General features: G+C 40.9%; 1 protein-coding gene across 1 annotated transcript; it reads right to left on the bottom strand.

The window, feature by feature from the left end:
• Positions 1–86,557: 86,557 nt before the first annotated feature.
• Positions 86,558–131,738, bottom strand: LOC142760966 (isoaspartyl peptidase/L-asparaginase-like). The gene is made up of 7 exons (XM_075864149.1): positions 131,613–131,738; positions 128,980–129,183; positions 126,071–126,213; positions 121,009–121,172; positions 97,928–98,046; positions 89,605–89,715; positions 86,558–86,943 (listed from the first exon to the last, which is right to left on the bottom strand). Exons 2-7 carry the CDS (start codon positions 129,170–129,172, stop codon positions 86,735–86,737), a joined length of 939 nt encoding a protein of 312 aa, XP_075720264.1. The 5' UTR covers positions 129,173–129,183; positions 131,613–131,738; the 3' UTR covers positions 86,558–86,734.
• Positions 131,739–144,179: the final 12,441 nt, after the last annotated feature.

The raw sequence follows: 144,179 nt of genomic DNA, 5'->3' as shown, positions 1-144,179 counted from the left end.
ATAGAATTCTGGATTTAGCCTCCCTATACTTGATTTTATTCGCTAACATTTTTGAGGCTCTATTACCCTGCCAGTAAAAATAAGTTTTTGCTTTCCTAAGATTCAACTCATAACCGTTTTGCATGAATAAATATAATTGATGGCGAGATTTTCTTAATTCAAGAAGGGTAGAATTTAAGGGGTTTATTTTATGTTCATCCTCCAATCTTTTAATGTTGGAGGTAAGTTCACAAATCCTCCTATTCCTCATAGTTTTTATCATGACTTGTTAGTTTTAGGAATAGGCCTGTAATAAATGCTTTATGGGTGCACCACAGTGTGGAGTCAGAAGTTTCATTATTATCGTTTAGATAAAAAAAATTCTGAAAGCTCTTTATTTATTTGGTATTGGAATTCTGCCCTGTTTAATAAAGAGTTATTCAATCTCCAAGGGGAGGTGGGAGTGAGATTGAGGGATTCCTGAATGGTAAGAGAGATGGGCACATGGTCTGACCATGTGATTATATCTATATAAGCCTTAGAAATTCTTTGGAGGAGTCATTTGTCAGTGAGAAAAAAGTCTATACGTGAGTAAACATTATGGGGAGGAGAGTAATATGTGTAATCCCGCACAGACGCATGGAGTATGCGCCAGGGGTCAAACAGATTCTCCCTGAACAGTAAGTTACACAAACTAGGTTCTTTAGCAGGGTTGGAGGAGGAACTTTTGTCAATAGCTGGATCAGAGACTATATTGAAATCACAACCAAACAGTAATGAACCATGCTTTAAATTGGTAGCTATTTCAATGGTTGATTTAATAAACCTGGCTTGATGTACATTAGGAGCGTACAATGAGACCACAGTAAATGGAGCATTAATAATGTGACAAGTCACTATGAGATATCTCCCCTCTTGGTCGGCAAGTAGACTTTTAAGTTGAAATTCTAAGGTATTTTTAAATGCAATGAGGACTCCTCTTTTTTTTTTAGGAGCATGGGCAAAGAAAATGTTTGGAAAGTTACAATTACAAAATCTCATTTTGTAGGAGATGAGTCTCTTGGACACAGCATATATCACATTTTTGCAGTCTAACCTCTTTCCATAAAAGCGAACGTTTAAAGGGACTATTAAGTCCCCTAACGTTCAAAGATAAGATTTTAAATACCATTTATAAATATATAAGGTGATTGAGTATAACCTTGGTATAGGGAGGAGAAATGAGAGCATACATTAGCATTCTGAAATTTGACCATACTGTCACAATGAATGAAAATAAAATAAAATAAAAATATATGTAAAACAAAATTGTAAAACATAACAGTGTGAACAATCACTATACAATATAGGAACGAATTACAGTCCAGGTTCAAAGTGAACCGTAGGGAAACCACAAGTGCGGGAACCCACAATGGAGGGTGGTTCCGAACAATTAGAAGAACAAAAGGTATCGCAGTATCAAACGAAGGCAGAAGGAGCTCCAGCGCCTTCCATCGAGATAATGAAGCAAAAGTTAAGTCACTTCTTTTATGCACTAAATATAAGGACTTGGCACTAAGAATAAGACAATTAGGTGTTGTTAAAACAAACTGTAAGTTCTGAAGAAACAGAGATAAACCTATCCATAGGAATAGCTGGTACTTGAGAGATTTGAAGCCATGTGTTCAAGTAGCGTCCCGAGAATGCCTGTCATCAATGGATTTCATCCATTCATTGGTAAGGGTTGAAGGAAGTTTTTTCTTGGGTGGAGATCTGTTGCCATCTGGCGGTTGATAAAGAGTCCACTCTGTCAAAAGAATGGCTGCTTCTTTTGGATCAGAAATAATATGAGTGACACTGTTGTGCTTGATAATCAACTTAACGGGATATCGCCACTTATAGGAGATGCTGTGGTCTCCCAAAATTTTTGTGTATGTTGCAAATTCTCTTCGTCTGGAGAGAGTGGCGGGAGAAAGGTTGGCAAATAAAGAGATTTGTTGGAAGCATTCTGGAAGATCATTTTTGTTGATGGCAGCCTTCATTATCGCCTCCTTAAAATGGTAGAAATGGAGGCGTTCAAGAACGTCCCTGGAGACACTGGGAGGAAAGTTCTTTGGTTTAGGATCTCTGTGAGCCCTGTCAATGAGGAGATCGCTTTCCTTAGCTGTAGGAATGAGAGCTGTAAATAAATCAGTCAGGTATTCCTGTAGCTGGGAGTCTGAAACAGATTCAGGGATGTTTCTGAACCTGATATTATTTCTTCTGGAGCGGTCTTCCAGATCAGTTAATTTAAGCTTCAGCCTACCAACATCATCCTCTATTTCGACGTGGGTATCAACCAGATAGTTTTGAGCACTGACAATTTCCTCCATTTTGGCCTCTAAGTGATTTGTTCTCTCCCTCACCTCTGTGATAGTTGCATGCATAATGGAGATTGCAGAGTGAATGTCATTGTGCAGGGCGTCTTTGAACTCCTTGAAAAGAAGTCTAATCTCTGCTAAGGAGACTGGGGCATCAGAGGCAGGCAAAACTGCTGCTGGACTTTTCCCCTCAGGGGTTAATAAGTGAGGAGAGAGTGATTTCTCTGGAGGGAGGCTGGGTGGCCTGCTCGGCAAATAAATGTGCCACAGCCGGAGATATAGCAGGGCTGGAGGAGGGGTATGTGCTCACCTCATTAGCTGCTAATAGCTGTGTAAGTCTCCGGCGTGTTCCAGCGCCATCTTGGGAGGCCGGAGGGAAGAAGGCCATTAGTTTCGGTGGGCCCTGACCTTTCTTCTTACTCCTCATCATGACCGATGTACGAACCAGGGTGCTAGGAGGCAAGCAGACACCAGAAGAAGCTATTCTGGTGTCTTTTTTGCTTCTGTTTGAGCCGCTAATGGTGAAAGTAGCACGGAGCTCCTGTTTCACACGTCCTCTTCACTCGGCATCCAGCCACGCCCCCCTCATTTTAATTTTTTTAAACGATATGATCAGCAGATGATTGAGCATTTGCTCTTTTATCTGCTGAATGCTGCCCTGTTTACACAGGGCAATTAGCGGCAATGATCGTTCTGTGAACGATCGTTTGCCTGATAATTGCCCAGTGTAAAACCCCCTTAAGATGCTTTATAATCAAGTATAACAAGGACGGCGCCTAAGTATAAAGAGAGAATTCCTGCCAATTAAACTGAACTTTCAGTTGTGATTTATCATAAGATAATCATCACCTCTATAATATCAATCAATTATATCAATCAAAAATATCAATAGACGATTAGAAAGTGGTATCCACAGATTGCTTAAAGGGATTCTGTCACTGGAAATTGTCCTATACAAGCAGCAGCGCAGTAAGATAGTGTAGCCACATCTGAATATAATGCTGTTTTCCTTTTTAAGATGCGTGGCTCCGTTGCAGAAATATACGTTTATTCTTCATATGAAAATGAGCAGTGTCGTGGAAGTCAATGGCTCAAAATATATGACTGAAATTTAGACGAGCGTTCCAACAGACACTCACGCCAGGAACTTTATCCAGCATCCTAATCAGGAGATTTCATACCGATATATATCGAGAGAGGAGAAATAACACACAGACGCTGATGATATGCTCAAAATACTCCTCTGGGGGTTTATTGCCAAACTCAATTACGATAATATCATTCAAAAGGGGTGTAGGCTTGAGGTTAACCAATCAGAAAAAAATGTGACAATATTTACTTTTCAGCCAATAGCAGACCATAAGAATATTTCAAGTACATAATTATAATTCTTCATTAAAATGCTGACATCAGGTAACACCTGGAGACAAACATACAATGGGGGTGTTGTTAACTGTTCTTTCCCATGAGTGAGTTTGTTTTGCTAATGTGAAATAGTTGCACTTTATGCCGGGGCGTTCAGCCAACCGGCTAGCATAGATGTATGTAGACCACACGATAAACACATAAAGATAACACATTTCTTTGAGACCCGAGCAGAATTATGTAGAGGAAAGGTCATTAAAATAATGGAGAATACATATCTTAGTAATTCGACATCCGGCTTGATAATTCATAATGTAATTTAATACAGAGAATATAAGCAAATAAACCATCCTTCACAAACTCCCGTTTTGCTCATATTAAATTACAGAAAGTATATATATTATGATTATAAACCTCAAACAATATATCAATAGTGCCACAACTAATAATATAATGCCATCACCAATCTCAGATTTCGGTATAGGGTGCCACCAGTGCATTGACAAGTCCTGTACATCGTCATCCTCTTCTGTCTTCTGCTCTTCACTGACTGTTGCCCTTAGTGTAACCCACACAATTGTGGAGTTAGACTGTACGGTGGTGTCCAGTGGGGGATTTATTATTACCCTCCTCCTGGTCACTTACTTATTAAAACACTTAGATGCTGCTAACGGGTTCACTCAGGTTTTTGGTCTTTGCTTTACTTTGACCTTTGCTGATGTCATCAGGACTAGGCTTGGTCCTTCTCATAAGTCAGACACCGTATCTTTTAGTATACAACACTGGCCGGAACTGTGAGCCTAGGGTGAGATCCCACGTAGACGGAGTAGTGGAGTTTTATTGTGACTACCACAAACCCTCTGCATCTGTCCTTTTCCTGGGGCAAGTTACTTGTCTACATGGCTGCTTAGAATTGTGACACTGCCGTCGGTTCATGACAAACGCGTTGTATTGGCTCAGGCTGCTCCTGCCGCATCTCAGTGATGGAGTTCATCATATTAAAGTCTTTTAGTTCATGTTTACTGGCACTTACTGGGGACCCAACCCTTGTCAATTGTTAAAATAAATACTAATCTGGTGATAACATTTACATAATATAAAAATTGTACTAAGTACATACAATAACAATGTCAGGCCCTTAATCCCTTCAGGACTGATCCTGTTTTGGCCTTCAGGATGAAGCCGATTTTTCAAATCTGACATGTCACTTTATGTGGTAATTATTTCGGAATGCTTTTTCCTATCAAAGTGATTCTGAGATTGTTTTCTCGTGACATATTGTACTTTATGTTAGTGAAAAAATTTGGTTGATAAATTAAATATTTATTTGTAAAAAAAATTGCACTTTTCTAAATTTAAATGTATCTGCTTGTAAAACAGATAGTAAAACCACACAAAATAGTTACTGTTAAGGATCTGCCAGGCACAGCTTCTGTATCCACGCCCATAGGTAATCAGTCTGCACCTGCTTCTATGTCTGTGAGACTGACTCCATCTTACACCACTCAGGATGGCAGGCTTAGGAGTGGGAGAGCCTATCACAGCCTGGCCAGACGGAGCTAGCTCCCGCCCTCTGTCTATTTATACCTGCCTTTCCTGTTCCTCCTTGCTTGTGATTCTTCTCGTTTTGTTTCCTGGCCCTGCTGCAGCTTCTTGTACCATTTGACCCTGCTTCATATTGACCCTGGCTTACTGACTACTCTCCTGCTCTGCGTTTGGTACCTCGTACACTCCTGGTTTGACTTGGCTTGTTCACTACTCTCCTGCTCTGCGTTTGGTACCTCGTACACTCCTGGTTTGACTCGGCTCATTCACCACTCTTGTTGCTCACGGTGTTGCCGTGGGCAACTGCCCCTTTTCCCTTGCTTCTGTGTACCCTTGTCTGTTTGTCTGTCGTGCACTTATTGAGCGTAGGGACCGTCGCCCAGTTGTATCCCGTCGCCTAGGGCGGGTCGTTGCAAGTAGGCAGGGACTGAGTGGCGGGTAGATTAGGGCTCACTTGTCTGTTTCCTTACCCCCATCATTACAGTTACTAGTTAACATTTCCCATATGTCTACTTTATGTTTGCATAGTTTTTTGAACATTCTTTTATTTTTCTAGGATGTTACAAGGCTTAGAACTTTAGCAGCGATTTCTCATATTTTCAAGAAAATGTCAAAAGTCTATGTTTTCAGGGACCAGTTATTTTCTGAAGTGGCTTTGAGGTCCTTATATACTAGAAAGTCCCCATAAATCACCCCATTTTGAAAACTGCACCCCTCAAAGTATTCAAAACAGCATTCAGAAAGTGTTTTAACCCTTTAGGCGCTTCACAGGAATTAAAGCAAAGTAGAGGTCAAATGTACAATTTTTTTATTTATTTTTTTACCAAAATTCATTTGTAATACATTTTTTTCTGTACCACAGAATGTTTTACCCGAGAAATGCAACTCAATATTTATTGCCCAGATTCTTCAGTTTTTAGAAATATCCCACATGTGGCCCTAGTGTGCTAATAGACTGAAACACAAGCCACAGAAGCAAAGGAGTACCTAATGGATTTTGGGGCCTCCTTTTTATTAGAATATATTATAGGCACCATGTCAGGTTTGAAGAGGTCTTGTGGGGCCAAAACAGTAAAACCCCAAAAGTGACCCCATTTTGGAAACTACACCCCTCAAGGAATTTATCTAGGGGTGTAGTTAGAATTTTGAACCCACAGTTTTTTTGCTAAATTTATTTAAATTAGTATGTGAAGATAAAAATCAACTTTTTTTCTGAAAAAACGTAGAAATTGTTAATTTTTACAAGGAATAAAGGAGAAAAAACACCCCAACATTTGTAAAGCAATTTCTCCCAATTATAGTAATACCCCATATGTGGTAATAAAATGCTGTTTGGACCCACAGCAGGGCTCAGAAGGGAAGGAGCACCATTTGGATTTCTGTTTTTGCTGGAATAGTTTTCAGTGCCGTGTCGCGTTTGCAATGCACTGGAGGGACCAAAATACTGGAAACCCCCCAAAAGTGACCCCATTTTGGAAACTACACCCCTCAAGGAATTTTTCTAGGGGTATTGTTAGCATTTTGGCCCCACAGTTGTTTTGCTGAATTCATTGGAATTAATCTCTAAAGGTAAAAATCTACTTTTTTCTGAAAAAAAGTACCCATTTTTAATTTTTACAAGGAATAAAGGAGAAATAGCACCCCAACATTTGTAAAAAAAATTCTCCCGATTACGAAAATATGCCATATGTGGTAATAAACTGCAGTTTGGACGCACAGCAGGGTTTAGAAGGGAAGGAGTGCTATTTAGCTTTTGGAGCTCAAATTTAGCTGAGATGGTTTTTGGGTGCCATGTTGCATTTACAAAGCCCCTTAGAGGCAGTGGAAACCCCCCAAAAATGATCCCATTTGGGAAACTACACCACTTAAGGAATCTATCTATGTGTATAGTGAGCATTTAGACCCCACAGGACTTTTGCAGAATTTATTAGAATTATGCAGTGAAAATGAATATCAGCATTATTTCTACTAAAATGTTGCATTTTTTTCAATATCACAAAGGATAAAGGAGGAAAAAGCACCCCAACATTTGTAAAGCAATTTTCCCGAGTACGGATATACCCCACATATGGTCATAAATGTTTTTTCATTAGAACGTAATTGACCCTTTCCGGACTGATCCACTTTTTGCTTTTTCTTTTTTCCCTCCCTGCTTTCCAAGAGCCATAACTTTTTTATTTTTCCATCAATAGTGTGGTGTGAGGGCTTATTTTTTGCGGGATAAGCTGTCGTTTTTATTGGTACCATTTTTTGGTACATACAACTTTTTGAGCACTTTTTATTACATTTTCTAGTAGAGCCAAGGTGACCAAAAAATAGCAATTTTGCCGTTTTAAATTCTTTATTTATTTAAGGCGTTAACCGTGCGAGTTAAATAATGGTATGTTGTAATAGTTCTGAGTTTTATGGATGCAGCGATACCAATTTTGTGTATTTTTTTACATTACTTTAGAGAAAAAATGTGAAAAGGTTTTTTTGAGGATTTTTTTTCCCCACTAATAATAACTATTTACTTTTGTTTTTACACATTTCATTAGTCCCGCTAGGGGACTTGAACCAGCAATCAGTAGATCGCTGGTACAATACACTGCAATACTAATGTATTGCAGTATATTGCCATTTTTACAGGCTCCTGTAAAAGCGCGAACACTGTTCTTGTCCGTTAGTCCTGGGTGTCAGCTCTAATACACAGATGACACCCGCAGCGTTTTGTGTCCTCAGCACGTGAGCCCGCTTCATACATCCCCCCCACACCACGACATGCTATGTTGTGGTGCGCGAAGGGGTTAATGCGCAGCGGATGGTGCAAATTAAAATTTTCCACTGATATGCCATTTTAGAGCACAATATGTTGTGCCCAGTTTGTGCCACTGAAGAAAAATACCTCATAAAATATTAACCGAGTTCTCCCGGGTATGACGATGCCAGATCTGTGGGCATAAACAGCTGTTTGGGCACGCTGTAGGTTTCAGAAGAGAGGGAGCGGCATTTTGCTTTTGGAGCGCAGATTTAGCTTGGTAGTAGTTCTGTTTGGTGTTTTGCTAGTATTTCAGTTTATAATGTGGGAGTATATGTAATCTGTGCAGAGAACATCAGGGGCATAATAAGAGGGTATAATAATGGGGTAAATAAATAATAAGCCGTAGACATGTTGCCAGTGTGGCACTGATAAATGGTGCCCAATATTAGCCGCTTTTTGAATACTGCACATTTTGCATCGCCATAATCTGAGAGCCAGAGCTTCACCAGAACTGCGTGAGGGCTTATTTGTTGCGGGACAATCTGTAGTTTTTATTGGTACCATTTTGGTGTACATGCAATTTTTTTGATCACTTTTTATTCCATTTTTTGACAAGCAAAGTGACCAAAAACAATCAATTCTGACAATGTTTTTAATAAAAAAAATGTTATGCTGTTCACCCTGGGCTATAAATGAACATTTTACTTTATTCTGCTGGTCAATATGATTACGACGATACCATTTGTATATAGTTTTTTCATGTTTTGCAGCATTTGAGCAAAAAAATCACATATTTATAAAATAATAGATTTTTTGTGTCACCATATTCTGAGAGCCATAACTTTTTTTTTTTTCAGTCAAAAAAGCTGTGTAAGGGCTTGTTTTTTTGCGGGACGGGTTATAGTTTTGTATTGGTGTACATGCGACTTTTTGATCACTTTTTATTGTATATTTTGGGTGAAATGGTGACCAAAAAATAGTGATTCTAGCGTTGTTTTTTTACTTATTTTTTTGCGGCGTTCACCGGGTGGGAAAAATAATATAGTTTTATAGTTGGGGTCGTTACAAACGCGGTGATACCAAATATGTGTACTTTTTTTAACATGTTCATTTTTTTCCTATAACAAAAGGCTTATTATAGGAAAAAAAACAGTGTTTGTTTATGTAACTTATAACTTTGATTTTGACAATTTTTTTCAAACATTTTTATTCTTTTTTTTTGTTTTTTTTTAACTTGCCCCACTAGGGGACATTTAGACTTGCAGCTCTGATCGCTGCTAGAACACATTACACTACCTACGTAGCGTAATGTGTTCTAACGGTCATTGTGACGTGACAGTCACTCTAACAGGAAGCCTATGAGAACTAGCCTCCGACTTGTCCTCATAGGCTTCCGTACATGGCAGCCCGAAGGCCATTGTCTGGCCTCTGGTTGCCGTGACAAGGATCGCCAGCCCCCGCAAATGCATGTGGGGGGCTGCCGATCTGCTCTAAACCTCTTCAATGTGGCGATTGCAATCGACCGCTGCATCAACGGGGTTAATTGCCGATTTCAGTGGCGACGGGCCGCTGATCAGCAATGGGGAGAGCAGGGCAGACACCCTGCACAGTTAACCGCCGCTGCTGTGTAGCGCTGCGCGGCTTTTAACTGTTAAAGCGTGGACGTAACTGCACGCCCAGGTGCTCGAAGTTACTGCTCACCTGGACGTGCATTTACGCCAAGGTGCGGGAAGGGGGTTAAACTAAATCAAACACACACCTTTATATAAGAAAAACCTCTCTGTCCCAATGGACAGGGCTCCTAGAAAATGTGTAGTTACTAGGTACATTTTATTTGCACTTGGTGTTACACGTTTCAGCAGGATTTGTACCTTGTTTTGAGCTGATTACCTGTAACAGCTCCTACTCACAAAAATATACACAGATATCATATGTTTATCTGACAAGTGTCTCAAACCAACTTTTCTTACTCTAATTTGTATTGCATGGGAAGGCCTCTCTCAAGATCCCTTCTCTTTGTGGCAGGCGGGCATGATAAATTTGGCACCGGTCTGCCAGGACTGTTCCGTAGGCAAATCAAACAGCTCTAACAGAATTTAGCAGCATCAGCTGTAAAACCTGGGACATACCAATTAGATCTTACCAAATAGATCCTTGCAGTCTTGGGGGGCATATGTGAGGCCACACACCATCAATGGAAGTGCCATCAAGCGTGCCTTGGGTGCTACCAGTTTACCTTCCTTTAGCCATCCACATTCTGTTAGAATCTGGTTTTGACGCCTTCCGTTCCCAGTTGAACACTTCCTGTGGAAAACAATCTTTTTCATTGCATAATCATTAATTGATCTTCATCAAATAATTCAATTGAAGAAAAATATTAACAAATAACATCTTTACATTAAACATTGACATTGAGCAATAACTAGAAGTCATACATGCAAACTGATTTTTCTTCTTTATATTTAGACTGCACAGAATTTTGTGCTCTAAAATTTGCCTTTCACAACAAAAAAATGTTTTCAAATGGGAATATTCCGCTTCTGTACCTTTTATCTGATGCATACCTCCAATAGTCCAATTGTAAGGCACGCTGGTGTAGAACTTTACATAAAACTTAACCTCAGTATTTAATATTCCCACAACACTTCTTGAATACCATTATTAAACAAAATAACTTTGGAATAACTTCTGGAGAACTACTGATATCTTATCATTGTACAAACTCCAATTCAATACTTAGGATAAAAACTATTCCAGTCACTACACACAACTTCTACAGTGGGGAAGCTACTGGCCAGGCTTCAGGCCACCCTGAGAACAGGTATACACATACGAGCACCATTTCATACACACCTACCTCGGGTAGTCGTATGTTCTGGAGTCACTGGAACAGGTAATCTGGCTGGGGTGCACTTTTCATAGGTACCTTTGCTGTTTCACCTATGTCATGCCATGCGCACATCATGCAGGCTGCTGCAAACCTAGTGGTGGCATTATTGAATCCAGGGACAAGCCAATTTACTGATTCCTGGCTGCACATACTCTTGTTGTAAGGTCTGTCATCTCTTGCTCTCTTAATTGGCTTACCCGATGATCCAACAAAGGTCCTACTACCAATAGGCCCATAATTGTGGGCGATGCCAAAAGCGTACCTAGAGTCAGTGTAAATGTTGGCCGTCTTACCTTTTGCCAGGTTACAAGCCTAAGGGAGCACCTCCAGCTCTGCTTCTTGAGATGAACAAGAAGGTGAGAGTGGTTTTTGGATAATTTACCTTGTGACTCGTATCCTGTCTCGTACATACTGTATATGATGAAGTGTCTCTTCATTACAAATTTACATTGGAAACCAATATCGCGCATAGATAGACTATTTCAAAAGGGTGGCTTTTTATTTCTCCACATTCATTTGATAATCCAGAACGTTTATAAATCCCACCCTCATCAGGTCCTGTAAATACCTTCCCATCTAAATCTGTAAAGACTAATGTGTGAGTGACGTCACCTCGGCCCCCTGTGCAGATTTGTTGGAGGGGGATGATCTCTTACACAGTACCTCATATTGGGTGGAGACTACAGCACAGCATATCCGGTGTCATATTTACCATTCTGGTGGGATCTGGAACCATCTATACAGAAAAACCTCAAAATTTAGGGTACTGTCATACACATTTAATCTGAATTACTTATTTGTGTCTCATACACATTTTGTAGACCTCCTAGAACCACATTCAATAATTCAAAATAAAACAAAATACAAAACAAAACAAAATTGTACCAGATCAGTCCCCTCTCTACTCCCTCCTATTGGAGTCTATCTCCTAGACTGTCTTACCAATACGATATCAAAAGTCGTTCCTCCAGACATTCTAGCAGTAGGGTCTCCTTTCTTCTGATCCCTCACTGTTTTGAGCATCAAGAACAGACAAAATGCTGTCAATCAACAATTGCAAGAGCAAATTCTTCAACACAATTGACATTCGTGAACCTGAACCTCCATTGAATCAAGCAGGAGTTGGTCACATTAATTTCACACATCTACAAACCCCTCACTGCCGGGGTATAGCTTTTGGTTCATATAGCCTGTGATGTATTTTGGTGATAATTTCTTTAGGGGCCCTGGGTGTGAGCTAATACCAATGTCTTTCACTGTAATTTGTGTAGGTAGTTATACTACTATGACACAGATGGTAATTGGGGTAAATATCAGGGTCATTCACTGAATACAGGATGTAATTTTACAACGGTATTCAAGCTGGTGGTCTGATGTTATATTACTACAGACTGACTGACTTTGTATGTTATACTACTTCAAAAGTCCATGCGTACTAGAAATCAGTCTGTACTGATTCCCACCTTATGCCAGTCTGACAATACATACAACTGGTGGTTTTTAAGGACCCGTACACATAATATTACAAGCTGGCAGTGTGTGCTAGGAGCGTATCAATGATTATTCAAAACAACATTAAAAGTTTTTCCTATTACACTGGATTCTCTAGCGTCAGGACTTAAAGAGGCTCTGTCACCAGATTTTCAAACCCCTATCTCGTATTGCAGCAGATTGGCGCTGCAATGTAGATTACAGTAACGTTTTGTTTTTTTCAAAAACGAGCATTTTTGGCCAAGTTATAAGCATTTTTATATTTATGCAAATGAGCCTTTCTTAAGTACAACTGGGCGTGTTTAAAGTTAAATACAAGTGGGCGTGTATTGTGTGTGTACATCTGGGCGTTTTTACTTGTTTTACTAGCTGGGCGTTGTGAATAGAAGTGTATGATGCTGACGAATCAGCATCATCCACTTCTCTTCATCAACACCCAGCTTCTGGCAGTGCATAGACACACAGCGTGTTCTCGAGAGATCACGCTGTGACGTCACCTCCTGCCCCAGGTCCTGCAACGTGTCGGACGAGCGAGGACACATCGGCACCAGGCGACAGAGGCTACAGTTGATTCTGCAGCAGCATCGGCGTTTGCAGGTAAGTCGATGTAGCCTCTGTCGCCTGGTGCCGTTGTGTCCTCGCTCGTCCGTCACGATGCAGGACCTGGGGCAGGAAGTGACGTCACAGCGTGATCTCGCGAGGACACGCTGTGTGTCTGTGCACTGCCAGAAGCTGGGTGTTGATGAAAAGAAGTGGATGATGCTGATTCGTCAGCATCATACACTTCTATTCACAACGCCCAGCTAGTAAAACAAGTAAAAACGCCCAGATGTACACACACAATACACGCCCACTTGTACTTAACTTTAAACACGCCCAGTTGTACTTAAGAAAGGCTCATTTGCATAAATATAAAAATGCTCATAACTTGGCCAAAAATGTTCGTTTTTGAAAAAATAAAAACTTTACTGTTATCTACATTGCAGCGCCGATCTGCTGCAATATGAGATAGGGGTTTGAAAATCTGGTGACAGAGCCTCTTTAACCATTGAAGCCCTTGTGGTACTACAGGATATAACTCTCAAATATCCAACCTTTCTGTCACCCACAGACAGTCAGTACCTCCCAGCCATTATCTCAGAGCAAACAGGTAACAGGATTAATCCTTAACGAGTTTAAACAACAACTAAATAACAAATGATACACTACAACAGATAAACACAAGTTAATTTTTATCCTCACTGTCCAAACTACAATCCTTTCACTTCAAAAACTTCACATGTGAGTTACAACTTCTCTCAACCATGCACTACGTCACCGCATTCCAAAGGGGAGGTCATCACTTCTCACGACTTTTTCTGGTTAACAATGTTATTGCCGGCAAAAATTCTCTCATGTCTTTCATATCAAAAGTTCAAGAATACGTTCGCACCTGCAATATGTCACCACACAAAAAGTTTCAACATACCTTTTTGATCCATCTTTCATACCATTACTGGATAAAGTGCCCCGTCCAGAAGATGTGACGTTATGACAGCTAAATTCTGAGGCTTACGCAATACATGTGTGAATGGTGTAAGAATAAGCTCCTTACCTACCGCGGTTTTTTGTAATTAACAGATGTAAAACCAGACCTTTTTAGCAACAGCTATCAGATGAGCAATCTCCCAGGTTGTTTTGGCACCATTACTGTGGTGTAAGTCAATGGCTCAAAATATATTAGACTGAAATTTAGACGAGTGTTCCAATAGACACTCATGCCAGGAACTTTATGCAGCATCCTAATCAGGAGATTTCATACCGATATATATCGAGAGAGGAGAAATAACACACAGACGCTGCTGATATGCTCAAAATACTCCTCTGGGGGTTTATTGCCAAAGTTAATGACAATAATATCGTTCAAAAGGGGTGCAGGCTTGAGGTTAACCAATCAGAAGCAATGTGAAAATATTTCTTATTCAGCTAATAGCAGACCATAAGAATATTTCAAGTACATAATTATAATTCTTCATTAAAATGCTGGCATCAGGTAACACTTGGAGACAAACATACAATGGGGGTGTTGTTAACTGTTTATTCCCTTGAGGCAGTTTGTTGCGCTAATGAGAAATATTTGCACTTTAGGTCTGGGCATTCAGCCAACCCGCTAGCATAGATGTATGAAGACCACACGATAAACACATAAAGATAACATATTTCTTTGAGACCCGAGCAGAACTATGTAGAGGAAAGGTCATTAAAATAATGGAGAATACATATCTTAGTAATTCGACATCCTGCTTGATAATTCATAATGTAATTTAATACAGAGAATATAAGCAAATAAACCATCCTTCACAGCAGTTTGGAGCAATGAGGGCGTCACCATTGCTCCAAACAGTTCTACGTTTTCTCCCCAGTCTATCCCTCCCTCCCTTCTCTGATTGACAGGGCCACTGAGGTTTCATGGGTTGAATCGGCTATGCATTCGCCAATTATGTCACATTATGCACAGATTGCATATTATGAATAAACTTATATTTCCTCAACGGAGCCATGCATCTGAAAAAGGAAAACAGCCTTATATTTAGGTGAGGCTACACTATCTTACTGTGCTGCTGCTTTTATAGGCCAATTTAGGATAGATAGGTAGATATATGTAGAGCATTGGTCAAAAATTATCGACAATCAAGCTGTTGTGACACTACAATTCTTAGCATGCTCTGACAGCTTTTGGCTGGAATACCAAAGCCTTTGGCTGTCAGGGCATGCTGGGAGTTGTAGTTTCGCAACAACTGGAGTGCCTATGGTTGCTTATTCCTGATGTAGAGAGATGATGACCCATAGATATATAGATACCTGGATAGAGGTGGACAGAAAGATGTTGTTGATCTATTCCTTCTCTATGAGAAAAGGGAATGAAATGCGCAATTAAATTGCATAGAAATACTGTATATAATTTCTGTGGTAAATCTTCCTGTAGTGATGATGAGCGCTTCTGATTATCAGTAGTGCCTGTTACCAGCTTCCTACAAGCTCCATAACCAGAGATTGACTTTAAGGCTTACAATTTCCATAGAGTTCCTTCTAATCTCGCAGGAGATAGAATATGCTACATCCTTCCTTCTGACAAGGGCCACTTATGAGCTTACATTTTAAATGAGTTGACATTAACCCTTTAATGACCCACAGTTTTGTTAAAAATCCTACAGCTTCATCCAGGCTATGGGTTCATCCATGCACTGGTCGCAAAAGGTGATGGTGGGTCAATTCAAAACGTCACCACTAACTAACTAAAAAAAAAAAAAGAAAATGTAAAAGACCACACACAAAAATATGTCAAAAATATTCAGTTTAATAAAAAAAATGCCTAATCCTTTTGTTCGCTAAAGGTGTCTGGCTGCAGCCTATTCCCATTGAGAACACATGCACGCTCGGTCCAAAGGAATAGCTGACGGCTGAACGAGTGTTCGGCTAACAGCTAACCAAAGTGTATGGCCTGCTTAATCACAGCTCTATGGGCTTGTCCACATGTAACGGAATTGCTGCGTATTTTCAGTCCAGAATTGCAGATGGAAAATATGCAGTGGAATACAGTATCAGCAAAGTGGGTGGGATTTAACAAATCTCATCCACAGACTACGGAAAAATTTCATCCAGAAGTAATTTTATTTCTGTAGCATGTCAATTATTGCTGTGGAAACTGGACTGATTTCCGGCGTTTTTTCCCCATAGAAATCAATGAGGAACAACAATTCCGCAGCAAACTACAATGTAATGCGTAAAATGCTGCAGAATTTCCTACAGCGGGTGGAAATTACATCACAGGAAGAAGAAATATCACCATCCCATAGCCCTTGAAAAAATACACCAAAAAACCACACCAAAAATCTGCACTATTTTCTGCAGTAAAAAAAATGCAAATTTTCCATAGCAGATTGTCTGCTAGTTGATGTGTAAATGTTGCAGAAATTCCACAGCAAATCCGTTATGTGTGGACCAGCCCTAACCCTACTAAGTTCACATCTGCTTTGTGACTTCCACTTTTCTGTTTTGTCAAAAGAACTGAAAAACTGAAAAACATAAAAAAGCGCTTCCGTTAAAACCCCCAATGAGTGTTTTTTTAAGCTCAGTTTGCTTCAGTTCCATTCTGTTCTGTCAGGTTTTCGATTTTTTTTAGGGCTGAATCAATAACGCACACTGCAGCACTATTTTTTCCATTAAAAAAATGGAAATTTGACAAAACTGACCTTTTTAGGTTTTTTTAACATTGGAATCAAACTGTTCATTCAGTTGAATATTCATTCAGTTTGACAGATCTGTCAAAAACTACTGCATATGCCCAGAAGAAAAATCTATGCAGAGCACGCTATAGTGACCAACTAGAGCTTGGGAACTCCCCTCCTGCGCCGCAGGACAGTTGCATAACGTATCAGTAAAAAACTGATCAGTCAAAAACGGAGCTACATCCTGCCTGTCTGCGTCGAGCCGCTCAGGGCACAGTGAATGCTGGAGCAAGGAGACATCAGCTCCTTGATCCAGCATTGAATGGAATCGGGACCTTGGTGAGTGACTCGCGACCCACCGGAGGTCTTCACACGACCCCCCGGGGAAACGCAGTTTGTAATGTATTGTGCAGTTTGCGGTGGAGAGAGATGGGGGGACTGTAATTTAACGGCCCCCCCTCTCTACCACAAATAGCACAATACAACACATTACAAGACAACACAACACAATACATTACATTACAAGGCAACACAACACATTACATTACAAGACAACACAATACAAAACAACACATTACAATACAGACTCTGCTGCTCACCTGGAGTCCTCCGCACCGACTCTTCCACTGCACTGGCTGGAAGATTTGTCACGTGACAACACGGTCACATGGTAAAGAAAATACCATCTGACCGTAACTAGGAAGTGCTGGCTTCACGGCACAGAAAATTTATTTGCATGCTGTATGGCAACGGGGGCCCGTGGGCCCCCCAGGCTTAGGGGCCTGGTCGCAACTGCGACCGCTGCGACCCCTATAGCTACGTCACTGCATAAACACACACTCTTCCAACACATAAGTGGTGAAATCCTCCTCACGTTGACAAACAGAAGCTTGAGAGCTTTATAAAAAACAGGGGAGATGAAGGTTCAGCACACAACGGGGTTAACAGAGAGGATTCTTTATTAGTAGACGTTCAGAAATATCCATTCAGACACAAAATAATTTTTATGTCCCTGTTCAAATTTGGATGTCTCTATAGATATAGATTTGGGAACCTCTAACAAAGTTTAACCCCTTCCCCCTTTGGCCACTTTTGACCTTCCTGACAGAGCCTCATTTTTTAAATCTGACATGTTTCACTTTATGTAGTAATAACTCCAGAATGCTTTTACCTATCCAAGCGATTCTGAGATTGTTTTCTCGTGACACATTGGACTTTATGTTACTGGCAAAATTTGCCCGATACATTCAATATTTAATTGTGAAAAACACCAAAAGTTAGCGAAGAATTGCAAAAATTTGCATTTTTCTCAATTTAAATGTATCTGCTTGTAAGACAGGCAGTTATACCACACAAAAATGTTGCTAATTAACATCACCCATATGTCTACTTTAGTTTAGCATCATTTTTTGAACATAATTTTATTTTTTTAAGACGTTACAAGGCTTAGAACTTTAGCAGCAATTTCTCACATTTTCAAGAAAATTTCAAAATGCTATTTTTACAGGTGCCAGTTCAGTTGTGAAGTGGCTTTGAGGTCCTTATATATTAGAAACCCCCAATAAGTCACCCCATTTTAAAAACTTCACCCCTGAAAGTATTCAAAACAGCATTTAGAAAGTTTCTTAACCATTTACACATTGTGCAGGAATTAAGGCAAAGTAGAGGTGAAATTTACAAAGTTCATTATTTTTTTCCAGAAGTTCATTTTGAATCCATTTTTTTTGTACCACAGAAGGATTTACCAGAGAAATGCAACTCAATATTTATTGCCCAGGTTCTGCAGTTTTAGGAAATATCCCACATGTGGCCCTAGTGTGCTACTGGACTGAAGCACCGGCCTCCGAAGCAAAAGTAGCACCTAGTGGATTTTGGGCCTCCTTTATATTAGAATATATTTTAGGCACCATGTCAGCTTTGAAGATGTCTCGTGGAACTAAAACAGTGGAAACCCCCCAAAAGTGACCCCAATTGTGAAACTACACCCCTCGAGGAATTTATTTAGGGGTGTAGCAAGCATTTTGACCGGCCAGTTTTTTTTGCAAAAATTTTTTGAACTAGGCCATGAAAATGAAAATCTACATTTTTTCAAATAAAATGTAGGTTTAGCTATTTTTTTTTCATTTCCAAAAGAACTAAAGTAGAAAAAGCATCACAAAATTTGTAGAGCAATTTCTCCCGAGTAAAACAATACCCCACATGTGGTAATAAACGGTTGTTTGGAAACACGGCAGGGCTTAGAAAGGAAAGAGCGCCATTTGGCTCTTGGAGCTCAAATTTAGCAGGAATGGTTTGCGGAGGCCATGTTGCATTTGCAAAGCCCCTGATGGGACAAAACAGTGGATATCCCCAACAAGTGACCCCATTTTGGAAACTATACCCCTTGAGGAAATTATCTAGGGGTATAGTGAGCATTTTTACCCCACAGGTTTTTTGCAGACATTTTTGGAAGTAGGCTGTGAAAATGGAAATCTAAATTTTTTCAAATAAAATGTAGGTTTAGCAAATTTTTTTTTCATTTCCACAAGGACTTAAGGAGAAAAAGCACCATAAAATTGGTAAAGAAATTTCTCCCGAGTAAAACAGTTTCCCACATGTGGTAATAAACGGCTGTTTGGACACACGGCGAGGCTGAGAAGGGAAAGAGCGCCATTTGGCTTTTGGAACTCAAATTTATCAGGAATGGTTTGCGGAGGCCATGTCGCATTTGCAAAGCCCCTGAGGAGACAAAACAGTGGAAACAAGTGACCCCATTTTGGAAACTACACCCCATGAGGAAATTATCTAGGGGGTATAGTGGGCAGTTGGACCCCACAGGTGTTTTACAGAACTTATTGGAAGTAGGTCGTAAAAATGAAAATCGAAATTTTTTCAAAGAAAATGAAAGTTTAGGTATTTTTTTTTCATTTCCACAAGGACTGAAGAAGAAAAAGCACCGCAACATTTGTAAAGCAATTTCTCCCGAGTAAAACAATACCCCACATGTGGTCATAAACTTCTGTATGGACACACGGTAGGGCTCAGAATGGAAGGAGCACCATTTGGATTTTGGAATGGTTTCTGAGCACCATGTCACATTTGCTGAGCCCCTGTAGTACTAGTAGAGTGGAAACACCCCAAAAGTGACTCTATTTGGGAAACTGCACCCCCTGAGGAATCATCTAGGGGTATAGTGAAATTTTTGATCCCAAAAGTTTTTTGCTGAATTAATTAGAATTAAGCCATGAAAATGAAAAATATTTATGTTTTCCAACAAGATGTAGTTTTAGATCAACATTTTTCATTTTTACAAGGAATAAAGTAGAAAAAGCACCCCAACATTTGTAAAGAAATTTCTCCCGAGTACGGTAACACCCAATATGTGGTTATAATCAGCTGTTTACATATATGGGAGCATTCAGAAGAAAAGGAGCGGTATTTATCTTTTGGAGCGTAGATTTTGCTGGAATGGTTTGCGGACGCCATGTTGCATTTGCAAAACCACTGATGTACCAAACAAAAGTGACCCTGTTTTAGAAACTACACCCCTAAAGGCATTTATCAAGGGATGTAGTGAGAATTTAGACTCCACAAGTGTTTTTCAGAAATGAATACGCTGTGGATGGTGCAAAGTGAAAATTGCAATTTTTCCACTGATATGCCTAATCACCGCACGATATGTTGTACCCCTGGAGAATCTTACCCCATAAATTGTTAAGCGGGTTCTCCCGGGTATGGTGATGCCTTACTTGTGGCCATAACTTGCTGTTTGTGCACACTGTAGGGCTAAGAAGGGAAAGACCGCCATTTTGAGCATGGATTCTGCTTGGTAGTAGTTCTGTTTGGGGTTTTGCTGGTATTTCAGTTTATAATGTGGTGGCATATGTAATCTGTGTGGAGTACATCAGGGTATAATAAGAGGGTATAAGAATGGGGTAAATAATACAATTATCCATAGATGTGTGTTACGATGTGAAGCAATCTGTTATGCGCAGGCCGGTGTCACACTGATAAACAGTTTTCTTTCTTATCCCCCTTTTGTAACGCTCTGCACCTTTTGGGTAGTTTTTCTCCTTCGTAGTTTGGGAAATTTTGCTAAGAAAGTTTTGTGCTGGAATAATACGGGCGCCCTCGCTTCCAGCGGATGTGCTATGTCCCTTCCCTTTGCTAGTTCCTAAATACTAGGGCCCTGAAACTGAAGGAATGTTCCCCTGCGCATTGAGATGTTTTTTCATCACCGCATTACTAGTGCCATAACTTTTTTATTTTTAAGTTGATTGAGCGGTGTGTGGACTTATTTTTTGCAAGACGGGCTGTAGATTTTATTGGCACCATTTTAGAACACATACGACTTTTTGATCACTTTTTATTTCATTTTTTGATAAAGGAAACTACCAAAAACAAGCAATTCTGGAATAGTTTTTTATTGGTTTTTTTTTCAGCATCCACTGAATTACATGTTAGTTTTATTCTGCGGGTCGATACGATTACGGCGATACCAAATTTATATAGTTTTTTTTATGTATTGCAGCTTTTGCACAATAAAATCCCTTTTTTTATAAAATCATTTGTTTTCTGTGTCGCCATATTCTAAGACCCATAACTTTTTTATTTTTGCGTGCACAAAGCGGTGTCAGGGATTATTTTTTTGCAGGACGGATTGCCGTTTTTATTAGTACTATTTTGGAATAAATGTGACTTTTTGATCACTTTTTATAGCATTTTTTGGAAGGAGATGTGACCTAAAAACAAAGATTCTGGCATTGTTTTTCATGTTTTTTTTTACCGCGTTCACCGTGCCGGATAAATTACATAATAGTTTTGTAGTTTGGGCCGTTACGGACGCGGCGATACCAATTATGTATAGTTTTTTAATTTTTACGGTTTTTCCCATAATAAAAGACTTACTATGGGAAAAAAGTCAATTTAGCTTTATTTTTATTTGAAACGTGTGTGTTTTTATTGTTTTACCACATTTTTATTAACTTTTTTAAACTTTTTTGATTTGTCCCACTAGGGGACTTGAGGGCCTGATGCCCCGATCGCTACTCTAATACACTGCACTACATACGTAGTGCAGTATATTAGCACTGTCAGTTATTCACTGACAGCAAGCCTATGAGGACTCGCCGCAGGCGGGTCCTCATCGGCTCCCGTACAAGGCAGACTCGGACGCCATTTTCTGGCGTCCGATTGCCACAGCAACCCAGCGATTGCGTCACTGGGTTGCCGGTCGGGTTATATTGAGCGCAGCATCTGAGGGGTTAATCAGCCGGATCGGAGAATAGCTCCAGTCCTGGCAGTTACAGGAGGGTGCCAGCTGTATAATACAGCTGTCACCCCGCAGTGATGGTGCCGGCTCTGCTTCTGAGCCCGCACCATCACTACGACGTAACTGTACTGCGCTTTGCGGGAACACCTTCCCGGCAGCGCCGTATATATACACGGCGGATGTCGAGAAGGGGTTAAAGTACTTAACCTTTGGAAACCTTGGTGATCGGTCCATAGAAGCAGGGACATAATTATAGGTGGTGCAGTGGTAAGCGTCACACCTGGGCCCTAGTGCCTGAGGGGTAGGTATGCAGTTAGGTCCAGAATTATTTGGACAGTGACACAAATTTTGGCATTTTAGCTGTTTACCAAAACATATTGAATATACAGTTACATAATCAATATGGGCTTAAAGTGCAGGAATCTCAGCTTTAATTTGAGGGTATTCACATCCTAAGGGAAGGGTTTAGGAATTACAGCTCTTTAATATGTAGCTGCTAGGCTGAAAAAAAATGAAGAAATCCATCAGAGAGAGAGCAAGAATGTTAGGAGGTGGCCACATGTACATTCTTGAAAAAAAAAAAAGAGCGCACTGGTGATCTCGTGAACTCCAAAAGGCCTGGACGTCCACAGAAGACAACAGTGGTGGATGATTTCAGAATCCCGGTGAAGAAAAATCCATTCACAACATCTACCCAAGTGAAGAACACTCTCCTGGAATTAGGTGTATCAGTATCTAAGTCTACCATAAAGAGAAGACTTCATGAGAGCAAATACAGAGGGTTTACCACAAGGTGCAAACCATTAATCAACCTCAAAAATAGAAAAGCCAAATTAGACTTTGCCAAACAACATATAAAGAAGCCAGCCCAGTTCTGGAACAGCATTCTTTGGACAGATGAAACTAAGATCAACCTGTACCAGAATGATGGGAGGAAGAAAGTATGGAGAAGGCTTGGAACGGCTCATGATCCAAAGCACACCACATCCTCTGTAAAACATGGTGGAGGCAGTGTGATGGCATGGGCATGCAGGGCTGCCAAACGCCCTGGGTAACTAGTGTTTATTGATGATGTGACTGAAGACAGAAGCAGCCGGATGAATTCTGAAGTGTTCAGGGATTAACTTTCTGCTCAGATTCAACCAAATGCAGCAAGGTTGATTGGACGTCGCTTCACAGTACAGATGGACAATGACACAAAACATACTGCGAAAGCAACCCAGGAGTTTTTTAAGGCAAAGAAGTGGAATATTATGCAATGGCCAAGTCAATTACCAGATCTCAACCCGATCGAGCATGCATTTCACTTGCTTAAGACAAAGCTTGAGGCAGAAAGATCCACAAACCAGCAACAACTGAAGACAGCTGCAGCAAAGGCCTGGCAAAGCATCGCAAAGGAAGAAACCCAGCGTTTGGTGATGTCCATGGGTTCCAGACTTCAGGCAATCATTGCCTGCAAAGGATTCTCTACAAAGTATTAAAAAAAACCATTTTATTTATGGTAATGTTAATTTGTCCAATTACTTTTGAGCCCCTGAAATGAGGAGGCTGTGTAGAATAATGGTTGCAATTTCTAAACGTTTCACAGGATATTTTTGTTCAACCCCTTGAATTAAACCTGAAAATCTACACTTCAATTGCATTTCAGTTGTTTCATTTCAAATCCAATATGGTGGTATGCAGAGCCCAAATCATGAAGATTGTGTCACTGTCCAAATAATTCTGGACCTAACTGTAGATATACGGACACACACACATAGAGTTTGTACTTACACATACTGAGACATGTACATATATGCAGCTCTTCATGGTCCCATTCTTGGTATGGACCATGTGGATTGGCTTTAGTTACTTCTTTTAGCCTCTTTGTGTAGAAATAAGCAGCTCCAAAAGTCTGCGGTCCTTATATGCAAATATATAATTGTGATGTCATGAAATGTTGTAGTATCATGTGCTGTTATGATGTCATGTGGTGTTATTGCTGTCAATAAAATTTCAATAACGTTTGCAATATTAAAATACATGGCAAATGTTTTATTGGTTCACTAAATAATTGTAGCAATAAGAGTGCCCCTATAGTCATACCTCACAACTTTGATTGAATAGAAAGAGGGAGACGCCACGACAAATACCCAATTGCATCCAGCCTCCCCAGCAGACCAGCAAAATAAAATAACTCTACAGAGCACCACCCAACTCCGAACTACAGGTGAGGGCAGGATACAGAAGCAGGCAGCTGGGAATATGTTCTGCGCAGTGCGACGTCCCCTGGCAAAACTGTGAGAGGGGGACTAGTGACACAGTGGGCCTTTTAGTTGATGGCACCTGAACTCTACAGCAGTTTTCTACTTCACCCAAGTCCTGGGGACACGAATAAAGTTGAAAGGTGGAGAAAAATACAAAAACCACAATGGGGAGAGGGCTCCACTGCTTTCGTCAGTGCCATAGACTTAGAAAGGAGCGGCAGGTACATGCTCAACTAGTCCGCTCCATTTAAACTCCTCCTAGCCACAGTGTTTCGGCTGGGGTCCAGGGTACCCAGTTGTGGCAATTCACGGGGGTCCCAATTATCAGACCAACACCTGTCTAGCATTTATCACCTATCCAGTGGATAGGTGAAAAATGCTTTAGCCTAGAATACCCCTCTGAAGGGAACTTGTCAGCGATTTCATGCTGGTCGCTCTGCGGGCAGCATAAGGTAGTGGCAGACACACTGTGATTTATGAGAACTTATATTTTAATCGTTGCAGCGTGATGCGAGTGCTGTGAAGATAGTGTCCGACGTATTGATGAGCTGCCACTTTCCCCGCAGCTGATGGACATGTTTCTCACTATGCACAGTAATAGGGGGAAATCTGTCAATCAGTGGTTTCTGGGCGGGGGGAGCAGTAGCTCATGAATATGGTGGACTTACCTCTAACAGATAGCTGTAGGGATTAAAATGACCAATCTTTAATTGTTTGAATTATACCATGTAGCGATAGATACTCTGAATCCTTATTGGCAAGACGTACCGATGCCCATTTAGTTAAAGCTTGTAACTTTTCATTGGCCGATCATAATCACGTGATTGCCACCTAACAACTACAGACGCTTTCGACTTTCATTTGGAAGTCATGTGACTGTCACTTAGAAACAATAGACGCCTTTAGCTCCCATTGGCTACATCCACTGTGCTAAGTTTTAGAGCCGTAGTTTAGCCAGCAACATACAGAAATTATTTTTGTTTACTTCTGCTTTAAGATTAATTATTGTTTTGATATATTTATGACTTTTGTTTTTTTTTTATAAATGATCAATGCTTTAGTATTATAAGATTTAAAGTGACCCAATTGCATATATTTGGCCGTCTCCAGTCTTAACTTTGAACTGCGCTATATTTGACTTATTGTTTGACTGTTTTTGCCAGTGTTTTTAGTCTATTCTGATCTGAGGAAGGGGAATGACTATCATTGCGTTATTATTTGTAGACAGCTTAATTTTCTGTAATTTGTTATTTATTAAACTGTGCCACGGGGTAGCCACGCTAAGGGGGAAGGCGTGTTCTTTTGCTCCACATGAAAAGACGGTCTGTCCAAAGGTTTGACGTCGTGCAAGTATCCTGGGACTTGTTTACCAAAAAGAGTTTACATATCCATTCTGGTTTGGATATATCCAGCAAATGGCATGCAGAACCTCTGGAATTTAACTACTTAAGGACAGGTCACTTACTAGTACATGACAGCTGTTAAGGGGAAGTATGGAGCGGGCTCACGGGCTGAGCGCGCTCCATACTCAGCGGGTGATGGCTGTGTAATACAGCCGACATCTCACTGCAATGGGCGGAATCAAAGATCACTTTGATTCCACCTGCTTCATACCTTAAATTACCATGGCATTTAAATTGTTAGAATCAGGCTGGCACCCCCCCCAGAGTGCTATCGCCCCCCCCACAATGCGATCAGGCCTCCAGGCCTGCAATCTTTGTACTTCATTGAGCAAAATTCAATTGACTGAGGGAAACACTTAGGCCCCATGCACACGACCATATTTTTCATCAGTAATTACGGTCAGTAATTACGGACAATAATTACAGACCCATGCATTTCTATTGGCCATGAACACCTTTCAGTATTTTTACTGATGGGTGTCCATGCTGAAATAATTATACGACCTGTCCTATTCTTGTCAGTAATAACGGCACGGACTCTTCCATAGAAGTCTATGAGAGCTTCCGTAAATACGTACGGCTACGGATGTGCATCCATAAACCGTCTGTATTTACAGGAGTGTTGCTAGGCAAAATGTTTATGGCATAATTTGCAGCCCCTTTCTTTTTATTACGGATCCGTATATACGGATCAAATACAGATGCATTATTTGCAGATATCAATCCTTAAATACGGATGAATTACAGATGCCTACGCATCTGTATTTTCAGACAGTATTTACTGATAGATCAAAATACGGTTGTGTGCATGGGGCCTAAGCCATGTTGACTGGAATGCTGTAATGGTAAATGGGAATTGCTGAAGCTAAATGGGGAGTTCTTAAAGATATATTATATGAATCATGTAGTAAGTTTATACCCTCTGGTAACAAAATGTCTAGGAATAAGAAGACAGACGCCAATATAGCTAAATAAGAAACTGATGGATATAATAAGATGAAAACAAAAAGCATTTAAAACATTAAAGACTGAGGGTTGAGAAAAAGCATTCAAGGCTTACAAGTATCTTAAAAGGAAATGTAAAAATGAAATCAAGTTAGCGTAGTTATCTAAAGAAAAACAAATCGCTAACAACATTAAAATGAATCCCACATTTTTTTTATAAACATATAAATGCTAAAATGAAAACAATCTGATAATATTGTCCCTCATGACCATGGGAATATAATTGTAGAGGACAAAGAGAGGGCTCAGATTCATGAGTGCTCACAGATGAGCTGCCAGTGACAGATATTGAGGGGGACAGTGATAAAGGTTCTCCAGCCAATATTACCTGCTTAACACAGGAGGAAGTACAGCTACGTCTCAGCAAATAAAATATTGATAAATCCCCCGACCCAGGCGGCATTCATCTACTGGTATTAAGGGAATTATGCTCAGTAATGCACCAACCATTTTATCACATCTTCTTAGATTCTCTTGTAACAGTATCAGTGTCACAGGATTGGAGGACGGCTGATGTTGTACTAATATTCATGTAGGGTAAGAAGGTGGAACCGTGTAACTACCATACAGTAAGCATGACATCTGTGGTATGTAAAATATTTGAAGGTATTCTAAGACATGTATTGCAAAAGTATATAGTGGTGAATAATTGAATAAATGCTATTCAGCATGGATTCATGTAAAACAGGTTATGCCTAACCTACTGTAATGACGGGGTAAGGAGACAGACAGGTGAGCCCTAATCTACCTGCCACTCAGTCCCTGCCTACTTGCACGACCCGTCCTAGGCGACGGAGTACAACTGGGCGACGGTCCCTACGCTCAATACGTGCACGAGAGACAAACAGACAAGGGTACTGTAATGTCGGGGTAGGGAGACAGACAGGTGAGCCCTAATCTACCCGTTACTCAGTCCCTGCCTACTTGCAACGACCCGCCCTAGGCGACGGGGTACAACTGGGCGATGGTCCCTACACTCAATAGGTGCACTACAGACAAACAGACAAGGGTACAAAGAAGCCAGGGAAATGGGGAAGCTGCCCACGGGGACACCGTGAGCAACAAGCGAAGTGAATGAGCCGAGTCAAACCAGGAGATGAGCGAGGTACAAAAACGCAGAGCAGAAGAGTGGTAAAGCCAAGGTCAATCACAAGCAGAAGATCAGTAGTTAAAGAAGCTGCAGCAGGGCCAGGAAACCAGCAGAGAAGAATCACAAGCAAAGGAGGAACAGGAAAGGCAGGTATAAATAGACAGAGGGCGGGAGCTAGCTCCGTCTGGCCAGGCTGTGATAGGCTCTCCCACTCCTAAGCCTGTCATCCTGGGTGGTGGAAGATGGAGTCAGTCTCACAGACATAGAAGCAGGTGCAGACTGATTAACTATGGGCGTCGACACAGAAGTTGTGTCTGGCAGATCATTTACAGGTACACAGAAGCTACGGGAAATGGGGCAGTTGCCCATGGCAACACCGTGAGCAACAAGAGTAGTGAACGAGGTATCAAACGCAGAGCAGGAGAGTAGTCAGTAAAGCCAGGGTTAATTTGAAGCAGAGGTCAATAGTACTAGCAGGAATAGCAGAGCCAGGAAACCAGACAGAATCACAAGCAAGGAAGAGCAAGAAATGAAGGTATAAGTAGACAGAGGGCGGGAGCTAGCTCCGTCTGGCCAGGCTGTGATAGGTTCTCCCACTCCTCAGCCTACCAGCATGAGTGGTAGCAGATGGAGTCACTCTATCAGACCTAGGTGCAGAGGCAGACTGATTAATCACGGGCGTCGACACAGAAGCTGTGTCTGGCAGATCCTTTACAGTACTCCCCCTTTTATGAGGGGCCACTGGATCCTTCCTAGGTGGACCTGGCTTTTTGGGGAACCGAAGATGGAACCTCCTGAGCAATACCCCAGCGTGAACATCTCGGGCGGGTACCCAAGTCCTCTCTTCAGGCCCGTATCCTCTCCAATGGACCAGGTACTGGAGGGAGCCTTGGACCATCCTGCTATCCACAATCTTGGCCACCTCGAATTCTACCCCTTCAAGGGTGAGAACAGGGACCGGAGGTTTCCTCGAGGTAGCCAAGGACGGAGAGCAGCATTTCAGGAGGGAGGCATGAAACACGTCGTGTATTTGAAAAGACGGGGGTAACTCCAGCCGGAAGGAGACAGGGTTAAGGACCTCAATGACCTTGTACGGCCCTATATACCGGGGAGCAAATTTTTTGGATGGAACTTTAAGACGCAAATTTTTTGAAGATAGCCACACCAGATCCCCGACCACAAACAAGGGGTTAGCAGAACGTCTTCTATCTGCCTGAGTCTTTTGTATGCTCTGGGACGCTTCTAAGTTCTTCTGAACCTGGGCCCAGACTGTGCACAGTTCCCGATTAACTACATCTACCTCAGGATTGTTGGAACCACCAGGTGAAACGGAGGAGAACCGTGGATTAAACCCAAAATTACAGAAAAAGGGGGAGACCCCCGACGAGTTGCTGACCCGGTTATTAAGGGAAAAGTCGGCTTAGGGAATGAAGGAGACCCAATCATATTGACAGTCAGCGATAAAACACCTTAACCCCTTAAGGACGCAGCCTAGTTTGGGCCTTAAGGCTCAGAGCCCATTTTTCAAATCTGACATATTTCACTTTATGTGGTAATAACGTCGGAATGCTTAAACCTATCCAAGCGATTCTGAGATTGTTTTCTCGTGACACTTTGGGCTTCATGTTCGTGGTAAAATTTGGTCGATATATTCAGTCTTTATTTGTGAAAAATTTCAAAATTTAGAGAAAATTTACAAAAAATAGCATTTTTCAGAATTTAAATGCATCTGCTTGAAAAACAGACGGTTATACCACCCAAAATAGTTACTAGTTCACATTTCCCATATGTCTACTTTAGATTGGCATCGTTTTTTGAACATTCTTTTATTTTTCTTGGACGTTACAAGGCTTAGAACATAAACAGCAATTTCTCATATTCTTAAGAAAATTTCAAAAGCCTTTTTTTGAAGGTGCCAGTTCAGTTCTGAAGTGGATTTGAGGGGCCTATGTATTAGAAACCCCCATAAAACACCCCATTTTAAAAACTAGACCCCTCAAAGTATTCAAAACAGCATATAGAAAGTTTTGTAACCCTTCAGGCATTTCACAGGAATTAAAGCAATGTGGAAATGAAATTTGCAAATTTCATTTTTTCTGCTGAATTTCAATTTTATTCAATTTTTTTTCTGTAACACAGAAGGTTTTACCAGAGAAACACTACTAAATATGTATTGTCCAGATTCTGCAGTTTTTAGAAATGTCCCACATGTGGCCCTACTGCGCTCGTGGACTAAAACACAAGCCCCAGAAGCAAAGAAGCACCTAGTGCATTTTGAGGCCTCTTTTTTATTAGAATATATTTTAGGCAGCATGCCAGGTTTGAAGAGGCGTTGAGGTATCAAAACAATGGAAACCCACCAGAAGTGACCCCATTTTGGAAACTACACCCCTCAAGGAATTCATTTATGGTTTTTGTTATCATTTTGACCGCACAGTTTTTTCACAGCACCTATTTGAATTGGGCTGTGAAATGAAAAAAATGATATTTTTTCCAATAAAATGTCATTTTTGATCAAATTTTCTTATTTTCACAGGGAACAACATACCCCATTTTGTTGCCCAATTTGTCCTTAGTGCGGCAATACCCCATTTGTGGTGATAAACTGCCGTTTGGGCCCATGGGAGGGCTCAGAAGGAAAGGAGCGCTATGTGTTTGTTGGAGTCCAGATTTTGCTGGATTGGTTTTCGGGTGCCATGTTGCATTTGCAGAGCCCCAGAGGTATCAAAGCAATGGAAACCCACCAGAAGTGACCCCATTTTGGAAACTACACCCCTCAAGGAATTCATTTATGGTTTTTGTTATCATTTTGACCGCACAGGTTTTTCACAGCACCTATTTGAATTGGGCTGTGAAATGAAAAAAATGATATTTTTTCCAATAAGATGTCATTTTTGATCAAAATTTCTTATTTTCACAAGGAACAACATACCCCATTTTGTTGCCCAATTTGTCCTTAGTGCGGCAATACCCCATTTGTGGTGATAAACTGCCCTTTGGGCCCATGGGAGGGCTCAGAAGGAAAGGACCACCATTTGGCCTACTGGAGCTTTTCTGGTGCTAAGTCATGTATGCAGAAGCCCCTGAGGTACCAGTACAGTTGAAACCCCCGAGAAGTGACCCCATTTTAAAAACTACACCCCTTAAGACATTCATCTAGAGGTGTAGTGAGCATTTTGACCCCACAGGTACTGTGTAAAAGATAATGCGCAGCAGATGGTGCAGTGTGAGATTTGCAATTTTATATATGTATATGCCATTTCAGTGTCCAATATAGTGTGCCCAGCATGCGCCACCGGAGATATACACCCCTTAAATTGTAATGTGGGTTCTCCTGGGTACGACAATACCCTACATGTGGCTGTTATCAGCTGCCTGGGCATACGGCAGGGCTCAGAAGGGAAAGATGAGGGGGGTAAGCTGTGCGGAGTGCATCAGGGTAAATTGAAAATCAAGGGATGTATGATACATTTTAAAACAATCTTTTATACAGAGCCCTGGTTTTTCGGGACACGTGTCACATTGGTATATTGTGTTCTTCCTTATCCCCCTCTTATAGCAGACTCTGCACCTCTTTTGACTCTTTCCCTTTCCACCGGTTTGGGGACCTTCTCCTGGAAAGTGTTGCCCTGGTACGATGCGCCCCCCCTTCCTGGTCCCTAAAGATTAGATCTTGAAATTCCAGGAAAGTTCCCCTCTGGCCTGCACATCGACGTAGCACATACGCATTGTACAAAGCCATCTGTATGATGTGCCCGGCCAGCTTCTTATACTACACCGCATGGCGCTGTAGGGCTTCAGGACTTGATTTGACAAGTCCATCCCTCCCATGTACCTATTGTAGTCCAGGATGCAGTCTGGTTTGGGGGTGGCCTTTCCTTCATATATCCTAAACCTGTAGGTATACCCTGATGCACTCTCGCACAGCTTATACATCTTCACGCCATACCTTGCCCTCTTACCTGGCAGGTACTGGCGGAATTGAACCCTCCCTTTAAAATGTACCAGGGACTCATCAATAGAAAAACACTTCTCGGGGGTGTATGCTTGGGAAAACCGGGCACTGGAACGGTCTAATAGGGGTCTCCGTTTATACAAACGGTCAAAACTGGGGTCATCTCGGGGTGGGCACGGCTCATTATCAGTATAATGTAAGAAGCGAAGTATTGCCTAATTTATTTATTTTTTTAGGTTCCAGTTCAGTTCTGAAGTTGCTTTGAGGGGCCCATATATTAGAAACCCCTATCAAACACCCCATTTTAGAAACTAGACCCCTCAAAGTATTCACAACAGCATTTAGAAAGTTTATGAACCCTTTAGGTGTTTCACAGAAATTTAGAGCAAAGTAGAGGTGAAATTTACTTTTTTTATACCATTTTTTTTATAACACAAAAGGATTTATCAGAGAAACGCAACTCAATACTTATTGCCCAGATTCTGCAGTTTAGAGAAATATCCCACATGTTGCCCTCGGGCGGTAATGGACTGAAGCACCGGCCTCCGAAGCAAAGGAGCACCTAGCGGATTTTGAGCCCTCTTTTTTATTAGGCACCATGTCCGGTTTGAAGAGGTCTTGTGGTGCCAAAACATTGGAAACCCCCCAAAAGTGACCCCAATTTGGAAACTAGACCCCTTGAGGAATACATTGTAGTTTTCATGGGGTGCATGCGGCTTTTTGATCAGTTTTTATTCCATTTTTAGGTGGCGTGGTGACTAATAAACAGCAATTCTACTATTGTTTTTGTATACTTTTTTTTTTACAGCGTTCACCGTGCGCTATAAATGATATATTAACTTTATTCTGCGGGGCGATACGATCACGGCGATACCAGATGTTTATAGTTTTTTTTTATGTCTTATGGCGTTTGCACAATAAAATACGTTTTGTAAACAATCATTCACTTTTTGTGTTACCTTATTCTAAGAGCCATAACGTTTTTATTTTTCAATCAATAAAGCCGTGCGAGGACTTATTTTTTGCGTAACGAACTGTATTTTCCATCAGTACCATTTTTAGGTACATGCGACTTTTTGATCTCTTTTTATTCCATTTTTTGGGAGGTGAAGTGACCAAACAATTGTGATTGTGGTACGGTTTATTAATATTTTTTTTTACGGCGTTCACCGTGCGGGATAAATAACAAAATAATTTTGTAGTTCAGGCCGTTACGGACGCGGCGATACCAATTATGTATAGTTTATTTGTTTGTTTATATATTTTTATTAATAATAAAGGACTGATAAGGGAAAAAGTGGGACTTTTACTTTTATTACTTTTAAAACTTTTATTTTCTTATTTTTACACATCTTTTTTTAACTTTTTTTTTACTTTATTACTTTGTCCCACTAGGGGACATGAGGGCAGGAGGCCCTGATCGCTATTCTAATACACTGCACTACATGCGTAGTGCAGTGTATTAGAACTGTCAGCTACTCACTGACAGCAAGCATAGTGGGTCCTGACGTTGTCAGGACCCACTAGGCTTCCGTCTATGGCATAGCCGGACGCCATTGTTTGGTGTCCGGTTGCCATAGTCACCATCGCCGGCCGCTATCGCGTAGCAGGCCGGCGATGGCAGCTTAACCCCTAAAAAGCCGCGATCTCTATAGAACGCGGCTTTTAAGGGGTTAATCAGCGGGGACACAGCGATCGGTCCCCGCTGTAGGAGCTGTGACAGCTGCTGAACAAGACAGCAGCGTCACAGCTCCTGTATGTGTCGGGAGGACGGCCGAAACGGCCGTTACTCCCGAGACGTACTATTACGGCATGGAGCGCGAACGATACAGCTGCCATGACGTAATAGTACGTCAAGGAGCGGGAAGGGGTTAAATATTGTTCTAGAGACTGGTTAGTCCTCTCCGTTTCGCCATTAGTTTCAGGATGGAAAGCCGAGGAGAAGGACACATCAATCTCCAACTTTTTACAGAAGGCTCTCCAAAACAATGAAACAAATTGTACCCCTCTGTCAGAAACAATAATGGCAGGAACCCCATGGAGACGCAGGATGTGTTTGACAAACAAGGTAGCTAACGTCTTGGCATTGGGTAGTTTCTTGCGGGGCACAAAGTGCCACATCTTACTAAACCGGTCTACTACAACCAACACCACCGACTTGCCTTGAGATTGAGGCAGATCGGTGATAAAATCCATGGAGATATGGGTCCAAGGGGAATGGGCAAAGAACATAGTAAGCCTGCTGATTGGGACCTGGGAGTCTTGGACCTAGCACAAATTTCACAAGCGGCGACGTAGGCCTTAACGTCTTTAGGCAACCCAGGCCACCAATAGTTTCTAGCAATGAGGTGCTTGGTACCCAGAATGCCTGGGTGGCCAGATAGTGCAGAATCATGATTCTCCCCAACATTACATAATCACAAGCCCATATACCTAGTCTACCCTGGTCCCTGACACTACTATGGACCCCCTTGAGACCCTGGCTCAGCAAATTCAGGGCCTCTCCCTACAGGTCCAGGCCCTGGCTCAGAGGGACAACCAGCCTGATGCTACCCTGGTAGTGCCCCTCACCTCACCTCTTGAACCCCACCTCAAGTTGCCCGACCGGTTCTCAGGGGACCGGAAGACCTTTTTCTCTTTTCGGGAAAGTTGTAGGCTCTATTTTCGCTTAAAGCCCCACTCCTCTGGTTCTGAGAGCCAGCGGGTGGGTATAATTATGTCCCAGCTCCAGGACGGTCCCCAAGAATGGGCCTTCTCCTTGGCTCCTGACGCCCCTGAACTTTCCTCCGTTGATCTTTTCTTTTCTGCTCTCGGGCTCATTTATGACGAGACTGACAAGACTGCCTTTGCCGAGAGTCAGCTGGTGACCTTACGTCAGGGTAAGAGACCTGTTGAGGAGTATTGTTCCGCCTTTAGGAGGTGGTGCATAGCTTCTCGGTGGAATGACCCTGCCTTAAGGTGACAGTTTAGATTGGGTCTGTCGAACGCCCTGAAAGACCTACTAGTTAGCTATCCCTCTTCTAAATCCCTAGATCAGGTTATGGCTTTAGCGGTACGACTTGACCGACGTCTCAGGGAACGACGACTTGAACGTGTTTGTGTTTTCTCCTGTGACTCCCCCATGATGCCTCCCGAGGTACCGTTGCTTCATTCTTCCACGGAAGACTTGGAGGTACCTATGCAACTCGGGGCCTCCGTGTCTCCCCAACAACGTAGAGAGTTCCGCAGGAAGAATGGTCTCTGCTTCCACTGTGGGGATGACAAGCATCAAGTGAACAACTGTCCTAGGCGTAAGAATAAGCAGCCGAAAGAACTTCCGCGCCTAAGTGACCATCGGGGAGGTCACTTGGGCGCACAGGTATTTCCCGTAAATATGAAACATAATAAAATCTTGCTTCCCTTTCAGGTCTCTTTTGGTGGTAGGTCTGCTACCGGCAGTGCCTTCGTGGATTCAGGGTCTTCTGCTAATATTATGTCTGTGGAATTTGCTATGTCTCTAGCTATGCCATTAATTGATTTGCCTAAACCTGTCCCGGTAGTGGGTATCGACTCCACTCCTCTTACTAATGGTTATTTTACACAGCATACCCCTGTTTTTGAACTCCTTGTTGGCTCCATGCAATCAGGAATCAAAGGAAGGGGATACTGGCTCCGTACAGTGACCTTATTCAAGTTTCGGTAATCAATGCACGGCCTAAGACCATCATCCTTCTTCCCTACGAAGAAGAAGCCAGCACCTACCGGCGAAGTAGAGGGGCGAATGTAACCCTTGGCCAGGCTTTCCTGGATATATTCTCTCATGGCCTCACATTCAGGACAAGAGAGATGAAAAATCCTACCCTTAGGGAGCTTAGCTCCTGGTATCAAATCGATAGTGCAATCATATTCTCTATGAGGAGGTAACACTTCGGAGGCCTTTTTAAAAAAAAACATCAGCGTAGTCCTGAATAAACTCAGGTAGAGTGTTTACCTCCTCAGGGAGAGAAATAAAATTAACAGAAAAATAGGACGTCATGCATTCATTACCACATTTGGTAAGATCCCCAGTATTCCAGTCAAACGTGGGATTTTGCATCTGTAACCAGGGAAGGCCTAAAACCAAATCGGACGATAATCCCTGCATCAGCAGTGCAGAGCACTGCTCCAAATGAATGGAGCCAACAATGAGTTCAAAAACAGGGGTATGCTGCGTAAAACAACCATTAGCAAGTGGAGTGGAGTCGATACCCACTACTGGGACAGGTTTAGGCAAATCAAACAATGGCATAGCTAGAGACATAGCAAATTCCACAGACATAATATTAGCAGAAGACCCTGAATCCACGAAGGCACTGCTGGTGGCAGACCTACCCTCAAAAGAGACCTGAAAGGGAAGCAAGATCTTATTAGGTTTCATATTTACGGGAAATACCTGTGCGCCCAAGCGACCTCCCCGATGGTTACTTAGGCGCGGAAGTCTCTTCGGCTGCTTATTCTTACGCCTTGGACAGTTGTTCACTTGATGCTTGTCATCCCCACAGTAGAAGCAGAGACCACTCTTCCTGCCGAGCTCTCTACATTTTTGGGGAGACACGGAGGCCCCGAGTTGCATTGCTTCATCCGAGATTCCCGTGGAAGAATGAAGCAATGGAACCCCGGGAGGCATCATGGGGGAACCAGAGGAGAAGGCACAAAAATGTTCAAGTCGTCGTTCCCTGAGACGTCGGTCAAGACGTACCGCTAAAGCCATAACCTGATCTAGAGAGTCAGAAGAGGGATAGCGAACTAATAGGTCTCTCAGGGCGTTCGACAGTCCCAATCTACACTGGCACCTCAAAGCAGGGTCATTCCACCGAGAAGCTACACACCACTTCCTAAAGTCAGAACAGTACTCTTCAACGGGTTTCTTACCCTGACGTAAGGTCACCAGCTGACTCTCGGCAAAAGCAGTCTTGTCAGTCTCGTCATAGATAAGCCCGAGAGCAGAAAAAAAAAGTCAACAGAGGAAAGTTCAGGGGTGTCAGGAGCCAAGGAGAAGGCCCATTCTTGTATAATGTAAGAAGCGAAGTATTGCCTAATTTATTTATTTTTTTAGGTTCCAGTTCAGTTCTGAAGTTGCTTTGAGGGGCCCATATATTAGAAACCCCTATCAAACACCCCATTTTAGAAACTAGACCCCTCAAAGTATTCACAACAGCATTTAGAAAGTTTATGAACCCTTTAGGTGTTTCACAGAAATTTAGAGCAAAGTAGAGGTGAAATTTACTTTTTTTATACCATTTTTTTTATAACACAAAAGGATTTATCAGAGAAACGCAACTCAATACTTATTGCCCAGATTCTGCAGTTTAGAGAAATATCCCACATGTTGCCCTCGGGCGGTAATGGACTGAAGCACCGGCCTCCGAAGCAAAGGAGCACCTAGCGGATTTTGAGCCCTCTTTTTTATTAGGCACCATGTCCGGTTTGAAGAGGTCTTGTGGTGCCAAAACATTGGAAACCCCCCAAAAGTGACCCCAATTTGGAAACTAGACCCCTTGAGGAATACATTGTAGTTTTCATGGGGTGCATGCGGCTTTTTGATCAGTTTTTATTCCATTTTTAGGTGGCGTGGTGACTAATAAACAGCAATTCTACTATTGTTTTTGTATACTTTTTTTTTTACAGCGTTCACCGTGCGCTATAAATGATATATTAACTTTATTCTGCGGGGCGATACGATCACGGCGATACCAGATGTTTATAGTTTTTTTTTATGTCTTATGGCGTTTGCACAATAAAATACGTTTTGTAAACAATCATTCACTTTTTGTGTTACCTTATTCTAAGAGCCATAACGTTTTTATTTTTCAATCAATAAAGCCGTGCGAGGACTTATTTTTTGCGTAACGAACTGTATTTTCCATCAGTACCATTTTTAGGTACATGCGACTTTTTGATCTCTTTTTATTCCATTTTTTGGGAGGTGAAGTGACCAAACAATTGTGATTGTGGTACGGTTTATTAATATTTTTTTTTACGGCGTTCACCGTGCGGGATAAATAACAAAATAATTTTGTAGTTCAGGCCGTTACGGACGCGGCGATACCAATTATGTATAGTTTATTTGTTTGTTTATATATTTTTATTAATAATAAAGGACTGATAAGGGAAAAAGTGGGACTTTTACTTTTATTACTTTTAAAACTTTTATTTTCTTATTTTTACACATCTTTTTTTAACTTTTTTTTTACTTTATTACTTTGTCCCACTAGGGGACATGAGGGCAGGAGGCCCTGATCGCTATTCTAATACACTGCACTACATGCGTAGTGCAGTGTATTAGAACTGTCAGCTACTCACTGACAGCAAGCATAGTGGGTCCTGACGTTGTCAGGACCCACTAGGCTTCCGTCTATGGCATAGCCGGACGCCATTGTTTGGTGTCCGGTTGCCATAGTCACCATCGCCGGCCGCTATCGCGTAGCAGGCCGGCGATGGCAGCTTAACCCCTAAAAAGCCGCGATCTCTATAGAACGCGGCTTTTAAGGGGTTAATCAGCGGGGACACAGCGATCGGTCCCCGCTGTAGGAGCTGTGACAGCTGCTGAACAAGACAGCAGCGTCACAGCTCCTGTATGTGTCGGGAGGACGGCCGAAACGGCCGTTACTCCCGAGACGTACTATTACGGCATGGAGCGCGAACGATACAGCTGCCATGACGTAATAGTACGTCAAGGAGCGGGAAGGGGTTAAATATTGTTCTAGAGACTGGTTAGTCCTCTCCGTTTCGCCATTAGTTTCAGGATGGAAAGCCGAGGAGAAGGACACATCAATCTCCAACTTTTTACAGAAGGCTCTCCAAAACAATGAAACAAATTGTACCCCTCTGTCAGAAACAATAATGGCAGGAACCCCATGGAGACGCAGGATGTGTTTGACAAACAAGGTAGCTAACGTCTTGGCATTGGGTAGTTTCTTGCGGGGCACAAAGTGCCACATCTTACTAAACCGGTCTACTACAACCAACACCACCGACTTGCCTTGAGATTGAGGCAGATCGGTGATAAAATCCATGGAGATATGGGTCCAAGGGGAATGGGCAAAGAACATAGTAAGCCTGCTGATTGGGACCTGGGAGTCTTGGACCTAGCACAAATTTCACAAGCGGCGACGTAGGCCTTAACGTCTTTAGGCAACCCAGGCCACCAATAGTTTCTAGCAATGAGGTGCTTGGTACCCAGAATGCCTGGGTGGCCAGATAGTGCAGAATCATGATTCTCCCCAACATTACATAATCACAAGCCCATATACCTAGTCTACCCTGGTCCCTGACACTACTATGGACCCCCTTGAGACCCTGGCTCAGCAAATTCAGGGCCTCTCCCTACAGGTCCAGGCCCTGGCTCAGAGGGACAACCAGCCTGATGCTACCCTGGTAGTGCCCCTCACCTCACCTCTTGAACCCCACCTCAAGTTGCCCGACCGGTTCTCAGGGGACCGGAAGACCTTTTTCTCTTTTCGGGAAAGTTGTAGGCTCTATTTTCGCTTAAAGCCCCACTCCTCTGGTTCTGAGAGCCAGCGGGTGGGTATAATTATGTCCCAGCTCCAGGACGGTCCCCAAGAATGGGCCTTCTCCTTGGCTCCTGACGCCCCTGAACTTTCCTCCGTTGATCTTTTCTTTTCTGCTCTCGGGCTCATTTATGACGAGACTGACAAGACTGCCTTTGCCGAGAGTCAGCTGGTGACCTTACGTCAGGGTAAGAGACCTGTTGAGGAGTATTGTTCCGCCTTTAGGAGGTGGTGCATAGCTTCTCGGTGGAATGACCCTGCCTTAAGGTGACAGTTTAGATTGGGTCTGTCGAACGCCCTGAAAGACCTACTAGTTAGCTATCCCTCTTCTAAATCCCTAGATCAGGTTATGGCTTTAGCGGTACGACTTGACCGACGTCTCAGGGAACGACGACTTGAACGTGTTTGTGTTTTCTCCTGTGACTCCCCCATGATGCCTCCCGAGGTACCGTTGCTTCATTCTTCCACGGAAGACTTGGAGGTACCTATGCAACTCGGGGCCTCCGTGTCTCCCCAACAACGTAGAGAGTTCCGCAGGAAGAATGGTCTCTGCTTCCACTGTGGGGATGACAAGCATCAAGTGAACAACTGTCCTAGGCGTAAGAATAAGCAGCCGAAAGAACTTCCGCGCCTAAGTGACCATCGGGGAGGTCACTTGGGCGCACAGGTATTTCCCGTAAATATGAAACATAATAAAATCTTGCTTCCCTTTCAGGTCTCTTTTGGTGGTAGGTCTGCTACCGGCAGTGCCTTCGTGGATTCAGGGTCTTCTGCTAATATTATGTCTGTGGAATTTGCTATGTCTCTAGCTATGCCATTAATTGATTTGCCTAAACCTGTCCCGGTAGTGGGTATCGACTCCACTCCTCTTACTAATGGTTATTTTACACAGCATACCCCTGTTTTTGAACTCCTTGTTGGCTCCATGCAATCAGGAATCAAAGGAAGGGGATACTGGCTCCGTACAGTGACCTTATTCAAGTTTCGGTAATCAATGCACGGCCTAAGACCATCATCCTTCTTCCCTACGAAGAAGAAGCCAGCACCTACCGGCGAAGTAGAGGGGCGAATGTAACCCTTGGCCAGGCTTTCCTGGATATATTCTCTCATGGCCTCACATTCAGGACAAGAGAGATGAAAAATCCTACCCTTAGGGAGCTTAGCTCCTGGTATCAAATCGATAGTGCAATCATATTCTCTATGAGGAGGTAACACTTCGGAGGCCTTTTTAAAAAAAAACATCAGCGTAGTCCTGAATAAACTCAGGTAGAGTGTTTACCTCCTCAGGGAGAGAAATAAAATTAACAGAAAAATAGGACGTCATGCATTCATTACCACATTTGGTAAGATCCCCAGTATTCCAGTCAAACGTGGGATTTTGCATCTGTAACCAGGGAAGGCCTAAAACCAAATCGGACGATAATCCCTGCATCAGCAGTGCAGAGCACTGCTCCAAATGAATGGAGCCAACAATGAGTTCAAAAACAGGGGTATGCTGCGTAAAACAACCATTAGCAAGTGGAGTGGAGTCGATACCCACTACTGGGACAGGTTTAGGCAAATCAAACAATGGCATAGCTAGAGACATAGCAAATTCCACAGACATAATATTAGCAGAAGACCCTGAATCCACGAAGGCACTGCTGGTGGCAGACCTACCCTCAAAAGAGACCTGAAAGGGAAGCAAGATCTTATTAGGTTTCATATTTACGGGAAATACCTGTGCGCCCAAGCGACCTCCCCGATGGTTACTTAGGCGCGGAAGTCTCTTCGGCTGCTTATTCTTACGCCTTGGACAGTTGTTCACTTGATGCTTGTCATCCCCACAGTAGAAGCAGAGACCACTCTTCCTGCCGAGCTCTCTACATTTTTGGGGAGACACGGAGGCCCCGAGTTGCATTGCTTCATCCGAGATTCCCGTGGAAGAATGAAGCAATGGAACCCCGGGAGGCATCATGGGGGAACCAGAGGAGAAGGCACAAAAATGTTCAAGTCGTCGTTCCCTGAGACGTCGGTCAAGACGTACCGCTAAAGCCATAACCTGATCTAGAGAGTCAGAAGAGGGATAGCGAACTAATAGGTCTCTCAGGGCGTTCGACAGTCCCAATCTACACTGGCACCTCAAAGCAGGGTCATTCCACCGAGAAGCTACACACCACTTCCTAAAGTCAGAACAGTACTCTTCAACGGGTTTCTTACCCTGACGTAAGGTCACCAGCTGACTCTCGGCAAAAGCAGTCTTGTCAGTCTCGTCATAGATAAGCCCGAGAGCAGAAAAAAAAAGTCAACAGAGGAAAGTTCAGGGGTGTCAGGAGCCAAGGAGAAGGCCCATTCTTGGGGGCCGCCCTGGAGCCGGGACATAATTATACCCACTCGCTGGCTCTCAGAACCTGAGGAGTGTGGTCTTAATCGGAAATAGAGCCTACAACTCTCCCGAAAGGAGAAAAAAGTCTTCCGGTCCCCTGAGAACCGGTCAGGCAACTTGAGGTGGGGTTCAAGAGGTGAGATGGAGGGCACTACCTGGTTAGCATCACGCTGGTTGCACCTCTGAGCTTTGGCTTGGACCTGTAGGGAGAGACCCTGCATTTGCTGAACCAGGGTCTCATGGGGGTCCATAGTTGTGTAGGAACCAGGGTAGAAAAGGTATATGGGCTTGTGCTTATGTAGTGATGGGGTAAGGAGACTGGCAGGTGAGCCCTAATCTACCCACCACTCAGTCCCTGCCTACTTGCACGACCCGTCCTAGGCGACGGCGTACAACTGGGCGACGGTCCATATGCTCAATACGTGCACGAGAGACAAACAGACAAGGGTACACAGAAGCTACGGGAAATGTGGCAGTTGCCCACGGCAACACCGTGGGCAACAAGAGTAGTGAACAAGCCGAGTCAAACCAGGAGTGTACGAGGTACCAAACGCAGAGCAGGAGAGTAGTGATTAATGCCAGGGTCAATTTGAAGCAGAGGTCAATAGTACTAGCAGGAACAACAGAGCTAGGAAACCAGACAGAATCACAAGCAAGGAAGAGCAGGAAATGAAGGTATAAATAGACAGAGGGCGGGAGCTAGCTCCGTCTGGCCAGGCTGTGATAGGTTCTCCCACTCCTCAGCCTACCAGCATGAGTGGCAGCAGATGGAGTCACTCTATCAGACCTAGGAGCAGATGCAGACTGATTAATCATGGGCGTCGACACAGAAGCTGTGTCTGGCAGATCCTTTACACCTACATATTAGGATTCTATGAGGAGGTAAGTGCAAATTTGGATATTGGTCATGTGATGAAGTGATATATCTGGATTTTGCAAAAGTATTTGATACTAAACCACACGATAGCTTTGTACTGAAGCTATAGTGGCAGGGAGTAGGGGGACAATGTATGCACATGGGTAAAGAATTGGTCAAGGGAGAGAAAACAAAGAGTCATTGTAATTGATACTTACTCAAATTGGGTTTAAGTCAGCAGTGGGCTACTGTTTTTTTATTGACTTTGGGGATAGGATTCATAGTAAGGTGTTAGTTTTTGCTGAAGATACAAAACTTATTACAGAAAGACCTAGCTGTCCGCATGAGAAATAACATGGCAGATGAATTTTAATACTGATAAATGAAAATTAATGCACATAGGCCGCAGTTATAGTATTGATGCATAAACATTAAATGGAATAGAACTGGGGATAAGAGAACAAGAGAAGGGCCTGGGTATTCTGGTTACAAGTAAACTAAGCAGCAGTACTCAATGTCAGGCAGCAGCTGAAAAAGCAAATAGGATTTTAGAGTATATAAAAAGTAAGATAAAAACCTGTGATTTAAATGTAATGTTAACCCCTATGGAATTCAGTTTTGGGCTCCACATTGTAAAAAAGATATAGTAGAACTGGAGTTGGTTCAAACGTGGGCGACTATTAAATGGGATGGGAGGTCGCTGACAATGAAAGGCTAGAAAATTTGGGCTTTTTAAGCTTGGAAAAAAGAAACCTTAGAGGTGATATTATTGACATGTGTAAGTATATGTGTGACCAATACAAAGAACAAGCACATGATTTGTTCTTTCCAAGGACTTTACAAAGGCCCAAGGGACATTGATTGTGTGTAAGAAAGGAGATTAAGACATCAATATAGGAAAGGTTTCTTTAGGGCTCATTCTGACGAGCGTAATACTCGTACGTGTGCTGTGCGTTGAAATAACTGACAGCACACGGACCCATTCATTTCAATGGGGCTATTCAGATAGCGTGTGTCCGTTGCGTGAAACTCAGTGCATGTCCTATATTGGTGCGATTTTGTGCACCTAGTCATCCATTGAAGTCTATGGGTGCGTCAAAACCACGGACAGCACACGGACGACATCCGTGTGCTGTCCGTGTTTCACGCATCAGTTACATAGAAAAGCAGAGAAATAATTTATTTTTTAAATATAAGTGCTTGCACGGACGTGAAAAACGCTTGCCACATGCAAGCACAATGATGGCAATACGCAATGCACACGGACATGAAATGTGGGAAAAATGCTGCATTTTTTTTATGCTTGCAAATCGGACACGCTCGTCTGAATGGAACCTTACAGTTAGAGTAGTCATACTATGGAATGCCCTACTCAAGAGGTAGTAATAGAATATATTATGTTTGCATTTAAAAAAGGGCTAGGTTTTATTTACTGACGTAATGGATTGAGAGATTTAAGCTGATGGACCTGTGTCTTTTTCAACCTATGTAACTATGTAAGAAGCGTGTTTTTTAATGTTGGAAGAATACTGCCCCAAGTCCGATTTAGGAAACATCAACCTCAGAGAAAACGACTATTTGGATCAGGATGATGGAGAACCTGTCACAGGCCCCCTGGAAAGTGTCTGTCACAAGGCCAACAGGGGATTGTGTAACCCCAATGTGTTGCCGATGGATTTGATGTAGGTCTAAACCGGGGAGCGGAGTCTAAGGGAAAGCTAGGTGTTCACCCTTTAAAGAGGCTCTGTCACCACATTATAAGTGCCCTATCTCCTACATAATGTGATCGGCGCTGTAATGTAGATTACAACAGTGTTTGTTATTTAGAAAAATGATCAATTTTGACGGAGTTATGACCTATTTTAGATTTATGCTAATGACTTTCTTAATAGACAACTGGGCGTGTTTTTACTTTTTGACCAAGTGGGCGTTGTGGAGAGAAGTGTATGACGCTGACCAATCAGCGTCATACACTTCTCCCCATTCATTTTTTCAGCACATTGTGATCTTGCTAGATCATGATGTGCAGTCACATACTCACACATTAATAACATTACTGAAGTGTCTTGAGAGTTAATAGACATAATCTCACAAGATCACGGTGTAAACAGTCATTTACAGCGTGATCTTGCGAGATTACGCTTGCTTTGTTGTAAATCCGACACAAACGTTACCGAAGTGTCGGGATTGTGAATAGACATCGCGTCCTGGTTGGCAGCAATGTCTATTAACTCTCAAGACACTTCAGTAATGTTAATGTGTGAGTATGTGACTGCACATCATGATCTAGCAAGGTCACTATGTGCTGAGTAAATGAATGGAGAGAAGTGTATGACGCTGATTGGTCAGCAATTTTCAAAGAACAAGGCAGTACATCCAAAAATAGGAATTTAATTTACCCACAAATGCAAAGTTTCAAGCCAGTAGGACCTTTCTCAAGCATGGATTAGGTTCCTGTAAAGGCTTGCACCCATTGTATTACATCAAATATTCTCTCCGGTGCTGTGATCATCTTCCTTCTTCAGCTGATTGGTCAGTGTCATACACTTCTCTCCACAACGCCCACTTGGTCAAAAAGTTAAAACACGCCCAGTTGTCTATTAAGAAAGTCATTAGCATAAATCTAAAATAGGTCATAACTTGGTCAAATTTTATCATTTTTCTAAATAAAAAAACACTGCTGTAATCTACATTACAGCGCCGTTCACATTATATAGAAGATAGGGCACTAATCTGGTGACAGAGCCTCTTTAACCTCTGTATGGAGACTTAGAGTTCTGATCTTCAGGGTTAAAAGAGCGAGATAAGGCGTCAGCCTTGATGTTTTTGTCAGAGGATTGATAATAGTGGAAGAAATAAAATTGTGAGATGAACAGAGCCCAGCATATTTTTTTACAATTTTATAATGTTGATTAGAAACATTAGAAATGACACACAAAAACAATAAATGCAACATTCATCCCTACACTTGGAGAATTAGGCTAGGGAGACTCGCACGTTAAGCACTCACACAGGAAGAGGGAGGAGAAGAGAAAAAAATAATGAATTGCTTTCTAATACGTTATTTTTCTCGCAAAGATCAATTTTTCAAGAAACTTTGGCAGACCACCATGTATAGTATAGTGTGACTTTTCATGTAAGAGGGTCTTGTACGCCTTGCCTTTCCTCCCTACCACAGCAGGAACTTGACGTAATATCTAAAATATGAATATCTCTGATCTGGCAATAAACAATTGTGTCCGTTTTTTTCACGGAAGCAAAAGTGCTGCAGACTGCACTTTTGCATTAGTCAAAAAAACGGAAACCTAGCAAACGGAAAGCATCTGAAACAAAAAAATTACCATTGCAATCCATGGTAATTCTAACGGAAACAATGCTTTCCGTTTGAACTCTTGTTCATCTGTACCTCTGACGGAAGAGAGCCAAACAGAGTTTAACGGTAGTGCGAAAGGAGCCTTACTTATAGGGCCGGCCCTAGGGGTATGCGACCTGTGCCTTTGCACAGGGCGCATCACTCCAGCAGATTGAAGGCGGGCGCTCCGCTGGTTCCCTTCCCCTGATTGCAACTCAGCAGTAGCGACGGCAGTATAGCAGAACAGGGAGGTATCTCCCTGCTCTGCTATCTACTAGCTCCACTGTAGCTCCCTGAAGGAGCGGAATCCCCGTGTGGCCATGGATTCTGCTCCTGGAGCGCTCCGCTTGATGTCTCTGTCCGCATATATGGACAGTGACATCAGCTAAAACACCTGAAGCGGAATCCCCGTCCACAGTGTTGCCGACTCTGTGAAAGGGGATTCCACTCCAGGAGAAGCCAATGACGTCACTGTCCATAAATGGACACAGACGACAGGGGCTTCTCCTGGAGTGGAATCCCCGATCACAGCGTCGGCAACGCTGTGGATGGGGATTCCATTTCAGGAGTTTCCCCTGATGTCACTGTTCATATATGGACAGAGACATCAAGCGGAGAGCTCCATGAGGATTCCACTCCTTCAGGGAGCTACAGTGGCGCTATCTACAGGAAGGGGGGGTGCCATCTAAAAGGGGCTGTGGGCTGTGTGGCACTACCTACAAGGTGGCTGTGGGCTGTGTGGCACTACCAACAAGGGCGTTGTGTGGCACTACCAACAAGGGGGCTGTGGGCTGTGTGGCACTACCAACAAGGGGGCTTTGTGGGACTACCTACAAGCGGGCTGTGTGGCACAACCTACAAGGGGGCTGTGTGGCACTACCTACCAGGATGCTGTGTGGCACTCCCTACCAGGACGCTGTGTGGCACTCCCTACCAGGACGCTGTGTGGCACTCCCTACCAGAGGGTTGGTTGCACTTCCTACCAGGGTGCTGTGTGGCACTATCTACAGGGGGCTGTGTGGCACTACCTACAGGGGACTGTGTGGCACTAGCTACAGGGGGCTGTGTGGCATTACCTACAGGGGGCTGTGTGGCACTCTCTACAGGGGGTTGTGTGGAATTCTGTACAGGGGGCTGTGTGACACTCTCTACAAGGGGGCTGTGTCGCGCTATCTTCAAGGGGGATGTGCGGCGCTATCTACAAGGGGCTGTGTGGCGCTATCTACAAGGGGGCTGTGTGGCACTATCTACAAGCGAGCTGTGTGGCGCTGTCTACAAGGGGGCTGTGTGGTGCTATCTACAAGGGGACTGTATGGCGCTGTCTATAAGGGCGCTGTGTGGCACTATCTACAAGGGGGCTGTGTGGCGCTATCTACAAGGGGGCTGTGTGGCACTATCTACAAGCGAGCTGTGTGGCGCTGTCTTCAAGGGGGCTGTGTGGTGCTATCTACAAGGGGACTGTATGGCGCTGTCTATAAGGGCGCTGTGTGTCACTATCTACAAGGGGGCTGTGTGGCGCTATCTACAAGGGGCTGTGTGGTGCTATCTATAATGGGGCTGTGTGCCACTATCTACAAAGGGGCTGTGTGGCACTATCTACAAGGGGGCTGTGTAGCGCTATCTACAAGGGGGCTGTGTGGCGTTATCTACAAGGGGGCTGTGTGGCACTATCTACAAGGGGGCTGTGTGGCACTATCTACCAGGGGGCTGTGTGGCACTATCTACAAGGGGGCTGTGTGTTGCTATCTACAAGTGGGCTGTGTGGCGCTATCTAAAGGGGGCTGTGTGGCGCTATCTACAATGGGGCTGTGTGGCACTATCTATAAGGGGGCTGTGTGGCACTATCTACAAGGGGGCTGTGTGGCACTATCTACAAGGGGGCTGTGTGTTGCTATCTACAAGGGGGCTGTGTGGCGCTATCTAAAGGGGGCTGTGTAGCGCTATCTACAAGGGGGCTGTGTGGCGTTATCTACAAGGGGGCTGTGTGGCACTATCTACAAGGGGGCTGTGTGGCACTATCTACAAGGGGGCTGTGTGTTGCTATCTACAAGGGGGCTGTGTGGCGCTATCTAAAGGGGGCTGTGTGGCGCTATCTACAATGGGGCTGTGTGGCACTATCTATAAGGGGGTTGTCTGGCACAATCTACAAGGAGGCTGTGTGGCACTACCTAGAAGGGACTGTATGGCACTACCTACAAGGGGCTGTGTGGCACTAGCTACAAGGGGCTGTCTGGCACTACCTACAAGGGGCTGTGTGGCACTACCTACAAGGGGCTGTGTGGCACTATCTACAGGGGGAATCTGTGAGTGGGGGGCTGATGGTCAATTTACTGTGAGTGGGGGGCTGATGGTCATTTTACTGTGAGTGGCAGGGTGATGGTCATTTTACTGTGAGTGCCGGGCTGATGGTTATTTTACTGTGAGTGGGGGGCTGATGGTTATATTACTGAGAGTGGGCGACTCATGGTCATTTTTACTGTGTGTGGGGGCTGTTGGTCATTTTACTGTGAGTGGGGGGCTGATGGTCATTTTAATGTGAGTGGGTGGCTGATGGTCATTTTACTGTGAGTGGGGGGGGGGGGCTGAAGGTCTTCAAGTGGTTTCTACCTCTGACCTCCGATTGAAATTAATAGGATTCAGAAAATACCTGCGGCGCCCGTTTGGAGCTTTTTTTCCTGTGTCTTTTGCATTTGCTTCAACGTGCAAAAAAAAAAAATAGGTCAAACAACGCTGTCAATTTCGGAAGGAATTTTAAGGCAGATTTTTTTGCCTTACAAAAAACACTGTGTGAACATACCCTACGAGTGTAGTGCTTGTTTTTAGCCGTTTTCTGTCTTTCTCTAAACAATTTTTGTTAGGGGTGCCCTGAGAAAATTTTATGTTTCCAGTGCTGCCTCGAGTCCGAAAAGGTTGGGAAACTCTGTACTAGGCTACAGGATCACACCGGCCTACGCAAGGATCCCGTTGTGGAGCAGCTCAGTTCGTCATGGGAACTGGGCCTAGGCGAGTACAATTTTTGTTTTTGTTTGGGGGCACTGTCTACAAGGGGGAGAGGGACTGTATGGCACTGTCTACAAGGGGGAGGTGGGGGGGGGGGGCTGTATGGCACTGTCTACAAGAAGGAGGTGGGTCGATTAAGGCACTGTCCACAGGGAGGCTGTATGGCAAAATCTACAGGGGGCACTATACTGTGTGGGGGCCACTAAGCGGATATTATACTGTGATGGGGTACTACAGGGGGCATAATATTGCGGCTACAATTAGAGGTCAAAATACTGTGTCCTTGAAGGGGTTGTAATATATTATATTATTCAATATTATTATTATTATTATACTGTATGGGGGCACTAAAGGGGCATTATACTTTTTTTATGGGGTATTTTATTTTAATGATGGGGATAGGGCACCGAAAGATCATTTCGCACGGGGCGCCATCTATCCTAAGGCCAGCCCTGCTTACACACGAATGGGGTTGACAGAGTTTTGAGTTATGTACATTGTTAAGCCATAGCATTAAAATCACCTGCCTAATATTGTGTATTACTCAGCTACAGAGTCCCCTACAAAGCAAGCTGTGATGTACTGCGTGTTCTGACACTATTTTTTATCGTAGCCAGCAGTAATTTGTGCTACAGCAGCTCTTCTGTGGGATGGGACTAGACAAGTTAGCCTGTGAGACGCCTAAATGGTTTTCGGGTGCCATGTCGCATTTGTAAAGCCCCTGAGGTACCAAAACAGTGGAAACCACCCAAAAGTGACCTTATTTGGGATACTATAGCCCTCGAGGGATTTTTGGGATACATGCAACTTTTTGATCAATTTTTATTCTGTTTTGGGAGGGGAGGTGACCAAAAAATAGCGATTCTGGCATTGTTTTTTTTTTTGTTTTTTTTGGCGGTGTTCACCGTGTGGGAAAAGTAACATTATAATTTTATAGTTTGGGTCCTTACGGACGTGATGATACCAAATATGTGTCCTTTTGTTAACGTTTTCATTTTTTTCATATAATAAAAGTCTTATTATAGGAAACTAAGGCAGTTTGTTTTTTCATCTTGAAACTTTTATTTTTACACTTTTATTCAACATTTTTATTAACTTAAGGGCCTGCAACTCTGATCTTTACTCTAATACATTGCATAATCCGCGTGGTGCAATGCATTAGAGCTGTCAGTTATTCACTGATAGCAAGCCTATTAGGTTCCACCTCCGGGCTGGGCCTAACAGGCTTCCATACTTGGCATACAGGAGACCATTGTTCGGCCTATGGTCTGCTAAAACAGCCATCAGAACCCCACGATCGCATCGCGGGGTATCGATCTGCTAGTAAGCCAAATGGATGCAGCACTCGCTTTTATGCGCTGCATCTAAAGGATTAATCGGCCGGATCAGAGGCTAGCTCCGGTCCTGGCATTGCAGCAGGGTGTCAGCTGTAATATTCTGAGCTCTCATCAGCAACACAACGTCCCTATATGTTGCATTAAAGGGAACCTGTCACCATCATTTCACCTATTAAACCTGCAATACCTGATGGTAGTGGGTGAAAAATTATTTTTATGTAACCTAAAATTATTTTTTTAGTAGGTTTTGTACCTTTAGTATTCAGTTTTTTAGTATTTCTGTGCCGTATGCTATTGAGCATAAAAGAGTCATATCTTCAGTCGAAAAGAGTTATATCTTCATTCCTCAAGCCTTTCCGAGTTTACACTGTCTCCTTACTTTTGATTGACAGCTCCTTGGCTCCCCCAGCACACGTGAAATCCTGCGATTGCGCATCGATGTCCTGTTCTGGTGCGCATGCGCAGTAACTAGATTTGAGGCCCGGACGAAGCAGGGAAGGGTGTTATACCATACATGACAGGCGCATGCGTACTATCCCAGATGAGATTTCAGCATTCAGTGTGGGTCAGTTTTTGGCGGTGGGCGGGTATAAAAAAAAGGAAGGAAGGAAGGAACGAACGAACGAACGAACGAACGAATGAACGAATGAACGAACGAGACTGACAGATTATTGTTTGCAGACCGTTATTTACAATCAGAGGAGGAGTATGGGAGAGGGGATAACGGCAATTAATTTTTTACAGCAGCGGCCAGCAAGGGGTGAGTAGAGTTAAATAGGTGAAATACTGGTGACAGGTTCCCTTTAAGTCCTTAACGACAGCGACGTAATAGTACGTCAGATGTTGTTAAGGGGTTAAGGACTTTGACAGGGGCCAAATTTTGATGGCTAGATGACTGGGTCAGCGCACCTTCAAAATGGCAGGTCCTATGGAGTGCTCTTATAAGCTTTGTTTAGTACCTATTAAAAGTGGTCCTAGGAAGGACAAATGGTAAACCAGCAACAGAGTTATGTATGCTCAAGTCTGACTGATGCGCATAAAGAGAGAAGACTAGTCCATCTGGTCTGTTCCTACAGTAGAGCTACTGTAGCCCAAAATGATGAAAAGTTATTGCTGGCTATGCTGGAAAAGTGTCAGAACACACAATGCATCGCAGATTGCTGCTTTTGGGCTAAATTGCTACAATCCTGTCAGAGTGCCAATGCTGACCGCTCTCCATCACCGAAAGCATCTACAATAGGCATAAAAGCATCAGAACTGGACCATAGATCATAGGAAGAAGGTGGCCGGGTTGATGAATCATGTCTATTTTTACATCATGTGGACGGCCAGCTGTTTATTCATTGCTTACCTGGGGAAGAGATGGTGGCAGAAATGCATGCTAGCGGAGGTAGTGTGATTCCCTGGGCAATATTCTGCTGGGAAACCTTGGGTCCTGGCATTCATGTGTATGTCACTTTAACACACTTCACCTACCTAAACATTATTGCAGACCAGGTACACCCCTTCATGGCAACGATATTCCCTAATTGCAGTGGCCTCTTTTAGTAATATAATGCGCCCTGCCACACTGCAAATATTGTTCTGGAATGGTTTGATGAATATGACAAAGAGTTCAATGTGTGGACTTGGCCTCCCAATTCCCAATATCTGGGATGTGCTTAAGAAAACAAGTGTGATCCATGAAGGTCCCATTTTGCAACTTATAGGACTTAAAGGATCTGCTGCAAATGTCTTGGTGCCAGATTCCACAGGACACCTTCAGAGGTCCATGCCTCGTTGGGTCAGAGTTGTTTTGGTGGCACTAGTAGGGCCTACACAATATTAGGCAGGAGGTTTTAATGTTATGGCTGATTGGTATATGGCGGTATTATTTATGTGTACAGTATATGGTGGCATTATTTATGTGTATGTCATATAGCAGTATTTTTTGCATGTTCCGTATATGTTGGTATTATTTCTGTGTACAGTATATGGTGGTATTATCTGCAATACATTTATGGGAAAGATGAAAGGTGGTGGGCTCAATGCCCGCCCAGTGCAACACTGTGCCCTGTTGATGAATCTGGCACATGCTGCACTGGGTGAAAGAGACTGCTTGTACGGTGCACCAGTATTAGATGTGTACTATAAGGATAGGCCGTCAATGTTATAGCCGTTATAGCCCCCGAAAGCCCCTAAAAAAAAATCTCCACCAAAGTTTCTATTCACTGGTATCAAGATGAAATCTTGGAAATGGTGAGGGATTAAAACACAATGTTATTGGAAATTTGTAGAACATTTAATTATACAAAGATTAGGCATAATTTACATAATAGGGGAAACATTTTATATGGATTGCTATGACATGTTTTAGAAAATGTGCATTGAAAATCTGTGTTTACCGAGCAAAATCTTGGTTCAGTACGTGTTATAGATATTTTAGGGATACTTTACTTAATCTATTATAATGATCTAACACCTTAGCTACTGTATCTAGTAGTTTCACATATTGCTTTCACAATGCATTAAATCTGTGTGTTTTTAACAAATTATTATGGTACAATTTATGTGAAAGAGACAATATGATCAGGAACTTACAATAGAATATTAATGAGTATAGTGTTTGGATACATTTACACTGCTTGCATCCAGAGCCTCATTTCATATACCATATACAACAATTCTTAGTACTGTATGAGTAAGACATTTATGATTGGTAAGTAAAGAAAGTTGTATAAAATATAGTAGATTTTTGAAATGTGATAATGTATGGCATTGAATTATATTTGTATTTTTGCTAGGCAGAACACAAATTATAGTAATTATACATTGCTCAGTGAGAAAAATCACACAGATTTATTGATTCTATCAGTCTGTGTTTACGCACCCATAAAATGACGTTTTGGATAGTGTAGCTGTATATATGTCTTTGTCAGTGATGCTTCTGCAGCATTCTTGTATTTAAATTACATACAGCATAGCATTATTTATGTAATAAACTGCACTATATAATGTTTGATATATACACATTTAAGCACAGTAGAAAAACATTAGTATGTTGACTGGGGTAGGTATAGACAGGCAGCATAAATCCCATCCTTTGGATCACATACCTTTTTTTTATCACCCCCCAACTTTTTATTTCTCAGTCTAGACACATGCATTATATACATGGTTGTTTTTTTGGGTGGGGTTGTCTGGCAATGCCATTTATCTTGTACTTTATTTAAAGAGTAAACAGTTTTTTTAATGTTGCAATAAAAGGGCAAAAAAAAAAAATCTAATTAGGTATTGTAATAATCATTTTATTTAACAGGCCCACCTCAATGATCCCATGTCTTCTCAGTCAACAGGGCTCAGGTATATCTGCAACTCTTAAAGTAAATGTCCACCTTTTAACACCTTGTTGTTTTAGGACCAAAATGTTAAACTAAATTGAATGTCTTAATATGGCTGAATTCAATGTCTTAATATATCTTTATAGTAGTCGGAGCTCCATTTTTCTAAAACAGAGCTCCAAATCGAGTGCATAGGCATAGAGTTAAAAAATACAATTCTGACTTGCTGCAGCCACCACTAGATGAAACTTTGGGGAAACTGCATACTGTCAGAGCTCTGTTCTTAGCTAGCTGAATTAAGTGGCTTGTGATATAAGTGGAGTTTTAAAACCGGAGTAAAAAAGAGGAGTTAAAGCCCCTGTAAGTACTTTTCTTTTACTTTTTCAATTGTTCACAGTTTTTTTGTAGCTGGGATAATGAACAGCAAGATTGGAGGTTTTCTTCAGTGAACAGTTTGCCATATGTATGCACAACTGGAGCCAGAGTTCCAGGGTGAATACCTCTGTGGCAGATGTGAGCATGTTGGTCACCTGGAAGCTTGCATTAGAGATCTGGAGGAGCAGAATGCAACACTGAGGATGATAGACAATCTTGAGCGGAGCATGCTGCTGACAGAACAAGCAGTTAATGGGGTCAATTTGGAGGGTGAAGACATGGGTCAGCAGGATCAGGCAAGTAGCTGGGTTAATGTAGTTAGGGGCAGTAGAAAGGGGTCCAAGAAAAGGAAGGCCAATCCTGTTTCTGATATTCCAAGCAAAATTGCCAAGTTGGGTGATGATGGGAGGGTGTCTTAGAATTGGCAGCCCTAGTGGATACTGATCTCCCTAACAGCTGGGACAACAGCCCAGCTAGTAGTCGGCGGGATGGTAATGCAGGTAAGGCGAGACAATTGATAGTTGTAGGGGATTCTAGAATCAGGAAGATGGATAGAATAATTTGTCGCCAAGGTTCCAGGGTTCGGCATGTGGTGGAACGGGTGGACAAATTGCTGGGAGGGGCTGGTGATGATCCAGCTGTTGTGGTCCATGTGGGTACCAACGACAGAATAAATGGTAGGTGGAGGAGCCTTAAGAATAATTTTAAAGAACTAGGCTACAATCTGAAGGGAAGTACCTCCAAAGTAATATTCTCAGGAATACTGCCTGTACCATGCGCATCACAGGAAAGACAGCGGGAGCTCAGGGAGTTAAATGCATGGCTTAAGTCTTGGTGTAGAGGAGAAGGCTTTGGGTTCCTAGAGCACTGGGCTGACTTTTCATTGGGGTACAAACTGTATTCTGCAGATGATTTGCACCTAAATGGAAAGAATGGAGAGAATTCTAGCTGGGGTGGCGGAGTATTTAAACTAGGGCTGAGGAGGGAGGTCAATGTAGAAAATAAAGGGGTAGTTAGGTTAGAGAGGGGTCAGACTATATTGGTGGGGGGAGAAACAGACTGTGGGGAGAGGACTAGGCAACAAGATAAGGAGATCCTTTTGTTACAAAAAAGCAATGAAAATAAAAATGCCCAAATAATGTCAAATAATCATATTTCTGATACTGAAAGTGAAACATTTAAAAGCAAGTTAAAGTGTATGTTCACAAATGTCCTTAATCATGGCTTCAGCCATGATTAAGGACGCTCGCAGCGTCTGAAACGCGTAGGCTTTCCTTCAATACTACAACCTTCCTTACACTACCAGGATGTCACGCAGTGTATCCAAGTCCTGATTTTAAACAGCCAAATTATTGGCCCATTAAACTTGGAAAATCCTTTCCATTTTATCGTATTTTTCGTGCTGGATCCAATCTTGATCTTCTCAGTTTTGTCTACTCAGCGTGTGCCGACACGAGGATCCGTGCATGACCATCCAATATCATACATGCAACAAAGGTGAGCTGGAGGTTCCTCTTTCTATTTATGTTCACAAATGTCAGAAGTCTAGCAAGCAAAATGGGGGAGCTGGAGGCCTTGGTACTGGAAGAAAATATAGATATAGTTGGTGTTGCTGAAACATGGCTAGACTCTTCACATGACTGGGCTGTAAATCTACAGGGTTTTACACTGTTTTGGAAAGACAGGACAAATAGAAAAGGTGGTGGTGTATGTCTGTATGTGAGAAGTGATATGAAGATGGGTGTGAAAGAGACATTAGAGGTTGAAGATTGTGAGGAGGTTGAAACCTTGTGGGTGGAATTACAAAGGAAGGTAAACACTGAAAAAAATCCTTTTGGTGTAATCTTTAGATCCCCCAATATAACTGAGGAGATGGAAGTTCAGCTATATAAACAGATTGTGCGGGCTGCACAGGCGGGTACTGTAGTGATAATGGGAGACTTCAATTACCGGGATATTAATTGGTGTCATGGTTCGGCTTCAACTGCAAAGGGGAGACATTTCCTCAACCTGTTGCAGGAAAATTTTATGGGCCAGTTTGTGGAAGACGCGACTAGAGGTGAAGCTCTGTTGGATCTGGTAATTTCTAATAATGCAGAGCTTGTTGGGAACGTCAATGTTGGTGAAAACCTTGGTAACAGTGATCATAATATAGTTATATTTTACGTATACTGTAAAAAACAAACACAGGCTGGGAGGGCAAAAACACTTAATTTTAAGAAGGCCAATTTCCCCAGGTTGAGGACTGCAATTCAGGATATAGACCGAGAAGAACTAATGCCAAATAATGGTACAAATGATAAATTGGCAGGTGGCCAAGGATAGTAAAACAAATCCCCAAAAATTCTTCAAGTATATAAATTCAAAAAAGCCAAGGTCTGAACATGTAGGACTCCTAGATAGTTGTAATGGGGAGTTGGTCACCGGGGGTTAAGAGAAGGCAGAATTACTAAATGGGTTCTTTAGCTCTGTATATGCAACAGAAGAAAGAGCAGCTGATGTAGCCGGTCCCAGTGCTGTTAATATATCAGTTGATATACTGAATTGGATGAATGTAGAGATGGTCCAAGCTAAATTAAACAAAATAAATGTACACAAGGCCCCGGGACCAGATGGGTTACACCCTAGAGTTCTTAAAGAGCTTAGTTCAGTTATTTCTGTCCCCCTCTTCATAATATTTAGAGATTCTCTAGTGACTGGTATAGTGCCAAGGGACTGGCGCAGGACAAATGTGGTGCCTATTTTCAAAAAGGGCTGTAGGTCTTCCCCGGGTAATTATAGACCAGTAAGCTTAACATCCATTGTGGGGAAAATGTTTGAGGGGCTATTGAGGGACTATATACAGAATTATGTGACAAAAAATAGTATTATAAGTGACAGCCAGCACGGTTTTACTAAGGACAGATGCTGTCAAACCAAGCTGATTTGTTTTTATGAGATGTGAGCAGAAGCCTAGACAGAGGGGCCACTGTGGATATAGAGTTTTTGGACTTTGCAAAGGCATTTGACACTGTCCCTCATAGACGTCTAATAGGTAAATTAAGGACTATAGATTTAGAAAGTATCGTTTGTAATTGGATTGAGAATTGGCTCAAGGACTGTATCCAGATAGTTGTGGTCAATGATTCATACTCAGAATCGTCCCCGGTTATAAGTGGTGTACCCCAGGGTTTCCGTGCTGGGACCACTATTATTCAACTTATTTATTAATGATATAGAGCATTGGATTAATAACACTATTTCTATTTTTGCAGATGACACCAAGCTATGTAGTAATGTTCAGTCTATGGAAGATGTTCATGAATTGCAAACGGATTTAAACAAACTAAGTGTTTGGGCGTCCACTTGACAAATGAGGTTTAATGTAGATAAATGTAAAGTTATGCACCTGGGTACGAACAACCTGCATGCATCATATGTCCTAGGGGGAGCTACACTGGGGGAGTCACTTGTTGAGAAGAATCTGGGTGTACTTGTAAATCATAAACTAAATAACAGCATGCAATGTCAATCAGCTGCTTCAAGGGCCAGCAAGATATTGTTGTGTATTAACAGAGGCATGGACTCGCGGTACAGGGATGTAATATTACCACTTTACAAGGCATTAGTGAGGCCTCATCTAGAATATGCAGTTCAGTTCTGGGCTCCAGTTCATAGAAAGGATGACCTGGAGTTTGAAAAAATACAAAGAAGAGCAACAAAGCTAATAAGGGGCATGGAGAATGTAAGTTATGAGGAAAGATTAAAAGAATTAAACCTATTTAGCCTTGAAAAAAGATGAATAAGGGGGGACATGATTAACTTATATAAATATATTAATGGCACATACAAAAAATATGGTGAAATCCTGTTCCATGTAAAACCCCCTCAAAAAACAAGGGGGCACTCCCTCTGTCTGGAAAAAAAAAAGGTTCAACCTGCAGAGGCGACAAGCGTTCTTTACTGTGAGAACTGTGAATCTATGGAATAGTCTACCACAGGAGATGGTCACAGCAGGGACAGTAGATGGCTTTAAAAAAGGCTTAGAAAATTTCCTAGAACAAAAATATATTAGCTCTTATGTGTAGAATTTTTTTACTTCCCTTTTCCCATCCTTTGTTTGAACTTGATGGACATGTGTCTTTTTTCAACCGTACGAACTATGTAGCTATGTAACTATGTAATACATTGAGCTTAAAGCGACCCTCCAGTCCTGTGACAACATTTTAAATATGATGGGGTATATAGAGTTCTATTACCTGGTCCCCTCTGTGTTGTCTCAAAATGGCTGCAGCGCTTCTTAGACTATGAGTCTGAGACACTCCCACTGTTCTCAGATTGCCCTGAGCTGCTCACATAAGCAGTTCTGTCAAATCCTTCAACAGAGGGAGTGTCTTAGACTCAGTCTAAGAAGCACTGAGGACATTTTGAGACAACACAGTGGGGATCCTAAAGTGTCAGATCCACAGCAGAGGGGAACAACTGAAGGGCACCAGGTAATATTACTCCATATACCCCAACACATTTACCCCGGAGTGTCGCTTTAATGGTAATATCATGATCTGTGGGTGGGTGAACCCACTGGGCCGCACCACCGTAGCTGTAACGTCTATGGCCGCGGTCTGTCGTTCTAACTTACCGCTTGATGACCGCGGCCATGGACGTCCTGCTGCTGTGCTGTGTCGTCCCGCTGTGAGGCGCTGGCACTCACTTCCGGGTATCGAGCCTGTCTCCCGGAGGAAAATCATCATCATCAACTCATGAACTCCTGGACTACAAGAGGGTCACCACCCTTCTTATCCTCGCCTGAGCGTTGTTGTTGTTTCCCTTAGTCTGTCTTGCAAATGGTTTCCTAAGTGTCTTCCAGCCTCCCAGTGTTTCCCGTTCCTGTATCCTGTGTCCTGTTTCCCGTGCTATCTGTACCATCCTGGTCTACTGCCATGCTGAGCTGTTGTCGTGTTGTGCTGCATCTCCACGCCTGTTCTACTACTTTACGCCTGATGTCTACCTGCTGCCTGGTCCCAGCCGAGCCTGCCTTGCTACTGTCTACACTGCCTAAGGTACCCTATTATGGACTATAGACTTTGTACCATACCTGTTTGGCCAGCTGCCATCCCGCTACACACAGGCAAAGGTTGGAGCAGGCTGGCAGGCTTGGAGTGAGCAACTTTGTTGGAAGCACACACAGTGCAGGAGGAGACAAAGTCCACAATATCTGTGGGCAGCGTGGGCCACCAGAAATGATGAGCAATCAGATATCTAGTCTTACGAACACCCGCTTGCCCAGCCAGTTTGGAGCCGTGTCCCCAGTGAAGGATTCTCTTCCTGTCTGCCAACCTCACAAAAGTCCTCCCCAGGGGGATGTCTCTAACTTGCAGGGGAAGAGCAGAAACAATGCAGGATGGGTCTATGATACATTGAGGGGACTCCACAGTGTCCTCCGTTTCAAGCAACCTGGACAGGGCATCGGCCCTTACATTTTTGTCAGCGGGACGGTATTGGAGCACAAATTGGAACTGGGTGAAGAGCAGCAGCCACCTGTCTTGATGGGGGTTTAGCCGTTGAGCCGACTGAAGATAGGTGAGGTTCTTGTGGTCGGTATATATCAGGATGGGTGAGCTGTGCCCTCTAGTAGATGTCTCCACTCCTCCAGAGCCAATTTGATGGCCAGTAACTCCTGATTCTCAATAGAGTAGCTGCGCTCTGCGGGAGAAAAAAGTGTAGAGTTAAGGCCACATACTACTGCCTTTCCTTTGGAGCCTCTCTGGAACAGAAGTGCACCTGCACCAACAGAAGAACGAGAACTGCCCAGACATGTCAGGATGATGGAGGATCGAGGCTGAAGTAAAGGCATTTTTGAGGCTGCTGAATGCTGATTCTACCTCTAGAGTCCACACTTTGGCAATCATACCTTTCCTGGTAAGGGTAGAGATGGGGGCCATCAGTGAAGAGAAGTTTGGGATAAATTGCTGGTAGAAGTTAGCGAATCCAATAAAACGCTTTTATGGTCCGCAGGCCCTGAGGATGTGGCCACTCCAAGATGGACTTTACTTTCTCAGGATCCATCTTGAGACTCTGATCCGAGATGATATAGCCCAGAAAGGGCAAGGAATTTTTTTCAAAAGTACACTTCTCCAACTTGGCATACAGGCGATTCTCCCTCAATCACAGCAGGATTGACGGACATGTCTTCGATGTCGGATCTGGGGAGAAAATCAAAATGTCATCAAGATAGACTACAACGCAGACATAGAGAAGATCTCGGAAGATATCATTGACAAATTCTTGGAAGACCGCGGGAGCGTTACACAAACCGAAGCGCATCACCAGGTATTCATAGTGCCCATCTCGAGTGTTAAATGCTGTCTTCCACTCGTCACCATGATGGATTCGGATTAGGTTGTAGGCCCCACACAAGTCTAGTTTAGAAAAGATCTTGGCTCCTCGTATGTGATCAAATAATTCTGAGATCAGTGGCAAAGCGTATTTGTTTTTGCCCGTGATCTGGTTGAGACCATGGTAGCCAATGCAGGGGCGAGGAGATTCGTCTTTTTTCTTTAGGGAGGATGATTTTCGTATGAACCCCCTCTCCAGATTCTCTTTGATATAGGCTGACATGGACTGAGTCTCTGGCAAGGAGAGGGGGTATACGCGTCCGCGGTGAATCATCAGAAACCAGTATCGGGCAGAGGAAAACCGTTCACCAAGGCAGCAGCTGGGGGTGTCTCCAAGAGAGCCGTCGGTAACTGAAGCTGATATAGTAAAGAAGGGAGGAAACCTCCAGCTCACCAGTTTGATGCGTCTCCAGACTCTCCGCTCGGATCCCCGCTACGGCTTGCGGTATGCAAATAGAAGAAAAGAAGAAATGATCCAGCTCTGAGTCGTACTTTGGATTTAAAAAGGAAGCAGTATTCCCACCTTTATTGGGGTATTGAAATAAAATTTAAGGGAGACGCAGTCCCAAGACGTGTGTGGATAGTAGGCGGTTTGCCCTGGCCTACGCGTTTCAAGCACGAGCTGTGCTCTTACTCATGGCAAAGAGAATGTGAAAGCACTTCCTACCTTGCCTTCTAGATATACAAAGATAATGAATATGGGAAATTCAGGTGAGTGATTAACCCTTGATGCTGATTGTTACTGCAGGTGAAGTTTGCCTGCAGGATGAAACAGCATAGGTATATGTAATCAAAGAAGTATGTGTTACATACTAAAAAATCTATGGACCTGTTCATTCCATGCAAAAAACGATAACTAAATATGAATAAAACTACTCAAGGTACTAGGTGTTACATACAATACCTTGAGTCGTATAAATCATACAGCAGGCAAGGCAGTAATTGCCTCACGATACATACAAGATATATCACAGATGTTACATTTGCGCAGCAAAAAATTAATTAAAAACAACATATATAACACAATTTTCAGTCTGACTTGATTTCTATTGTTGCATATTTGAATTAGCATGAAAGATGTTAATAATATACGACACAAGTATGCAAACAAATCGGAAATATAATTAAAATAAAAAAAGAGATTAAATATATATATACACAAAAATGACCAAAGGAACACTATGTAAACTGTGTATGTGTGACAGTTATAGACTATCAAAACATTTAAATACATCATTAAATGCCAATAAGTTAAATCCTAAGCCGTAGGTATTTCATTGGGAGTGGTTGGAAAAAAAAAAAAAACTGCGTCTCCCTTCAATTTTATTTCAATACCCCAATAAAGGTGGGAATACTGCTTCTTTTTTAAATCCAAAGTACGACTCAGCGCTGGATCATTTCTTCTTTTCTTCCTGAAGCTGATATACTAGGGCCTGTTGGATGAATCCAGGTAGGCAGAGACCCGGTGTGTCTTCTCACTGGATACTATGGTTACAGGAATAGACAATTTGGGAGAGAGCCTTTTATTTAGCTCCGTTACACCTAGGGTTGTCTCTCTTACTAAACCTAGGCACTGGAGTTTTTGGGGACACAGACTCACAAAATGGCCTTCGAGGCCGCAATGCAGACAGAGTCCCGAAGTGCCTCTGCGTTGTTTCTCTTGGGCCAACGTGGTGTAACACAGCAGGCATAATAGACAGCACAACGTGACTCAACACTAGACATAGCACAAGAACAAATACAGCACGGGATACGGGTAGCAGGGCATGGGAACACAGGGAACAGGATACGACTACGGGACCATTTGCAAGACTAACAGATGAATACAAATAACGCTCAGGCAAGGAGTAAAAGGGCAAAGTCCTTCTTATAGTCCAGGGTGATCATGGGCTAATTAATGATGTTTTACATGTGTGCGCACTGGCCCTTTAAAGCCGGGCGCGAGCGTGCGTGCGCACCCAACGGGACACAGCAGGGCTGGCCCGCATGTCTTCCCCAGGAGACACCAGTGCTCACAAGTCCATGGCTGCGGCCATCGAGTGGTGAGTATCCCGATGGTCCGCGGCCGTGGATGTTACAGGTAACTCAATATGCAGTAAGCTACTAAGCTCTCACTAGTGGCTGGCATTTATGGCCTGTACATACAGTATATTAGAATAATAGTACATACAAGGAATTAATGCCTTATTTGTAGTTGTTTTCTTGTTGTGTTATGACTGTAGTTCTCTTTTATCTCGAGCAATACTAGTATGTTCTTTTTTTTTATCTCTTGGGTATGTATTGCTAATACATCAAAAGAACTTGTGCAACTTAATGGGGTCAGATTTTTACACCCATGGCTTCCCCCTGGGGCTTATAGTTGTTTTGTTTCCTCTGCATTGCTTTTTTATGATACACACACTGTCAAAAGCTATTTTACTCCAAGGTTCACGTTATTACTAATTATGTTATGAAGCCGTGCAGTTGCTGTCAGCTACACGATCTGACTTGAAATAAAAGTTGAAGCTTTTACATTTTTGTTAACTGGTAAAGTCTAATTATTTCTGTTCCTGGCACTGTTTTGTGCTAAACTGAGAACAGTCAACTCACATGCAGAAATACAGTGTTGTAATGTGGAAGCAATCATTGTGACTGCTGAATAAATATGTCAGTTTCCTTTAAATTCAATTTTTATCTTACTACTTGTCATGGTCAACTGAGCACAAACTAGACTGGTACAACACATATTGTTATTTATCCACAAGCCATAGTACAGTGCTTTCCTCTGCAAGTGAATTTTAGTGCCCACAATAAAACATACATTCTGGAAATTGAACAGTCAAAAGCAAAGGTTTATTGATCGTTTTAGTAATTGTATTTATTGGAATTGTATTAATTGCATTACGATTAATGCTTGTAAATAATACCCAGGGCAACCTGCTAATGTATTCTACTTTGTTGATATGTGATACACTCGTTTGACGCATTATACATTTATCAATAGCAGTACCCTGAATAGTAAATGACATTTAAATCTTTATAAATAGAACCACTGTAGCGAGAATAATAATAAAATAAAAACTGATGAAATATAACAAATAGTCTATATATGGAGACTTTTTTTCTTTCTTTCTGGTATCTAGGCAATTTATGAGTCGTCTGGATCAAGTCAAACAGGTTATGTATCCTATAGGCATGACTACACTCTTTACATAAGATTGGTCTACTTCTACTGAATGTTAGCAAGCCTGTGATAAACTCAAGCATAGCCCTAAAACAACCAATTATTTTTACATAAACCCAAAATTTATCTTCTAGTACAGTCAATAAAATGGATGGAACAGCAGCTTGTATTGCTTACTAATATAACTGCACCCTCATAGATTGTAAGCTCTTGTGATCAGGGTCCTCACTGCTCTTGATTGAACTGTTCATTTGTTTTGTCACTATGTAATGTCTGATTTTGTTTGTAATTGTACTTTCTGAATTGTAAAGTGCTGCAGAACATGATGGTTTTATATAAATAAAGATTAACAGAGGCAACACAAGACAATCTTGTTAATGTGAAATTCCTCAACTAGCAAAGTATTTTAGAAAATATATTTGTTATAAATTGGGTCAGATTTATTTCTAAGGTGGTAAATATAAATAGATTAAAAGTGGTGTAGACGGGCAGAAACTGCACTAAATGTATCACAAATGGCGCACTTTGTAAGATAAATTTTGCACAACTTGCTAAATACATTAGACACTTTCTTGCGACACCCCTGTTACAAGCAGCGGGTGTATTTTTGCTATCATACAGTATACCATCATCTGTTTGGTTTCCATCATCTGACTTGTATCAATACTCATCATCTGTGGTTACCATCCCCCGAATGTTATCATCATGGCCGGCCTTTGGGGTGTGCAACCTATACTATCGCACAGGTCACATCACTCCGGCAGGTGGAAGGGGGCACTGTGCAGGCTCCCTTCCCCTGCTTATGTTTCTGAAGTGCCCGGGCCCGGCAACTCAGCAGCTGCCTTTCCGCCCGGGCACTCCTTCTCTTCTGTGGCGTAACTACCGCTGTAGCAGCCGTAGCGGCTGATATGGGGCCAGCGGCATGAGGGGACCTGTGCCATCGGCCGGACGGCCCCCCCATGCCCAGTGCCACCGCTTGCAGCTGCTATGGCTGCTAGAGCAGTAGCAATGCCACATTCAATAGTATCTGCGTCCAGATACTATTGAACAATATGGCAGAGCAGGGAGGTATCTCCCTGCTCTGCCATTTACTAGGCTACAGGATCCCTGCGCAGGCCATCGTGATGAAATCACTGGATCACACCAGTCTACGCAAGGATCCGGTTGTGGAGCAGCTCGGTTCGTTGCGGGAATAGGGCCTAGGTGAGTACAATTTTTGAGGTTTTATTTGTTTGGGGGGAAAGTGGGGGGCTGAATGGCACTATCTACAAGGGGGAGGTGCATGCTTTATGGCACTGTCTACAAGGGAGAGGGGGGGGATCTAAATCGCACCATCTACAAGGGGGAGGAGGAGGGCTGTATGGCACTATCTACAAGGGGGAGGTGGGGGCTGTATGGCACTGTCTACAAGGAGGAGGTGGGGGATTATGGCACTGTCTACACGGAGGCTGTATGGAAAAATCTACAGGGGGCACTATACTGTGTGGGGGCCACTAAGCGGACATTATACTGTGTAGGGGTACTACAGGGGGCATAATACTGTGGGCACAATTAGAGGTCAAAATACTGTGTCCTTGAAGGGGTTGTAATATATTATATTATTAAATATTATTATTATACTGTATGAGGGCACTAAAGTGCATTATACTTTTTCTTATGGGGTATTTGTTTTTAATGATGGGAATGGGGCGCCAAAATATCATTTCGCACCGGGCGCCATCTATCCTAAGGCTGGCCCTGCTTACACACGAATGGGGATGACAGAATTTTGAGTTATGTAGATTGTTAAGCCATAGCATTAAAACCACCTGCCTAATATTGTGTATTACTCAGCTACAGAGTTTTTTAAATTAAATTTTTCTAGATTTTATTTTGATATATCTTACTCCTACAACAATTACACCAGCATTTCTACACATTAAAACAGGGACACCTAGACTTTATGAGTTCTCATATATATTTTATAAATATTTTATATCTCACCACTCATATGGACTAACTTGGCCAGATAATACATATGTGATTATGTTTCCATGACAACATGTTTTACTTCATAATACCAGAACGGCGTAATTTGTCCACGCATTCAAGCCTGTTACTATATATGATCAGACACAAACACCATCACTGATTCTAGGAATTCTATTACATTCACACCTAGTCCGTAACAGTCACGATGCTACAATCGATCTACTACAAAACACGCCCCTCGTCGTTACGTCATTTATGACTATACGCCTACAACTCTTACTCTTCTCCGACTCCACATAGTTAGCCTAATAGTACCGCCCATTGTATGATGTAGGAATCACAGCCAAAGCACCGCCTACCACTCCAGCCACTCTACATTTTTTTTTAAAAAGAGCAGTCTCACTTACAAGCTTTAGCGCCAAATGCAGCGGCCAGCCGCCATCCCAAACGAAGCGCCAACGACTGGATACACCAGCAACCAGAACGGCACAGGTGAGCAAATAGATGACCACATTAGACTACATCAATGATTTTTATATATCTATGGAGACAATCTCATAGCTACGGTTGACCCGTAGCGGCCGCTTAAAATGCACATTTACTCCTTAATAATCTATACACAGAGCGCACCTCTGATTAGATATACCATTAGGCTTAGAATGCCATATCCTTCACTGACCGTCCTACATCTGACACATTCTACCTACACTTAACCTTGAGGCCATTAACATACTTATACTGTAATACAATATACTTAAACAATATCTTAACAATCTCTCCTTCTCCTTAACTGAGTCCAGATATGAATAAGCTCCTTGAGGGGCCACAATAAGGTCAACTCTTGACCCACTACATTTGCCTCCTACTAATGCTTAGTTTGCTCATTAGTACATACACGACACGTTGTTTTGATACCTATCACAGATTCTTCCACCAATTCAACTCTACTATTGTTTATGCCGCTGGCAGCGATAAGGAGAACGGGGGACCGAAAGTCCCCCGAAGTTCTCCATGACAAACCTCAGACTTCCGGGGTCTGTCTGCAGCTCCATAGAAATGACTTGTGTACCTGTCTGGCTTTATCTACAGGGGGGCTGTCTGGCGTTATCTACAGGGGGGGCTGTCTGGCGTTATCTACAAGGGGCTGTCTGGCATTATCTACAGGGGGAGTATGGCGTTATCTACAGGGGGGTGTATGGCGTTATCTATAGGGGGGGCTGCCTGGCGTTATCTACAGGGGGGTTTATGGCATTATCTACAGGGGGCTGTATGGCGTTATCTACAGGGGGCTGTATAGCGTTATCTACAGGCGGGTTGTATGGCATTATCTACAGGGGAGAGCTGTATAGCGTTATCTACAGGGGGGGGGGCTGTATAGCGTTATCTACAGGGGGAGGGCTGTATGACATTATCTACAGGGGTGGGGCTGTGTGACGTTATCTACAGGGGGCTGTATGATGTTATCTACAGGGGGCTGTATGGTGCTATCTATAGAGGGTGCTGTGTGGCGGAATCTATAGGGAGGCACTATTATCTACAAGGGGGGGGGGTTGAGTGATACCCAGGAGGAGGGGGCCCCAGTCAAAAGTTTGCTATGGGGCCCAGTCTTTCCTAGTTACGCCCCTGGATGTGTGACACTATCTACAAGGGAAGCCTGTGTGGCACTATCTACAGGGGGGCTGTGTGGCACTATTTACAAGGGGGCTCTGTGGCGCTATCTACAAGGGTGGCTGTGTGGCACTATCTACAAGGGTGACTGTGTGGCACTATTTACAAGGGGCTGTGCATGGCACTAGATACAGAGGTGCTGGGTGTGGCACTACCTACAAGGGGATGTGTGGCAATACCTACAAGGGCACTGTGTGTGGCACTATCTGCAAGTGTTTACTACTGGTGTTCAGCTTGGATCTTCAACTGACGACAGACCCCGGTATCTGAACCTTTGCTAAAATTACTTGAGTAGCCCTGCACCAGATATTAGTACATAGCTGAGAACACAATATCTTTTTGAGTTTATCACCAGGGGTAGTTTTGGTAATTTTGCCAGGTTAAAGCTGGCCATGCATTAGCAATTTCAGACAGCAATTTTGAATGACTTGTCATTCATAGTTACATAGTTACATATAGTTACATAGTTTGTACGGTTGAAAAAAGACACATGTCCATCAAGGTTGTCGTTCTGGACAACAACTCCATAGGTTAAAACGGCAAATCGCTGATCTGCCTTGATCCGTGACCTGGTCTGTGCTTCTATTGATGGGATGCAGATCGGTGGTTTGGCATGAACTGCAGATGAGAGCAGCCCAAAAAAAATGCATAACGGCAGATCAGCTTATTTTTCCACAGATATCTGTTAGCCAAAAATGGTCTAAATTGTCCTTTTCGGCTTACCAAAATCTCTAGTGTGTGGTCATCTTATTTCAGCTGACCAAAATCTCTGGTGAATGGTCATCTTAATAATTTGCAGGGTTACTAAGGGGCTTACAGGTCTTCTGGTACCCCTGCTATAAAGGAGGTGCTAGCTATACACCAGTTCTCACCTGTTGTAGACATACTCAACTTCTGCAAAACAAAATTCTGTCTTTAGATTGAACTGCAACTGGAAAGCTACATCCGCTTCACTTCCGTATCAATATTAACCCCTTAATGACCGGGCATGTTTGTACCTTAATGACCAAGCCAGATTTGTCAAATCTGGTATGTCTGACTTTATCAGAGAATAACGCTGTGAAAGTTTTGAATATCCAAGTAATTCTGACATTGTTTTTTCATCACATGTTGTACTTTATTTTAGTGGTAAAAGTAGACTGATACGATTTGCGGAAATGAATTAAAAAATAGAAAAATGGAAGAAATTTTGTAAAAATTACCATTTTCCCCTATTTTTAACTGCACACATACTGTACAATTTTTTTAATTAAATATATATTTCCATCTCTTTACTCCATTTTGGCAGCACTTTTGAAAAAATAAAATAAATTTTCAGCAATTTAGAGGACTTACAAATTAAATAATAATTTTATAAATTTTGAAGTACATTTTGTTTTCCTGCACCAAGCCAGGTTTTCAGAGGCTCATAGGTGCAGAATGGTGGAAACCCCCACAAATGACCCCATTTTGAAAACTAGACCCCTTAAGGTATTTACCTAAGGGTATAGTAAGTATTTTGACCCCACAGTTTTTTGCTAAATTTAATACATAGCAGGTGAAAAAAAAAAAATTTCACTTTTTTTCATAAAAGTATCAGTTTGAAGACCAATTTCTTTGTAAAGCGACCAGGAGAATGAAGAAACACACCACAAAATCTATCACCCTGTTTCTCCTGTTTTCAAAAATACCAACATTGTGGCCCTAATGCGCTGCCTGGACACACGGCAGGACCCAAAAGGAAGGGAGCACCCGGAGGCTTTCAGGACTCATATTTTGCTTGAAAATGTTTTAGGCCCCACTGTACATTTGGAGAGGCTTTGAGCTGCCAGAACGATAGAAACTCCCCATAAACGACCCCATTTAGAAAACTAGACCCCATAAGGTATTTATTTAGGGGTATAGTAATTATGTTGACCCCACAGTTCTTTGCTAAATTTAATGCATATCAGGTGAAAAAAATAATAATTTCACTTTTTTCATAAGAGTATTTGTTTGAAGACCGATTTCTTTGTAAAGCGACCATGAAAATGAAGAAACACACCCCAAAATCTATCACCCTCTTTCTCCTGTTTTCAAAAATACCCACATTGTGGCCCTAATGCGTTGTTTGGACACACGGCAGGGCCCCAAAGGAAGGGAACACCCGGAGGCTTTCAGGACTCATATTTTGCTTGAAAATGTTTTAGGCCCCAATGTACATTTGGAGAAGCTTTGAGCTGCCAGAATGATAGAAACTCCCCATAAACGACCCCATTTCGAAAACTAGACCCCTTAAGGTATTTATCTAGGGGTATAGCATTTTGACCACACAGGTTTTTCGCTAAATATATTGAAATTAGTCTGTAAGGATTAAAATCTACTTTTTTTCTGAAACAACATAGAAATTTTTATTATTTACAAGGAATAACGAAGAAAATGCACCCAAACATTTGTAAAGCAATGTCTCCCGATTACGACAATACCCCATATGTGGTAATAAACTGCTGTTTGGACCCACAGCAGGGCTCAGAAGGGAAGGAGCGCCATTTGGATTTATGATTTTGCTGGAATGGTTTTCGGTGCCATGTTGCATTTGCAACGCACTGGAGGGACCAAAACAGTGGAAACCCACCAAAAGTGACCCCATTTTGGAAAAACCTTCAAGGAATTTTTCTAGGGGTATAGTGAGCATTTAGACCCCACGGGTCTTTTGCAGAGTTTATTAGAATTAGGGCGCGAAAATTAATATCAACATTTTTTCCACTAAAATGTTGCATTTTCTCATTTTCACAAGGGATAAAGGAGGAAAAAAACAACCATTTTTTTATAAAGCAATTTCTCCCGAGTACGGAAATACCCCACATGGGGTCATACGTTTTTTCATTAGAAATGAATTAACCCTTTCAGGACTGATCCATTTTTTGCTTTAATATTTTATATTTTCACTCCCCGCTTTCCAAGAGCCATAACTTTTTTATTTTTCCATCAATAGAGTGGTGTGAAGGCTTATTTGTTGCGGGACAATCTGTAGTTTTCATTGGTACCATTTTTGGGTACATGCGATTTTTTTTTATCACTTTTTATTCAATTTTTTTGCAATCCTGAGCAAAAAACAGGAATTCTGACACCGTTTTTTAGGTTTTCTTTTTGCGGCGCTCACCGTACGCTATAAATGACATTTTTACTTTATTCTGCGGGTTGGTACGATTACGGCGATACCATATGTATATAGGTTTGGTCCTTTTTTTTAGCGTTTGCGCAATAAAATGACTTATTTATAAAAAAAAAAAATTCTGTCACCATATTCTGAGAGCCATAATTTTTTAATTTTTTAGTCAAAAAAGCTGTGTAAGGGCTTGTTTTTTGCGGGACGGATAGAAGTTTTTATTGGTACTATTTTCGGGTACATGCGACTTTTTGATCACTTTTTATTCTTTATTTAGGGAGCGGTGGTGACCCAAAAAATTGCGATTCTGTCGTAGTTTTTTATTGATTTTTTTTGGGGTGTTCATCGTGCGGGAAAAATAACATTATAGTTTTATAGTTGGGTTCGTTACGAACGCGGTGATACCAAATATGTGTACTTTTTTAACGTGTTCATTTTTTTTCTATAATAAAAGTCTTATTATAGGAAAAAAAGCATTTAGTGTTTATAGAACTTATAACTTTTATTTTTACACTTTTTTTAAAACATTTTTATTACTTTTTTTAACTTTTTTAACTTGTCCCACTAGGGGACACTTAGTCTTGCAGCTTTGATCGCTGCTAGAGTACATTACACTACACACGTAGTGTAATGTACTCTAACTGTCACTGTGACGTGACTGTCACACTGACAGGAAGCAGAGGAGGAACGGCCGGAGGCTGTTCCTCCGAGGCTTCCGTGCATGGCAACCCGGAGGTCATTATTTGACCTCCGATTGCCGTGACAAGCATCGGTAGCCCCCACGATCACTTCGTGGGGGCTGCTGATGTGCTTCAAACCACTTAAATGCGGCGACGGCAATCCGTTGCCGCACTTAAGGGGTTAACTGCCGAAATCAGCGGCGATGGTCCGCTATCCGGCGAGGCTGATGTCTCAGCTGTCTAGGACAGCTGTCAGCGCGGGTCTGTCACTCTGTGTTTACACAGAGTGACAGTTTGAAATGCGGACGAAAATGAACGTCATGGTGCGGGAACTAGCAGCCGACCATGACGTTCATTTTCGTCCTTGGTCGTTAAGGGGTTAAAGGTAAGACTGAAAAGAGGCTCAAATGGGCAAATTATAAATAAATATAGAGCAAGTACAAGGAAGCAGGGAGCTGTCAGAGTGGCTGCAGGTTTGTCCTTGTGAGCTTCAGACGGACGAGCTGATGGACAAACGTGCAGCCGCTCTGAACTTCTTTTCTGTACGTGATGTATCTGCTTGCAAAGGCAGAATTTTAACAAAATGTATATTATAGTGTTAGCACTTGACGTGCTGACACTTTGTAATATATATGTAGAGATGTAGCCGTCTTTACCTTGATTATTAGCGTATTAAATAAACAGTGGCTAGATCCCTTATCTTGACTTTTTCAATGACTTTTGTTGTGTAATATCACGCTTCAGCAATTTATCAGTCAAGTTAAAGATGGCTACATCCATATATAAGTACAGAACCCTTTTAACCCCTTTCTACCGCAGACTTTTTTTGTTTTTAATGTTAGTTTTTTCCTCCCTGCCTTTGAAAAGCCCTAAGTTTTTTTATTTTTTTGTCATATGAGGATATTTTTGGGCGGGACGATTTGTTGTTTTTAATGTCACCGTTTAATACACCATATAATGTACTGAGATACTATTAAAAATTATTTTGTGGGGTGGAATGAAAAGAAAATAGCAATTCCACCATTGTTTTTTTGTGTTTTATTTTAACTGCGTTCACCACGTGGTAAAAAGGACATGTTAACTTTATTCTGCGAGTCAATACAATTACGGCAATACCAAATTTATATAGTTTTTGTATGTTTCACTAGTTTTACAAAATTAAAACTATTTGTTGAAAGAAACGTTTTTCGTTAAGCCATATTCTGTCAGCTATAACTTCTTATTTTTCCATTAATGGAGTTGTGTGAGGGCTTTATTTGTGTGGGGCAAGCTGTAGTTTTTATTGGAACCATTTTGGGCCAAATGCAACTTATTGATCACTTTTTATTCCATTTGTTTGGGGGAAGACAAGGTAACTAGAAAAAAACAACTAGTCTGGCATTTTTTTGTGTGTTTCTTTGCTATATTCACAGTGCGGCATAAAAAAAAATAACAACGTTATATTGTAATATTTCAGACTTTTACGAACATAGTGATATACTGTAGCGTACCAATAATATATATTTTTGTGGTGAAGGTAGTCTTTTTACCGGTGGCTGTATTTGTGAATTATCTACTCCCTTCTGGTCCTCAGTTGTGTCATGCGACCATCAATAGGACTCTCCAACTGCCACAGTGTCTCATGTGTGGACAGGAAGTCAGTTTCTCTATTCATTCCTATAAGATTTATAGCTGTGGTAGTAATGAATGGAGAAACTACCACAGACAGAGTAACGAAGTGCAGAGATTGTGAATAGACATTCCGTGGAATGTCTATTCACTGTCTAAACACTTCAGTATTGTTAATGTGTAAGTATAAGACAGCACATAGCGATCTAACAGGATCCCTTTGCGCTGTATAAATGAATGGAGAGGAGTGCATGATGCTGATTGGTCAGCGTCATACACTCCCCTGTGCAACGCCCACTTGGTCTAAAGTGAAAGTACGCCCACTTGGGCATTAAGCAACTCATTAGCATAAATCTAAAAACGCTAATAAAGTGGTAAAAATACATCGTTTTTTTTAAATAAAAAGCATTACTGTCACCTACATTATAGCGCCCATCTCCTTATCTAGGACATAGGGCACTTATAATGTGGTGACAGAGCCTCTTTAAATGAGTTTAAAATTCCACCCTATGTTTATCTGTGTTGTTGTGCCACCAATGAGTTAGTTGGTCCAAGATACATGCTCTACAGAACTCTCGAATGTTAGGGACCCCTATACCCCCACTCGTCTATGTCTAGTGAGAATAGAAGCTGATATGCGAGGGTGTTTGTTGTTCCAGACAAAATTCATAAGCATCCTGTGAGCCATCGAAAAGAAGGAGTTCGGCAAGTGGATTGGGAGAGTTCTAAAAATATAAAGAAGCTTTGGGAGAAGCAATATTTTATGTGCGGCTACTCTTCCCAACTAGGATATGAAATATTTGGAATAGTGCAGGATATCCTCGCGGAGGGTATTGGGGATGGGGGGGGATTATGCTCATAGGTTTTGGTGGATGGAATTGCCAATTTAATGCCTGGGTAGGAGATTTCCCCGCTCTGCCAATCAAGTGGATATGGCTGTTTTAATTCCTTTAGGGGATTAGGGGAGATATGGAGAGGGAGAATTTGGGTTTGTCTTTATTCATTTTATAGAAGGAGACCTGGCTATATCTATCCAGTGCGTCAAATGCAGCAGTTAAAGAACGTACAGGGTCGGTGCATATCATAATCAGATCGTCTGCAAACGGCGCTACATTGTGTGTAAACTCTCCCACTTTGTGCAGTCAGTGGGTATCAGTTCCGTAAGAGGTTCAATGGAGAGGATAAAAAATATTGGTGAGAGAGGGCAGCCCTGTTGGGTACCATTACTCAGATTAAATTGGTCTGAGAGTGCTCCGTTTACATATATCCTGGCCGTTGGATTGGAGTAGTGCGCTTGGATGGTGCAATAAGCTATTGATTCCGTCAAAACAACGGAACCCGTTCACAACAGTGAAAAACGGAAACCATTAGCAAAGTTTCTGTCACCATTGAGATCAGGTTTCCGTTTGCCTTTCCGTTGATGGGTTAACCCGACGGAAACTTCCGATGGAATCCCTCAACGGACCGGCAACACTGATGTGAACAGGGCCTAAGGGGAGAGGGGCTTTCCATCTTGACTGAGATCTGTGGAGGAGGTGAATTCCAGTCTCCGTTGAAGGAGAACTGACTGTGTCGTGCTTCCACAGAAGCTGAAATACCTGCCAGCACAGAGGGAGTCATGGGTGAGGCAGTCTCCCCTCTGTCAGCATGGAGCTGGGAGTCGGCGCCATCTTTCTTCTCTCCCTCCGAGAAGAAAAAGTGCTCCAAGGGCTTGTTGCCTTTAGCTTTTTGCGGTTTTCTCCTGCCCATGGCCGCTAGTAACATTCCCCTTATCAAGGAGCTGCAAAAAGTAGCTGGCAGGTGCAGTGTAATCCATGAGTTAGCTCCGGTGTGCCAGAGCTTGGTGTCTATGCGGCCATCATGACTGCCGGCCAAGCCACTCCCCGACACCCACCCTTTAAGGAGCGAACTCAGCCCGCTCCATAATCCCCCCTCCCAACAATGATATAAATGTGTGTCAGGAACATTCTGAAAATGATAAACCATTTAACTTGCATATTATAATACTAATGTACAGAATAAATCATCACCATTTGTCTGTTAATTGTGTGTTTGTGTTTCAGGAGTTTTATTATGCAATCTGTAATATTTTGAATGTATGAAATCTCTGTATTCCTGTCTTTTCTTGTCCTGTTTGTTATTCTGGCTTATCTTCTCTGTCTCTCCCAGTCTCTCTTTTCTATCCAACGCTCTCCAGGGAGAATTTCCTCAGCTTTGCATTATGAACAGTGACAGGAAGAATGAGAACAACAAACATATCCTTTCCTAGTCTCTCCTGAATCTTCCAATAGCTTAGTAATTGGTGCAGATATATTTTAAGTGGTTATTAAGTTAAGCTGGCTATGAATACTAGGATGTGTAAAATCGTAGGTGCTGATATGTATAAAAAGCTTTGTTTTGTATTGGCCAATATATCCTGTAATGTCTTACATTATGTATCATTTTTACGGCTCTGTTTTGACCTGTAACAGATAAGTATTCAATTAAATATTGGCAACTGGCAAGTAATAAATAAAATACACATCTGGCCATAAATTTAGAAAGGAGCAGAATACAACAATTAATACAGGTTCTTCAGGGCTACACAAAAGCATTGGGTCTCTTTTGCTGCTATAAAGCCTCCATTCTACTGGAAATGCATTCCACAATATTTTGGAGTGTGATTGTGGGAATTTTTTTCCCATTCAGCTAAAGTGAATGAGGAGGTCTGGCTCAGAATTGGTGTTCCAATTCATCCCAAAAGTGTTGGATCATCATAGGTGTGCACGGTCCATTAAATTGAGTAACTGTAATGACAGGGATAGGGAAACAGACAAGTGAGCCCTAATCTACCCGCCACTCAGTCCCTGCCTACTTGCAACGACCCGCCCTAGGCGACGGGGTACAACTGGGCGACGGTCCCTACACTCAGTAAGTGCACGACAGACAACCAGACAAGGAAACACAGAACAAAGGGAAACGGGGCAGTTGCCCACGTCAACACAGTGAGCAACAAGAGTAGAAAACGAGCCGAGTCAAACCAGGAGAGTACGAGGTGCCAAACGCAGAGCAGGAGAGTAGTGAACAAGCCGAGTCAAACCAGGAGTGTACAAGGTACCAAACGCAGAGCAGAAGAGTAGTCAGTAAGCCAGGGTCAATACGAAGCAGGGACAAGTAGTTCAAGAAGCTGCAGCAGGGCCAGGAAACCAACAGAGAAGAATCACAAGCAAGGAGGAACAGGAAAGGCAGGTATAAATAGACAGAGGGCGGGAGCTAGCTCCGTCTGGCCAGGCTGTGATAGGCTCTCCCACTCCTAAGCCTGCCATCCTGAGTGGTGGAAGATGGAGTCAGTCTCACAGACATAGAAGCAGGTGCAGACTGATTACCTATGGGCGTGGATACAGAAGCTGTGCCTGGCAGATCCTTAACAGTAACGGGAGAAGGGGGGAAAGTTGGGAAAAGTTTTCACATTTTTTTCCACTAGAACTAAGCTCAGTAAATCAATATGGTTCCCGGAACTAAGGTCACTTTATAAGTACAGAACAAAAATCAAGCACAATACATAAATACAGTACCAGAACCAAGCTCAGTATATAAATACAGCACCAGATCCAAGCTCAGTACATATATACAGCACCAGAACGAAACTGAGTACATAAATACAGCACCAGAACCAAGCTCAGTACATAAATACAGAACATGAAACAAGCACAGTAAACACATACATCACCAGAACGAAGCTCAGTACATATATACAACACCAGAACTAAGCTCTGTACATAAAAACAGCACCAGAACAAAGATCAGTACATAAATACAACATCAAATTAAAGCCCAGTACATAAATACAGCATCAGAACCAAGCTCAGTACATTAATACAGCACCAGAACAAAGATCAGTACATAAATACAACACGAGAATAAAGCTCAGTACATAAATACAGCACCAGAAGCAAGCTCAGTACATAAACACAGCACCGGAACAAAGCTCAGTACATAAATACAGAACTAGAACCAAGCTCAGTGCATAAATATAACAGTACCAGAACCAAGCTCAGTAGATAAATACAGAACAAGGACCAAGCTAAAAATATATATACGGTATCAGAACCAAGCTCATTACATATATAGGCTATCAGAACAAAGCACAGTACATAACTACAGCAACAGAGCCAAGCTCAGTACAAAAATACAACACAAGAACCAAGCTCAGTACATGCAAACAGTACCAGAACAAAGCTCAGTACATAAATACAACACCAGAACCAAGCTCAGAACTTAAATACAGTACCAGAACAAGCTCAGTACAGAAATACAACACCAAAACTAAGCTGATTACATACAGTAAATACAGCACCAGAACAAAGCTTAGTACATCAATACAGTACCAGAACAAAGCTCATTGCATAAATACAGCACCAGAACCAAACTCAGTACATACATATAGTACGAGAACCAAGCTCATTACATACAGTAAATACAGCACCAGAACCAAACTCAGTACATCAATACAATACCAGAGCAAAGCTCAGTACATAAATACAGCACCAGAACCAAGCTTAGTACATAAATACAACAGTACCAGAACAAATCTCAGTACATAAATACAGAACAAGGGCAAAGCTCATAACATAAATACAGTATCAGAACCAAGCTCATTACATATATAGGCTATCAGAACCAAGCACAGTACATAACTACAGCAACAGAGCCAAGCTCAGTACATAAATACAGCACAAGAACCAAGCTCAGTATATGCATACAGTACCAGAACCAAGCTCAGTACATAAATACAACACCAGAATCAAGCTCAGTACATAAATACAGCACCAGAACAAAGCTCAGTACATCAATACAGTACCAGAACAAAGCTCATTACATAAATACAGCACCAGAACAAAGCTTAGTACATAAATACAACAGTACCAGAACAAAAACTCAGTACATCAATACAATACCAGAGCCAAGCTCAGTACAAAAATACAGCACCAGAACTAAGCACAGTACATAAATACAGTACCAAACCCAAGCTCAGTACATAAATACAGCACCAGAAACAAGCTCAGTACATAAATAAAGCACCAGAAACAAGCTCAGATTAAGCTTTATTAAATTATATGTTTAGTCCCACTAAGGGACTTTACAAAGCAATCAGGGCACTGATGGGGTGACAGATGGAGCCTACTCCTCTGTCTAACACCCTAGATGCTGGTGTCGCCATTGACTGCAGCATCTAAGGGGTTAAATGACCAGGATCAGAGTTATCCCCAATCCCTGCCATTTCAGCAGGATGTCAGTTATATATTACAGTCATAACCCATTGCTAATGGTGCGGGCACAACTCTTGTGCCCGTGCCATCCATTGGAAGTATGGTTATGTCCTATTGTGGTATGAGCGGAGTGAGGGCTTGTTTTTTTGCAGGGCGAGCTTCAGTTTTTATATTCAAAAAAGGCTGCCTGCCGGCAGAAAGAAGCCCTGTTTTCCAACTATTATGTAAAAATAAAAAAGTCTTTATTAGATTTGCAACAGGACAGACTACATACAATTTAAAAGTTAACGTCCATTTCTGACAGCAGTCAGCATAGTGCCAGACGTAGGAGCTCTGTCTAGAAAAGGTTAAGTACCACAACCACAGAGTGCTACATTCAGTTAGTTAGTAGTTAGATTCTAGAGCGTCAATAGGACAATTATTAAAATGAAGGTAGAAGCCCCCCCGACATGTTTCGCTACGATGTAGCGTCTTCAGGGGTATCGGGGCCAATGACCTAATTACCAATTACATAATAGTTGGAAAACAGGACTTCTTTCTGTCGGCAGGCAGCCTTTTTTGAATTTAACTGTTTAATGCCCACCAACCATTGAGGTCCTTTCCTTTGTATCAGTTTTTATAGGCACCATTTTGAGATACATAAGACTTTTTGAGCTCACTTTTTATTTTATGTTTTTGTGGGAGATGAGGTGACCAAATAAGCAGCAATTCTGAAATGTTTTATTTTTTTATAGCATTCACTGGACGTTGGACTTAAACAGATCCAGTGATACAATTATGTTATTTATTGCTTTTAGGCGAAATGGGAAAAGGGTGGTTATTTCAACTTTTAATATTTTTGTGGTTGAATATTTTTTTCTTGTATATTAAAAAAAACTTCCACTGTTTTTGACTTTTTTTATTTTATTAGTCTTGATCCAGCGATTGTTGGATTGCTTGCACAATATTACTGTATTTACTTCGTTAGGACCCCAGGCTGCCATGACAACCATTGGCACACGAGAATCATGTCACATGGGGGCTGAAGGGCTGTCTGTGTGGCCACCCCTCTTTCTAACGGCTTAGACAGTCGAGATCGGAGTTATCTCTGATCCCTCCCATCGCAATGAGATGTCGGCTGTAACATGTTGCAGCCGAGAACCGCAGCTTATGAAGCGGGCTCAGCCTGTGAACCCACTCCATATTTTCCCATCCCACTACCGCCGTACATACACTGCGGATGTCGGGAAAGAGTTAATTCAACACTTGGGATTACCCTCAAGAATTCTGCCACGATGCCCACTTTCATATTAATCCCAGTATTCCTGACTAAAACCTTCTTCCAAAGTGGAGTGCCTGAGGATAGGCCCTCCATTTTTAGGGACTGGACAACCCTTTTAAATTCTTGATGGCATGTACATAGTTTTCAGCCCCTGTTTATGTGCACTGTCAGACTGAAGGGGGTAGGGCACGGCGTACAGGTACAGCCACAGCTAAATATTACCTGGTTCTTTAAAAGATTTATACTCATGGGAACATGTGCATTTTGGCTCACAATACAGAGTGCAAACAACATATATATATATATATATATATATATATATATATATATATATATATATACATATATATATATATATATATATATATATATATATATATATATATATATATATATATATATATATACATATATAGACACATATGTATAAAAACAGAGGGTCACTTAATACCAAACCCATTTTCAGTCTTAAAGGGGTTGGCCCAAAAAAACCATTTATCACCTATCCACAGAATAAAGTCCAAAGTCAGGCAGCACAGTGAAGAAAGTGGTTTGTTTATTCCAAAAACAGCAACGTGTCAGCTCGCTATGAGCTCTTTATACTGCTTGAAAAAAGCTCATAGCGAGCTGAAATTCGGTGCCTTTGGAATAAACAAACCACTTTGTTCACTGAGTGCTGCCTGACTTTGGACCTTGTATTGATTACTAAGGTACTTTGAACCTGGTACCCTCCAGGCATGATATATAAGCAGAAGGACGTATAGAAATAAGGTGCAATTTCTTTGTAAGCAAAAATATATGTTTTCCTTTGTACTTTAAAGTGGTATACAAATAAAACTAAGGGAATATAAATATATGAAATGTTTCACCCAGTATGCTGAAGTCCTTGTATTCGAAAAGTCCGTTTAGATGTCTCCTTTCCCGGACAGAAGACTGTTTGGACTTCGGCAGAGATCCACGTGGAGTTACAGTCAGTGTCTTGCTACGCCTGGTGCGACATTTCGGGGTTCTGCCCCCTTTCTCAAGCATGCCACATGGCACAGTGATACGGTGGGGATTGGTGCTGTCTGGAACACTGCCATGTACTTGTGAGGCAGTCGATGGTGCCACCCCCATCACTACCATTGGTTGGACCGACCAATCGCAGCCATGGTGGGTATTTCAAACATCCTGCACCAGCTCTGCCCGCCTCATTACTACCATAACCATCGTTACACTTGCTGAGGCCTTCTGTGCTGCGATTGTCCTCTTCTGCATCTTGCTGTGTGATCACTCACTGTGATCATCATCATCAACTGTGCTGCTGATGATTTTTTTGTTTTAACAGCATCACTAGCGAGTCCTAAATTTTCCTTTCCCAGTCCCTGTTTCAGTCCAGTTTTTCACTACAGTTTTTTTTAGCACTAATAAATAGCGGTGCCGATTCAGCGCCACAAAGATTTAGTTAGAGTCAGGTAGTCAGGAAATTCTTTACAGTTTTAGGCTGGGTTCACGCATAGTTTTTTGCAGGCGGAAAATCTGCCTCAAAATTCCGTTAGGAATTTTGAGGCAGATTTTGTTCTGCCCGTACGCTGATTTTCGCTGCGTTTTTCATCCGCGGGCAAAAAACGCTGCAAAATACGCTTTCTCTGCCTCCCATTGATGTCAATGGGAGGTCAGACGCGTAAATGCCCGAAGATAGGGCATGTCCCTTCTTTTTCCCTTGAGACAGTTTTTCTGCTCGCAGGAAATAAATGCCTCCGTCTCCCATTGAAATCAATGGAAGGCATTTTCGGCCGTTTATTGGCACGTTTTCCGACGTGTTTTCTGCGTAAAAAAACTCAGTGTGAGCTCCTTATATTGCCGTTATATTTTTTTACTGAAGTTTGTTCAGTACATTTTTTATACTTCTCTTCTCATTTTTTTTTTTTAGTCAGCAATTTTGAAATACACGTGCAAAAGCACAACACACACAACCCCCTGTATAAAAATAAAGTCAGTGTTACACGTGTTCAAGCACTACACACCCCTATAATAAAAATGTCCCAATCATCCTAAAGGGTCTATTCAGCAGAGGATGCATACACCATCCTGGCCTCTGACACTGGTTTGGCCTGTAAGAGAGAAGAAGAATTTGTCCCATACATCTTGTCCTCCTCATCATCATCTGGTGATCCAGGACATCAGCTGAGGCAACCGCCCCAAATAAGTGATCCCTTGTGGAACCACCCACCAAGAATTATGAGCTTCAGATACCTGAATTCAGAGGCAGCTCAGGAACTCATTTTTAGACTGAAGGGCTGACGGAAATAGGTTTTGTTAAGGTTTTTTTCAGTGAGGCTTTTGTGAATTTAATTTAATGGTGGCCTAGACCAATTTTTATGCCTAGCAATTTATTGCCCAGAACCCCTTGTCATCATATGCTAGACCCTTAAAGTGGACCCCTGTAGATGCAGCGGAGATGCTCAAATTTTGGGGACTTGTGCTGCATATAGGGCTCATAAAGAAGCCACAGATCTGGCAATTCTGGAGTACAGATATTTTGTACAACACCCCAATTTACTGCATAGCAATGCCCCAGACTTGCTTTGGAGCTATTCTTACATTTTTGCATTATAATGATAATAGTATGGTATTTGATGTACCCACTGCTGGACCACGGTAACCACCATTACGTGGATGACTTCTACACAAGCATCCCACTATTTAAGTGCCTCTCCACCAGAAATACCGCAGCATGCGGCACGGTGCACAAAAACCACAGAGGCCTTCTTAAAACACAGCTTAGCCAACGTGTCAGAAGAGGTGAGAGCAGGGCACTTTGCAGCAGCAACGTGTTGTTTGTCAAGTATACAGACAAGAGGGATGTCCTTCTCTTGACCACAATACATGGGAACGGCAGCACCCCTGTCCCTGTACGAGGTAGCACCACAATGACCCCCATGCCAGATTGCATCGTGAGCTATAATAAGTACATGAGAGGGGTTGATCTCTCAGATCAAGTGCTGAAGCCGTATAGTGCCATGAGAAAAACAAGGGTGTGGTACAAAAAAGGTAGCCGTGCACATTGTACAAATGCCATTATATAACGCTTCTGTGCTATTCCAGGCTGGACAGGGTCATTCCTTAATTTTAAAGAGATGATTATCAAGGCACTTGTGTTTGAAAACCAGAAAAGGGAGGGCCCAAGCACATCTGCTGAAAGCAAGGGTGCCCGTATTGTATCAGGGCAACACTTTCCCGGCATCGTTCCCCAAACTGCAAAGAAGGGAGGATCTCAAAAATGGTGCAGAGTGTGTAGCAAAAGGGGGATGAGAAAGGACACCACTTATCAGTGCGACACCTGCCCAGAAAACATGGCTTGTGCATAAAGGAGTGCCTCAAGGCTTACCAAACATCTATGAATTATTAATTTTATTATTTATGTACCCTTTTATTATACTCTGATTTGCTTTTCACAACTTACACATGCCCCAACATTATAAATGAAAATACCAGTAAATACGGCCTTCTTCAAATAAATTCAGACAAAAAACCTGTGCAGTCAAAATGATAATTATACCCTTAGATAAGTTCCTTGAGGGGCGTCGTTTTCAAAATGTGGTCACTTTTGGGGTGTTTCTACTGTTTTGGGATCTCAGGGGCTTTGCTAATACGACATGGTGCCTCAAATCAATCCAGCAAAATCTGAATGCCAAATAGTACTTCTTCCTAACTAAGCCCTGCCGTGTGTCCAAATAGCAGTTTATAACCATATATGGGGTATTGCCGTATTCAGAAGAATTATGTTTACTAACATTGGGGTGCCTTTTCCCCTTTAGTCCTCGTGGAAATTAAAATTTTAGCTAATGCTACATTTTAATAGAAAAACATTTCGATTTTCATTTTCATGATTCCAATAATTTCTGCAAAAAAACTGTGGGGTCAAAATGCTCAGTATATCTCTAAATAATTTCCTTGAGGGGTATAGTTTCTAAAATGTGGTGACTTGTGGGGGGTTTCCACTGTTTTGTCCCCCTTAGGGGCTTTGCAAATGCGACATGGCCTCCGCATACTATTCCAGCTAAATTTGAGCTCCAAAAGTAATATTGCGCTTCTTCCCTTCTGAGCCCTGCCGTGTGTCCAAACAGCCGTTTATGACCACATATGGGGTATTGTTGTGCTCCGGAGAAACTGTTGGGAAATGTTGGTGTCCATTTTCTCCTTTGGTTCTTGTGGAAATAAGAAAAAAAAATAGCTAAACCTACATTTTATTGAAGAAAATTTAGATTTTCATTTTCACCTGCCTACGTCCAATAATTTCTGCAAAAACCTTTGTGATCAAAATGCTTACTATACTTCTAAATTATTTCCTTGTCCCCTCATGGGCTTTTCAAATTCCGACATGGCCTCCGCAAACTATTCCAGAGAAATTTGAGCTTCAAAATCAATGGCGCTCCTTCCCTACTGAGCCCTGCCGTGTGTCCAAAAAGCTTTTTATGACCACATATGGGGTATTGTTGTACTCGGGAGAAACTGCTTTACAAATGTTGGGTTTTTTCTCCTTTAGACCTTGTAAAAATTAAAAATTTCTAAGTTTTATTAGAAAAAATGTAGATTTTCATTTTTACGACAAAAAATAATTCCACAAAATTCAGCAAAAAACCTGTTTAGTCAAAATACTCACTTTACCCCTCTATAAATTCCTTGAGGGGTGTAGTTTGCCATATGGTATCTTTTTGGGGGTGTTTCTACTGTTTTGGTACCACAAGACCACTTCAAACCTGACATGGTGCCTAAAATATATTCTAATATATTATTTTCTTGACAATGTGAGAAACTGCTGCTAAAGTTCTAAGCCTTGTAACGTCCTACAAAAATAAAAGAATGTTGAAAAAACAATGCCAACAAAGTAGACATATGGTAAATGTTAACTAGTAAGTATTTTATGTGCTATTACTATCTGCCTTACAAGCAGATACATTTAAATTTAGAAAAATGCAAATTTTTGCAAATTTTCTCAGTTTTCCCACAAATAAACACTTAATGTATTGACCAAATTTTACCACTTCCTTAAAGTACAATGTGTCATGAGAAAACAATCTCAGAATCGTTTGAAAAAATAAAAGAATTCCAAAGCTATTACCACATAAAATGACAGATGTCAGATTTGAAAAAAAAAATGGCCTGATCCATTAGGTGGAAACAGGCTGTGTCCTTAAGGGGTTAATGATGGAAAAAATTTTTTGTTTTCACCTTCCCACATTCTATTAGCCTTAACATTATAAAGTATATTTTTTCATTGACAAAGCTGTATGCGGGCTAGTTGTTTTTAATTAGTTAGTGCATATTAATGTATTTTATGGTAGAATGAATAAAAAATGGACCATTGTTTTCTTTTAATGTCGTTCACTTTGCAGTAGAAATGTACACTTTTGTTGTTTTGTTACTTTTATTTAATAAAAACTGTTTCATGGGGAAAAAAAAATCTCTTTCTTTACCTCTGTGCCTTATTTTTGTTAGGTTTACTTCACCTTTGTCTTCAGCTTTAGTGTATATTACTTTATAAAACAATATGCATTAGCCGTGGATTTTTGTTCGCAGAAAAATAAGGATGTTATGAATTTTAAAATTTATAGCATGCTCTATTTTTGTCCGGATTTTTTCTGCATGTGAACGGGGTTTTCTGAAATTCCTTTGAAATGCATTCTACATTTAACTGCCAAAACAAATCGCCCTGGGTTTCTCTATTGAAGTGAGAAGAAATCTGTACAACAATCCTGATATCAAACCACATTGATGTCAGAATTTTTAGCATTTGAACATACCCGAGACTCAAAAGCTTTTAGAAAAACTACAACTCCCAGCATGATTTTAAGATCTGTAGATCTCGGGATTATGCTGTGAGCTATAGTTTCACAATAGATGAGTGAACAACCTCTTTTATAACTGCCGGTGACATAAAAAGATATACTGGCTGTTGTAGAGAGGGCTCCATGTGGATTTCAATATGTGAATGCACCAGATTTTAGGAAAACTGTAACTTCCATCATGCCCTGAAGGTCTGCAGCTGTCAGGGTATGCTGGGAGTTGTCATTTCCCAACTGATGAAGGGCCACAGGTGCCTTTGAATCAAAGCGTAGGCAAGGTACCGGATAGTAAGCTTTATTACCTAGACCTATGTCTGTGGGTGTGGGGACACGGTGCTGTTTGGCTCTTCTCAGAGTCAATCAGACTCTCCCTGTTCCTGCTGCCGTGCTGCCTCAACTGCAGAAAGTGGGCAGGTGGGAATGACGTGCTAAATCTGGTAGCAAGGTGATAAGTGAGGGGGAGTGGATAAAAGGAGATGTTAAGCTGCTCCCTATGTACTTTCAACACTGTGCTGTCATCTCAGACGTTATGTGGCTATATAATAAACTACCCAGTTTTATTATATTATTATCAACACATACTCCCAAAACATGTGTTTAGGGCAAGGTACCACTCATATTAGGTGCCCCCTGAAGAAGTTATCCATGCGAAACGCCCGTTGGAGAGCACACTGTCCTTAGATTGACTGTCTCACCACCTAAACTATGGGTAAGGCACATCATTATTATTTATCTATATTTGAACTGCTTGGCAGCTCTTGACATATATAATTCCTTGTTGAGGATAGGTAACTAGATTTATGCTCAATTTATACTTATACTTAATAGACAGCATGGTCAGTAGATCCTATTCCTGTGTCCATCCCAACATTCATTCCATGATTCATCATACAAACCACTAGGCTATGGAAATGACATGTATGTGAATAATATGTATATGATAAGTAGGGGTCATTGTTATTCAGTCAGTGTGATCTTTACTTGAGTCCTCTCTATTAATCAGTGTTTTTATACAGGGTATTATACAGTGCATTGTCAGTTTATTTAGATAATGATAGCATTTGACTCTCTTTTTTTTCGTGCTTTGGATACCAGTTTACAATATGCCCGCATGAGCGATTGAGATGGCAGTACAGTTTATAGATTATGCTGCATGCCGCTCAAGGCCCAGGGGAGTCGGGGGGTTTACAACCCACAGGTGAGTCAGTCCGAGTCTGTACTCTGGCTTGTGTTCCCACTCCCTTAATTTTTGCAGAAATAACTACTGTATGCTAAAGGGGTTGTTTAGCAAAGTAATGTAATTTTTTTTGTATTATAATAAGTTGAATAATTTTCCAATATACTTTCTGTACTAATTCCCTGTAGTTTTCAATATCTCTAATTGAAGTTATTTGGCAGAAACATTTATTGCTTAGTTCCAGTGGATAAAATTCTGTCCATGATCATGTGATGGACACACAGGTGCTGGGATCTTTAGAAGACACAGCTCTGATACACATACTGTAACTATAACGAGCCGTGCACCTGTGTGTCCATCACACGACCATGGACAGAATTGTATCCCCTGGAAGTAAACAATGAATGTTGCTACTGAATAATAATAGGCAGAGATCTTGAAAACCGTAAGGGATTAATACAAAAAGTATAATGGAAAATTGTATAACTTTTAATTATACAAAAAATAACATTAGTTTGCTGAAACAGGACAACTCCTTTAAAGAAACAGACCTCTGTAGCCTTATTAAGTATTAAGTATTATCAATATCAATTATTTTTGGAAAATAATTGTAATATCCGGTACAGTTTAACCAAATAGTTTGTAGTATACATTTTAACACATGGTAAGTATGGAAGGTGTACAATTATTTAAACCATACAATAAATATCTACTTTTTTTGGTTCTATTAACTTCCTACTCCAGTATGAACAACCTCTATGAGAATATAGAAAAACAGCAACGAAAATGTAAAAATTACTAATCCAAGTCTCTGTTGGAAGCCAATTTAATGCCATTGATCGCACATGTGGCTATCATAATACATCTAAACGACGCTTTTTAGAATGGAAGATTGAAGAATTCGCTATTTTTTCAATGAGTCCAGTAGCTAACATGTGAAACATACAGTACATTATTATTAGTAGCATTTTTTTTCAACACATATCTTCACATGTTTATTTTTTCTTGGAAATTTTCTCCAGGATTGAGGCCATAGCTTAGTATTTTGTTTTCAGCACAAGCCCATGCCATTCTTTTTGTGGTAAAACTTGCTGCCCATTCTCCAGACTTGCTAACAACTATTAATCCTCCTCTGCCGTGCACCTTGTTCTTCATGTATTCTAGAGCATGTTCTGCAGCACACTGTGGACTCTCACCTAATTAAAAAAAATGGCTGCCCATTAGATTAGGTTCCAAGTGATACAAAATATGCAATAGTTTTATATGTGTATATATATATATATATATATACTACATGTCAAATACTGCAGTTACTCTCGGGGAGAAAAACGGAAAACAATGCACTAGAAAAACCCTTACTATCTAAAAATTGTGTGTCAATACATGCGGTTTTAGTTTGTTTTAATTCCAGTAGGTTTAAACAATGATTCTAGTCATAAAAAAATCACATACAGTAGGTTCTAGAAATGACAGATAAAAATGTATATTGACATGTTTACATTCTATTTCTGTGGTTGGACTAAGCATTTTTTATAGTTCAGAAAAAAATTGTAACATATCAAGAGTCTAATTAATATTAATATCTAATTTATTGTGTCTAATGTCTGAAGTATTGATGTCTTCAATATATAATAGCTGCCGTGATATATTTTTTTTAACATGAAAGCATTTCCTGTTTTTTGTATGGAGCGGTAATAAGGCTTTCATGGAGGTGCATGAGCCCTCTACTGTACCTCCGTATACCTCCGATTTAAAACAAATATTAGCATGTTCCATACCAACGTATTCTCCACATTGCTTGTAGGGTGGACTATCTCCATGCATACACGCCTGACTGAGTATGTACAACAGAGAAACAAGGCGCAGATGTGAACAGAGCCCAAATGCTAGCAGCTGGGTTAATATATTTGTAAATCTGATCTAATTCATTAAGTAGCTGTCTGTCTCTGTCTTATTCTTGGATGTGCCTCCGGTTTCGAAGGCATAAAGTAAATAACACCCAATAAAGCATAACACACCATATTTAACAAATAAGGCAATATGGAGATATGTGTAAACGGCAAAGTATACTGATGAATTCATACATAATGTATGAGCTTCAACTAGAGCATGTCGCAGGAATCACCTTGTGAGGAGTATATGATAATTGATTTGTATATTTTATGCCAACTCCTGAATGCACAGGATGATGGCACTAAAATGGAATCCGGTGAAGACAATATTGGGAGCAAGTTACTGCTATTGTACAATATAATATCATAATCAACAGACATTTCATAAACATGCTAAGGATGTAAATAATCCCACGCACATCCTCATAGTCAACTTTATTATTTACCATAATTTATCATCTCATTCAATTCATACAGAAACCTGCATTCAAAATATTTATCAAATATTTATTATTTGTGTAGTTCTGCCATGTCCTATGCTGCCGTGCATAAGTTCCTCTCCAGTGGAGCTTACAATCTAATTTCACTATGTCGTATGCTCCAGGAAGGCTAGGGCCAATTTTCCTGACATAAAAATTAGAAGACATTTATAGAATTTATTCTTTATTCCCATGACTTCCCACATTCTGTAACTGGTGGGGGATGGATGACCAAGGCCATCTACCAGCTCAGTACTGTCAATATTGATGTTGCTGAAATAAAACCTATACACTAATTTTTTTTGTAGTACTGGAGGGTGGAACTGCAGGCAGATAGAAGCAGTCAAGCCCAAGGTTTTATTGAAATACTAAGGGGATGGCCAGACGTGGCGTATTTCTGCCGACACTGTCCGCATCAATGCCGCACATAATCTGCGTTGCAGATTCTGTTGCGGCTTTGCCTAAAATGTGCAGGAAATTGATGCGGATTAGCCGTTGCGTATTCAGGTGAAGAGTACTTCCCTTCTCTCTATCAGTGCAGGATAAAGAGAAGGGGCAGCCCTTTCCCTAGTAAAAGTAAAAGAAATTCATACTTACCTGGCCGTTGTCTTGGTGACGCGTCCCTCTTTCGACATCCAGCCCGACCTCCCTGGATGACGCGGCAGTCCATGTGACCGCTGCAGCCTGTGATTGGCCTGTGATTGGCTGCAGCCGTCACATGGACTGAAACGTCATCCCGGGAGGCCGGACTGGAGGAAGAAGCAGGGAGTTCTCGGTAAGTATGAACTTCTATTTTTTTTTACACGTTGATCTATATTGTGATTGTTAGTCACTGTCCAGGGTGCTAAAACAGCTACTGCCGATCGTTTAACTCTTTCAGCACCCTGGACAGGGACTATCTTCTGATGTCGCCTAGCAATGCTCCCATAATTACGGGTGCACACACGTAGTCACCCGTAATTACGGGAGCCCCATAGACTTCTATGGGCCTGCCCGTGCTGTAATTACGGCCTGTGATTACGGGCGTTTTTACGTTCGTGTGCATGGGGCCTCAGTCTGGCTATAGACCTAGAAATACGTAGGTCCAGCCAGAATGAAGAAATATCCTGTTCGTAAAACCAATACGCAACACAACACACATAACATCTGCGGATTTCATCGCGGAATTTTGAATCTACATTGAAGTCAATGGAGAAATTCCGCAATAAGTCCACTACACGTCCACAACAGCCAGTGTATGCTGCAGACACCAAATTCCGCATCGCATCCTATGGTCCGCAGCAGAGTTTTCCGCAACGTGTGCACGAACCTAACTGAAAAGGTGTGGAAACCAATGGAGAAAATATCCGCTGCTTATTTCCGCAGCAGACTGGCCGCAGCGGAATTCCAGAGCAATTCCGCCACGCCTGGCCATGCCCTAACTTGTCACAAGATAGTAATACCTTTATATAGTGATCTATTTGTTTAGCAGAATGAATAACATTACCTTTTTCCATATTAAAAAGTACCTGTCTTGCAAGTGTTACTTTCATTATAGACTCTCCATGGCCGGTTGTAGACACAGCCCCAGTAAAATTGTCTGCATATGCTCCAGACCCTAGAAAATAAAGACATAAACAAATAAATATGCGAGTAGTTACATTTTAATTTATTTAATAAATTGTTATACCAAAATATAAAATAAACTATAATATATATTTGAACCATCGAGGATCACCTGCCGTAAAGTTTTAGTAAAAGTGGTTTGGGTTGTTACGTCATTGATCATGTAATTGCAAGGACGAGCACAGCACAGCCCTAAAAGTGACAATTTGTCATTGTCGCATAAAATACCTTATTTTTCGGACTATAAGAAGCACCTGACTATAAGACGCACCCAGATTTTAGACAACAGAAAATCAGAAAAAAATTCATATTTTACTACTTTTATAAAGAAAAAAACTATTTGTTTAAAAAAAATTGTTCTGTTTCACAACATTCTGAGAGCCATAACTTTTTTTTCATCGATTGAGTGGTGTGAGGGCTTATTTTGTGTGGGACGAGCTGTAGTTTTCTATTAATTCAAATTTTTTGGTACATACGATTTTTTGATCACTTTTTATTTCATTTTTGTTAGCGCTAAGGTGACCAAAAAAACAAAGATTCTTGTATTTTAAATTTTTTTTTTTTACACCGTTCACCGTGCAAGTTAAATAATGCTATATTGAAATGGTCTGGACTTTTATGGACGCAGCGATACCAATTTATTTTTTATTTTTTACATTGTGCTTGGCGAAAATGGGAAAAGGGGTTTTCTTTGAACTTTTAATATTTTGCAACTTTTTTTACACTCCTGAAAATGTATCTAACTTTTTTTTTTACACATTTTATTAGTTCCCCTAGGGGACTTGAACAGTACACTGCAATACATGGATGAGTTACAGAAACAGCATAACTCGCTGAACTACGCTGTTTCCGTTACTCCCATAGTATTGAATAGCAGTTAGAGAAGCAGCGTAGCATGCAAGCTACTCTGCTTCCATAACTACTATTCAGTTCTATGGAAATTACGGGAAACAACGCAGCGAGTTACGCTGTTTCCATAACTCAACCATGTACGGTAATCATTAAGTGGCCGGGAGGACTACAACAGGGTTTAGGGGGCCCCATTCTAGAGATAGGTGCAGGTTCCAGAAGTGGGACCCGCATCTATCTGACATTTAAGACATATCCTGTGGATATGTCATAAATGTCTTTCATGGAAAAAACCCCTATAAATGCCGCGGTCGCTATAAAAAAAAGATACATATAAAGTAAACACCAATCGCCAAACTAAATTGCACAGGTGAGAAATCAAAATTAACGGTAGCTGATGGCTAACACAAATATAAAGTCTATTTTACGGGTGCACTATATGATTACAAATAAGAAGGTTAGATTTCAAAAAGGTTTTGTTTTGCTTTTTTTAACTATCTTTACAAATTAAAAGCCTACTAGTACTCAAAAATAAAGCATTTATTAATCAAAAGAGATCTGTAGAAGTCATAGGGAAAAAAAATTACATTCAGCAAATAAAAAAGTTATAGCCATTTAAGTAACACATAATAAAAATGGTTAATGGCTTCTGTCCGGAACGCCCAAAATACCCAAAACTAGAGTTAAAATTGATTATAAAAGGTATTAAAAATAAATGCTTGCAACGCAACAAATTGCCAACACATATGAGACCATATTTTAGCATATTGAAATTTTATAAATTTAAATCACCTTTCAAATAAAAACATTAAAAACACATTTACACCAATGCCTTTAGTATATTAGTCACGTTATTACTGCCCAAGCCTTTGTAAGTATAAAATATAAGTTACATTACAAGTTAACCATACAGGTAAGACTGTGTTCACATCTGCGTTCAAAGCTCTGTCGCCGTTCGGTCAAAAATGCCAACAAAATAGTGCAGCATGACAGAAACCTGATGGACACCGTTATATTCGATTGTGTCCATTGTGCTGTTGGTGTCACTCATAAAACAGATTAGTCTGCCGTCATTTTCATTGTTCAGCTTCTATGACAGAGCAAAATAACGGAAATGTATCAATACAGATGTGAACAGAGCCTTAGACTGAAAAGTAAATATTCCCATAATACAGGATTTAACTGTGTGAAAACAGTCTGGGTGTAGCTATAGGTGTGGGGGCGGGGGACGGGGACAAAAGTAGCAGTAGCAAGTAAAACCTGGTGCAGGAGGGGACACAAAGGCCCCTCTGCCGCACAGTGGATGATTTTTTTGATTGGGGCCTAGTATCTTCAAGTTATGCCTCTGATAACAATGTTGCTTTCAATAGTTTGAATATCTGTAAAAGTGTGTGATAAATGAATCACTCCAAAGCCAAATAAATGTAATAAAAAGAAACAAAGTGTCTGGATATTTACAAGCAGCTCTCTTCCAGATTTACATTGGCATCTTTCGAGAGAACATATTTCGAGGTAGCAGTAAGCAATAAAATAAAAAACAAACTACTCGTGGACATCATTTTTCTTTTGATCCATTTCCAGATCCCTTCTTTGCTTGGCAGGGCTGAAGTGATAGTCAAATCATGTTCGCAATTATCAACTTTTTTAATGTGGAAATTTAAATGAAGTATTTACAAGCTATAGGTGGTCAGTGCCAGATGCCACACTCCCATACAAATGTGCTCGTCTCTTTTAAAAGATAGAGCCGAAATTAAGCAATTTACAATCTTGAAAGTGTTTACAAACTGTCAAATACATGCAACATTTTTATATTATATCTTAAAAGAACTTGACTTAGAGATAAATGATACTGTAGCATCTGTAAACCGCAGTGGCCTGCCTTACATTTTATTTATTTTGCTGGGTAATAGTGTTTGAATAAGGTTTCTTTGACCTCGATCAGAACACAATAAAATCTTTATGAAGTGATCTACATGCATTACATTTTAAAAACAAAATAATTGTATGCAAGATCATTTACTTTGGTTACTATGACACACATAAGACTATGTTCACACATGGGGATTTTTTGCAGATTTTGGAAAGCCAGAAATGAATCAAGGAGGAAGGAGAAGTAAATGTTCTTCCTTTATATTTCTCATTCCTTTTTCAAAATCTGCACCAAATCGCGATGTGTGAACAAGGCTTTAACCACAAATTGGTTTTTGATGTCTAAGGCTACATTCACATCTGCTATCTGGTTTCCGTTGTTCTGCTCTGTCATATGAGCACAACAACAAAAAAACAATGAGGGCTGGATCCGTTGCATGACTGACACCAACAGTGCCCGACGGAACCCATTCACTTTAATGGGTTCTGTTGGCTTTCCGTTATGGTGTCCATTGTTTTACATGACAAAGTAGCGCAGCATGCTGCGCTATTTTGACGGCATTTTTCACCAGATCTGCGATGGAGATTCCTAATGGAGCCTTCGACGCAGTTGTGAACAAAGCCTTTTAACCCCTTCCCTCCACAGCCATTTTTCGGATTTTCACTGTTTTTTCCTTCCCACCTTCCAAAAGCCATAACTTTAAAATGTTTCCATCAATATTGCCGTATGAGGGCTTGTTTTTTGTGGGATGAGTTGTAGATTTTCACAGCACCATTTTTTTGTACCATATAATGTAGTGGGAAACAAGAAAAAAGATATATGTAGGGTGGAATAGGAAAAAAAACAGTGATTCCTCAATTTTTTTGGGTGGTTTTGTTTTTACGGCGTTCACCATACGGTAAAAACGGCATGTTAACTTTATTCTGCAGGTCAATACAATTACAGCGATACCAAATTTATATAGTTTTCTTTATGTTTTACTACTATTAAAAGGAAAAAAACTGATTGTTAAAAATAAAATTTTAGTTTTGTCGCCATATTCTGAGAGCCATAACTTTTTTATTTTTCCCTCGATTTAGCGGTTTGTGGGCTTATTTTTTGAGGGGCGAGCTGTAGTTTATAGTAGTACCATTTTGGGGTATGTGAGACTTTTTGATCACTTTATATTTCATTTTTGTGGGAGATGTGTTTTTAATTTTTATTTTTTACGGCGTTCACTTTGCGGACTAAATAATGATATATTGTAATAGTTCAGATACCAGTTAGGTTAGCTTTTTATTTCTTTTACATTGTGCTTGAGGGAAAATGGGAAAATGGGGGGTTTTTGAACTTTTAATTAAAAAAAAAATTTTATTTGTTACAAAAACTTTATATTAATGTTTTTTCCTTTTTTTACTTGTCCCCTTAGGGGACTTTAACCAGCAATCATTAGAGCGCTTGCACGATATACTGCAATACTAATGTATTGCAGTATGTCGTGATTCTGACAGTCTCCTATGAAGCAGGGCTTCATAGTAGTAGAAAGACGGCGGACCTGGGGGACTTCATCTGGCCCCCAGGCTGTCATGCAATCCAACAGCATCCCCCGATCTTGCCACCGGGGGGCCGTTGGGACGTCACAGGGGGTCGCCCCCCCTGTTTTTAGTCCTTTAAATGCTGCGATCGCTATTGACCGCGACATTTAACGGGTAAAACAAGTGGAATCGTGCTCGTTACGCGGAAGTGTCGGCTGTAATACACAGCCGACACACTCGCTCTATGGAGCGGACTCAGGTCGTGAGCCAGCTCCATATTCACCAACCCAGCTGACAAGTGAAAAAGGGGCAGGAAATGTTGGCTTATTGTGTGCTCGAGTTGCTAGTGTGAAAACTGCAATATTTCAGTATAGTCATATAACCCCCCCAACAATTTTAAAAATACGTTCGTAACAAAAATATGATATGTAATTTCCTAAATAATAATTTCTTAAAAATGTCAGCTGTAAAACAAGTGTACGGTCACAGTGTTTTAAATCATTGTAACACCTGAATCCGGAAAGCCTGACACCTGGAAGTACAAAAATGATACCATGAATATAAAATAGCACTCCAAACAACTCCATGACAAGGTCACTGAAATGTGGCAGCCAGGGGGTAGATACAAGAAAATCATCATGTCAATAAATATCCTTCAGATTACAGGTAAAAGAGTTTTCCCATCAGGACAACTTCTTTCCATTTGCAGGCATTTTATCCAACTAAGATTTCTTCTAACCATGGAGTTCCTTGGAATCTGGTCAGGGGCTCCCCAGAACACAGTAGGAAGACCTATCACTTTTTCAACTGCAAACTCATTTCAGCCTGCTTAAGATGCTTGGCAAAACTGTCAGCTAACTTCAGCAAATATATTGTGCTCCGCAAAAATTATACAATGCGTTTGTTACCTGCCCCTACACCAAACTTCTTAGAGGTGGGAATGGGGGTTCCCTGAGATTGTAAAATTTGCCAGAATAGCTTCATTTTAAGAAGGTGTTGCTAAGTTGGAACAACCCTTTTAAGTCAACCACTAAAACTTTTTATGAATATGGCACAGCTGTAAATCTGTCTAGGTCAGACCAATCTCGAAATCTGATAGATGGCACTGCGTAGGAGGCTAGACTTTACTTCACTGCCTCAACATTGTTAGGATAGGAGGCACTGCAGGACCAATTGAAATAAAGGATTTTAAAGAATTGGTGTAGTAGTCTCTATCCAGACAATAACTAATTAAATGTAAAGCCATCATACTGATATGATGTCCACTGTAAGGGAACGTGTAAAGGGCAAGACATTTACAATGCACTCGAGAAATATTGTGCATTACAAAGCACAATCTTGGAATTTTAATAACTTGTACTAAATAATTAATTTTAATGCACGGTACATCCACAGTCCTGGTGTTTTTGTTTCTTTGACAATTTCAGTAAACTCATAGAACACTCATTGTCTTGCCTAGCTAGCAGCTTTAGTATTTACAGCTACACAGGATTCCCACTTTCGGGAAACCATATTAGCAGAGTCATCAGACATTTTTTCTCATACAGTGATTCTAGTTGTTTAACTCATCATTTATTCATTAAATAATTAAGTCTATTACATAAATGAGAATTCCCCCCAACACAAAATGAACATTACTAAATTATTGTAAATATTTGTCACCTTATTTTAATCACATCGTTATGATAAAGTATTTGATAGCAGTGTATGATATACTGATGTACATCTGTAATCACTATTTTGCTAGGGCACAAGGTTATCATGATTTAACACACTTTACTCGGTTTAAGCATCTCTTTTTCTTTTGCCCATAACAGGATAGAGGAAAATGCCATATCCATGGTCAATATTGTCCCCGGTGTAAAGTAAGTTGGTGGAGATATGGTTGTGGGGTGGCCAGTGCATCTGAAAGGAGATAAAGTGTGAGCCTTTGGGGCACTTCTGATGGCTGCGAGATCTTGAATTCTTCATAATTTGCATATGGCATGCTAAATCTTAGTGTCACCAATTGCAAGACCAGGGGCTACATAATGGGTGCAAATAAGGGCATTTTCTAGAGCTTAATCCAACACTAGGGATAAGAAATGTCTCAGACCTTAACATAGGCATCTTAAGTACTTAATAAAGGGGTTAGCCACTTTTTAACGTTTAGTGCCTAATCAATATAACAATAATGCTCATACTAAAAATGAGTTGTTTCAAATTTTACATCGAACCTGTGCTGCCATGTCGATGCCTCATATGTAAACAATCATTCCCCAGTAATAAATATAAGGTGTTTCGTCCATCACACGTCATCAATATGTCAGCTGTGTGTGAGATCATATTGCCGGCTTTGTCCGTGGGTCTATATGCACCAATAACTGCATTGTTTAGTGCACGCACAAATAACTTTTTTTTTTTAAACTATCGCAATTGACAATCCCCCTTCTCCTTCTTCCAACACACACTACTTTGTCTCGTAGTATACTGTGTTAACACCATAAAAAATTGGAAGAGAAGCAATCCACATCGAGAGTGCGCACATTGAGGACATAACTGTAAAGGAATGTGGCAGATCGGGATTTGCAGTTTACAGGAAAGGAATGAATTAATTGTTTCCTGAAACTACAAATCCTGCACACAAAAGCCATTTGAGTAGAGGAAAACAACCGGCCATATGGATTAAACAGTGGATGATTGGGTACATGAAATATTAGAATTACCAGTACAAAATTACTTAATTTACACTAAAAAAATCTGTGGACTAGCATTTAAAATTTATGTAGGTGTTGGCCTACCCCTTTAACCCCTTCATGCGCCATACATTTACAGCACTGGAATTGTGCCGTTGAGGATAAGTGCCGTAAATGTACGGCTCAGTGATGACGTGGGCACAGACACTGTGTCCGTGCCATCAACCATGGGAGAATGGCTGAGATTATCTCAGATTATCTTCATTTAGTTCTGAGGGAGTCGTGGAAACAGCTGAGCTTGCTTAAATCGTACCTAACCTTTCAGGGCACATTCGGAATGAGCTGTTAGATGTGTGTACATGAGGAGTAACTCTATTTCCATTATATGACTTGTATTCAGCATTTTTTTTTTTTAGCAATTTTCCCCTCTTCAGACTCTATCTCTAACTTTCAGTTGTTTGTGTCTGAGCTAGTCGGCAGAGCCAAACGGCTATCACGTCTTCTATAAAAAGTACACATAGAAGAGGAGAATCCTGCTCTCCTATATCTATCACATATATAGGACAACTGCAGAATCGCGGAGATTATACGGCAGTAATGAGCAGTCTAGCTGAGAATCAAGCAATGAAGTGACATAGAAAGCTTACCAGAACGTCTATGTCAAACTCTGCTCCTGCTTCCTTCTAGTGCTCCCCCTCCTTCTCCATAGACTTGTAGACTTGCATGCAGCATGTGTGTGTCTCCCTCACTCTGTTACCTCCTCCTGCTCCCATTCCCTCTCTTTAGACTTCTAGTGGCAGGCAGTGAAGAAACACACCCAGGCCTTCTGAAACCCGTCCATTCTGCTCTGTAACCAGGGACAGACTTTCCTTGACAACAGGGGGTGGACAGCAGTTTACATAAAGGGAGAAACCTAGTAGCAGTAACTTCACAAAGAATTTACATGGATAAAACAACTGAATTTTAATAGTAAGAAAATTACAAAGTTCTTCTATACCATGTATACTATTAGACTAGAATAAGTTCTTTAAAAAGTTAGTGTCCATTTAAATGTATCTCTTGAACTGGAAGCTTACACATTGACTTGTACAGTAACGACAATAATAAAAAGGTAAAAAATCATAGATGTTTAAAAAATAAAATTTCATATAAATAATTTAGCTTTCTTCAGTTCTATAGACTGTCTGTGTTATTGTACAGATACATTTCACATATGTTTCATTTTTGAGTGCTGAACTTTTTGAACTAAGTTTGGAAACTTATATGCATCTTATAAATGGTTTTATAACATCATACCTATAATTGGGCTGTCTCCGACCCGTCCGACCATTTTATTTGTTATTCCACCAGTTGAGGTAGCACAGGAAATGTTGCCCATTGAATCAATTGCTACAGCACCAACAGTATCATGCATCCTAGGGAAAATTGGAAGAAGGTAAGATATTACATAATTGATATTACATAAACATATATTACATAATTAAAATTTTAATGAGTTAAGTGCAACCAAAAATTAAGCTTGTGTAATACTGAATAAATAAAATAATGGTTTTATGATGATTTCACTTTTAGCTGTGTCAAACAATAATGATTATCAATAATTGTCTGATAATATTCACTAACAAAAATTAACATTTCAAGTAGAGTCTTGGATTTATTTGTTTAAATATGCACAAACTATGAACGTCTAAACAATTGACAAGATCTACAGGGTGGGCCATTTATATGGATACACCTAAATAAAATGGGAATGGTTGGTGATATTAACTTCCTGTTTGTGGCACATTAGTATATGGGAGGGGGGAAACTTTTCAAGCTGGGTGTTGATCATGGCGGCCATTTTGAAGTCGGCCATTTTGTATCCAACTTTAGTTTTTTCAATGGGAAGAGGGTCATGTGACACATCAAACTTATCGAGAATTTCACAAGAAAAACAATGGTGTGCTTGGTTTTAATGTTACTTTATTCTTTCATGAGTTATTTACAAGTTTCTGATCACTAATAAAATGTGTTCAAAGTGTTGCCCATTGTGTTGGATTGTCAATGCAACCCTCTTCTCCCACTCTTCACACACTGTTAGCAACACCGCAGAAGAAATGCTAGCACAGGCTTCCAGTATCCGTAGTTTCAGTTGCTGCACATCTCGTATCTTCACAGCATAGACAATTGCCTTCAGATGACCCCAAAGATAAAAGTCTAAGGGGGTCAGATCGGGAGACCTAGGGGGCCATTCAACTGGCCAACAACGACCAATCCACTTTCCAGGAAACTGTTCATCTAGGAATGCTCGGACCTGACTCCCATAATGTCATCCATAACTTGTAAATAACTCATGAAAGAATAAAGTAACGTTAAAACCAAGCACACCATTGTTTTTCTTGCGAAATTCTCGATAAGTTTGATGTGTCACATGGCCCTCTTCCCATTGAAAAAACTAAAGTTGGATACAAAATGGCCGACTTCAAAATGGCCGCCATGGTCAACACCCAGCTTGAAAAGTTTCCCCCCTCCCATATACTAATGTGCCACAAACAGGAAGTTAATATCACCAACCATTCCCATTTTATTTAGGTGTATCCATATAAATGGCCCACCCTGTACAGTTATAATAAACAGTAGATTATATAATATAGTTAGGGTCCACATTAGCTTTCCCATAGTTATCTCCAGCATTCAAAGAAGCTCTGAAACCACTGCTGGGATAGCCTCATAGTTTAGAAAATCAATAGAAATCACTGCTTGAGTTGAATACTGACACTGACCTGGTCTGAGAGAAGGTAAATGCACAATGAGGGCTCTTGTTTCTAAATGTGGTAAAATTGCTCACCCTCCATGTGCTTCTTTTCGGAACTCAGGGACATCTGTGAAAGGTCAAGAATTACAGAAACCATAGAACCTTACCCACACTCTTCCTGCTTTATTTCCTTTAGAATCTTTGTGAACCTTTAAAATCCCCTGACCATCATATATTGAAATAACTGAAAATGCTGTGTTCTGTATTTCCATTGTATGATTTTGAGAATTTGGTCCTACAAAGTGCTGCCCTGATATTCCAGACGTACTGACTTTATTTAAATGTAATACATTGAAAAATTACTAAAAAGGAATTTGTCCTTTCCGCTCACGCTAAGGACCATCATGTTGGTGAGTGGTAGATTACATTTAATTTGACACATCAGTAATAGTCAAGGGAGGGGAGGATCCTCATTGATTTATATTTAATTATATATATTTTTTTTTCCCTAAAGGTTGATTAATTCGTCATCAGAACATGATCTATTTTTAAAATAAAATTTTTATGTGAAACATATATTTTAGGAATTTTTGGTGATTGTTTTTTATTTTCTATGTCATTATATATTAAAAAATAATCCTAAAATCTTGCAGTTTCCACTCTGACCTCTGGCCTCACAATAGACAGACACTTCTGTTCTGTAGAGCTCACTTCTCAGCAGTCATCTCATTATCAGGCAGGATTACAATGAAAGGTAACACCTATATATAGATAACACAGGTGTTAAGGATCTGCCAGGCACAGCTTCTGTATCCACGCCCATAGGTAATCAGTCTGCACCTGCTTCTATGTCTGTGAGACTGACTCCATCTTCCACCACTCAGGATGGCAGGCTTAGGAGTGGGAGAGCCTATCACAGCCTGGCCAGACGGAGCTAGCTCCCGCCCTCTGTCTATTTATACCTGCCTTTCCTGTTCCTCCTTGCTTGTGATTCTTCTCTGTTGGTTTCCTGGCCCTGCTGCAGCTTCTTGAACTACTTGTCCCTGCTTCGTATTGACCCTGGCTTACTGACTACTCTTCTGCTCTGCGTTTGGTACCTCGTACACTCCTGGTTTGACTCGGCTTGTTCACTACTCTCCTGCTCTGCGTTTGGCACCTCGTACTCTCCTGGTTTGACTCGGCTCGTTTACTCCTCTTGTTGCTCACGGTGTTGCCGTGGGCAACTGCCCCATTTCCCTTTGTTCTGTGTTTCCTTGTCTGTTGTCTGTCGTGCACTTATTGAGTGTAGGGACCGTCGCCCAGTTGTACCCCGTCGCCTAGGGCGGGTCGTTGCAAGTAGGCAGGGACTGAGTGGCGGGTAGTTTAGGGCGCACTTGTCTGTTTCCCTATCCCTGTCATTACAACAGGATCTACCATTATCAATAGGTGATGGACACCGCTCCCTTCCTATCCCTTCCTGCACAGTGACCTCTGCACAGGTCACAGAGCATGCCTAGAAAACTCTCCTATATAAGTCAATGTGTCCTCTCCTGTTCACAGTTTTTTTTTTTTTTGACAAATTGTTTATTGAAAGTTTTTCAAAGAAACAGCAAAAGAAATTATACAAAATAAACAAGATTACAAAGATGTACATAAGCATGAGAAGTCAAACACGTTATACAAGTATGCATATAAAGGATACATAATTGTATAGAAATAGCATTGCTATTATAGTAATATAGTAATATAGACAAAATTAGTTAAATTGACTATAATGTATTACATGACCTCCAAAAGTACAATTTATAAGGATTACAGACATCCAATAATCAAATAATTCGTTTTTTTTTAAACAAAAACAAGAACATTATCAGTAACACATATAATCCCTGCCAATGGATCTAGTGTGCTATAACGCCAAACCTATAGTACTTCTAGAAGATCGTTACCAAGCTATGAAGGAAGCTGCAGAGCATTAAAGTCAAGCCATTTGGACCATTTGTAAGTGAATATCTGTAATGCATGTAGTCTTATTGAAATTAAATGTTCCATAATACAATTATATTGAACCTTACGTATAATTTCTACTCTATCCGGAATAGAAGTACTTTTCCATCTCTGAGCAATACTGGTACTTGCTACTGTCAGCACATGAGCTATAATCGTACTGTTCTCATTACCAGGATCATCTAATTTCAGGGAGAGTAGAGCTACCTCCGGTCCCCAAAGAAAAGGAAAGCCAAGTATATAATTTAACGATTTTTGCGAGATCACGCTATAAACGACAGAAGCGTGATCTAGAGTAAGTGACACACATTAATTACCGAAGTGTCAGGAGTATTTAATAGACATTGTGTCCTGGCTGGAAGCGATGTCTATTTACTCTCGACACTTCAGTAATGTTAATGTGGGTGTACGTGATAGCACACACTGAGCTGATTACATGAATGGAGAGAAGTGTATGACGCTGATTGGTCAGCGTCATACACTTCTCTCCACAACGCCCACTTGGTCAAAAGTAAAAACACGCCCAGTTGGCATTAAGAAAGTCATTAGCATAAAGCTAAAATAGGTCATAACTTGGTGAAAATGTATTGTTTTTCTAAAAAAAAAAATTACATTATGTAGGAGATAGTGCACTTAGAATGTGGTGACAGAGCCTCTTTAAGTGCAGAGAAAGATGATTCATGCTGGTGGATCGCCCCATAAGCCTTAGAGATACCCTTGGATGTCAGCTTAGGGTTGTAAATCTATTGTTCATAACTAGAAAGAAGGCAAGTGGATACAAGTTTAACAGAAGAAAGAAAATGCCTAAACTTGAGATACTTATTCAAATCCCTAGGGTGTAGACTGTACCTGTAAGTTAGTGTAGAAAAGGGTTGTTTTCATATAATAAGCAGTAATATTCGAATAACTCAAACCCCCATTATCTGCAGGCAAATGCAATATTTTCGCAGCAACTCTCGCCCTTTTACCATTCCAAATAAATCTCGTAAAAATCGTTTGTATACGTCTCAAGGGAGATTTGGGAAGTGGGATTGGAATGTTCCGAAATTAGTAAAGCACCTTAGGAAGCAATAACATTTTAGAAGCAGATATGCGGCCCATCCAGGACAAAGGAAACCTGGAGTAGGATATGACATCTTTGTTCAAGGTTTGCATCAAAGTATTATAATTGATAGATACCAATTTGCTACAGGGATAAGTGAGAAAGATGCCCAAGTAAGGAATCGCTCCATCAGACCATTTAAAAGGAAATTCACTTTGCAGGCTCAACTGTGTAAGTTTGGGGATATCCATATTTAGAATTAAAGATTTCAAGATATTAATTTTATAATAGCTGATCTCTGCAAACTCCTGAATGAGCTTGAGTACGTGAGGTAAAGTGTCATTAAGGGAGGATAAACACAATATGACGTCATCCGCAAAGAGACCTATACGATGTTCGGTAGGGCCTAACGTATCACTTTTGATATGTGGTGACATTTTTACTGCCATAGCAAATGGCTCCATGACCATAGTGAATATCATGGGTGATAAAGGGCAACCATGTCTGGTGCCGTTGGTTACGGAGAATGGGGTCGACAGCGCACCTGTGGTATACACTTGGGTGGAGGGAAATGTATACAAGGCCATAATAGCAGACAAGAAGGAATTTTGAATTCCAAACTTCCCTAATACTTCTTGCAGGAAACTCCAATGGACACGGTCGAACGCCTTCTCCGCGTCCAGAGTAAGGGGCAAAGAAGGCATTCACCGAACCTCACCTTCTGAAACAATACCTCTGAATACTATCTACTGTTTGTCTACCTTTATCAAATCCCACCTGGTTAGGACTAATCAGTTGGGGAAGGATGTCCGCGAGCCTGCTTGATAAAATGTTTGCGTAGATTTTTAGGTCCGTATTCAGTAGGGAAATGGGACGAAAATTGGAAGGGACATTCAGAGATTTTTGGGTAAGGCGACTACAATTGCTTTAAGCATTTCAGGGGGGAAAGCTTCATTTTTAATTACCTCATTAAATGTCCTAGCCAGATAGGGAGCCAATGTAGTTTTATAAGTCCTAAAGTACTCATTGGTAAGACCATCAGGTCCAGGGGACTTATGGGCTTTAAGCGACGATATGGCTTTGAGAATTTCCTCCTCAGATACGGGCATAGAAATACTTTGTAGTTGGGTAGGTGAAATGGAGGGAAAATCCTATTGGGCTAGGAAACTTTTAATTTTATCAAGTTGGGGTTGGGATAGCAGGGGTAGCAGTAGATACATCCACAATTGGTGGATCATTATGGGCTGCAGTGAGTTCAGATATTTTATGCTGTATATGTGAAGTGCGTTCTCCTATTGAAGTAACCTCCGTCTAAAGTTTCCCCAGTGCTTTCAACAAATCACTGTTTAGTGATTTATGCAGGTCAGCCAACTCAAGTGTCATAGTGGCTACAGTCACAATGGACTCTGGAATAAGATGTGCAGGGGATGTCAAAGGAAGGGATGACGGAAGATTTGAGCATTCGTCCCACGAAACAGGAGTTGCTTGCATAGAGGAGACAGAAGAAATGGCTTTATGTACCTGAGCACATGGGCTGCCATGTGCAATGGCATTCTCATGGCCCAACTCATCCATCGGAGTATTAGGCATCTCCGGAGAGGAGGAACACTTTGAGATGAAGCCAGAGAGAGCAAGGGTTCAGATAAGAGGAGATCCCCCACTGGAAGTAATATCTCCTGTTGTGTTTGCAGGAGAGATTCAGTCGTCCGTCCTACAGCTCGGTGCTCGGCACCATATTGGGAGGAATCAGAAGCCTGGAAAAACGTTGATAATTTCAATGTGCTTTTCTTTTTCCGTCCTCTCACCATGCTGTGATAGGTCCCAGGTATAGCAGGTATAAGGTGGAAAGGTTTGCACTATGCCACTATAATCGCCGTTCAGTCAGAAGCTCAGAGATTAAACGTCCGGCTTCATGCACTTCTAGCCATGACCCCCCCCCCCCCGCTGTTCACAGGTATTTATGGTACATATATCTGCTGTAAAGCATATCTCTTAATGCTGTTAACAGTAGCTCACGCAAGATGGCTGCGCCCTGTAATCATATAAAGAAAAAGTCTACAATTAAAAAATAGAAACAGATTTTAAAAAAAAGAGAGTTTCACTCTCTGGTATTAATTAGGGGAAAAGAAAAATATAGGTGATACATTCCCTTTAAGGCTAATCTACAGAAAATCTAATTATCACATATTCGCTGTATTTTTAAAAAAATGATCCTTACTCAGTATACTTATATATATTCTTGTCTATTTTTGTATATTTTCATCTTCAATGTCACTTTCGTGTCTACAGATATGACCCTCATTACTTCTCAATATATCTAAGACTCTTGCCAGCACTAGCAGTTTGACCTTAAAGAGGCTCTGTCACCAGACTTTGCAACCCCTATCTGCTATTGCAGCAGATAGGCGCTGCAATGTAGATTACAGTAACGTTTTTATTTTTAAAAAACGAGCATTTTTGGCCAAGTTATGACCATTTTTGTATTTATGCAAATGAGGCTTGCAAAAGTCCAAGTGGGCGTGTTTAAAGTAAAAGTCCAAGTGGGCGTGTATTATGTGCATACATCGGGGTGTTTTTACTACTTTTACTAGCTGGGCGTTGTGTATAGAAGTATCATCCACTTCTTTTCACAACGCCCAGCTTCTGGCAGTGCAGACACAGCCGTGTTCTCGAGAGATCACGCTGTGTCGTCACTCACAGGTCCTGCATCGTGTCGGACGAGCGAGGACACATCGGCACCAGAGGCTACAGTTGATTCTGCAGCAGCATCGGCGTTTGCAGGTAAGTCGATGTAGCTACTTACCTGCAAACGCTGATGCTGCTGCAGAATCAACTGTAGCCTCTGGTGCCGATGTGGCCGACACGATGCAGGACCTGGGGCAGAAAGTGAGTGACGTCACAGCGTGATCTCTCGAGAACACGCTGTGTGTCTGCACTGCCAGAAGCTGGGCGTTCTGAAGAGAAGTGGATGATACTTCTTGTCAGAACGCCCAGCTAGTAAAAGTAGTAAAAACGCCCCGATGTACGCACATAATACACGCCCACTTGGACTTTTACTGTAAACACGCCCACTTGGACTTTTGCAAACCTCATTTGCATAAATACAAAAATGGTCATAACTTGGCCAAAAATGCTTGTTTTTAAAAAATAAAAACGTTACTGTAATCTACATTGCAGCGCCGATCTGCTGCAATAGCAGATAGGGGTTGCAAAATCTGGTGACAGAGCCTCTTTAATAACCATTTAACTTCATTGTAATATGCGGACCATGGTAAACAAGGCAGTCATTGGGATCAGTTCCTAATTCAACAAACTTTGTAAGTAATTGAAATATTTCAGAAGAAAGTTTCCGACTATGTCAGAAAAGAGTATCAAATTTTGCAGTTAAAAAATCTCCAATGTGCCAGCAGTAATTGAGTCCTAAATGTTGTGTGATAAGAGGAAGACATTTCTTATAGAGGTAACATTAGTCACACAAGTGTCATGAGTAATGAAGTTTAGACATAAGATGAATGGTGCCAAATTAGCACATTGCCACATAGGAGAAATATCAGGCTATTTTTATTGTTACCCAGTAGGAAATCACCTTATTTTATGCTATCAGTCGAGGAGCTGTTCACATGTTTTCTGGCTAGCTCCTATCACGGTAAATTCAAGGTGACAATGAAAGCACACTTCTGTAAAACTCTTTTGGCAGGTTTCCCAGTGCATCTGCTGGTCTACTTTAATCCCATTCCATATGTCTACAATATGAATGCCACTGCTTTGTTCTACTAGAAGGAAAATGTACCCAACACACTGTGCTGTTTTTCTCTCTACATATCTCAGTAAAATACATTATCATGAACTTCTTGCATATTCATATTCATACAGTTGATGTAAAACTGGAAAACATATTTTCAAAATACATGTTTCAATGAGTCATTGAATAGAGGTCAAAACAAAGGCCACAATTTTAGCTATTAAAATAGCTTTCAAGGACTAAATCATTGATGGCCCCTGGGACCCCTGCCGATAAGCAGAATGGAAGGGGCTGAAGCACTCGTTTCCCTTACATGGGGCTGAGCAGTAGTATTGGGCATAGCCGCATGTATGGACAAGACGCTGTACCTAGGTAAGCATTATAGTGCACTAGTTTTTACTGAAAATCTTTATATGTTGCATTTAAATAAACACATGTTACTCAGGCAGAAATTATTAATTAAGTTCACACTACCGTTATGTTCCGTTTAGGGCTCTTCCGTCACAGGAAGAGATGAATGAGAGTCCAAATGGAAAGCATAGCTTCCGTTAGAATTACCATTGATTTCAATGGTAATTCTTTTTTCAGTTGCTTTTCATTTGCCTCTGTTCGATTTGTTTCTGTTTTTTTCACGGAAGCAAAAGTGCTGTCTACAGCAATTTTGCTTCCGTGAAAAAAACCGGAAACCTCGCGAACGGAGGCAAACAGAATGCATCTGAAAGAAAAGAATTACCTTTGAAATCAATGGTAATTCTAACGGAAGCTATGTTTTCCGTTTGGAGTCTCATTCATCTCTTCCTGTGACGGAAGAGCCCCAAACAGCACATAACGGTAGTGAGAACTTACCCTAAATTAGTCTAAGTAATAAGCTGCTGAATATATCAGAATATTTTATGTGCTTCAACCTGTGCAATTTCTGCCTCATGCAAAGTTCACCTGACTGTTGTATGATTTGCGTCATTTTTGCAGTTTTTCCTTTTGTTCTATATACTATGCGTTCGTAAATTCTTTACACCCTTTACATTTTTCCACAGTTTGTTATGTTGAGGCCTTGTGCTAAAATAAAATAAAAATTAAAGTTTTTCCCCATCATTCTGCATTTAATACCAATAATGACAAAGTGAAAACAGAATGTTTATTACAGCCTCCAGTCTTCTTGGGTATGATGCCACAAGATTTGCACACCTGATTTGGGGATTTTTCACCATTCTTCTCCACAGATCCTCTCAAGAGCTGTCCGGTTGGATGGGGAACGTCGGTGGACAGCCATTTTAAGGTCTCTCCAGATATGTTCGATTGGATTCAAATCAGGGCTCTGGCTGGGTGACTTAAGGACATTCACAGAGTTGTCCCTAAGCCACTCCTGTTTTGTCTTGCCTGTGTGCTTAGGGTCATTGTCTTGTTGGAAGGTGAACCTTCGGCCCAGTCTGAAATCCAGAGCAATCTGGATCAGATTTTCATTAAGAATATCTCTGTACTTTGCTCCTTTCATCTTTCCCTAAACCCTGACCAGTCTCCCTGTACCAGCCGCTGAAAAACACCCCCACAGCATGATGCTGCCACCGAAATGCTTCACTGTGGGGATGGTATTGGGCAGGTGATGAGCAGTGCCTGGTTTCCTCCAGACATGATGCTTAGAATTGATGCCAAAAAGTTCAATCTTGGTTTCATCAGACCATAGAATCTTCTTTCTCACAGTCTGAGAGTCCTTTAGGTGCTCTTTTGCAAACTCCAGAGGCGGGTTTTCATAGGCCTTTTACTGAGGAGAGGTTTCTTTCCTGTTCCTCTGCCAAAAAGCCCAGATTAATGGAGTGCTGCAGTGATGGTTGACCTTCTGGAAGTTTCTCCAATCTGCACACAAGATCTTTGGAGCTCCGCCAAAGTGATCATTGGGTTCTTAATCACCTCTCTTACCAAGGCCCTTCTCCCCCGATTACTTCGTTTGGTGGGGCGGCCGGCTCTAGCAAGAGTCCTAGTTGTTCCAAACTTCTCCCATTTAAGAATTATGGAGGCCACTGTGCTCTTGGGAACTTTCAGTGCAGCAGAAACATTTTTATACCCTTCTCCAGATCTGTGCCTCCATATAATCCTGTCTCTGGGGTCTACAGGCAGTTCTTTTCTCCTCATGGGTTGGTTTTTGCTCTTATATGCATTATCAGCTGTGAGACCTTATATAGACAGGAGTGTTTTTCCAAATCATGTCCAATCAAATTAATTTACTACAGGTGGACTCCAATCAAGGTGTAGAAACATTTAAAAGATGTTCTAGAGAAATGAGAAAATTGCAGAAAAAGACAACAAAGCGCACAATAGTGCATGAAACTGTGATTTATAGGTGTGAACAGTGTGCAAGTGATGCTAACCTGGTGCAGTTATGCTGAGAGCATAACATCCAGTAGAGCAGAATCCAAAAATAGCCTCAACGGTATGGTGGTAGTAGAGTCGGGTTGCAGCCCAGGACCCGGTTTGAGAGCTTAGCAAAAAGTCTCAATGTACAGGGTGGGCCATTTATATGGATACACCTAAATAAAATGGGAATGGTTGGTGATATTAACTTCCTGTTTGTGGCACATTAGTATATGGGAGGGGGGAAACTTTTCAAGCTGGGTGTTGACCATGGCGGCCATTTTGAAGTCGGCCATTTTGTATCCAACTTTCGTTTTTTCAATGGGAAGAGGGTCATGTGACACATCAAACTTATCGAGAATTTCACAAGAAAAACAATGGTGTGCTTGGTTTTAACGTTACTTTATTCTTTCATGAGTTATTTACAAGTTTCTGACCACTTATAAAATGTGTTCAAAGTGCTGCCCATTGTGTTGGATTGTCAATGCAACCCTCTTCTCCCACTCTTCACACACTGATAGCAACACTGCAGAAGAAATGCTAGCACAGGCTTCCAGTATCCGTAGTTTCAGTTGCTGCACATCTCGTATCTTCACAGCATAGACAATTGCCTTCAGATGACACCAAAGATAAAAGTCTAAGGGGGTCAGATCGGGAGGCATTTCTTCTGCGGTGTTGCTATCAGTGTGTGAAGAGTGGGAGAAGAGGGTTACATTAACAATCCAACACAATGGGCAGCACTTTGAACACATTTTATAAGTGGTCTGAAACTTGTAAATAACTCATGAAAGAATAAAGTAACGTTAAAACCAAGCACACCATTGTTTTTCTTGTGAAATTCTCGATAAGTTTGATGTGTCACATGACCCTCTTCCCATTGAAAAAACGAAAGTTGGATACAAAATGTCCGACTTAAAAATGGCCACCATGGTCAACACCCAGCTTGAAAAGTTTCCCCCCTCCCATATACTAATGTGCCACAAACAGGAAGTTAATATCACCAACCATTCCCATTTTATTTAGGTGTATCCATATAAATGGCCCACCCTGTAGATATGGAGGAATAAAAGAAAAAGAACGGGTGCTTTCCAGGCGCTACCGATCGGAGTGATCATCCATAGAAGGTGTAATCCATATGTCTCAAGGATAGAGATGACATCAGTAATTAAAAGGATTTATTGGTGCAGGTATATAAACTATAGCACAACAGTAGGCTGTTTAACAGCGGACTGTTTCGAAACCGGACCGGTTTCTTCCTCAGGTAGCATATAAATGAGTAGATGGGTGGGGTGTCGGTTAAATAACCGAATTAAAGGTCAGTTTGAGGTAAGAACTACCGGGTCAGGTATACAAGTCAAAATCTGTTGAACATACGTATGGAACAATACACATAATTATACAAGTAATTACAAACAGTAAAATAAAAATATTAGATAAAACAGTGTCTGCATTATATTTAAAAACTTAATTGACTTCCAAAGATTATAATCGGGGGATAACTAACAGTTAAAAAGAATCCTTTATTAATAGGGTTTAAAAATATATATGTATATATATATATATATATATATACACACACATATATATATGTGTTTGTATTTTTTATCTTAAAAATTCTGTATGAATTAATAAAAATTAATAAAAGAGATCTATGAAAATAACTTCAATAGTTTTCTTATCATATTGATGATTTGAGATCCATCTATAGTTTAAAAAATTGTTTATTTTGCAACCGTAATTATCATAGAGGAAATTTAGCATACAAATGGAGTATCATCTTATTTTTCAGTTGTTTCTAGGGGTTATACTAAAGGGTAAATTCCCCTTTTGCTCATTTTATCTTATTCTTATATTTAGTTATATAAATTCGTAGGTATTAAGCTAAGAAAGTTTTTTGGGGTATGTTCTGTGCATATATATATATATTTTCATATGCGCTTTCATTGTAATTGTATTGTTTTCATAACAAAATAATAATAAATATACTGATTCTTTTCTAGTCTTAATCCTTCTTTCAAGACTTTTCCTTGAAATGGAGTGATCATATTTTGTGATTCTTGTTATTAAAGATATATGATTTCTTCTTTGATGCGGTCTTTGCCGGTTATTAAAAAATATATTGTAACATATAACGAATTTATTGGCTATTTATGTCCAATGAACCTCATCTAAAATAAATTTGTTTTATTAAATTATTATCTCTGTAATTTCATTAAGACCTTCAGGTTTTAAGGTCTTAAGTTTGTATATCCAATAAATTTCCCTTTTACAGAGTGAATCGAACCTCTCCACTCGGCTTTCGTTTATGTATTCGATGGGTATAATATTAAAACATTTAAAATCATCATTGTGAAATAAAGTACAGTGTTTAGAGATACTATGTAGAAGAATTTTTTTTCTACAATTAGAGCGATGCTTATTTAACCGACAGTGTAAAGGTTGTATGGTTCTTCCCACGTATTGGAGACCACAAATGCAATTGATAAGATATATGACATAATTTGACTGACAGTTTAGATGTGTTTCAATTTGATACTCATTTTTCATTTGATTTGATCGAAAGATGTCTGTAGTGAGTATGCTGGAACATAAACATCTCTTTTTTCTACATTTGGAACTCCCTTTTATGTATAGACATGAATTCATAGTGTTTTGTTGAAATATCTTTTGTTTCCCAGCAAAATTAATCCGACTAGGTGCCAGAATGTTCTTGACAGTCTTTGCTCTCTTAAAAGTTATCATCGGTTTCATTGGTAGACTGTTTTTTAAGAAGGGGTCAACATGTAGAATGTGCCAGTGTCTATTCATAATGTCTTTTATATTTTTATGTGCTGCATTGTATTTAGTTATAAAATTGAAGGAAAAAGAGTTTTTTTGTTTTTCCTTCACTTTTTTAATATCTATTCTATCCCTCTCTTTAGTTCCATTTGATATTATATCATTAGGAGGTAAACATTCCTCTTGGCTTAAAATTACAGGTTTTTTTATATGCATCTGAAAGAAGTGTCTGTGGGTAGTTTTTTTCTTTAAACCGTTTTTGCAAAATACGGCTTTGATTATTGAAGTCTTCGTTTAATGTACAGTTTTTTCGAATTCTCTTGTACTGACTGTATGGTATATTTTTTAGCCACTTATGATAGTGACTGCTCTTATAGTCCAGATAGCTATTGCTATCAACTTTTTTAAAATGTGTGCGAGTAATAATTTTGCTTGCTGTTTTTGCTATTGTGAGATCTAAAAAATCTATTTCAGTTGATTGTATATTAAAAGTGAATTTTATCCCCCAGGTATTATTATTTAGTGTCTGACAGAAATCTGTCGCTGTTGTAAAATCACCTTCCCAAATCAGGAACAGATCGTCTATGTATCTTCTAAGTAGTAAAATATTAGTATTTGCCCATGGATGTTGCCAAATGTGTTCTTCCTCAAACATTCCCATGAAAATATTTGCATAGCTGGGTGCTACTCGTGTCCCCATAGCTGTGCCTTTTATTTGGTGATACAGTTTCTGGTCAAATGTAAAAATGTTATTTTTTAGGATGAATTCCATACTCTTGCAAAAAAAGTTAGTTTGTGCAGATAATAGTTCGGTATCCCTCTCCAGTCTTATTTTCAGTTTTTCCAGACCTAATGTATGTTCAATGTTACTATACAATGCGGTCTAGAGAAATGAGAGGCCTCCAGAGCTAAATTTCAAGTGTCATCAAAAAGGGTCTGAATACTTAACAAAATAATTATTATACTACTCTAAAAATTTAAAAATAGCAACCTAGTGAAACATCCTTAGCAGATATCCCTTTTCCCAGCACATACACAGATATGAAATAAATAAAGTAAAAAAGGATGCAAAAGGTGGACAAGTTCTCCTGAGACCTGTAGTACTACGGAGGCTAATCCAGATTTTGCGAGGTTGGTTGCCACTACACATAGATCCAACAGGTCACGGATTCTATATTTCTAGATGAAAAAGAAAAATATAGTGCAATACTGTTTGGAGATTTATCAACGTACAAATTTAATTTCCATACTCACAGGCAAGAAGCCGGAAGGGTGAAACTCAGGGTCGGGCTGGATTTGTTTGGCGTGCCACGCTTTTAAAAACGTTATTATATGTTTGAAATATCCTAATCCTTGTGAGTATGGAAATACAATTTGTATTTGATAAATCTCCAAACAGTATTTTTCTTTTTCATTTAGAAATATAGAATCCGTAACCTGTTGGATCTATGTGTAATGGCAACCAACCTTGGAAAATCTGGATTAGCCTTCGTAGTACTACAGGTCTCAAGAGAAGTTGTCCACCTTTTGCATCCTTTTTGGACTTTATTTATTTCATATTTGTGTATGTGCTGGGAAAAGGGATATCTACTAAGGATGTTTCACTTGGTTGCTATTTTTAAATCGTTAGAGCGGTATAATAATTATTTTGTTTCGTATTTACATTTAAGTGTTGTGGATTTTAAATTTTTTTTTTATACCGGTTTATTATTGCTTTAGTGGGCAACAGGAGCATTTTAGAAATTGTCACTGGTCTGAATACTTAAGTCCATGCAAAATTTTAGTTTTTCATTTTTTTTTAAAAAATTCTGTTTTCACGTTGTCATTATTGGGTATTGAGTGTAGAATGATGGGGGAAGACTTGATTTTTTTTTATTTTGGCACAAGGCCTCAACATAACAAAATGTGAAAAATGTGAAAGGGTCTAAAGACTTTCCTAATGCACTGTACTCCACTGATCATACAGTGTTAAAATGTAAACAATTATGTAACATAAAAATTAATTTAAAGGATTCACGTTGAATACTGCTACATGTGTGAATTCCAGCCGATGCAAGAAATAAGACATTCACCTGTATTAGTCTTCTATGGCAATGTCAATCTGAATTAGGCAACGGCATACAGCAGTGGTCTACTTAAAGAGGCTCTGTCACCAGATTATAAATGCCCTATCTCCTACATAATCTGATCGGCGCTGTAATGTAGATAACAGCAGTGGTTTATATTTTGAAAAACAATCATTTTTGAGAAAGTTATGAGCAATTTTAGATTTAGTTTCTTAAAGACCAACTGGGTGTGTTTTTACTTTTGACCAACTGGGTGTTGTAAAGAAGTGTATGAGGCTGACCAATCAGTGACCAATCAGTATCATACACTTCTCATTGTTCCAGCCCAGCTTCTTTCACTGCACAATCACACTGTGCTGTGGATCATGCTGGGCTGGAACAATGAGAAGTGTATGATGCTGATTGGTCACTGATTGGTCAGCCTCATACACTTCTTTACAACACCCAGTTGGTCAAAAGTAAAAACACACCCAGTTGGTCAAAAGTAAAAACACGCCCAGTTGGTCTTTAAGAAACTAAATCTAAAATTGCTCATAACTTGCTCAAAAATGATCGTTTTTCAAAATATAAACCACTGCTGTTATCTACATTACAGCGCCGATCAGATTATGTAGGAGATAGGGCACTTATAATCTGGTGACAGAGCCTCTTTAAGGCCAGGTTCACACATTGCGGTATGCATATCATTCTCACTTGTGTTTATTAGGAAAATTGGGAGCAGATCCCAGAGAAGTAGTATAAAAGGGATAAAGAAAATATTAATCCTACTCCCCTCTCTTGGATCTGTTCCCAAGTTTTCTAAAACAAAAACAAAAACATGCAAGTGAAAATTACATGTAAAACATGACATGTGAACCTAGACTTCTAGTCTTTATTAACCAATCAAGAATCAGACACTATGCTTATATGGATAACTCCATTACATATCTTTACAAGGATTGGAGCTCTGTTTTTCTGTCGTAGAGTTAAATGATAACAGTCTGGCTGCCTGCACCCTCCACTAAGGGGATCTTACTGGAGACATATTGTACAGTGAGCTGTAGAATTATTAGGCAAGCTCCCTCTAGTAAATGTTATCATTTAAAATAGTTTATTTACGTGAATACGGCTAAGCTGCAATACCATACACAACCTGTGGACAGATGTGGTGCTGTTTTTTTGTTTTTTTTTAAAGAAAGTAGCCAAGTTTTCCTAATCCTGGACAACTAATTTAATTTTATGATTGTGTGAAGGGAAGAAAGGAATTTGGAGCTCTGCAATAGGAAAATGTAGCTCCGACCCCTATAAACGTGTATTGTAAATTTTTCTTATAAACTATAGATACAAATACATATATAGAAACACCTTATTGAGAATTTTCTATTCTGCTATCAGTTAAAAGGAAGAAAAATCTAGCAATGTGAAAAAACACAGACGAACATGCAGTCCATCAATAAAGACAACGTAAACAACAAATCTGTACGGTCAAAGTCTATAAAAATATGTGTGCTGTAAATAAAGATATGAATTTAACTCCTTAATGACCGGGCATGTTTGTACCTTAATGACCAAGCCAGATTTGTCAAATCTGGTATGTCTGACTTTATCAGAGAATAACTCTGTGAAAGTTTTGAATATCCAAGTAATTCTGACATTGTTTTTTCGTCACATGTTGTACTTTATTTTAGTGGTAAAAGTAGACTGATACGATTTGCGGAAATTAATTAAAAAATAGAGAAATTGAAGAAATTTTGTAAAAATTATCATTTTTCCCTATTTTTAACTGCAATATGTCACATATGTACACACATACTGCACAATTTTTTTAATTAAATATATATTTCCATCTCTTTACTCTATTTTTGCAGCACTTTTGAAAAAAAAAATTTTTTTTTCAGCAATTTGGAAGACTTACAAGTTTAGTAATCATTTTATACATTTTGAAGTACATTTTGTTTTCCTGCACCAAGCCAGGTTTTCAGAGGCTCATAGGTTTCAGAGTGATGGAGACCCCCACAAGTGACCCCATTTTGAAAACTACACCCCTTAAGGTATTTATTAAGGGGTGTTGTAAGTATTTTGACCCCACAGTTTTTTTGTAAGAATTCATGCAAAGCAGGCGTAAAAAAATATAATTTCACTTTTTTCATTAAAGTATCACTTTGAAGACCGATTTCTGTGTAAAGTGACCATGAGAATGAAGAAACACACCCCAAAATATATCACCCTGTTTCTCCTGTTTTCAAAAATGCCCCCATTGTGACCCTAATGCATTGCTTGGACACACGACAGGGCCCGAAAGGGAGGGAGCACCCGGAGGTTTTCAGGACTCATATTTTGCTTGAAAATGTTTTAGGCCCTACTGTATATTTGGAGAGGTTTTGAGCTACCAGAACGATATAATCTCCCCATAAACGACCCCATTTAGAAAACTAGACCCTTTAAGGTATTTATCTAGGGGTGTAGTGCGTACTTTTACCCCACAGTTTTTTGCAAAATTTAATGCATAGCAGGTGAAAAAAAAAACAAAAACACTTTTTTCATAAAAGTATCACTTTGAAGACCGATTTCTGTGTAAAGCGACCATGAGAATGAAGAAACACACCCCAAAATATATCACCCTCTTTCTCCTGTTTTCAAAAATGCCCCCATTGTGACCCTAATGCATTGCTTGGACACACGACAGGGCCCGAAAGGGAGTGAACACCCGGAGGCTTTCAGGACTCATATTTTGCTTGAAAATGTTTTAGGCCCCACTGTACATTTGGAGAGGCTTTGAGCTGCCAGAACGATAGAAAATCCCCATAAACGACCCCATTTAGAAAACTAGACCCCATAACGTAATTATTTAGGTATATAGTAATTATTTTGACCCCACAGTTCTTTGCTAAATTTAATGCATATCAGGTGAAAAAAAAAAAGAATTTCACTTTTTTCATAAAAGTATCACTTTGAAGACCGATTTCTTTGTAAAGCGAACATGAAAATGAAGAAACACACCCCAAAATCTATCACCCTCTTTCTCCTGTTTTCAAAAATACCCACATTGTGGCCCTAATGCGTAGTTTGGACACACGGCACGGCCCCAAAGGAAGGGAACACCCGGAGGCTTTCAGGACTCATATTTTGCTTGAAAATGTTTTAGGCCTCACTGTACATTTGGAGAAGCTTTGAGCTGCCAGAACGATAGAAACTGCCCATAAACGACCCCATTTCGAAAACTAGACCCCTTAAGGTATTTATCTAGGGGTATAGTTAGCATTTTGACCACACAGGTTTTTCGCTAAATATATTGGAATTAGTCTGTAAAAATTAAAATGTACTTTTTTTCTGAAACAACATAGAAATTTTTATTATTTACAAGGAATAACGAAGAAAATGCACCCCAACATTTGTAAAGCAATGTCTCCCGATTACGACAATACCCCATATGTGGTAATAAACTGCTGTTTGGACCCACAGCAGGGCTCAGAAGGGAAGGAGCGCCATTTGGATTTATGATTTTGCTGGAATGGTTTTCGGTGCCATGTCGCATTTGCAATGCACTGGAGGGACCAAAACAGTGGAAACCCACCAAAAGTGACCCCATTTTGGAAAAACCTTCAAGGAATTTTTCTAGGGGTATAGTGAGCATTTACACCCCACGGGTCTTTTGCAGATTTTATTAGAATTAGGGCACGAAAATTAATATCAAAATTTTTTCCACTAAAATGTTGCATTTTCTCATTTTCACAAGGGATAAAGGAGGAAAAAAACAACCATTTTTTATAAAGCAATTTCTCCCGAGTACGGAAATACCGCACATGTGGTCATACGTTTTTTCATTAGAAATTAATTAACCCTTTCAGGACTGATCCATTTTTTGCTTTCATATTTTAGATTTTCACTCCCCGCTTTCCAAGAGCCATAACTTTTTTATTTTTCCATCAATAGAGCGGTGTGAGGGCTTATTTCTTGCGGGAGGAGCTGCAGTTTTTATTGGTACCATTTTTTGGTACATAAAAAGTGATTCAAAAGTTGTATTACATTTTTTTTTTAGAGCGAAGGTGACAAAAAAAAACAAACTGCGATTTTGGCGGTTTCAATTATTACATTTTTTTAAGGTGTGCACTGTGCAAATTAAATAATGGTATATTGTAATAGTTCTGACTTTTACGGACGTAGCGATACCAATTTTGTTAATTTTTTTACATTACTTTAGAAGAAAAATGCGAAAAGGTGTTTTGTTTTTTTAACTTTAAAAAAAATAATTCTCACTACTAATAACTATAATTCTTCTACACATTTTATTAATCAATCCCCTTAGGGGACTTGATCCAGCGATCATTGGATGGCTGGTACAATACACTGCAATACTAATGTATTGCAGTATATTGTTATTCTTACAGGCTTCTGTAACAGAGCGATCGCTGTACCTGTCCGTTAGTACCGAGGGGGCCTGCTGTAATACACAGCTGACACCCGCAGCGTATGGAGCGGGCTCAGCACGTGAGCCGGCTCCATACATCAACCGCTGCATCATGACGGGCAATTAAGTCATAGTGCGCAAAGGGGTTAATGCACAGCAGATGGTTCAAAGTGAAAATTGCAATTTTCCACTGATACGCCATTTTAGTGCATAATATGTTGTGCCCAGTTTGTGCCACAGAAGACAAATACCTCATAAAACGTTAAGCAGGTTCTCTCAGGTATGGCGACGCCGTATGTGTGGGCGCAAATTGTTGATTGGGCACGCTGCAGGGCTCAGAAGGGAGGGACGCCATTTTGCTTTTGGAGCGCAGATTTTGCTTGGTAGTTTTTCTGATATGTAATCTGTGCGGGGTACATCAGGGCATAATAAGAGGGGATAATAATGGGGTAAATAAATAATATTTCATAGATATGTGGCCGGTGTCGCACTGATAAATGGCGCCCGATCTTATCCGCTTTTGGAACACTGCACATTTTGCATCGCTATATTCTGAAAACCAGAACTTCTTTATTTTTTCACCACCGGAGCTGTGTGAGGGCTTATTTGTTGCGGGACAATCTGTAGTTTTCATTGGTACCATTTTGGGGTACATGCGATTTATTTTTTTTTATCACTTTTTGTTCCATTTTTTTGCAATCCTGAGCAAAAAACAGGAATTCTGACACTGTTTTTTAGGTTTTCTTTTTGCGGCGCTCACCGTACGCTATAAATGACATTTTTACTTTATTCTGCGGGTTGGTACGATTACGGCGATACCATATGTATATAGGTTTGGTCCTTTTTTTTTGCGTTTGCGCAATAAAATGACTTATTTATAAACAAAAAAAATTCTGTGTCACCATATTCTGAGAGCCATAATTTTTTTATTTTTTAGTCAAAAAAGCTGTGTAAGGGCTTGTTTTTTGCGGGACGGATAGAAGTTTTTATTGGTACTATTTTAGGGAACATGCGATTTTTTGATCACTTTTTATTCTTTATTTTGGGAGGGGTGGTGACCAAAAAAATTGTGATACTGTCGTCGTTTTTTATTGATTTTTTTGGGGGTGTTCATCGTGCGGGGAAAATAACATTACAGTTTTATAGTTGGGGTCGTTACGAACGCGGTGATACCAGATATGTGTACTTTTTTAACGTGTTCATTTTTTTTCTATAATAAAAGTTTTATTATAGGAAAGAAAGCAGTGTTTGTTTATAGAACTTATAACTTTTATTTTTACACTCTTTTTAAAACATTTTTATTACTTTTTTAACTTGTCCCACTAGGGGACACTTAGTCTTGCAGCTTTGATCGCTGCTAGAGTACATTACACTACACACGTAGTGTGATGTACTCTAAGGGTATGTGCACACACACTAATTACGTCCGTAATTGACGGACGTATTTCGGCCGCAATTAGTGGACCGAACTCAGTGCAGGGAGCCGGGCTCCTAGCATCATACATATGTACGATGCTAGGAGTCCCTGCCTCTCCGTGGAACTACTGTCCCATACTGAAAACATGATTACAGTACGGGACAGTTGTCCTGCAGAGAGGCAGGGACTCCTAGCATCGTATATAACTATGATGCTAGGTGCCCGGCTCCCTGCACTGTGTTCGGTCCGGTACTTGCGGCCGAAATACGTCCGTAAATTACGGACGTAATTAGTGTGTGTGCACATACCCTTACTGTCATTGTGACGTGACTGTCACACTGACAGGAAGCAGAGGAGGAACGGCCGGAGGCTGTTCCTCCGAGGCTTCCGTACATGGCAACCCGGAGGTCATTATCTGACCTCCGATTGCCGTGACAAGCATCGGTAGCCCCCACGATCACTTCGTGGGGGCTGCCGATGTGCTTCAAACCACTTAAATGCGGCGACGCCAATCCGTCGCCGCACTTAAGGGGTTAACTGCCGAAATCAGCGGCGATGGTCCGCTGTCCGGCGAGACTGATGTCTCAGCTGTCTAGGACAGCTGTCAGCGCGGGTCTGTCACTCTGTGTTTACACAGAGTGACAGTTTGAAATGCGGACGAAAATGCACGTCCTGGTGCGGGAACTAGCAGCTGACCAGGACGTGCATTTTCGTCCTTGGTCGTGAAAGGGTTAATCTTGGTTTCTTATGTATCAAATTTGTGAGAGGAAACCTCCTATAGTTCTTTTTCTGTATCTTTTCTTTGAGCAGCAGTTTGATGATTTGGGCAACAGGTTAATAAGTAGAACGGGTAGCTAAACCAGAGGTTCGAGGTGCAATAATTTAACAACAGTAAAAGACATAAGTAGAAGTAAACAATCGTAAAATAAACAAAATGTTTATTATAAGGCATGGAGGAAGCTTGACACTGAAAACGTGAAGGGAACTGTCCAGCATCTCCTCTCAGTAAGAAGATTTGCTTTCTGGGATAGAACAATTTAGCCAATTGAAACAGTGAGAGATATAGTATTCATTTTAATCCATCCTTTTATTTTGGTTTCTACTACAGGCAATCCTGATTTTCAACCCAGCAAAAAAGCGGCTAAATCTGACTATACAAGGTAATTGCTACGGGAAAGAGATAGTCTTTGAGATAGTCCTCAAAATAATATCAGTATCCTTTATATAATAAATATTCAGAGTTCACTTAATTTTGCACTATGTCTTTTTCCAGTAATACACTAAGCCAATTTAGTGAAAAATGTAAAAGCCATAAAAGCCACTAAAGAAATGTCAGTATATTATTGAAGGACACTGCAGAGTTTTCTGGAAGCTAATGTGGTGCAAGTGATAAAAGAGAAGAGCAGTTTGCTATAAAGTATTGTATATTATTAGAGTACACCGAATAGACCATTGCTGAAAATGGTGTCTGCATTGTTATTTGATGCTGTTCTATTCTCCTATAAATATCATGATTTTTATGGGCACTTTACAAAGTCTGTACATCAGAACGGCATCTTACTTTATGTCCACATACAAAAATTAACTTTTGCTTTGTACAACAAAATTGTGGAGAGGATGCATTTACTAGGACAGAGGACTTGTTATATATCCATTCTGTTTTGTAGTGGGTAAAGGCCTCATTATGAGCAGGTCCATTATAGAGTCAAAGTAATTAAAAGGATTTTCCCAAAAAATTACTTAACTATGTTAGGTCATCTAGACATGTCATAAAAATCTCCTTGGTCAGGGTACAACCGCTGGGACCTCTCTACACCCTGAAGCTGATTCTGCCTGCACTGGTATCTTAGTGACTGTGGTCGGTGATTATAGAACTTACCTTTCAGTATTAAAAAGACTTGTAACACTTTGCTTATATCTTTGGTATTGTTCCCATTCCTTAATAGCATTTTCAGTTACCAATTCCTCTGTTGGGACTTTTTCAATGTTCATCTTTTCAGCAAATTTATTTGCTCCACTACCAGTTAGCATTACGTGTGGAGTCTACAAAGCGCAAAAAAATAATACATCTATAAAGTATTACTACATTACTAATGCAAACTATTTTATAGAGACAAAAATATGCTCATGTTGTCAAAAAAGAGAAAGCGGAAAACAATCTACTGTCTGTTATGTCAACATCACTAAAGATAAGAGATAAGCATTAAGTGAAGAGGTAAGGCTTCGTTCACATCTGCTTTGGGGTCCCATTCTGACGTCTCTGTCGGAGGTTTCCGTCAGAACGGGTCCCTGAACAGACACAAACTTTGTGTATGTTGTGCACCGGACCCGTTGTTTTGCCGGAAGCAATAGCATAGTCGATGAGCTTCATTGGAATGCATGCGCACTACCACTCCTTTCCTATGGGGCTCCCTGGAACGGCAAAGTAAGACTATTCTCGTTATCGGTGAGTTTCCCAGCGGTCGGACTCTGACCGAGCAGATATTTATGACCTATCCACAGGATAGGTGATACATTTGGTTTATGGGAAAACCCATTTAATGAATGCATAATTTATTTGGGACTAAATAAAAAAAGTGCCTCAGTGAGAAAGAACAGCAAAGTGGATAGTACATGTAAAAGCCTTAATCTGTGTAACTCACCTAGCCTCACACAGTAGAGAAACATAATTGAGATATAATAAAAAACCTATAATGATTGTCCACCCACAGTTCAGTCACCAAAGAAGAACCCCGGCTTTACAACTCACAGTAAGAAAATAAACAGAACTACTGGATTAGGGGCATTTTACGAATCACACATAATAATATAATTCTCACACAGTCAATGCGAGGCTGGAAACTTCAACAGCCTCATCATAGAAACTATAAAACATGTTTTCCAAAATCAATGTATTGGAATTCATCAATGATGTGGAAGATAACACAATAGAAAAACTTTAGCGGAAGTTTTTTTTGAAGGGGTAGGAAAATGTCATTGTATTACTCATTTAGGTCAGCAGTATTTAGTGAAGTTACTAATGACCAGTCATTGAGGATTGTAAGGTGACCTGGGCTTTACCAATAGTTCTACAGATGGATCCCTTTGTTATGTAGAAGATCTAAGTTTTGCGGCAGTGCTACTGCAAAGAATTTTCTCAAGAGTAAGCTAGTGAGCTAACATGTGGGAAGGGAATTTTTTTCGGTGGGTAAAAATTCAAAAGGTAGAATAGAATTGACAGGGCATGAGTTATCTGATGGGAAGAAGGGCTGTTTCTTGTACAAATGAGATGTATTGGATGTATCAATGCAGGCACTTAATGCAGCTGGATTTTTGAGCATGAGTCGAAAAAAATTGCAGGTTGCAGAAGATTACAAATGTGATGCTTTGTGTCGTGAACTAAATGTCTACGTTTTCACAAGGAAAAATGAGTTTGTAGACTGCTCCTGCTTTTCCTGGATAACACGCAATGAACTTAAGAAAGAATACCAAAGTCTTTCTTTTTAACCCCTTAACGCCGAAGGATGGATATATCCGTCCTCAGCAGCTGCTAGTTCGCGCAGGAGGACGGATATATCCGTCCTGTGATGGCGCGGGTACTGACAGCGTACCCACGCGATCAGCGGCAGGAGAACGACTGTTATACACAGCCTGGCTCCTGCTGCAACTGCCGGAATCGAAGCGCGCGCCGATTCCGGCAGTTTAACCCATTAAATGCCGCTGTCAATAGTGACAGCGGCATTTAATGTGTTTGACAGAGGGGGGAGCTCCCTCTGTCACCCCATCGGCGCCCCCGCAAACAAATCGCGGGTCGCCGTCGGGTTTCCATGACAGCCGGGGGTCTAACAAAGACCCCCAGGTCTGCCTTCAGCATCTGCCTGTTAGGCGATGCCAGAGGCATGACCTAACAGGTTGCCTGTCAGTTTTACACTGACAGGCAATAATGCTTTGGTATACGAAGTATACCAAAGCATTATATATGCGATCGGCACATCGCATAGTGAAGTCCCCTGGTGGGACTAAAAAAAAAAATGTAAAACAGTTAAATAAAGTTTGTGGAAAAAAAAAATAAAAAATTACAGTCAAAATCAAATAAAACTACTTTTTTGCCCCAAAAAGTGGTTTTATTTAATAAAACGGTCAAAACAAATCACACATACACATATATGGTATCCCCGCGATCGTAACAACTTGACCAATAAAATGAACACATTAATTAAACCGCCGGATGAACGGCGTCCAAAGAAAACGCAAAAAACAACGGCAAAATTCTCTCTTTTCTCCCATTCCCCCCATAAAAAATAAAATAAAAGTTAATCTATAAGTCCTATGTACCCCAAAATAGTACTAATGAAAACTACACATTGTCCTGCAAAAATCAAGCCCATGTACGGCCACATCGACGGAAAAAATAAAAAAATGACGGCTCATGGAATGCGGCGATGCAAAAACAAGTAATTTTTTTCTAAAAGGGTTTTTATTGTGCAAACGTAGAAAAAACATATAAAACCTTTACATATTTGGTATCCCCGTAATCGTGCCGACCCATAGAATAAAGTTAACATGTTATTTACGCTGCATAGTAAACGGCGTAAATTTATAACGTGAAAATTAATGCTGGAATAGCTGCTTATTTTCAATTCTCTCCTAAAATAAAGTTAATAAAAGTTAATCAATATATTGTAAGCATCTAAAAATGGTACAATTACAAAATACAACTCGTCCCGGAAAAAACAAGCCCTTATACGGCTATGTCGACGGAATAAAAAAAGAGTTACGACTCTTGGAATGCGACCGTGAAAAAACAAGAAATAATCCTTGGTCATTAACGTGCAAAATGGCCCGGTCATTAAGGGGTTAAATAAAAAGTAGACAAAATATTGTATCAAATTACAGTTTTCATGTTTCATTTTGACTTCATTGAAGACTGTGGGCAAATGCTCTACCTCTACTCTTCACTTCTTTTTATAAAGGAAATCCTGAGCAGTTTGGGGAACATTTTTTTTTAAATGTTATGTGTATAATAGGAGATAAACAAGTATAGACCTTTTATTTGAAGGGAACGTGACTCTGGTTAGACTTTTTAACTAGGTTTTAGCTTTAGATATGAATTTTATAGAGATGTCAAATTTCAGTATCTAGTCTCAACTTCTAGTGGAGGTAACCCAATAAAAGACAAAAAAAAAAATGCAGATATATGGAGCAGAAGCTTGACTAACATAATGGGGTTTTGTAAAATGTGCTTGAGAGGCAATTTGAGTCCCTTTTTAGATCAAGCAATTGGCATTGATTTGCGCTTCTACTTTTCGTGGGAATAACTAATCTTTCCTATGTTTACTGTCTGTATGTGCTTGTCTGGTTTTTAAACAGAAAATTTCACAAAGCAAAAAAACTAATTTAGACAGAAGTGAAAGTGAAATAAATATGCAGGTGCAAATCTGTTGTGACTGCAATGCAAAAGCAAATAAGCACAATGATTGAATTTTAGAATTATTTTACTTTGCATTACTGCTGCAGTTATTATATGTTAAATGTGTGATTAGTACCACACATTTTGATCAAATTATGTGAGCCCACCTACCACGTTAGGGCTACCTTATCCAGATGGGTCCCTACACTAAACATTATACCTGTACAACAGGAGAATCCCCTCTCCTTTTGGACATGTGTAAGAGTGAGGGGAAGAATCCCCATGTCTTTAGGGACTTTAACTTATGCCAGAAAGTGGTCTATTTCATTTGTGCACTGTAGCTTTAAATCTGTATTGTGTTATGACTTTTCTTCCCCCAAAAGGTGTTATTCAGGAAGAAAACCTGTTGTTTTGCACTGTAACGGTGCTTTCTTTTATGGCAGTTGAGGCAGATGATGGTTGGAAAACTGATAATTTAAGTTACTTAGCACCAGGATGAATGGTCCGAATGCCAGCTTAGCTACATGTTTGCTGCACCATAACAGCACCAGGACTTTGCAGCATGGCTATGCCGTGTCCTGATGCTGGAGGTGGCACTTGCGGTATAAAAGGGACGGTGTTCCTACCAGCGAGTGTTGCTTTTGTGGCCATGTGCTAAAGAGTGAAAACGCTGTGAGAGAGAGAGCGAGAGAGAGAGAGCAGATGCAGCTGCATTGTGCTTCAGCAAGAGCTAGGTGTGCTTGAGTCTTATTTGGTTCTGGAGCCGTTGTGAGTATTGACAGGAACCGCCTTGTGGTGTCATGTGAGCCGTGGTGGGTGAGAATTTGCCACAAATCCTCTGCACCAGGTAGGAGTGCCCTTGACTGCCTGACGAAGTTGAGAGCCAGCCAACCATCAACCGGCTGCCGGAACCTGAGTTGTTACCAGGAGACTGTGCCTCTCTAAGTGAGAAGTGTTTTGTTTTTGTCTGCGTGAATACTGTGTTTTTATTATTACTCCTGACTCCATACCATCTTTCCCATGACAACCCTACATAGGGCCATACATCATACATCATCTAGGCTCACCTTACACTAGGCCTAGACAATGAACTCAGGGTAAGTAGGAACCAACCTTTTATCCTCCTCATGAAGTGGATAATAAAATGTTTATAAGCCGTTGTTGCCACATTTTTTTGAATGTAAGGCTAGGGCTACACTGTGACTTTTGGTCGCTCATGATTGCACCTTCCGACTATTACAAAGAATTAGAATAGGCCTGAATTTATGCAATGGTTGCAAGGTTACCCACAACATTGTTTCCCACAACAATTGTCGGTACCCACAACATTGTCGGTAATGCCACAATTTTACAGCAACCATCCTCATCGGTAACCAAAAGACGCCATGAAACTCTAGCTTAACCAAGTTTAGATGTTCGTGCATTGCCACTATTTAACCACATTACAAACATGTTTCCTGCTGCTTACATTACATTTTTGGTATTTGGATATTTCTGTTTATATGCAATTTGCAATCAAAAGTAAGACAAAAAAGTAAGAATAGCATTGTACCTGTTCCATGATTGTACGCGCAAACATGATAGGGTTAGCAATATTCTTGATGCAAGAAACTGCACCTACAGCAAGATTTTTGCCATCCATTATAATTGCATCAAGTTCCACCTCACCGTCCGCATTCAACACAGCCCCATGACCTGCGGGAAGCAATTCAGTTTGAAACATAGGAAACATTATTACCCTAAAGCTTTGGAAAAATATTCGAAAAACCATTTCAGAGCTATTTACTACAACTATCCTGGCAGCTATTAGACCTGATTACAGTGAAAAATATTTGCTTTTATTGTCACAAGCTTTTAAGTAAATGTGGTGCTGTTGGCTATATAATAATATCATTACACTGTTTTATTCATAAAAAATGTTGCCTTGTTTTTTTTTTCAATCATAATGTCTGCAGGGCATTGGTCTAATTTATTCTACTTTGGGTAGCTGGTATTTTTTCACCAGATGGGATCACACATAATGTTAAAAACAACACAACACATACGCAGGATACAAATAGCTCCTAAACATAATGTATTATTTAGGATGGAAATATAAATGTAATATTGTTTTTATTCTCGTGGTTTGCAAGATTAATTATTTTGGAAATATACAGCATATATATTTAGAAATAACAAATGTTTTTTCAATTTAGTTTTTTTGAGTAAGAGCATACCAATAAGTCTAGGCCTCAATGGCAACAAAGAGTCATCCACAATTTGTGTTAAAATCATGATATTAACATTACTCACTAGCAACTTCTAGGGTTCCCTATATGAAAAAAAATAGTTGAAAGAATCATGCTGGATTTTATGTGATTTTTTACAGGGTTGCTTGAAACTTTCTTTCCCATAGAGAAACATTGAAGCTGCCCATAAATCACGATAATGTCACCATTTTCCTGCAAATCGTGGGTGACTCAGTTTAGTACATGTACAGAAGTCAAATTTCCTTGGTCTTTCCTGCGGCTCCCCAGCAGAAACAGATTGATGTAAAGCAGCATGTGTTTCCTGCTACATAGAATACAGGCTGTAGTCACTGACAGTGTGCATTCTATTGACAGTTTCCCTTGGCAATTGTTGTTTCCATTTGTATTGTTTAGCTGTCGCTTATAAAAGGAATGATATCTGAGAATACTGTACAATGCTCCCTTGAGTTACAAAGTGGCTTTATTTTATGATAGCCCAGGAGAGGTGATTATAAGTTTAAAATGCTGTCACCTTAAAAAAGCTCTAAAATGCTAAAACTAATCGACAACATAGGATGCAGTGTTGTCATGTTGTTCAGGACGGACAGTCACGATGTGACTGCATATACTCCTGTCAACTGCTGTGCACCGTACATTATTAATTAACATATCTGGTCCTATCTATAATCCTCCTAAATCACCCTGGTCTCCTGATCACTTTCTACTTGCTTAAGGTCCTCTTACACGGCCTGATATGGGCCGTAAAAATGAGGGCCGATCAACCAGGAAGCTCGTTGATGGTCACTCATTTGCGCCTTTCAAAAGGAGCAATGATCAGTAATGTATGGGGGCGAGCGATCGTTACTACGATCGTTCGTCCCCATACATTTCTATCATGTCAGCAGCACATCCCCCTGTTTACACAGGGAGATGTGCTGCCGACAACGATAATATTTCATGCAGCATAACGATACAATCAGCCGATGAACAAGCGTTTGCACAAGGCAATGATCAGGAACGAGCATTCGTATGAACGCTCATTTCACTATCATTGGCCCGTGTAAAAGAGCCCTTACTCTTTCCTTGCTTAATCACTTAAACCACTCCCATCCCTTCTTACTGTTTCTTCCTTTACCCCAAGTGTCGGAAACAGCCCCTACTATATTATAACCCCATCCTTAATAATTGAGATGAGAGTACCTACAATGGTAGAGAAAATCCAAGGAAAATTAGTAAAAATATTGTCCCAGATTTACTATGGCTGGTGTTGAAGTAAGATGCAACAAATTTATCAAAGGACACACACTGTAACATCCGTGGTCGCTGACCACAAACTCCTTCCATCCAGTCGACTCCCTTCGCTCCAGAGATGTCTGCACATACAGCCGTCCTATTCCACAGTGACCACCAGGGTGTGCTCTTGAGCTCAGTCCAGACTTAAGAAGCCAAAGCGCACGCAGGTGGGAGATTAAGCTGATTGCTCCCAGAGCACCCTGGGCTATAAGAAGGGCTGTTCCCCTTCCTCCCATGCCTGAGCGTTGTTGTCATACCCCAAGTTTGTCTATGCAAATGGTCTCCTAATGTTTTCCAGTTCCCAGTGTTCTTCGAACCTGTATCCTGTGCTATCCTGGTCAAGTGCCGTACTGTGCTGTATTCCACGCCTGTCCTGCTACTCTATGCCTGAAGTCTGCCTGCTGCCTAGTCCCAGCCGAGCCAGCCTTGCCACTGTCCGAGCTGCCACAGGTACACTATACGAACTATAGACTGTGACCTGCGCCCTGTTGGCCAGCTGCCATACCGTCAAGGCGGTACGGCCCAGTGGGTCCACGAACCCAATGTGACACACACCTCTTAATAAATTTGTCACATCTTAGGCTATCCAAAAGCTAAAAGTGGCGTAAATTATAGTAAATTTGTAGACGCACGGGTGGCCCTTCTCATCCCAGTAAACCCTACCCACTTTTATTAAAAGTGGCGAGAGCAGCGTAAAACGATAAAAAGTCGCATATTATTGAGTAAATATGGCATGCGCCATAATTTTCATCTTTTTAACTCTTTTGCATGGATTCAACTATTTGAAATGTTAAAATCATGTTGTTACTGTAAGCTTTATTTTTATTTTAAAAGAAATAGCTGAAATATGTAATAATTCATTTTTCCATTAACTATTGATATGTAAATAGCAAGCACACTTTAAAAAAAAAATAATCATTTATATCACCCGTCGTAATACCTGCATCAAATGCTATGTTGTCTTCCAGGATTTGTACAGCAGCTTCTACAGCTTGCAGAGAGCTCCCACCATTAACAAGTATAGAAAAACCACAGGTTGCTGCATCTCTAACACCAAGTTTGCTGCTCTCTGCAAGATTATCTGGTATTGCCCAAGCACCACCATGGACTACAATGACTGGCTTCATATCCATTTTGTTGTATGCTGCATGTGGGAAAAATAGAAAAATATAAGTTTCAATAACATATTCTTAATGCAGTATAGCATAAACCACATAGTATGGGCTCTATGGGATTAGAAAAAGATGTCTGCTTTCTTCCAGAATTAACACCACTCTTGTTCATGGACTGTGTCTCTAATCTCTTTGTATTTCAGCCTCATTTACCTGAATAGCAATCTGCAATACCAGACACAGCCCATAGAGAGGCGTGGTGCTGGAGAAGCTGTAGATATGTTAATATCACAATGAATTACAAACTTGAAAGAATCGGAGGTGGGTGCAATTTGTTTTATGGGCCTGTGGGCAGGGTTGTTTTTTGCTATATGGGAAAACTGGGTTGTTTAGCCCAAAAAAAATTGTGAATTTTATTATTTTTCAAATTTACATTTTTATTACTGTATTTACCACTTAGCCTTACGAAAAACCTACTTTTCCAAGTAAAAAGGACAAATGTAGTAGTATATAATAGAATGTGAGGATATCAGCAGGAAAGAAGCACTTTTTCTAATTAATTGTATCATCAATATCCTGGATACGAGTTATAATTTAAATGCAAATCAACCATATACAGGAATCATACAGCAGCTTTTATGCTTCTTGCATGCGTGTAAAAAAAAAATCTCCTAATTCCGATAAATTCTGACATTTATACAAGAAGTTTGGTTTTAGTGACCACAAATTTCTAGCTTAACTCCGTATCAGATTGTTATATCTGACACCTAAAATATACATTGTGATTTTATTTGTACATTTATTTTAATTACTATAATCAAAAATGAGTGTACAATTTCACTGACTTACTATGCCTCATACACCTATCTAATCTTTTTTTTTATGTAGGATCTTGAGTTACGCTTACTCTGCAATATCTTGTATTACGGAAGAGGAAAAGATGTGTTTGAATGGTAATTAAAACTAAGTTATTATCTTGGAGTCAGTGCTGCATACAGTAAATCAGCTCAGTCTATCAGTCTATTAAATATGTGAAATTTATATAGACCAGCAGGCATAAACTCAGCAGATGGTGAGAAAACGCCTCGAAATACTGTTTAATAAAACAAAGACAACAGGTACAGAAAAAAAATTCTCTGTTTTAGGTTATGAGAATTTACAGAGCTCTTCCTTCCATGATGCCTCCATGGCATTGAATACTGATTATTAATCACATGATTTATTACAAAAATATTCACTTTACCATGGCAGTTGACTTGTTTCTGTGTCTTTTCACAATTCCCTATACTGCAGTATTCCCTTTTCAGAGAAGGACCTATAACTTATTGATTTATTAATGTCGACACTAGGGAAAAGACAAAATTATTGTAAACCGTACACATAAAAATCAAGATGTAGATTCTGTGGAAAGCTGTGTGACAAATCATACTGTAATGAGCGCAATTAGTCTTGTCACCTTTTTAAGATCCAGTATCTATTAGCCATAGATAAATCATAAATGATGAATTGAGTATATATAAATATTCCTCACCCAGGTAGTACCTCTACAACGATCAGCCATAACACTAAAACTGACAGGTGAAGTGAATAACATTAATAATCTTGTTACAATGGCGCCTGTCATGGGGTGGGATGTATTAGGCAGCAAGTGAACAATCAATTCTTGAAGCTGATGTGTTGGAAGCAGCAAGAATAGGCAAGTGTAAGGATCTGATCGACCTTGATATGGGCCAATTTGTGATAGCTAGACAACTGGTACAGAGCATCTCCAAAACAGCAAGTCTTGCGGGGTGTTCACAATAAGCAGTGGTTAATACATGCCAAAAATGAGCGGTGAAATTGTGACAGGGTCATGAGCGCTAACGGCTCATTGATGCACATGGGGAGCGAAGGCTAGCCTGCCTCGCTGCAGGACAACTGTCCCGTACTGTAATCATGTTTTCAGTACGGGACAGCAGTTCCACGGAGAGGCAGGGACTCCTAGCATCGTACATAAGTATGATGCTAAGAGCCCGGCTACCTGCACTGTGTTCGGTCCGGTACTTGCGGCCGAAATACGTCCGTCAATTACGGACGTAATTAGTGTGTGTGCACATACCCATATAGTCACAATTATAAACTGAAGCCTATTGACTATTTACTATAATGAATAACTTAAGGATCAGATATTACCTTATGTAACCTAAACTTTGAACTCTATTTCCTTTTTTATTTGTACTTAGAAGGCAGTTAGGGTAAAGAAGATTTTTTGAACAATTTTAAGTAACATTTTGGGAAGACTTAATAATAACAAAGAAATAATTATATAAGTTATATTTCAGTGCTATAATAAAGCTACAGGTACAGTTTTTGTTTTATGATGTAACCATGTTTTTTTTTTACTTTATCACGTAGACTGTGTATTACATAATAAACTAAGAATGTCATCACTAGACTAATACCGAAGGTAAATTAAACTTACCTCCTGATTCTTTGTACACCTTCTCTTCTCAATATTTATCTAAAGTGATTAAGAAAATGAAATGTGCAAGCAAGGCAAACTTTACTCTTTCTGCCACTAATACTGCGTGGGCCGCCGACACTTGTACATTGGAGATAGAATACAATATCTAAAGCATTCCAACCTGTTAATTATTGACAAAAGCCTCTATATTAATCTGCCACTCCTAAACCGGCTTACTCAACAGTTTAGAGGAACATGTTAAAATAAAGAACAGAATCAAGGAAAGTGGAGTATAAAAGCAACTAAAACTAACAAATATAATATTGTACATCCTATGTATGTCCTTATTAATACAGCAAAATATGGGGTTTCATGAATTTCAGGTTTACCAAATGCTATTTATGTTAGCACAGTGATTCCGTGTATGTGCTCAATGTCATCTGACACTGTTTAGTTTGTACTGGCTATGTCCTACACTAAAATAGAATGGATAGCTATAGATAGATTTAAACATATGTGAAACCCATGTTGTAACACATATACTCCGTCCAACAAGGGCAACATTAATAGGTTACAAATCCACAAAAGTGAGACACAATAAACAGTAACAGAGAAAATGGTGTAATCATAATCCTTGAAGAGGAGTGTGTTACTGAAATAAATACCATACACTACCGTTCAAAAGTTTGGGTCACCCAGACAATTTTGTGTTTTCCATGAAAATTCACACTTATATTTATCAAATGAATTGCAAAATGACTAGAAAATATAGTCAAGACATTGTCAAGGTTAGAAATAATGATTTTTATTTGAAATAATAATTTTCTCCTTCAAACTTTTGCTTTCGTCAAAGAATGCTCTATTTACAGCAATTACAGCATTGCAGACCTTTGGCATTCTAGCTGTTAATTTGCTGAGGTAATCGGGAGAAATTCACCACATGCTTCCAGAAGGCCCTCCCACATGTTGGATTGGCTTGATGGGCACTTCTTGCGTACCATACGGTCAAGCTGCTCCCACAACAGCTCTATGGGGTTGAGATCTGGTGACTGCGCTGGCCACTCCATTACAGATAGAATACCAGCTGCCTGCTTCTTCCCTAAATAGTTCTTGCATAATTTGTAGGTGTGCTTTGGGTCATTGTCCTGTTGTAGGATAAAATTGGCTCCAATCAAGCGCTGTCCACAGGGTATGGCATGGTGTTGCAAAATGAAGTGATAGCCTTCCTTATTCAAAATCCCTTTTACCTTGTACAAATCTCCCACTTTACCAGCACCAAAGCAACCCCAGACCATCACATTACCTCCACCATGCTTGACAGATGGCGTCAGGCACTCTTCCAGCATCTTTTCAGTTGTTCTGCGTCTCACAAATGTTCTTCTGTGTGATCCAAACACCTCAAACTTCGATTCGTCTGTCCATAACACTTTTTTCCTATCTTCCTCTGTCCAATGTCTGTGTGCTTTTGCCCATATTAATCTTTTCCTTGTATTAGCCAGTCTCAGGTATGGCTTTTTCTTTGCCACTCTGCCCTGAAGGCCAGCATCCCGGAGTCGCCTCTTCACTGTAGACGTTGACACTGGCGTTTTGCGGGTACTATTTAATGAAGCTGCCAGTTGAGGACCTGTGAGGCGTCTATTTCTCAAACTAGGGACTCTAATGTACTTGTAATGATGGGGGTAGGGAAACAGACAAGTGAGCCCTAATCTACCCGCCACTCAGTCCCTGCCTACTTGCAACGACCCGCCCTAGGCGACGGGGTACAACTGGGTCGACGGTCCCTATGCTCAATAAGTGCATGAAGACAAACAGACAAGGGTACACAGAAGCTAAGGGAAATGGGGCAGTTGCCCACGGCGACACCGTGAGCAACAAGAGAGGTGAACGAGTCAAGTCAAACCAGGAGTGTACGAGGTACCAAACGCAGAGCAGGAGAGTAGTGAACAAGCCGAGTCAAACCAGGAGTGTACGAGGTACCAAACGCAGAGCAGGAGAGTAGTCAGTAAGCCAGGGTCAATATGAAGCAGGGTCAAATAGTTCAAAAGCTGCAGCAGGGCCAGGAAACCAAACGAGAAGAATCACAAGCAAGGAGGAACAGGAAAGGCAGGTATAAATAGACAGAGGGCGGGAGCTAGCTCCGTCTGGCCAGGCTGTGATAGGCTCTCCCACTCCTAAGCCTGCCATCCTGAGTGTTGGAAGATGGAGTCAGTCTCACAGACATAGAAGCAGGTGCAGACTGATTACCTATGGGCGTTGACACAGAAGCTGTGCCTGGCAGATCCTTTACAGTACTTGTCTTGTTGCTCAGTTGTGCAGCGGGGCCTCCCACTTCTCTTTCTACTCTGGTTAGAGCCTGTGTGTGCTGTCCTCTGAAGGGAGTAGTACACACCGTTGTAGGAAATCTTCAGTTTCTTGGCAATTTCTCGCATGGAATAGCCTTCATTTCTAAGAACAAGAATAGACTGTCGAGTTTCACATGAAAGCTCTCTTTTTCTAGCTATTTTGAGAGTTTAATCGAACCCACAAATGTAATGCTCCAGATTGTCAACTAGCTCAAAGGAAGGTCAGTTTTATAGCTCCTCTAAACAGCAAAACTGTTTACAGCGGTGCTAACATAATTGCACAAGGGTTTTCAAGTGTTTTCTAATCATCCGTTAGCCTTCTAACACAGTTAGCAAACACAATGTACCATTAGAACACTGGAGTGATGGTTGCTGGAAATGGGCCTCTATACACCTATGTAGATATTGCATTAAAAAACAGACGTTTGCAGCTAGAATAGTCATTTAGCACATTAACAATGTATAGAGTGTACTTCTGATTAATTTAATGTTATCTTCATTGAAAAAAACTGTGCTTTTCTTTCAAAAATAAGGAAATTTCTAAGTGACCCTAAACTTTTGAACGGTAGTGCATATATATATATATATATATATATATATATATATATATTAATAATTTAAATAATTTAAGAAAATTATTTGCATATATTTAATGTTATATTTTATTAACCATAATATTATTTGCTTTGCTATTTCATTAATAGCTCATGATTAAAAGAAAAAAAAAGAGCGTAAACAGAAATAAAAGTCAATAAGGTAGATTTGCTCATGTGATTGCGCCCTTGTTGTAAAATGGGCCAAAATGTGGTGCATTTCTGACGCATAATGTTGCATCAAGTTTATGAAGCAAAAGCGCCTAAAAGAACAGATGTTTCTGCCTCACTAGACACTTTTTGAAAGTGTCTGGAAAAGGGGGCATGGTATATCAAAAAGATTTGTGGCTTAAAATGCATCAAAGTGCAACAAAATTGTGCCAAAATTTGGTGCAAAAAGACTGTTGTGAACTAAACCAACCAATTTAAGTATAATAAAGAGAAAATTGTCTAACGTGTCTAGCAAGATGTGCCAAAGTTATCATACAATTTGCGCCACTGTAAATGCATCATGACATATTATATTCAAACTGAAGAGGAGAAACTAGGAACGCACATCCACAATATTAATCAATGAACATGAACATGCAGTCCTTTGTTAACACTTTGATCAAATTGTATACGCCCACTTGCCACTTCACAGCGACCTCCTTTAAGTGGGTCCCTACTCTATTGGTTGCAACACCGCATAGCGACGCCCGCAACCATATTACCCCACCTGCAGAAGGAGCAACCCAGAGGCCCAGAAGCACCCCTGATGCCGAGTGGTGGTGTCTGTTGCTGTGGTACTGCACTTGTAAGGGGGACGTGGCCCAGAGCCAAGGTTGGCTTGGCCTGGCAGCAGGGGTGCTTCTGGGCATCTGGGTTGCTACCTCTTTATAAAACTATTTATAAAGTTGCACTAATCAAACTGATTGACCTTTATATTTGAAAAAATGCCATTCAAAGGTTTGCATAGCCTCTCAAGACACAGTCGGGAATGGGAACTGAGTAGGTGTATAGTATACAGCTTCCATTCCAAACTGTTTTGAACTGATGAGATCTCCAGTTGTGTCACAGTTAAAACTGCAATCCTGGTGGAATATGAAAGATAAGAATCCTTAAGATGATCCTTGAGTTATTCATCACAGTAAATAGGTGGTCTACATCCCAAGATATGGCTATTTAAAGTGATCCACCTTCTCTCCACCCTCAGTCTGTCACAGTGAGCCTCCAGAGATCACGCTGAGCTATAACTGTGTGTGATACAGCTTCATGCTGATAGGACAGTGTCAGATGCTGTGAGGTAGCTCCACCTCAGGAGAATCGCTGGTGTTGACGCCCTCTTGGCTAGTAAGCGATTAATTACCATATTTGGAACAAGCACAACAACCAGAGGCCATATCTCAGGAACGGGGGGCATAGAAATAAAATGAAAGCGCCGCTGGAGTCCAGGAAACATGGTAGTAATGTGAAACTGGTTCACTTTCTCTGACCTAGTGACTGGTCCTCTTTAAGGCAAGCAGAAAGCAAGTATTCAAATTAATTAGGAGCTTGCAGCTTCACCATCTATGAATTACTCACTTACTCACAAAAGTCAAAGTGCTCAGCACTTGCATAAGTATTCAGTCTTTATTAAACCTTGAACCAATACAGAAAGCAAAAATGCTTTCTTTAAGTTGGTACCATGTTTCCTGTTTTATGCTTTTTTTTTTTTACATTTTGTGCTACGTATAACTCAGAATATAGCAGGGGTCTCAAACTCGGCCGGGTAAGTGGGCCGCATATAGAAAAAATGTGAAGTGGTCGGGCCGCATTACTTTCAAATTTGATACAATACAAAATTATTGTTAATCAATTAGTTATTTGAACTACTATAACACTATATTACTAGAATAATAATACTACATTACTATAATAATATCGCTAGGTTTAAAATTTGAGATATTTCTCCACGTGCTTATTTCAACAATCCAGCTTTCCAGTTTAAGTGTCGCTAAATGCAGTCCGGCGGCTCAGTTAGCACACATGTCAAGATTGGGCAGCCCCTTTTTAGATAGTGCCGCAGTGCCCTCTGTGGATGCTGCCGCAGTGCCCTCTGTGGATGCTGCCGCAGTGCTCTCTGTAGATAATGCAACACACCCCTAGATAAGGCCACAGTGCCCTCTGTAGATAAGGCCACAGTCCCCTCTGTAGATAAGGCCACAGTGCCCTCTGTAGATAAGGCCACAGTGCCCTCTGTAGATAATGCAACACACCCCTAGATAATGCCAGTGTCCTCTTCAGATACTGCCACACACCCACTTGTAGATAATGCCACAGTGCCCTCTGTAGAGGCTGCCACAGTGCCCTCTGTAGAGGCTGCCACAGTACCGTCTGTAGAGGCTGCCACAGTGCCGTCTGTAGAGGCTGCCACAGTGCCCTCTGTAGAGGCTGCCACAGTGCCCTATGTAGAGGCTGCCACAGTGCCCTCTGTACATTCTGCCACAGTGCCCTCTGTAGATGCTGCCACAGTGCCCTCTGCAGATGCTGCCACAGTGATGTCAGGGGCTTGCCCAGAGCTGGAGTCCCGGAGCAGAGCCGCTTCTGGCACTCTGCCTGGGATTCCAGCTCTGCTCCTGACATCACTGTCCATATATTTACATTTTTGGAGCTGTTTTTCTATAGAGTCTATGAAAAAGGCTCCAAAAAGGCTGAAGAAGTGACATGCACTTCTTTTTCGCGGCTGTTTTTTACGCGAAAAACGCCCCGTCGGAACAGAACGCAGTTTTTCCCATTAAAATGCGTTCTGCTTCCGATTTTCAGCCATTTTTCGGGACGTTTATGGCCCAAAAAAACGGCTGAAAACACTCCGTGTGAACATACACAAAGAGTACTTGTCAAACATTTAAATGGGTCTTGTAGATGTCAACAGAAGTGAAGCCATTCTTAAAAAAAAAACAAAAAAAAATTAACATGCACTCTGAGATATATCTATAAGTACATGCTCAAACCTGTGATCTAGCATTAATGGACTCTTTACAGAGAGTTGGTCTCCTGTACAATAAAAATACAGCATTTTAATGATCAGCCCATAGATATTCAATACAATACAATGATTATCACATTGAGTAATTATCTCACTTGAAAGGAAAAGATTATCTGTCAATCTGCATATATTGTACACAATCAAAAAAGAAATGAAAAGCAATACACAATCAATACATTCCTTCCATATGGCTGATTTTCAATCATTGACTTTGGTAAAGGCCAATATATTCACATATATTATAGAACTTTGATGTAATATTACGAGCACAGTAAAAATAATTTTTTTGGGCAGACGACACCAACCTTATTTCAAAAACCATGTAAAGAATTTGGAAAAAATAACAATCTTTTTTAAATAATAATAGAAAGACAAAAATATTTATATAATTAATACTACAACAATAAAAAAAAAAAATTAATAGTTTGAGGAGGTTGTACAAAAGAGCTTTGGATGGTCTATTTTTATTAGAAGGGTCACTTAATGATACTGTGATTGCAGGGATTCTTGCTGCTGTAACCCCCACCTTTCAGCTGTAATCTGTGGGAGAACCTTACCAAAGGTGTTCAATTCCCTTGCAGCACCACCAGTGGTGAAATTAGGTATTATATAGTGGCCATTGAAATCAACATGCTGTCCATGTAATACATGAACATGAAGGTCATTAAGAACAAAATATACCCCTTGTATACATCTCTTTCTGGCTAAAAGATAAGGATACTGAATGTGAAAACCTCCTCAGTTGCCTCAGAATCCCCTAATAGGGAATTTGCAAATAGCTCTTCTTATCCAGGCAACCCCTTTAGCCCTTTCCCGACATTTTGCTTAACTGTACGTTATGGCAAAAAAGGGGGAGTATGGAGTGGGCTCACATATTGATGTTACAGCTGACACGTCACTGTAATGGTCTGTATGGAAGATAACCAAGATCCTATTCTTTTAACCACTTAGATGCCACAGTCAATAGGGGCATCTAAGCCATTAGAAAGAGGGAAGGGTCCCCTCCGTCATCCAATTGCCCCACCAGTGACGCGATTGAGGGGTGCTGATGGCTGTTATGGCATCCTGAGGTAGTAATGAAGGCCCCTAGGTCTGCCATTTTTGTACTCATATAAGACCCTGCCAGAAAGATTGAAGGAAAAGTGTAATAATTTTTTTTTATTGTTATTCTGTGTTTTTATTTATTTCAATATTTTATTTAATGAATTATTTTTTTCACATTATTTTTTTTATTTACACTTTTTTATTTTTATGGGGGCTGCCATTTTTTTATTGCATCTCTTCATGACACATACACAGTTGCAATATGGCAGCTACAGGGCATAGGATATAGAGTCGGGAGCCGACTGAACTGCGCATGCTCTGTGGCATGCACAGTTCACAGCAACCAGCATAGAAGCTGGTTTGTCTGGGGGGTGCTTTTGGAGTTGGGTGTGTGTGTGTCGGGGGGGGGGGCGCTTGTGAAGTTGAGGATGCAGGGTTGTGTGTAGGGGGTGCTTGTGGGGTTGGGGGAGTGCTTGTAAGGTTGGGGGTTGCATGTGCTGGGGTGTCGGGTGTGCATGTGGGCGGTGCTTGCGGGGTTTGGGGGTGTGTATGAGGGGTGTGTGCGGGGTAATAAGGGTAGTGGTGGGTACCGGGGTAATAATGGGGGGTTAGGGCTAGCCTTTTTACTGGCTAACATTAAGCCCCAACTTAGTAATGGGAGCTGTCAAACAGACAACTGCCATTACTAAGGCGCTAGTAAAGTATTAACAAAACAAAACAGAGACATAAGAAAATATTTTTATTGAAATAAAAACTCCCCCACAAGACCCTTGTTAACCTTTTTACTAAAAAAAAACTTAGATCATCGCAGTAGTCCACCAAATCTACGACGTACTCCAACGAATCTACAACATAGTCCAATAGGTCGAGCGGAACCTGCAAAACAAAAAAAAACAAAGTTAGTACTGTAGTATGATAAATAAAAAAACTTATACTCACCTACTGCAGTCTTCTCCCCTGCGCCACAATATAAACTAGAGGTGAATGAAAAATAATTCCCTTAGGGCAAGGGTCTCAAACACGTGGTGCGCGGGCTGCATGCGGCCCATGAGGCTGTCATCTGCGGCCTGTGGGGCAAACTCCCAACTGTTCTGATTCAGTGGGACAGTCCCACATTCTAGGCAGTGTCCCGCTGTCCCGGGTGGCCGGGGGTATGTCCTGCTGTCAACTGTATCTGCATCCTCAGGATGCAGATGCAGTTAAACCCAATGCTAAAGCAAGGAACCGTTATCTCCCTGCTTGAGCATTATTACAGAGCGGAGGAACAGGAGTGGAAACCCCATTGCCGATGATCAGGGGATTCCACTCCAGGAGTAGCCCCTGACATCACTGTCCATATATGGACAGTGACATCAGGGGTTCCCTCTAGGAGCGGAATCCCCGGCCTATGCTCTGGCTGTGGATTCCGCTCCTAGAGGGAGTCCCAATGGCGCTATTTACAGAGGGGGGTATCGCTTCTATAGGGACAGTAGCGCTATCTTCAAGGGGTGTGTGAAACTATCTACTTGGGCACTGTGGAAATATATAGGGGCACTGTCTACAGGAGACACTGGCGCTTTCTACATGGGCACTATCTACAGAAAGCTCTGTGGCATTATCTACAGAGGGCACTGACATTATCTACAAAGGGTATTGGGGCATTATCTAGGGGGTGGCACTATCTACAGAGGGCAATATGGCATTATCTACGGGGGGAGTGTGGCAGTATCTACAACGGGCACTGTGGCATAATCTAGGGGGGTGGTGTTATCTACAGAGGGCCCTGTGGCATTATCTATGGGGGGTGTGGTATTATCTACAGAGGGCACTGTGACAATATCTACAGAGGGCACTGTGGCAATATCTACAGTAGGCAGTGTGACAATATCTAGGGGGGTATGGCATCATATACGGGGGTGTGTGGCAGTATCTACAGAGGGGACTGTGGCACTATCTACAGAGTGCACTGTGGCAATATCTACAGACGGCACTGTGGCATTATCTAGGGGAGGTGTGGCATTATCTATGGGGGGGGTGGCAGTATCTACAGAGGGCACTGTGGAGGTATCTACAGAGTGCACTGTGGCATTATCTGCAGAGGGCACTGTGGCATTATCTACAGAGGGCATTGTGGCATTATCTATAGGGAGGCGGGTGGTGTGGCATTATCTACAAAGGGCACTGTGGCACTATCTAAAAAGTTTGACATTCTTCTGTCTGCCAAACGCTGCCAACTGAGCAGCCAGACTGCATTTAGCGACACTTAAACTGGAAAAATGTATTGTTAAAATAAACACGTGGAGTAAACTCGCAAATTTCCGCAAGTTTAAACCTATGGTATTATTATAGTAATGTACGAGCCAAGTTTGAGACCCTGCTTTAGGGCATGTTCACACAGCACTAATATAAAACCGACGTGTAAACGTGTCGAATACACTAGCGTTTCTTGTGAAGCGCTTTTTAAAATACATTGGATTTTGATGCTTTTTTTACGTGTTTGTATGCGCTTTTTGCAAGTTCTTTGGAGCATAATTAGGACTCCCACTGACTCTGAGAACATTTGGCACATTTTACACTCCAAAGAATTGACCCGACACTTCTTTTTTTGCAACGTTTTTTAAATCGCTTGCATAATAAAACACATTGTATGTACTAACGGCTCGCTTTCCCATTGATGTAAATGGGAAGCTTAATCACGTGTTTTTATCCGCTTTTTTTTTTTTACTAACTTGTGTGCGCTTTTTGCACTTTTTTGGCGCAAAATTAGGGCTCCGATTGACTATGGGATCATTTGGTGCATTTTATGTGCCAAAGAATTGACTCGACACTTCTTTTTTACTCAACGTGTTTTTTTTAAAACGCTTGCGGAAAAAAGCGCGTTGTATGTACTAATTGCTCACTTTCCCATTGATGTAAATGGGAAGCTTAATCAAGTGTTTTTTGATGCATTTTTTGGCTCGTAAAATGCACCAAAAAACGAGTCAAATACACGTCGAGTGAACCTGTCAACTGAAAAGTCATTTAACACAGGGTCTTCCCTCTTGACTTTCATCATTCTCAGCCGTTTGGTGTGTCCTAGAGCTGCTGCCAGCTGCCATTTGTAAAATCACTCCCAAAACGGACCTGGACACTGCTTAGCAATTTGAAGACACCTCTTCCTGGCTTGTAGCCAAAAATAGGGAGGGGCGGTGTGTCTCCTTCACACATTTGCAGCAGCTGTGAGTCAAGTTGCTTTGCCTGATTCACCTTCCTGTAAATTAAATCTGGGAAGTGCTCCCTCTGGTGGCCAACATATGAAAACATGTCAAATTATTATTTAATATTTAATACTTCCCACCTTGTGGAAGAAAAGAAAAATACACAAAAAAACTAAAAAAATATAATAAAAATTAGTAACTTACTAAAAAAATGTTTGAATTCGCGACACATTACCCTTAAGAGTCGGCAAAAAATGCAATACACTGTAATACGTACAGTACCTTGCAAAAGTATTCACCCCTTTGGTGTTTTCCCTGTTTTGTTGATTTTATGTAATGGATCTGACAAAATAGTCCAAAATGTTATAGTGAAAATAAATAAAATCTCTTGTTTAAAAAAAAAATTAAAAACAGAAAGTTTTGAGTACCTATAAATGTATCCCAATTTCTATGAAATCCCTAAATAAGGTCTGGTTAAACTAATTAAAGTCACTTGGCAATCAAAGTGTCACATGATCTGTCACATGATAGCAGTATAAAAAAACCTGTTCTGAAAGGCCCCTGAGTCTACAACACCACTAAGCAAGCAGAGAGAACAAAGAGCTCTCCAAACAGGTCAGAGCCAAAGTTATGTAGAATTATAGATCAGGGTTAAGTTATAAAAAAAAAATCCCAAACTTTGAACATCCCACGGAGCACCATTAAATCCATTATAACAAAATGGAAAGAATATGGCACAACTACAAACCTGGCAAGAGAAGGACGTCCACCAAAACTCATAGACTGGACAAAAAGGGCATAAATCAGTAAACATATTCTGTACCATCCAAGTGGAAGGCATGTTGTATAAATAAAATGGTACAAACCCCCTTTCCCCAAATCCATTTTAATTCAAGGTTGTAATGCAACAAAATAGAAAAAAACCACAAAGGGTGTGAATACTGTAGGTATTGAAGGGTATTGTTCCAGTGATCAAATAATCTTTTTTTTTTTTCAAGCTCCCTAGGGGGACTAAAAAAATGTAAATAACAACAACACAGTTACATAAAGTTTTTAGTAATGTACAAAAAATGTAAAAAGTCAAACCCCCCCTTTCCCCATTTTTCCCCAAACGTAATGGAAAAAAATAATAATAATTGGTATCGCTGCATCTGTATAAGTATGAACTATTCTAACATAATGTTATTTAACCCGCAGGGAGAATGCTGAAAAAAAAAAAAAAAAAAAAACACGCAATAATTGCTATTACCATATTTCTCCGATAAAAATGTAGTCAAAAGTGATCAAAAAGTCATATGTACCCAAAAATGGTACCAATAAATACTACAGTTCGTACTGCAAAAAAAATAAAATACCCACACCGCTCCATCGATGGAAGATTAAAAAAAAGTCTCAGAATATAGTGACACAATTTCTTTTCAACAAATTGTCTTTTCTTTGTAGAAGTAGTACACCATGAAAAAAACATATACATTTAGTATCACACTGATATAGATGTATATATATATATATATATATATATATATACACATGACTGGCCTTATATATGTTGGACCAGTGCAGTCGCACAGGGCGCCAGTCGCCACAAAGCAAGAGGGGTGCCAGCGGATGTGTGTATCCCCGCGCCGTTGCAACTACCAGCGGGGATACACACACTAACTGCAGTCGCCATTTCCGCCCGGGCGCTTCTTCACTTAGTGGCCGTCGCTACCGCTGTAGCAGCCATAGTGGCTGCTAACAATGACACCGGTATCTCCCTGATCTGCTATCTACTAGCGCCACTGTAGCTCCCTGAAGGAGCGGAATCCCCATGTGGCCGGGGATTCTGCTCCTGGAGCGCTGCTTGATGTTTCTGTCCATATATGGACAGTGACATCAGGGGAAACTCCTGAAGCGGAATCCCCAGTTGCAGACGCTATGACCGGGGATTCCACTCCAGGAGAAGCCAATGACGTCATGGACACAGACGACAGGAGCTTCTCCTGGAGTGGAATCGATGGTCATAGCGTCTGCAACGCTGTGACCGGGGATTCCGCTTCAGGAGTTTTCCCTGATGTCACTGTCCATATATGGACAGAGGCATCAAGCAGCGCTCCAGGAGCAGAATCCCCAGCCACATGGGGATTCCGCTCCTTCAGGGAGCTACAGTGGCGCTATCTATACTGGAAGGGGGGTTGCTATCTACAGGGGGGCTGTGGGCTGTGTGGCACTACCTACAAAATAGGACAACTGTGCAGGAGCACACAAAATACCCAGCTTTCACGGCTATCAAATAAATGTGTTAAGGATCTGCCAGGCACAGCTTCTGTATCCACGCCCATAGGTAATCAGTCTGCACCTGCTTCTATGTCTGTGAGACTGACTCCATCTTCCACCACTCAGGATGGCAGGCTTAGGAGTGGGAGAGACTATCACAGCCTGGC

Source organism: Rhinoderma darwinii, chromosome 4, assembly GCF_050947455.1.
Source record: "Rhinoderma darwinii isolate aRhiDar2 chromosome 4, aRhiDar2.hap1, whole genome shotgun sequence".
Classification (NCBI taxonomy): Eukaryota; Metazoa; Chordata; class Amphibia; order Anura; family Rhinodermatidae; genus Rhinoderma; species Rhinoderma darwinii.
Note: the sequence above shows the minus strand (reverse complement) of the source record. Positions and strands in the feature narration are given on the sequence as shown.

Bases quoted from the DNA above. Each gene is read 5' to 3' on its own strand.
- LOC142760966 (XM_075864149.1), bottom strand. From the start codon at position 129,172: ATGGATATGAAGCCAGTCATTGTAGTCCATGGTGGTGCTTGGGCAATA. The intron at 121,173-126,070 runs GTACAATGCTAT...TGCGCTTTGTAG, and splicing joins CGCGTACAATCATGGAACAG to ACTCCACACGTAATGCTAAC. The intron at 98,047-121,008 runs GTAAGTTCTATA...AATTTTCCCTAG, and splicing joins AGTCTTTTTAATACTGAAAG to GATGCATGATACTGTTGGTG.